Below are 134,414 nucleotides of genomic sequence, written 5' to 3' on the forward strand. Positions count from 1 at the left end.
ACAGAGTCTCGCTCTTGTCACCCAGGCTGGAGTGCAGTGGCATGGTCTCAGCTCACTGCAACCTTCGCCTCCCAGGTTCAAGCGATTCTCCTTTCTCCTGCCTCAGTCTCCTAAGTAGCTAGGATTACAGGTGCCCACCATCATGCCCAGCTAATTTTTGTATTTTCAGTAGAGATGGCGTTTCACCATGTTGGCCAGGCTGGTCTCGAACTCCTGACCTCAGGTGATCTGCCGGCCTCGGCCTCCCAGAGTGCTGGGATTACAGCTGGCGTGAGCCACTGTGCCCAGCCAAAGAAGAGTTTCTTACAGGTACTAATATGTCTAGGTCTCAGATATACAGGGTGATAGGAAAGAACCATTTCAAAAATCTAAAGACATTTCCTACTTGTTAATAGTGTATTTCCTAATTGTTAACAGATCATTTTCCAGTACAAGCAGAACTAAAAATTCTTGAGGAAAACTAAGAGATTCAGGAGTTGAATGTTTTAATAAAAAGAGGTTTCACTCTCCCTGGTTCCTCATTCCCTGTTATGTGAAGATTTACAAGCCTGATGAGGTGTTAATATGGTAGTTCTGACTTTAATAACCAAATTAAAAATCTGAAAATAGAACCAAACCATGGGAAAAATTATTTAGGCTATTTTTCAAACACCCTCTACTTACTTCAGTGTTTAACCACATGCAAAGTGCATGCTGTTTCAGCATCTTACCCTGCCTTGTTGATCTCTGCAAAGTAATAACCAGCAGTGAAGTTTTGTTGTCAGGAGTAAAGGTGTCCAGAACAATAAGTCTTTGGCCCTTTTTGACATATCAGGTAGGGGTTACAGGAAAGCTTATGCAAAGGTGTTTTTATCAAGATCCAACAATTATCCAAGGTTTGCAAAAGTTCTTGGGAGTAGAATACAGGTCCTCCTTGGAAAACTCAGGCATCTTATAAAGATTAAGACCTGTTAACAAAATAGAATCCACTTCCACATTCAAAATATAACTTGGAAACTGCTCCAGGTACCACCCAATTTACTGAAGCAGATAGAAAAAAAAAACCTCAGAAGATATAATTGTTTAAATACACTCTATTTTATTTTGTCTTAAAATAGTTTAACCTTTATGCTACAGACTTATTTCAAAAAACAGAAAATCTTATCTTGCACCAAAAAATATATATATAACACTCTGTTTTATTATTTTTTTCTCCAAAGACCATTAAATACTAAAGGGAAACAAAAACTAAATAATGAATGTAAAGAACCAAATTTTGTTTTAAAAACTAGAGTTGCACATTTGAAAACATTAATTCTACGCAATGATTTGTCGTCACTGCATCAAGTCCACGCTCACACTCCAGCAACAGCAGATCCATTAACTGCCAAGTGCATTGGTTCCTAGCCATACAATGGCTAACATTTCATTTTCACGGTAAGAGGAGCAAAAGGCTTTCAATGGCCTTTGTACTCTTTAAAAAAAACAAAACAACAAAAATATTTCCTAGTTATCCAGTGATTTTTTTTTTTTTAAGATCACTACCTTTTAAACTTTGTTAAGAGAGTAAGAAGTAAGTAGTGTTTTAAATAAAATGAAAAAAATACAACAGCATCAGACTAAAATACGTGATTACTTTAAACAAACAGTGCACAATCTGAGGAAGTTTGGTTAGGGCACAATCATTTTTATATATACATGGAAGTCATATCATACACATATTGGAGAACAGGGATTAGGGGTGCTTTGCCTTAAAAAAAAGTTTAAAACTAAAAGACAAAATAGTGTCCCCAGCTTTTTAAAAAACCTTTGTGACAGTATAAAAAGCAGGTAACAAATTTATTTTTAAGTTAGTTATGGTGCTAATCTCCTAAAAGTAACGATGAACAAATGACTAAATTAGTAAACCAAACGATTCATATTCATAATTGATAACAATAAAAGCAGTTTATGGGATGTTTGATTGCAAAGAATAAACTGAATGAAATAAATTGAATAAAAAAGAATGCATTATTCATTCAGTCTGGCCCCTGCCATCAAAATGAAAAGACAATTACTGGAGAGCAGCAATTATAGGTTACATGGCAGTCATGATAATGCAACAGCTAGGTCACTGCTCTGTTTTTTACAAATCGGAACGGATGGAAACTTAACCAAGTCAGTGGCATAAACCAATCTGAGACCCATGTGTACCACTTTAGCTGAGAGATTACTCTGAAGACAATGTCCTGTGAAGCATAAAGAACTACTTATGCTACCAAATATAAAACTTTGGTTAAGAAAAATCCCTTTAAAAGAAACTTCAAATGTCACAGGAGTTGCATACCACGGAATTGTATCATTAATACCTGGCCTGAAACCACGCTCTCCATTCTTCTGGAAGTAGCAGTGAAAGGACAGCTGAAACACAGTCTCTCTGTAGTTATTAAGGGAAATGTCCCAACCTAGTAGGGGAGAGTTGTCTATCTCTATCATCCCTTCCCCTCCTCCCACTTTTGCATGTTAATATCCAAATCTCCGTTCTGGTCCATTAAGTCAGGTAGTTGGGAGCTGGATTAGGAACAAGTGAGGGAAAAGTGCAAGCTGATATAAAGGCAAAGGGTCAAAGAAGAGACTGGTTACAGCTCCACTCTGTTCCCAATCCACAGTGCACACAGCATGCCAACTCTTTAAAGGATGACTATTAGGGACTATGAAAATAATATGTCATGGGAAATCACCTGCTGTGTGGAATTGAGACAAAAATACGTGGTTAACGTAAGAACAGGTCATGCAAAAACATTCATTAAAATGGGGCTCTGCCCTGATAGTGGGGGGAAAAACAAGCTGCAAAAACTTCAAGTCACATAATCCACTCTATTCTCTTCTTAATGATTTTCCTGGAAAACACAAACCAGAAATTGTACATTTCTGCTCTGTCTAATATTTCAATTCAAGTCAAAAATTACATGTAACAGTAAAATTCAATAAATTAATCCTAAAGTAAAATGTGAAGGTCCAAGGATACACCAGTAGTGAATTTTCAGGTCCTATTTTGCCCTGGCCTCTGGGTCTTTGGTTTTTGTCTAGAATTGTAGCCATGTGAGGGACTGATATGTGAGTTGCTAAAACTGGAAGTTCATGATCTTAAAGGCCTGATCAAATAAAAGAAGAAAATAAAAATAAAAAATAAAAAGCTGATGAAGGACAGAGGCCAGATCAAATGAGATGCTATCAGAGAAGATCAAAGAACGTATGCACAAATACATTCCTGTGGAAGAAGGAGTCTAAAGGAAAACCAATGCAACAAGAAGTGTAAAGGAATAAACTTGTCTTTACAAAAAAAAAAAAAAAAAAAAGAAGAAGAAGAAAAAGAAGAAAAGGCCGGGCAGGTGGAGGCAGGCAGACGCTGACGCATGAGTATGTGGGGTGTGTGTCATTTACCTCAGCAGCTCCCAGAGCACCCACCCCTCACAGTGCCTTATGCAGAACAGGCACTTAGTAAATGTGTTTGCTGAATGAAAACTGAAAATGGTAGTTCTCACGCTGTTAGGATAAGAAGAGCCACCGGGGGATCTGGAGAAAGAGGCAAAGGGCCATAGCAACGTTAACAATGGAAACAAACAAAAACTGTGAAAAGCAAAAGGTAAAGTCTTCTAATCCAATATTACTTCACTCCCCCTGTGCACAATACATAGTGTTCTAACTCTAGGTATTGCTTTTAAAATAATTCACTAGTAACTACAACATATCATAAGAAAAAAGGTAGTAACTAATGCCACAAAACTCCAATGCTGGCATTTCCTGAATTCCCTGAAGCTCCTACTACCCTTTGCTAATCCTTTTAGATACTGTAAAACTTACCAATGGCATTAACGTGCTTTGCATCTGATTTCTTATGGTACATTCTGATTCTTCTTATGGTATTTTTTTTAGAAGGCAGAGGAGAAAAATACCCAAATACAGCATCAGGTCCACTTCATCTCAGATGTTAAACAGCTGTTGCTATCTACTCTTTATATAGAGACCAGCTATGAAAGACAGCACTCTCTTCTCAGATTTGCAAGTGCCTGTAGCCTCAGAAGCCACATAACTTTTCATATTCTTCCCAACAGGTTTCTATGTTCACCCATTATTTGACTAAACCAGAAAAAAATAGCTGAGGGAGAGAGATTTTTCCCACTGATCTCTTAATACCTTCAAATGCCCAGAAAACCTAATAGTGGGAATCTATCTGAAATGCCTCTTAATTATTGCAACAAGGAGACCAACTAAGTCACCTCAGTAGTATTTATAAACACAAAGGGACACGTCAATTATCTATGCTGTGGGAAGTCAACAGGAGCAAACTCAGGAAACAAGGCAGAAGACTTAAAATAAAAGAATAATTTTAATACTTCTGTCTTCTATTTTTAAGGACAGGTTTTTAAATGCACATGCCCTACTAGGTGCCAATAAGGACCCGACTGATATGTGTGCGAAGGCCCTAAGATGGGAGTGCCAATGGGGTGGGCAGATAGTGGTCAAGTCTAGATATTAATTTCATTATACAGAAAAATAAATACAAGATTCAAAAACTGAAACCCATTGTGCCTGGCCATTCATATATCATTCTAAAAGGAAGGCAGAGTTTCCTAAGATTAAAAGTCATCAAGTAAAATAAAGTTGTCTAATAAAATTCATCATTCTCATATTCCTACTGAGGGAAAGAAAAAATTATTTTCTCTGTGATAAGTTATTTTCCTAAGTGACTTCTTTTAATTAAAAAAAAGGCGGAGAGGAGGGAATTTTCCATGAGTTTGAATCCTACAAATGCCACAAACAGCTTCTGAAGCTGAAGCTATGACAATGAACTTCCATGTCACAAAAGAGGATGAGGAAGTGGAAGGGAACAGTGCAGAGGAAACACAGTGACATTGTATTACAGTAGGTATTTACGCCTGCTATCCTCATCCAAGGTAAGGTCAACAACTTCTGCCGGTGAAGCCCAAGTCTGCTGGGGAGTCACAGCAGTCCATGACTGTGTTTGCCTGGTGCTAACATACTGAGTGCCCGAGCCATGCTTCCATGAAGAAACACTCTGAATCACACCACCTCGAGGATGAACACACCTGCAATTGAGATGAAGAACAAAAGCATAGTTAATTCCACCACAGGAAAAACAGAAGACATTATGACTTCAGTTGTACTGATCAACATTTTTACTAACATAAGCCTAGTATGCAAGTCCATGAAACCCATAATCAATATCCTTCCCTCCATGTCTGTCTCTCTCTCTCCCCACCCCATCCCATTCTGCCCCTCTCTCAGTTTAGCCTTAAAAAGGCAAAGGGTCTTATCTCAGCAGAAACTCCTGAGTTGTGTCTAGATTAGTCACTGACCGTGGGTAAAAGGATGTTTCTCTGGACTCATTTACACCTCTGGGATCTTCATGACAGGGCAATACATAAATCCAGAACAAAGTTAAAATGTCCAAACAGTCTTAGTCTAAACAAACCAAACCATAAGAAAAATAGTTTAAACCTGTTCTTTTCTTTTTTTTTTTTTTTTTTTTTTTTTTGAGACGGAGTTTCACTGTTGTTACCCAGGCTGGAGTGCAATGGCACGATCTCGGTTCACCGCAACCTCCACCTCCTGGGTTCAAGCAATTCTCCTGCCTCAGCCTCCTGAGTAGCTGGGACTATAGGCGTGCACCACCACGCCGGGCTAATTTTTGTATTTTTAGTAGAGACGGGGTTTCACCTTGTTGACCAAGATGGTCTCGATCTCTTGACTTTGTGATCCACCCGCCTCGGCCTCCCAAAGTGCTGGGATTATAGGCGTGAGCCACCGCACCCGGCCGTAAACCTGTTCTTAAAATAAATTTTATAACTGGTATCACTGCCTTCAAAGACAGTGACAGAAATATTCTTTTACAGACTAGATTTCTAAGTCAGTAATAACAGATTGTGAATAAGGAACCAATTTCCCTTGTCCTGAAGGTCACAACAGAAGCACTTGGTTCATTCAACAGAATTGCTTATAATTTGGTTCAGTGAAAGTAATAAAGCTGAATCCTCAGTTTAGATCCACTAAAAGGGTTCTGTCAGAGGGACAGAACTGCCTTGTTAGCAAGTCACACCAAGAGTTCACTGAAATAAAATTGTTTCAGAAACACTGACAGTTGACATTCCACATTCCAGTCAACTGATAGAATTGTGAACCTCCAGGACAAAGCGCTAAGTTCTGGCTCAAATGAGAGGAAGGCAGGCAACTCAAGTGACCAAAGTATGTCCTCTCATCTAAATTTCCTGACCAGCCCTGAGGTAGCTTATGTCAGCAGTAACAAGTAACGTGAGTCTAGTCACTAAACTACCACAGTGACTCCTGAGCAGCTGTTTGACAATATGTATGCAACAAATAATGCTGGGTCACTTGATAATTTCAGCTTTGGTTTAATGCTCCCTATACCACCAGGTTCAAAAGAACACTGGGGTAACAATGGACAAGATTCAGTTGCAAAACTGCCCCAAGGACGCTTAAACTCCTGGAAACATGCCCTACCTAAGAGAAGTTCCTAAGAACAGATCTCTCAGGGCCAGAGGGCAGAATGCAAATTTGTTACAGTACCAGAAGACTGTCATCTGTCCAGAGATGGGCTAAGTAGCTACTAAGCCAGGGGATATACTACCTTTTCAAAATTAGCTTGTGAAATAAATAGGGACGTTAAAATAAGGGACATAAAGCCCAATGTCTAATTCATATCTGTTCAACTCATTAAATAAATACATATTAAGTGACCATATAATCAGGAAAAATGTCAGCTAAGGAGTCCATTCAACATTCACAGAAACAGTTTTGATGTCTGAAGGCCAAAGGAATACTATGTTTAACTAAGCGGTTTCATATATATTATCTCATTGGACAATTACAACAGACCTATGAGGTATGCATGGAATTTACTATCCTCGCTCTACAGAGAGGGAAACAGAGGCTTAAGCAGGTTACATGATTTGCTCAGAGTCACAGTGCTTGAAAATGATAGGCCAACGAAGACAGGTCTGATTTTGGGTCCAATGCTTTCCATATCATGTTGTTGCTTTACAGATGTTGTATATTAAACTGGGTGCAGCAAAAGACAGCGAGAATCATCAAAGTACGAACATAGGGCCAAAGCTCACCTTTACCAACACTAATTGAATCAAGCTGGCTAGAAACCTGCTAAGAATTCAAGCTTACCAGGCAAAGGCAGTCAAAGTAATCTTTGGCAGAATTTCTAAAAATATCTCCGAAGTAAAACAGGTATATAGGTCCAACTGTTTATCTGTATTGCTCACTAAGCAATCATACAGTGTAACATCAGGCAGTGGCTTTAAAAAGAATCTAATCTGTTTATTTTACAGAAGAAAAAACCTAGGCCAAAAGAAAACCACCTAGGATCCTAAACAAGTTAAGCATAGAACTGGAACAAAATCCGATGTCCATTCAAGGGTTTATTTTCCACTGAATAACAATGCCTTCTTCAGACTATACCTGAAGTTACTACAGCATGTTTGACTGAAATGAGCACTGCCTGGTTCCCAGGGCCATTCGATAAGCAGCAAAGAAGATTCTAGAAAGTATCTGCATAGAAAAAGAACTAGGAGAGTGAGAGTTTGAAGACCATATTTCCTATTGAGGAATGGCTGAAGGAGACAAACTAGGAGACAGGGCACTTCAACTACCTAAAAATAGATCACTTGTGCAGTTATGTTACAAATGGTTCCGGTCACCAAAGACCAGCTTAGGCTACTTTAAACAATAAAGAGAATTTATCAGAAGGACACTGGGGCACCTCAAAGAATTTAAGATGAACCTAAGCCCCGACCCTATTTCTACTACTTCAAAATTTTAGATTATGTGGAGAACATGATGATACTATCTTTGGTCAAAAACTTTCCTAAGTCTAATTATTAATAGTTGTAAACAGAATTCCCAAAGAAGGGAGAATCGCTGTCAGCGATGAAAGGTACTATTTTCATGCTCCAGGCAAAACTGCTGAGAGCATGCTAAGAACCATGAATCAGTTTCTAGAAGGGAAGTTTTGGATAATCACTGCTATAGAACAAAGCCACTAGGAAATGGAATGAATTGCCTTCTAAACACTCAAGTAATTGCTGAGGCATCTGTCAGGAATGTTAAGGAAGATTTTAAGATGACCTCCAAGGTCAACAGTGACTTTAAGATTTGTTCAAAAGCAGGCAAAACTATCATTAAAAATCGGAACAGACTGGCACAGTGGCTCACATCTGTAATCCTAGCACTTTGGGAGGGTGAGGCGGGAAAATTGCTTGAGCTTACAAGTTCAAGACCACCCTGTGCAACGTGCTAAAACTCCATTTCTACCAAAAAAAAAAAAAAAAAGTTTGCTGGGTGTGGTGGTGGGCACCCGTAGTCCCAGCTACTCAGAAGGCTGAGGTGGGAGGATGGCTTGAGCCTCGGCAATTGAGGCTGCAGTGAATTGAAATCACGCCACTGCACTCCAGCCTGGGTGACTGAGCCTTATCTCTGGGGAAAAAAAAAAAATGTCAAGCTAGTAGTTTCAGGGGAAAAGAGAATGGGGAGGTTGTAACTAGAAAGTAGTGCAGAGTGACTTCTGTGTTTTGATCTGAGTGCTTGTTACTTGGGTATAAGAAGTTTGCAAAAATTAAAGATATATTATTAGTTACCTGTATGTGTTATTGGCCAATAAAATATTCACAAAAATCTTTTATGTTAATGATCTCAAACACATTTAATAAAATGGGACTTCGGAGATAGATGAGAACAGAACAAGGCTTTTAACTTTTTTTTTTTTTTTTTTTTTTTTTTGGAGACAGGGTCTCACTCTATCACCTAAGCTAGAGTGCAGTGGCACGATCTCAGCTCACTGCAGTTCCACCTCCCAGGTTCAAGCAATTCTCCCACCTCAGCCTCCCAAGTAGCCAGGACTACAGTTGCACACCACTACGCCCAGCTAATTTTGGTATGTTTTAGTAGAAACGGGGTTTCCCCATATTAAACTGTCTGGTCTCAAATTCCTGACCTCATGATCTGCCACATCGGCCTCCCAAAGTGCTGAGAATTACAGGTGTGAGCCACTGCACCTGGCCACGGTGTTTTAAAAAAAAAACTACAGGTGGGCGGGGGAGCAGTCAACCTAGTAAAAAGAAGGGTACTAGAGAAATATTTCAACTATTTTATAAGACAATATACATTACACAGAAGTTTATGCCAGATAAGGAAAAAATTTCAGGAGGAAGTGGGAGCACAATGGTTGTCAAGCCTCTGGAGTAGTCCTATACTGGATGTTAAGAGGCTCAATATTTTGTGAGACAATATAAAAAAATTAAAAAGTTTCATGTATTATCACATATGCTTTTTCTGTATCGTGAAAGATATGAGGTAGGAGCATACTTAGCTGGTTTTCAATCGATCCAATCAATTGTATTACTAATATGTATTAGTGCAGATACAGGTTTTGTTCTCACAAAGGGTTTAATCTGCATACAATTGGTGACAGGTATGAAACACAACCCAGTGCCTTATTTTGCACTTTATAACCAAGAACATCCTTGGGTCTCACTTCTCAAAATGTTAGGAAAAAATACATTATAAACAATAAGGTTTGATAGAATAATTTCCTGTTCTTCACACACTGGTGTCAGTGGAAAGACTGTCCAGTGGAAACAAAGCACACACATAGCAGGCTCTCACAGCCAACTTTTGATGTAGTTAGCTTACTATTCTAAGAAAACAACATTAAAAATTAATCATTTTTACTCTCATTTACAGACAGCCTGAAGGTGACCTCTTCGATAACATTTCAACTTCTTTTTCCTAACTGAAGAGGTGATGAATCCTTATGACTGTAGGAAAACACTCATCTGTCGCCCTAGTTTTTTGGAGTTAATGTTAGCAACTGGTTCTATGAAGCAATGAATCTCAAAAACAGCTTCCTACACCAATTATTTTGCTGAGGAATAAACCGATATTAACACCAATGATCATAGGATTAACAGATTAGAATGAGGGCCTCAGAACAGGTACCAAAAGGAACTGTTCCAACATAGTTCCATAACAAACAGATCTGTGCTATATGCATTCATCTTCCTAGAGCAATTACCAATGAGGTTGGTAAAAGAAAAAATATAACAGGACCAAGGACAAAAAAATTATTGGCCTGAGGCTTGTAAATTAAAAGTTTTGGCAAAATCAAGTGGACACAGAAGAACTAGAGATGCTGAGAAAGTCTCCATCTCACTAGCAAAGAGCATCTGTGAAACTGGGCTGTCCAAAAATTAACGTCTAGAAATAACAGTTAGGTAACATCAGGAGTTCAACACAGCAATACAAGGCAATCATGAAAGATGCATTCAACCATTAGTTCAGAAAGCATGCTTTCTAGTAGTCTAGGACTAGAAGACAAACAAAAGTGAAATGAATACGTCAAAATCTAAAATAAAAGAATAGAGGAAGATAGTAGCATGCAAGAAAATAAAAATAACTATCAAAAAAGGAGGGGGAAGGCATCACAACTACAATTACTGAGTGCAAAGGCCAAACAAAATGCTTCCAATACGGAAAAATGGCACCCAACACAAGTTAGGGCAGCCACAGTTCCAGAGAACAACTCAAGGACCAAATCTGAGTTCTTAAAAACTCTCAAAAAGCCGATAACAATGTAGAATATAAAAGAAAAAATAAGAACAGGACAACTAAATCCAAACAAAACATCTACCGTATACATGCAAATCAAATGAGAACAAAAAGATGTGGATCAAAACCTAAAACCTTTTTCCAAGTGATAACCCTGCCAGAAGCACATCAATACTTCATAACTGCAACCCTAGACCTGTAAAAGAAATAAATTCCAGATGAGATACAGGCAGCCAAGGGGCAACTCTGAAACAACCAACAAGAAAGCCTCTTCTCCTACTTGATTCTCAGTCCATAATCTCAATGTTTGAAAGATTATCAGGCTACTGATACAGAAATAGCTGGGGAGAAAGAAATGTCAGAAAGACTCAGTCCTAGACCCAAGATCAATATAAAAGATACCCAAAATAATAAAAGAGTCCATTAAAAATATTCCAGAAGAATCTCTAAACTCTACATTCCATTACATGGACAATAGGTTTAAAAATGGATGTCACCTACAAAATATGACTTCCCCAGGATTCAAACCAATGAGTAAGAATAAAACACAGATTTACATGTCAGAGCCTGTAAGAAAAAGTCCTTGAAAATAATGTAATGGGTTTTTTATGTTTGTTTGTTTGTTTGTTTGTTTAAGATGGAGTTTGACTCTTATTGTCCAGGTTGGAGTGCAATGGCATGATCTTGGCTCACCACAACCTCCACCTCCGGTGTTCTAGTGATTCTCCTCCTGCCTCACCCTCCGGAGTAGCTGGGATTATAGGCATGCACCATCACGCCTGGCTAATTTTTGTATTTTTTAGGAGAGATGGGGTTTCTCCATGCTTGTCATGCTGGTCTCGAACTCCTGACCTCAGGTGATCCACCTGCCTCAGCCTCCCAAAGTGCTGGGATTACAGGCATGAGCCACCATGCCCAGCCTTAATGTTATTTAAAATGTGGACAAAGTCACTTTGTTCAAGTGTAGAATAGAGCTTGTGTGTGTTAGGGGTGCAGAGAACTGAGAATTTAAATTTCTGGGTTTTAATAGAAATAGAATGTAATTGTACCTCCAGATACAAAAATATTGGTTTAAAAAAAAAAAGAAGATAAAAATTTAATGATGAAGATATACTGAACAAAGAAGCTAAAACTAAGTGTGGTTCATTCTGTAACATTTCTAGGCATAAGGAAACAATGAAAGGGAGATGAGTTAGAAATTAATAGCGAACTAGACCAAGTGATATGTCTTAGCACAGAATAAAAGACTAAACTATACAGGTTACTACTTTAAGTAGGAACATATAAGTACACTTAATTAAAATTTGAAATGTAACTCAAGAGGAAGTTAATAAATGAATAATGTGTCCCTGGCACATTTGAAGATAATTCACCCATATCAACCTGTCAATCAGCAGGGCATCATAGTAAGAACTCTAAAATTTAAAAATACAATATTCTAGAAAGATACTGACATGGGGCTTAACAGGATAATTTATATTTTAAGGAACAATGGTGAAATAAACCAATGGCAAAAATATGCTGATGTAAAGGAGGAAATCAGTTCTAGCTTTCTCATCTGGTGGGTAAGTCAGCCTAAACAGAAAAATGGAAAAATAAAAGACAATTTAACAGGAAAAAATTTGTAATTAAGGCAGGAAAAAAAGTGAGTAAAGGAAAGACTGAATAAAAATTATTTCCCACCAGAATAGGGACGATACTCATTAAAGAAAAAAAAAAAGAAAGAAAGAAAGAAAAAGAAAAAATGAAGCAGCCTTACAGGCATATTTCAGGCATAAATATAGAACAGAGAGAGGATGAAGTGCTTGGACAAGAGGACATGACTAGTTCTGAAAAAGCCAGAATTGGCCACTGTTGAGGAGGTGGCATGTTAAACTACACATTAAATCTACCTCCTTAAAGTTCCAACTGTTTGACTGAAAAATGCTCTCAAAGTATACTCAGATCTCACTAGAAAAAAGTACCCTTAACCTACATGTACCTGTATTTCTCCACTCTACACTGCTAAGTTCATCTATTTTATAAACAGAAGCAATGCTGGCAATTGTGTTTTATTACCTGGGTAACCAGAGTAAAATCAGATCAAAGAGCCAAGTAATGAACACACTATGTTATATACCTATTTATCAGAAAATCACTTCACTCTTGTGGCATGGGAGAAAAGTTGTTAGCATTATACAAAATACACAAGTTCTAAAGTCTAAGTTTTAGGGGGTGGGTGGGGGGAGGTGCATGTGCAGCAGGGGAGGCGGTAGGAGGATGTTCCAGAATGTTTAAGAAGAATATTGCTGAAAGGGCTGGAACCAATTATTATGAACATACCTTAAAGCAAGAGTCAGCAAATATTTTCTGCAAAGGTATTTACTTTTTAGACAGTACATACCTTAGGCTTTAGGGAGGACATGAGGACATACAACCTCTGTTGAAATGATTCAACTTTAATAAACAGACATAGATGATTATACACAAAATGAACAAGCACAGTTGTTAAAATACAACTTTACATAGACTAAAATTTGAATTCCTCTAATTTTCACGTCACAAAGTATCATTCTTCTTCTTTTTTTTTTTTTTTTTTTTTTGCCAGCCATCTAAAATGGTAAAAATCATTCTTAGCTCACAGCCCAGAAGAAAACAGGCAGCAAGCCAGATTTGGCCTATGGGCCATAGTTTGCTGATCCCTACCTTAAGGAATGCCAAACCTCATAAAATTATTTTCATAATGCTACACACCAACTTGATGTCTCACCGGGTTTTTTTTAATCCTAAGAAATAAGACTCCCTTAGTTATATGAATATTACTAGAAATACACTCTGTAAAAACAGACCAAAATAACTTGCAAATTTGCTTTTAACGAAAGACAAGGAGAGATACTCCAGGAAACCAGTCAAAGAGACATGATGTCAGATGCATGTTTCCCAACTGTTTGCTCCCAGGATACTTCAAAGTAAAGTGAAAGGCATATGAACGTGAGAGAAAAAAGTACAGTGATACTTCTGCCTTAAGTGAAAAGTCTGTCAAGCTAACTAAGCATTTACTTAAAAGAGAAAAACATCAGCTCTAGTTCACAGACATGTATGGTTCAAATGTTGTTGATATAGGACAATATACAACACACTTAAAGGCTCACATCATGTCTAAATAAAAAGTATTTCTTAAGCCAAAAGAAACTGAGAGGCAGCTCCCACCATTCATTCATGCCAGCTCTTCCATAAAGTCTACGATTTTAACTTGTTTTCTGGTTAAAATATAATTTATAACTTAAAATATCAGACTACTCCAATGAGCATCCTACCTTGCATGTTCCTGAACTCCCACAATCTCTACTTCACTATCTGAAGAGGCAATATTAATTTCTTCATTAAGTGGTGCATTGCCAGCAGATGTTTTGTCACTTGCTAGGAATCCTGGATCCAAATGACCTGAGACAGAAGGGGAGGAAAAAAAACAAGCACTGTAGTTTTATTTCTCACAAACAGTGGAAACTACTCACTGAGAGATTTGTCATCTAGGTTTAGTCACCGAAACAGAATCACCCTGTGAGAGCTTGCCACAGCAAAACTGTTACCCACATCAAATAAGTTGGGACAGTGTTCTTTGTTCAAATATTGGTTTTAAAAGAATAAACAGAATACATGCTCCTGGTATATATTCAAACAACACAGCAGTACATAAAAGTATGAACTCAAAGTCTCTCACTCTCTACTCCTTAGGAGAAAAAAAATGTACAGACTTTGATATACCTGTATCTGTCTACCTAAACCATAATACTACTCTATATATTTTATACTGTAATGCTTTTTGCATTCAACTCAAGTCAGCTTTTAAATGACCTATATAACCACCTAGAGGGCAGTGGGGCTCTCTACTTCTTATCATTTTAATAGAACCAAACTCTAAACTGGAAAAGCCCAAAGGCATATATAGAATAATAACAGAAGTCATCATTAATATCATATTTATACTGAAATACTTTGTGAAAGATTTAGCATATGTTTTCCCTAAAGAAAAGCAGATTTGACAAAATCTGACTAAAACTACATCTAAAAAGGAAGGCTGGAGGTAAATCACAAGTTGGCTCTGAGCAACTGAAATGTAACTTGTACATTGCTGAGAATTCTCCTTAGAAACAAACGACACATTCTGGAAAAACTTAACAATTTGTGGTACTGGGGCATATAAGGATTTCTTTACAAGGATCTTCACAAAGCGTGTATTATATGATGCAATAAAACACATTCTCCAGCATCACAGAAAACATGAGCTTCAGAGAATTCTCAATCATGGCTAATGGCATGGCATCAAAGTACATAGCTCTGAAAACAATTCTAACGAGTTAAAATAATTTGGCCTATGTAGCAGCTCTTGAATTTTCTGATTTAAAAGCATGAATTTTAGAATATCTAGGAGTTAACACAGAATAAACAGAGTTGCAATGAGTACAAATTCTCAATTTCCCTCTAAAGGGTATTTTTATTTAAATATATTATGATCTGATACAAAATTATTTCCCATAATTAAAAAAAAATCTATGTGACACCTAATGTAAACTAAACCAATGTAAAGAAAAAAAACTTCTGGCTCATGTCTGTAATCTCAGCACTTTGGGAGGCTGAGGCAGGCAGATCAAGAGGTCAAGAGATTGAGACCATCCTGGCCAACATGCAAAAAAATTACAAAAATACAAAAGAATTCGCTGGGTATGGTGGCGCATGCCTGTAGTCCCAAGGAGGCTGAAGATGGAAAATCACCTGAACCTGGAAGGCAGAGGTTGCAGTGAACCTAGATCACGCCACTGCCTCCAGCCTGACCACAGAGCAAGACTCTGTCTCAAAATAATAATTTTAAAAATTATTAAAATTTTTAAATTTTAATTTAAAAATTAAATTAAATTAATTTAACTGGGCGCGGTGGCTCATGCCTGTAATCCCAGCACTTTGGGAGGCTGAGGTGCACGGATCACGAGGTCAGGAGTTCAAGATCAGTCCGGCCAACATCGTGAAACCTTGCCTCTACTAAAAATACAAAAATTAGCCAAGCATAGTGGTACATGCCTGTAGTCCTAGCTACTCAGGAGGCTAAGGCAGAAGAATCACTTGAACCCAGGAGGTGGAAGGTGGAGGCTGCAGTGAGATAAGATCACGCCACTGCACTCCAGCTTGGGCAACAGAGTGAGACTTTGTCTCAAAAAACAAGAAAAGAAAAGAAAATTTTACATACAACTCTCTTCTTTTATTCTACCTAAGGTCATTGAGAAATCTTATACTTTCTTTTTTTTGAGATGGAGAGATGGAGTCTTGCTCTGTTGCTCAGGCTGGAGTGCAATGGTACGATCTTGGCTCACTGTAGCCTCCGCCTCCAGTGTTCAAGCAATTCTCCTGCCTCAGCCTCCCAAGTAGCTGGCATTACAGGCGCTTGCCACCACGGCCAGCTAATTTTTTGTACTTTTAGTAGAGATGAGGTTTCACCATGTTAGCCAGGCTGGTCTCGAATTCCTGGCCTCTGGTGATCCGCCTGGCTCAGTGTTGCAAAGTGCTGGGATTACAGGTGTGAGCCACTGCACCTGGCCAAATCTTGTACTTTTGTACTCTTGTTACCCTTGAGTGTAAGTAAACCTTTTGGAAAGCTACAGACAGTCTCAAAGCAAGGCTTGCAATTTTTATACCTTCTGAACCTATAAACCTATCCATGATAATTTACTCTTTAGCCTTTAAATAAGCAAAATGTCATGATTTCCTAAGATATCCACTACAATGCTATATAACAACTTGGGGAAATTTAACACTATAAAAATAGTAGATTCTGGGTAAAGCTGTGAAAAATAACCAAGTTTGAATATGACTGCGGGTCTTTTTCATAATCTTTTTTTTTTTTTTTTTTTTTTTTTGAGACGGAGTTTTGCTCTTGTTACCCAGGCTGGAATGCAATGGCACGATCTCGGCTCACTGCAACCTCTGCCTCCTGGGCTCAGGCAATTCTCCTGCCTCAGCCTCCTGAGTAGCTGGGATTACAGGCAGGCGCCACCATGCCCAGCTAATTTTTTGTGTTTTTAGTAGAGACAGGGTTTCACGATGTTGACCAGGATGGTCTCGATCTCTTGACCTCATGATCCACCCGCCTTGGCCTCCCAAAGTGCTGGGATTACAGGCTTGAGCCACCGCGCCCGGCCATAATTCTTTAATATTATTTTTACCTTTTATTCTTCAACTGAAAATGATGCATATATGTGAAACATTTTTAACACAGAATGACTCCTAGCTAAACCAGTGATTGAGATTATATCACAGTCTGCATGGGTTTGTAATCCAGATTATGTGGCACTGGAGGTGGGCACATATTTGGACCCTATAAGCACACAAAAGGTGACATTCACCAGATAAAACCCTGTTTTGTTAAATCTAAGAAGGTTGCTTAAATAGAATTGGTTAAGTCTTGCTTTGGTAAACCTAGATTCTTGCTTATATCCCCAATACCTTGCTTGTGGCCAACTCTTCATCCAATTTCTACTTCAATGTTTTAGTAATGGGTAATGGCTATCCTCATGCAACTGTTCTAACTGTACTGCTAGGGAAGTATACAAATCACAGACTATCTTCTTTACAGCCTTCAACTTTTCCATATTCAATAATTCAAGCAGTCTTTACCGTTTAATTGTTTGTACCTACAATAAATACTTGTGACATGCTATACTGTAAGCTAAGTGCTAGAAATACTACCGGGAACAAGGCAGGCATAGCCTCTCCCCTCAAAACGAACCTGAAATATATATAGAGATACTAAAAAGCAGTCTATTGCACCATGGCTTGAAAATTGCTCTGATAGGGAACATTCATCAGACTTGAGGGTGATCAGGGAAGCTGAGTTCTCAAGGAAGAGCAGGCACAGACAGGTAAGGGGAAGTAGCATGAGGAACATTTTGTTATCCTTAAAGGTATAAAAGTTTGGTGAGTTTGGGGGTGACAGTCAAAAGAGTAATGAGAAACAAGGCTAGCAAAGTCAGCAGGTCAGATCATGGTAAGTTGTCTGGACTTAACTTTGAGAAGTAGGAAGCTACTGAACGATTTAAGCAGAAGGGTGACGTGATCTAGTTTTGCATTTTAAAGAATTTCCTTTCGGAGTATAGAAATGAAACTGATAGCAAGCAGAAAAGGAAATACTGGAGGCAGCAAAACCAGTTAGATTGCTGCAGCTTCCTGGGTGAGAAATGACTGTGGCTGAACTAGGAAGAAAACAATGGAAAAGTGTGTGTGTGTGTGTGTGTGTGTGTGTGTGTGTGTGTGTGTATGAAAGGAGGGTTATGGAAAATTCTGTGTGTGTATGAAAGGAGGGTTAGTAATGTTGACAATTCGGCAAATGAAAGAACACAGAAAGTCAAAAGTGATGCTTAGGTTTCTAACTTAGGTAAATAAATAGTTATAGTTAGGTAAATAAATAGTTATACCATCCTGTGCACTCATGAAAGCTGAGGGTGGTTGCTTAGGGCATGATGATAATGTGCCTTTGATATGTCCAATAAGCAGTTCATATAACTTAAGTTTTCACATAAATAATGAGTGTTCATGATAGCAGGACTTTGCAAGCAGAAAGAGACTAAAACAGATGCCAGGAATGTTTCATGAACGAGTGAAACTATCATGGAGTCAGTAGATGACAGTCAATAGTACAATCAGTACTGTTCTAAAGCTCAGGTCAGAGGTCTAAAGAGGAAATACAGACTTGGTAAGTCTTCAGCAATAGGTGAGAGAATAAAGATCATCCAGAAGAGTAAAAGGGGTCTAGAGAATTAGATGAACATAAATAACCACAAGACGGGGTGGGATGGAGGCGGGGATTTAGCCAAGCATGGTGGTGTGCAACTATAGACTCAGCAACTTGGGAAACTGAGACAGGAGGATTGCTTGAGCCCAGGGATTCAAGGCTGCAACAAGCCATGATTGCATCACTGCATTCCAGCCTGGGAGAAAGCCAATGTAACAAAATAATCTGAAGAATAATGAAAGGGAAAGAAGAGCAAACACAGTTTAAGAAGTTTGGTTTTGAAGGAAAAGGAGATAGGATGACAGTCAGTGAGGAACATGGGCTTGAGAAATGTGTGTGTGTGTGTGTGTGTGTGTGTGTGTGTGTGTGTGTGTGTGTGTGTGTGTGTGTATGTGCAGTTTTTAATGATGAGAGAGACCTGTTCATACTCTAAAAGGGCAGAGAATAGGTTTGACAGCAGAAAGCAGAGGTAATCTGGATTTGTGAAGAACATAGCAAGGCCATCTGTAGAGCATAGGTGTGGGCAGATGCAGAAAAGTGAAGTAACTACTATGAAGAAAGAATGCTGCCTAAGGAAAAGGGGGAATTTCTGGGAAGCACTGAGAGCTTGGATGAAGCTGCAGACTAGAAAATTAAGGCAACCTTTAACTCTGTAACAAAGTGATTTCCCCCAGCTATGCTTAGCAGGATGGATACAGGCTCAAAGTATGCATCCAGGGATCAGACTCTACCAGCTGAGTATAACAGGCAAGTCAAGTCTACAAGTGACATTTGCAAAGGACAGCTGGGCCTATATAAGCTTAAGAGGGAAGGACATGAAGCTGGGAGAGGACTGATAAAGGGATAGGGGATTGGTCCAATGAGACAGAAAAGTAGTGTGGTGGAAGTAGCTGTATAAGAGTACAGAGGCCAGGCACGGTGCCTCAAACCTGTAATCCCAGCACTTTGGGAGGTCCAGGCGTGGATCATGAGGTCAAGAGATAGAGACCATCCTGGCCAACATGGTGAAACCCTGTCTCTACTAAAAATACAAGAGTTAGCTGGGCATGGTAGTGTGTGCCTGTAGTCCTAGCCACTCAGGAGGCTGAGGCAGGAAAATCGCTTGAACCCGGAAGGCAGAGGCTGCAGTGATCCGAGATCATGCTACCACACTCCAGCCTGGTGACAGAGCAAGACTCCGTTTCAAAAAAAAAAAAGAGTATAGAAAAACCTATGGTGGAAAAGAACAGTAAGGAGAGATAGAAGGAAAACCAGTGGTTATGAGAAGTGAAACACCATACTTCCACCCTCTCAGCTACCCACAAAATACAAGCCCCTGGGATCAGCCATTTTTTGACCTTATCTCCAACTCTGTTCTCCTTTGCTCCTGCCACCCACTGCTCACCCTCATACAACTTTACCACTGCCTTCTAGAATGCCAACTCTATGGTAAAACACACTGAACTTTCTCTCCACTTCCTTGTGGACTTTCCTGAAGACGCTGTCTCCCCTTCAGTCTTCCAAAGAGGAGGCTGCTCTTAACCCTCAATTCTGGGATGAATATCACTTACGAATTACTCGTCTCCATCCTCATGTACCAACACCAGTAGGCAGTGCCTTCCAGGAGGTTATCCTTTAACTGCCCTCTACTGACTCCATGACAGTTACTCATTTATGAAACAGTCCTGGCACCTGTTTTAGTCGCTCTTTACTTGCAAGTCCTGCTATCATGAATACTCATTATTTATGTGAAAAACCACCTCAAAACTGTCTGTGCCTACTCACTAAGAAGCAAGGAGCTGGGCTGAGCTCCATGGCTCATGCCTGTAATCCCAGCAATTTGGGAGGCTTAGGCATGCGGATCACTTGAGGTCAGGTGTTTGAGACCAAGCCTGGCCAACATGGCAAAACCTCATCTCTACTAAAAACAAAAATTAGCCAGGTGTAGTAGCGCGCACCTGTAGTTCCAGCTACTCAGGAAGCTGAGGCAGAAGAGTCGCTTGAACCCAAGAGGCACAGGTTGCAGTGAACTGAATTGCGCCACTGCACTCCAGCCTGGATGACAGAGCGAGACTCCATCTAAATAAATTAAATAAATAAATAAGCAAGCAAGCAAGGAGCTCAACTCCAAGAGGTACTAAAAGCCACCTGTGGTAGACTCAAAGTAAAGGGTTCAGCCTGTTTCGATCCTAAAAATAAATAAATGAAATGAATTAAACCAAATTAAAAAGGCAGACTGTGGAGAGGCTGGATCACTATAACCAAACTCTTCCTCCTGGATCACTCAGTGCTTTTAAACAATAGTAATTAAGAAAATACAACATATGACAGAGTTAATTAATTCTCAGTATTTCTTTGCCTAGTTCCTATAACCATCGTTCTAATTTATAATTCTACCCTTCTTTTTTTAATTCTACCCTTTCTAGTAGGAATGTTTTGTGAAACATCTGTCATCGATATTTCTGAATAACCAGTCCTCACTGACTAGGACTCCACCATCCTCACCTTACCACCTCCAATAGCCTCATTCCAGAGTTAGAAATATCATCACTTGATTTTTTTTTTTTTTTTTTTTTTTTTTTTTTTTTTTTTTTGAGACGGAGTTTCGCTCTTGTTACCCAGGCTGGAGTGCAATGGCGCGATCTCGGCTCACCGCAACCTCCGCCTCCTGGGCTCAGGCAATTCTCCTGCCTCGGCCTCCTAAGTAGCTGGGATTACAGGCACGCACCACCATGCCCAGCTAACTTTTTGTATTTTTAGTAGAGACGGGGTTTCACCTTGTTGACCAGGATGGTCTCGATCTCTCGACCTCATGATCCACCCGCCTCGGCCTCCCAAAGTGCTGGGATTACAGGCTAGAGCCCGGCCTCATCACTTGACTTTTTAAGAAAAGTTACTATGCTACTTTTGTTAATTTTATACTGTCTTAAAAAACAAACAAACAAAACAAGGTGCCATCACCAATATTTCAGATTCTTCTAACTTTATTCATCCATTATAGATCTAGAAACTAGTAATATTCCTTGCACATTGTTAGATAATCCAAACAATTCTGGCAGTGCAATTTTCACCCTTAAAATTGCAATCCAAATTGCTGGCATTTACCATGATTACAAAACCCAGATGATAAGCTAAAACTGGCCAATTAAAATTGGGGTCTGCTTTTTTTCTTTGAGATGGGAGTTTCACTCTTGTTGCCCGGGCTGGAGTACAATGGCACAATCTTGGCTCACTGCAACCTCCACCTCCCAGATTCAAGTGATTCTCCTGCCTCAACCTCCTGAGTAGATGGGATTACAGGCATGCGCCACCATGCCCAGCTAATTTTGTGTTTTTAATAGAGACAGGGTTTGGTCATGTTGGTAAGGCTGGTCTTGAACTCCTGACCTCAGGTAATCCACCTGCCTTGGCCTCCCAAAGTGCTGGGATTACCAGTGTGAGCCACCTCACCCAGCCTGGGGTCTGCTCTTACAGCAATTATCTGTATTGGTCAAAATACTGGTGCAAGATAAAATAAGGGGCATGAGAAAGTGGTGGGGGTGCTAAATATAGACTGTCTAGTGAATGTTAAGAACTCCTAGACTAATAGTGTGAGGCATTTGCCAAATTTCCTGTCAGAGCCTCACATAAACTGTGCCACGCAGAAAACAAGTCAGCTAGGACCCCAGACCAAGGCAATGAGATGTTGCATTCTACAAGAGACACCAAAGGCATTCTGGGATGCCTCTGCCTCTTCCTTTTACTATTTCAGAGCAAAGACCATTAGTCCTTTTCTGTCATTGTAATCCTCTTCAGCATCCCACACATCCCTTTGGGAGCTCCTGTACAGAACCTGACATTCTCTGGCCTTTGGGCTTTGCCCCTCCCCAACCCACCCCATGCCTGATGGAGGACCTCCCAGGATTCCAATGGCAGAAAAGTGCTTAAAGCATACACAAAAGTGAGCCAAAGATGCTATGAGGTTCTTCAAATACTGTCAGTAGTAGTAATCTTTTCCAGTTCTAAGACAAGAACAAGCCCTGTAGAGAAAAATGTAAATACCACAATTACCATATATTAAACTGAAAATAAAGCAAAGCACTTATATTTAGCTATTGTGGCAGCTGGCTGTCTCTGTGTAGGTCTCTGCCTGTGTAGGTCTTTGGAAAGATAACTTCTTTGACTATATGAGAAAATTCTAAATTTTGTCCTCCCACTACAGACCTTTTCAACAAGATAGGGTAAGAAAAAGTTACCAAGATAAGGTAATTACCAAGATAGGGTAAGAAAAAGTTACCAAGATAAGGTAATTACCAAGATAGGGTAAGAAAAAGCAGCATAAAAAAAAAGTAGTAACTAAATTATCATGGAAAACAGTTTCTTTCTGTCTTTAAAGAAAATAATGTAACGACTTTTTAAACTATAAAACCACTGGGTAAGAACAAGGCCTGAGCTTTGCAGCACACTGAAGAGAAAGTATTATTACACACTGTATGACAGTCGCATGCTAAGCATAAAAAAAAATTAACATCTTAAGTCACTACTCATTTAGCTTTAAAAAGAAGCAAATTATTACTTTTAGTTTTTTTTGTTTCTAAGACGAAGTCTCCTTCTGTCACCCAGGCTGGAGTGCAGTGGTGCGATCTCAGCTCGCTGCAATCTCTACCTCCCAGGTCCAAGCAATTCTCCTGCCTCAGCCTCCTGAGCAGCTGGGACTACATGCCATGTCCACCTAATTTTTGTAATTTTTAAGTAGAAATGGGGTTTTTCCACATTCGACAGGCTGGTCTCAAACTCCTAACCTCGTGATCTGCCCACTTCACCCTGCAAAATGCTGGGATTATAGGCATCAGCCACTGCACCTGCCCTACTTTTAGTTCTTTAACAAGAACATTAAAGACAACCTTAAAAAGTGAAGGAGGAGGGTTGGACATAGTAGTTAACACCAGAAATTCCAGCACTTTGGGAGGTGGACACGGGCGGATCACTTGAGATCAGGAGGGCAAGGCCAGCCAGGCAATCATGGTGAAATACAGTCTCTACTAAAAATACAAAAAAATCTGCTGGGTGTGGTGGCAGGTGCCTGTAATCCCAGCTACTGGGTAGGTTGAGGCAGGAGAATCACTTGAACGAGGAGGCAGAGGCTGCAGTGAGCTGAAATTGCCAAAGCATTCAGCCTAGGCAACACAGCTAGACTACGTCTCAAAAAAAAAAAAAAGTGAAGGAAGAGGTTAAAAATCTAAAATCTGACTGGCTGTGGTGGCTCGTGCCTGTAACCTTAGCACTCTGGGAAGCCAAGACAGGCGGATCACTGGAGGTCAGGAGTTCGAGAGCAGCCTGGCCAACATGCTAAAACCCTGTCTCTTCTAAAAATACAAAAATTAGCTGGGCACGGTGACACACGCCCATAATCTCAGCTACTTGGGAGGCTGAGACACAAGAATTACTTGAACCCAGGAGGCAGAGGTTGCAGTGAGCCCAGAATGTGCTACTGTACTCCAGCCTAGGTGATAGAGCAAGTCTCTCTCTCAAATATATATATATATATACATATATATATATATATATATGTATGTATGTATCTTACCATCAACTTGATGCAGATAAACATGAAGAACAAGACCAAACTTGATCTCCAAGATACAGAAACATGGCCATTCTGGTCTGATTATTAAAAACCCTACACTAGGAACAGAAAACCCATGATTCATTTCTCTGTACTGCTACCATGTTAGGGACAAATCAAGATTATCATCCCTATTTTTAAAATGGGGGAAATGCTCAGAGCCTACCTTCATGGCAAGAAGGCTGATGGGAAAAATAAGGTATTTAAAATTTTAACTTCCCAAGGAAAAAATCCTAAATAAGTTCAGTTTACCATACCTACAAGCCTTCCTCACCAAGACTAATGCTTCTTTTTGCCTCAACTACATTTATGTTTGTAGTGAGCCCTTACTAGCAACAAAAATGAAGCAATTTCCAGACATATTAATACAAGTTCCTAAACATGCTGGATACAAGAGTAACCTGAGGTTATTATTAAAAAGAGATTCCCAGAAACCATTTCAGATTTACTGACAGAATCATCAGGGAGAAACCCAGGAGTCTGAATTTCTATAAGCACACTGGGTAATTTCTGTGCTCTGGCAAAGTTTAAGAAGTACTGCAGCAAAAGCAACTCATTGCAGTGCAAGAGAGTAAATTAGAAATCCACTGATTAATCCACTAATCCCTTTCTTATTCAGTCTACTTCAGCATATTAACCTAATGCTGGTTAGCATTTCTGAGGGCCAACTATGTGCTGTCCTCTGTCGTAAACACACTGTATATGTTATTTCACTTAGTAGTAACAATAATAACCTTTTGGAGTGGATACTGTAATAGTTCTGTCCCAGTTTTGCAGAGAGGGAAAACTGAGGCTATATATAATTTACCTCAGGGCATGAGGTTTCTAAGTAGCTGCTGGCTCAAAACCACCCACTACAGTGATAAATTCCAGCATCAATTAAAAAAAAAGCAAACACATGTCAAGAGTTGAAATGGAAAATTTAGGTCTTTTGTTGATCAGTAGCTTCCCTGATCTCAACCTAGTTTTTAACCCTGCATGTGATTCAAGTCTTTTGCCTAGGTTAAAACTAAAACTAAATATATATTTTGGATGCAAGGTAATCATCTAATTGCTTGGAAAAAGACAAGCTAGCTACTCTATCTTTAGTACATACCTATGTGATCCTAAATGGGATGGAGCTGTGGACCTGGATTGAGGTGCTACTGTTGATTCAAGTGAACCCCTGAATAGTCTGTTCAATAACTAGGCTTTTATTTTGTTGTGAAGGGGAGAGAACCCAGATTAACCATTAAAATTTTAACTTACACTCACACCATAATAATGACTATCTGACTAATAATCCAAGTCTCAAAACAATTAACTGGCTACTAAGCAAAAATTCTATTAATATTTTACTGAGACACTGTAAGCATATTTACATTCACAAGATGGTCCCATTATGATAATTACAGCAACACTTAATAATACTTACAGTACTATTAAGTTTTATTTATTCCCCACATAACAGTATGGTCAGATTTAGATAAAAAAGTTTAGAGAAAAAACCAGTAAGCTTCATAACAAGACGTCACGGTGATCTGCTGAGCAGTGGTGACTGCATCCTATGATACACAGAAACCTACACAAAATGTGTAGTCCAATATGCACACATATTCTATGTATCAATTATATCCCAGAGAAATTACCATACACATATACCAAAAAACACATAAAGAAATGTTAAGAGCAGTATCATTTAAAATAGCATCTTAAATGTCCAACAAGAGAATGGATAAATTGCGATATATTTATATAGTGGAATAGTAAATAGCAGTGGAAAATGAACTAGAGCCACATATAACAACAACAAAACTCACAAAATGTTTAACTAAAAAAGCAAGTTTCAAATGATTACCTTCAATGTGATACCAATTAGTTTTAAAAACATGCTTTTTTAGATACATAACAAATGTACTACAAATATATAAAGAAATACATAGGAATATCACACACTAAAGATCAAATTTTGGAAAGCTTTGGTGAGGGAAGGGCAAAGAGAAGAAAAACACCTGAAGCCACAGTTGTTTTTCTCCTCACATACTTTTACCGTGTTTCAGTTCTTAAAAAGAATGGTGGTAGTTAAGTGTGATTTTTTAATAATCAGGCTAACAGTTACTTGAATCTGAAAATGTGAATGCTATCCCAAAAGCTAAACTTTAGTGGTATTGTAAAACCTCAAACTTTGTATTATTAGGTTAGGTCATATGAAATGGCTGGATTTGTTGTCAAATAACAATTCCATAGGGTTCAACCTAATGTTAAGAATTCTGCATGTGAAGAGCAAAGTGTTGGTAATCATTCATTTTTTACCCCAAAAATTCACTATAAAATGGTCTATATTTAATGGTAAGACTAAGAAAACAGGGAAATAAAACTGAAGTGGAATGGATGACTCAATTGTCAAAGGATGAAAAACAAAGGTAAACCATCTGATATACAAATTACATAACTTAGAAACACGTATTTTACAAAATGTGGCTAAACTACTTTCCACTGATATAAAGCATTATTACTTATTTTTTTTTTTTTTTTTTTGAGACGGAGTCTAGTTTTGTCACCCAGGCTGGAGTGCAGTGGCACGATCTCGGCTCACTGCAACTTCTGCCTCCTAGGTTCAAGTAGTTCTACAGCTGGAATTACAGGCACCCATCACAATGCCGCCACTGCACCCACCACCACACCTGGCTAATTTTTGAATTTTTTGTAAAGAAGGGGCTTCACCATGTTAGTCAGACTGGTCTTCAACTCCTGACCTCAACTGATCCACCCACTTCAGCCTCCCAAAGTGCTGGGACTACAGGCCTGAGCCACTGCGCCCAACAGCATTATTACTTCTTTTCAAAGTATTTGTATTCATACATATTATTAAATCCTTAAAAGACACTTGTTGGGCAAAACAAGTATTTATACATATAAAAACTGGAGTCCAGAGGAGAAACTGGCCCAAGGGCAAACAGGCAGTTACCAGTCCAAAAAAAAAAAAAAAATCAAAACTAAATCCAGGTTGTGTTCCAAAATTAGCTATATTAAATTAATCAGGTCAACAAACAAGTGATTTTTCCTTAGTTCCAGTCTAAGATTATGAAAAGAATTTAAGACAATAATCAGTGGAGTTCTGTTTCAATACAAAAAGTTCTAAACTATAACTCATTTTTTTGTAATATAAAACTCATTTTTCATAAAAATAATTTAGGTAATGATTAAACTATTAGATTAACTCATACAACCAATGCATTTATAAATTAACTAGAAAACTATAATCTTTCAGCAACACTAAAGACATTATACACTACATAAGCAGTCTCTCAATCCCCTTCTTTTCTTAAATGTTCAGTGCTAGTACTTTAAAAAAAAAAAAAAGTTTAAATTAGAATGTTGAAAGAAAGGTTTGAGGAAAATATTGAAGGAGACTCAGAGGTATTGTGAAAGTTTTTCAAAGATAACAGCAGTGGATTTTTTAGTGAATAAATACCACTTTTAAGAATAATCACAAAACTAAAAAATATACAAGAGGGACAGATATTTTTTTCCTGAGTGAATAGAGGCAGAAACTAAAAGAAAGGGGTCAGAAAAGACAAACAAGAACTTACTGAAGAGGAATTAACAGAGTCACTCCACAGCAAGAAGCACAAGAAACAGTGGTAGTACTGTGTCTGAACAGCCAGCTCCACCGGGAGAGAGATTTCATCGGTTCCCTATCCAAGCTGCAAGGACGCTACCCACAATTAAGAGAAAGAACTGGCCAAAGAATATGAGGGTATCTCGGTCATTTTTGCATATATTGGGCATTTTTAATCCAAGAAATATGCCTACTGAAACCTACCAATACCTACAATTCATGTCTTAAATACTCTTAATTGTACTTCCTTCTGAGTAGGAAAGATGAATGACAAGCTATGGAAATTGTTTCACGTATAAACGGCAGCCTAGATAGTCGAAATCAATCATTCAATGCCAGATGTCTCTGGTATGACCTGTTCTCCTCCTCAGGGTTCACTACAAGGAAACCAGCTGCCAGGAGACATGCATATTACACCATTAGAGAAGGGGAATGGGGAAGACCAACCTGCCTCTGCATTCAGCTCCTCTAGAAGCCCGCTGGTCCTCCAGGTAGCTCCTGTGTCCTGGCCGCCTACAGAATTATTGTGTTCTTGAACTACTGCAGCCGCCAATAAAGTGTCCACATTTACCACTTCTGGGTCAGAGCTGGTGTCAGACATATCATAATGAGCTACAACTGGAGGTCCATCTAGGGAGGAAAGAAAATGTATACTTGTATCTAACGTGTGGGGTGAAAAATACTTCTGAAACTAGTAAGAGCCCTCTAAATGTCAGTTGCCTTTAGTATTCTATCTGATCAGAAAAGCTGCACTTTATATATCTAACATTTTGTACATAACGTGAAAAGTGAAAAAGATACTCCAAGCTTACAAAGATGATGGACACATTTTGGAAGGAGGAAAAGGAGTGTTACTATGAAGAACAGAAGACAAGACTATACTCAACAATGTTACACTGAATTCCTGTCATACTTCTAAAGAGCAAGATTAAGAAAAAAAGGATGACTCCACAGAGAAAGTGGAACTGATTTCTTAAAGGAAAAAACTGATGTGAATTATTAAAACCCAATTTATATTTTTTTAAAAGGATGAACCTAGTTCTTTCTCTTACTGGTTAATATAAAAAGTCTCTAGCAGATTCAGAAAAGAAAATCAAATATGTTTTCCTATGTGCTAAAGAAATAAGGTTAACTCTAGAGTTCTATTTGACTAATGTATCTATTTCCAGTAAAGTTCTTTTATAAAATAACAGGGATGTTACACACTTTATGACATTCTACGAAAAGACAATACAACAAAATCCATTTTCAGGATTTTGTTTTGGATATCTTATGAGGGATTCTATTTTCTTTTCCCTAAGAAAGATAACCAGCTCTTATTCCAACTAAATGATATGCAATTTTATGGGTGATTTTATAGGAAGATTAATATTAAAGTTCTTACTGGAAGAGATCACTTGCACCCTCAAATCCCCCTAACTGGCTGAAAAAGGCAGCTGAGTTTCAAAGTAAATTACACAGCAGCAATTCATGCTAAAATAACTCAATATTCATGCTTGTAGAATAGATACATGCTTTAAAATACTAATTCTACCCCTTTTTAAAAAAATTAACAGCAAAAAGCAAAGTTTTCCTTCAAGTAAGAAATCCCACTACTATCCCTATTTTAATATAAAGCAGAAATAAAGGAATGCTGGTTTTTTTCTTCCAAAGGCTATCTATGAAGTGCAAGCTTATTTCCATAAAGGTTTTAAAATATCCAATAAATGAATGTCAAACACACCTATTTTATGAAACTCTTGACTATGAAGGAATGTGTATGTGCCAAGGAATCATAAAAATGTAACACAATGTAGTATTACTATTTTAACACAAATATCCATTGTGTAAATTGTCACTGAACAAAAACACACTTTGGGTATTGACCCATTAAAACTAAACTACCAAATCACAGGTTTATGTAGTAATATTTTTTAAATAAAAAATGACCAAACAAAAAAGCAAATGAGTTGTTAGGTGCCACTGTATAAAGAACAGACACGTCACAATATGAAATTCTGACGATCATGAAGTCTTCAGTTGACTACTTAAAAATAATATCCAAATCCCCTTAAGGGGTCAATCAATTCAATGACCATAAAATTCAACAGTGTGGCCGTGGTATCAGTTAGTAATTGATTTTAGTTTAGCAAAAAACTGATTCGTGTTTGAGGTTTTTCTTTTCTAAAAAGAAAAGAAAGATGCAATATTCTATGGTGTCCTCGTCAGAGTTCAAAATGATTATTATGGAATCAAGATACTGTGTGATGTCCAAATACTTGGGTGCAGAAGATATGAGGGCCAAGTACAATATTGACTATTTGACCATATGCTCTATTTTTTAAGGGTCTTTTTTTAGCTGTTTGTAGCAAGTTATTTCAGTGAATTATTTTAAAATTTATATGACTAATACCATTCAGAGCTTCTTGCCCTCATATTCTCCATCCCTAACCCCAAATTGAGGCAACAGGTCAGTCAATAGTCAAGTCAAAATTGTACCACTCCTACATGTATAATCATGCAAAAAGTATAAGTGTATATACATGCAGAGTGACATCACCTACCCATGAAAATAACTCGTCTGAAAGTCTTCATCAGTAGGAAATACAAGCATAAACTTGTTATCTGGCTTCATTCTTGTATCTTCCATATTTCCAAACAGCACACCTTATAACTTAGCTTAAATTTAGTATTCATCATCAACAGAGACAGTAATATTTTCATATATTACACTTAAAATTGAAAATAAATTATGATCACTGTCATTTTTCATTTCCAATATATTCAAACAATGATAAGTCAATACTATATAAACTTCAACAAAATAATGAAATGGTTGTCTTTTCAACTTTGTCTTCCAACAAGAAACCACAATTAAGGATCTTGTGTTCCAAGGTCATTTGACACCTATCATTAGGAAACCATTATTAAATAAAATTTGTTTAAAGCACTTGAGGCTGGGTGCAGTGGCTCACGCCTGTAATCCAAGTACTTTAAGAGGCTGAGGCAGGTGGATCACTTGCAACCAGGAGTTTGAGACCAGCCTGGCCATGATAGGAAAACCCTGTTTCTACTAAAAATACAAAAAATTAGCTGGTGTGGTGGCACACACCTGTAATCCCAGCTACTCAGGAGGCTGAGGTACAAGAATCACTCGAACCTGAGAGGCAGAGGTTGCAGTGAGTAGAGATCATGCCACTGACTCCAGCCTGGACAACAGTGCAAGACTCTGTCTCAAAAAAAAAAAAAAAAAGGCACTTGGCGTCAGGATTTGTTCTCTGATCTACCATACAAATACTAGCTAACTTACTTATGGTAACAATTTATGACATTCTTTTAAAATGTGATTCTTGCTATACAGAAGTAAATGACAGGTAAGATTCTGCAGATATTTTATCTGCTTTTTAAAATAAATATCTCTTGAAGAAGAAGAAAAAGAAAAACTGTTGGGGAGGAGGTAGAAAAATTCAGTGCATTAATAACAGAAGCTGGCCAGGCATGGTGGATCATGCCTGTAATCCCAGCACTTTGAGAGGCTGAGGCACGGATCACTTGAAGTCAGGAGTTTGAGACAAGCCTGGCCAACATGACAAAACCCCGTCTCTACTAAAAACACAAAAATTAGCCAGGTGTGGTAGTGCATGCCTGTAATCCCAGCTACTTGGGAGGCTGAGACAGGAGAATCTCTTGAACCTAGGAGGCAGAGGTTGCAGTGAGCTAAGATCACACCACTGCACTCCAGCCTGGGCGACACAGTGAGACTTCATCTCAAAAATAATAAAATAACAAAAGCTGCTATCTATTTGACTCTATTGGTTCATTACAGAAAAGAATAAATATGGGGATACTGCCCTTACTCTCACTTGGTTATTCTTCTATGCTACTAAAACAATTGCGTTGCTACCAAGAGACTGTTTCGACTTTCGAAAACATCAAAGTAGTTGCTTCAGGTAAAGTTATACATGAACACATTTCCAATTTAAGATTCAGTCATAAAAGCACATCCCATGCTTACAACATTCAAGTTATCCAAGCTGCACATTCTCCCATCTGCCTGCTCTGATGTCTGTCACAATCTTAAAACATAAATTTCTAATATTGAACTTACTGGTTTTCCTACAATCATTAAAAACATCTTTCTGTAGGGGTAAATGTAACACATCTGTGTTAAATAATTAATAACTACTCAATCTGTGTTGAACGCAGGTGCTATTTCTCCTCCTGATCAAATTCTTTTGAAATGTTTGCTGTTACAATCACAACACAAGAAAAGTTAAAAGTCAAAAACCCCACCAAGAGTTGGGCACAATGGCTAATGCAAATAATCTCAGCACTTTGGGAGGACGAGGCAGTAGGACTGCTTAAGCCCAGGAGTTCGAGAGTGGCCTGGGCAATACAGCAAGACCCCCGTCTCTATTATTAAAAAATAATAAAATTTTAGAATTTTTTTTTTTAATCTACCAACTACTTTTTATTTTAAAACATCAATTCGAGCTGTGGTGGCTCAGGCCAGTGTCCTGGCACTTGAGGAGGTAAGGCTACATGTTTGAGGCCAGCCTGGGCAACCTAAGAATCTCTCATTCATTTAAAAAAAAAAAAAAAAAAATTCATCCATTTTATTCTAGAAATGGATTTGTACTAACTCACTAATCTTCTACCCTATAATAAATAGGTTCTAACTTTTCAAATACCAAAACATAGATATATCTTTGTTGTCACACATTTCTGATACAGTAGGATCTATCTACCCTATTACAATCTTAAGCCTTCTGCATTGTTGCCATCAAATGTTTAATTTTATAAATTAGTTTCCTTTTCAAGTATGTTCTAAATCTCATTAGAAAATCTGAATTACAAAAACAATCAAAACAAAACCTAACTTTTCCTTTACTATGTTTATCCCATGACAAATTCCTCTTTCCAGGTTTGACAATCCGAAGCACAGGATTTAAATACTAAATAAAAAATTACATAATTCATTACTTTCATTTTACAGATGGAAATTTGAGTCCTAATTAGATGAAACCACAATAGACTATAATTGTTCTCATTGTTGAAGGAAAGAATATACAGGATGAGATTGAAAGTACCATAGGAAGTACAGACTTTTGGCAGTAGACAGAGGTTAAAACCCTGCCTACTCCCTCTTAGCTACATGACCCTGGTAGGTTATTTCACTCCTCAGTGGCTTCACAGAGTTATAGCGAGGGTTACAGAAGACGTTGACAAAGAACACAAAAGGAATTCAAATACTGATCCACTGCCCTACCTTTCCATTATACTTAGCACCTGCCCTACTTTGTTGTTTATTTGCTTACCTTTGCATGTACATTCTGCTGTACACCACCAGCATGCAAGAAGCTCTGAGGAACGTCAGTGCCTAGGCCAGTGCCTTATGTTGGTCATAGATGAACCCAATTCGGTAAGTAAATGCTTTGGCTAGGATTTATAGTTGAATGAGGTCATCACAAATGTGACTTTTGTATTTTTGTTTGAAGTAAAATGTCAGCTTGCATATATTCATAGAAAAATGTTTCAAAGCCAAATGGAAATTGCTTTGGATTAATCTATATTTAGCATCATCTTGCCTACAAGAGCACCTCCGCTAACACCAGTGTTGTCACTCTCTCATTATGAAGCTGAACTACATCTAGGAAACAGGAGGTAACCCAGAGACATCTGGTAACATCATTTTCCCTTCCCTCTGTATTGTTAAGTCTAAGGCACAAGGAAAGGTGGGGCAAAGAACAAATACACGGTTGGCCCCTTTGACCCCCATTTCAATGTCTATAGTAATACAGCCATGGTAATATACAATAAAGCCCAGAGGAAATTCCCTTCTTCCTCTTTGCCATACCCAATATCTCCGATCTCCTCAATAAGAGAAGGAAAAAAATCTGTCTTGTTGCTATCAAAGGACCCTATCACAGGCCTTTTGATGGCATAAGGAAGGGTAAACATACATTCCAGATAGTGAAAAGCAAAAAACCTTACACCTTATCTAGTCAAGGAATCTGAATAGGCGGAATGAGGTGTGGGCATGAGGGACTGAGGGAAAAGTGGCAAACCTCAAGAGTTACAGAATGAAATTTGCATTTTAATAGACTCTACTCCAGAAAAGAAAAAAAATTTGATTACACATCAGAATATTTACCAAGATAAAAATTTATATTTACAAATGAGACCGGGCACAGTGGCTCACGTTTGTAATCCAGCACTTTGGGAGGCTGAGGCGGGAGGATCACTTGAGGTCTGGAGTTCGAGGCCAGCTGGGAAAACATGGTGAAATCACTGTCTCTACTAAAAATACAAAAAATAGGCCAGCAGGTGGCACACACCTGTAGTTCCAGCTACTCAGGAAGCTAAGGCAGGAGAATCACTTGAACCTGGGAGGCAGAGATTGCAGTGAGCCGAGATCACGCCACTGCACTCTAGCCTAAACAACAGAGCAAGACTCAATCTCGAAAAAAAAAAAGAGAGAAAAAAAATAATAAAAATACCAATCATCAAAAAATACCAGTCATCACTTCTCGGCCTTTTGGTTAAGACCAAGTGCAAAAATATCAACCAAGAAAATAGAAAGTACACGCAGAATAATTTGAAAAAAAGCAGTCATTTTCAAAACACCTCTTCAAAAAGAAGAATTTCATCAACAAAAGACAAAAATCTGTAAAGGGCCATTTCCAGAAAAAAAAGCCTTAAATACCAAAAACTATGTGTATTATTTTCTTCAGAATAACATAAAATGATTCTGGTCAAAGGAAAAATGTCTAAGATAGGGCTACATGGAAATGAAATGCAGCAATATGTACTGAAACTTTATATTTAGGAGTTAAGTCATTTTTTAAAAATCAAACCAAATGATTGTACTTTGTACTTTTTCAATTATACTCAATTATTAAAATTTTTAACCAAAATTTCCAAAATGAAAATAAGATTTTAAGGATTACATTTGTCCTTATGCTCATAAACGTTACATCAGTCTGTCCACCCAGAAAAGCTATTTATGATATTGATGAAGGGTTCATTTACCATCCTGAAAAGATCAAAGAAGAAGTAAAAGCAAAGATCCAAGATTATCAGAATAATGGAAAATCCGATCAATATAAAAAACAATTTAATACATAACCACTAACTATAAAGTTGTGAAGCCTCTGATTCAAGTGGAGTTATTCAAAAATTACTCAGGTAATTCATTTGGATATTTAAGAGAAGCTATAAATACAGAAATGAGACACTTGAAGAGGTCACCATCTTTCAATTTATCTATTTCAGGGACAAATCTACTGCTTTGAGGATTTAGATCCATAGAGAAAAAACTAAAATATCTGTATTACATAAATCAAGAAAGAGCACAAAATTTAGATATATTAGCCACATCCCTAAATCTATGTGCTAAAGAGTCATCCATTCCACATTCTAGTCTTTTGATTCCTCCTTGATGCAGTCTAAATTTTGCTATTTTTCCTAACATTCATTGGTTTTTAATAGGATAGTTTAGTAGGACATACAGTTTAAAGAAAAAGAATCTTGACATTTTATGTTCACAGTGCTATTATTTCTTCAATTACCAAAAAAACTAATCTCCAAAATATGTAAAATCTATTATTACATTAATTAGAAACTAATACCATTTATTTCATTGCAGAAAAGCAAGTTTCTTGATTCAGAAACACCTAATGTGAATTAACTCGTCGGGAATCACATAACACAATCCTCAACAGAGTAACAAGAAACATTTCTTTTTCAAAATTTTTATTCATCTAGGTTCGTTACATGTCAAATGCACAGTGAGGTAAAGGATATTAAGAAAATGCAATAAAATAAAAACAGTAACTTGATAACATTCTTCCCAGATCTTAAAGTTATATTATGAATAAGACTTAACTGCCAAAGAATACACTTCTTTGTGGATATTCCTTCAGTTTTTATAACGTCTTCTATTTTACACTGTGGTAATTTAATATAATATGAGAATTATCTACTCAATACTAGCAAACTACCAGTTTGGTTGCAACTTCCACTAACTTTCCTAAACTTCAGAGGAAATAAAAATAGAAACCAAGGGGAAAAAATGAGCATAGAAACCTGGAAGTTATTCCATGTTACATATAATTCACAAACTCATAACTTCTAAACAAATTAAAATGACATGTTTTTTATCTGTACTGTGATTAAGAGCATATGTTATTTTTGAATAGGATTTTGAGGAAAAAAAATTTTACTGCAATTGTTTTGACACTGTATTTTTTCTGACATGCAGCAGTCCAAAAAATCTTTTTCATTATAGCCTCGTTGTACTATTTAAATAATTTTTAGAAGAAGAGAGGAAAATCAATATAAGCTAAATAAAATATAAAAGGTACAATTAATTTAAAAGGCTACCTTTTTGTAAGATAACATGCCCATAATTTGCTATTTTAAACAAATGATAACACAAAGCCTATCTGCCATCTTTCCTATAATGGTCATGTAACTGTATACCTTTAAGCAAAGTCAGCTCTATGTTAAAAATTATCAGTAATATCAATTTAGGGTACTTTGGTTATAAAAGAATTCACTGTATTGTTTCCTTCATTAACAAGCACACTTGATACACTTTAAATCATTCTGCATACAACTTTTAAGAAATAAATCAGACCAGGCTCAGTGGCTCATGCCTGTAATCCCAGCACTTTGGGAGGAAGAGGCAGGTGGAACACCTGAGGGCAGTAGTTCAAGACCAACCTACCCTACATGGTAAAACCCTGTCTCTACTAAAAATACAAAAAATTAGCTGGGCATGGTGGTAGGCACCTGCAATCCCAGCTACTCGGGAGGCTGAAGGCAGGAGACTCACTTGAACCCGGGAGGTGGAGGTTGCAGTGAGCCGATATGGCGCCACTGCACTCCAGCCTGGGCAATAAAAGCAAAACTCTGTCTCAAAAAACGAAAGAAGGAAAGAAAGGAAAGAAAGGAAAGAAAGAAAGAAAGAAAAGAAAAAGAAAAGAAAGCAAGCAAGCAAGCTAGCTTATGTAAATTGAGATATACCTAGACCTAGAGACTCTAGCTATTATATCTTAGTAACAATAGGGAATGATAAAAGCAATACTCAAAATATATTAGTTGCTGTATATGCTTTTATTCAGTCTGCTAGTGAGCTTTCAAAAAAAAAAAAAAAAGGCCCCAAACCTTTCATCTTTTTTAAAAGACATCTTTTCTCAAGCTTAATTACCCTAAGTTTATATGTAGGCAACTTTTATTTTCTTACATACCTTTAGTAAGCAATAACAGGTATTATATTAACAATCAGAATCCATTAGAAATCACTGGAGACAACTGTACAGTTATCTGCCTCCAGCCTCTTGTCAAGCCTAACATTAATGAAATTCAGTTACTTCAGAATTCTGGAGATCGGTACGTACATGCATACACACATCCCTGAGACTAGCTCATCTCTCAGTAAAAATACAAACAAAAAACAGGTAACACTTTCCCTTGGAGCCCTCCAAATAACAATCTTTATGCTACTTCTATTTTTTTTTTTTTTTTTTTTTGAGATGGAGTTTCGCTCTTGTTACCCAGGCTGGAGTGCAATGGCGCGATCTCGGCTCACCGCAACCTCCGCCTCCTGGGTTCAGGCAATTCTCCTGCCTCAGCCTCCTGAGTAGCTGCGATTACAGGTGCGCGCCACCACGCCCAGCCAGCTTTTTGTATTTTTAGTAGAGACGGGGTTTCACCATGTTGACCAGGATGGTTTCGATCTCTCGACCTCGTGATCCACCCGCCTCGGCCTCCCAAAGTGCTGGGATTACAGGCTTGAGCCACCGCGCCCGGTCCCTATTTTTTTTTTTTTTAAGTAAAATCTCATGTAAAATATTAAGCCTTACGATTTTAACTTCACCTTGTTGTGCTCTAAATTAAAATTTTATGTGGGCTTTAAAAATTACACTCAATTTCAATAATGAACAAAAAGTACAGATCAGTATGATTAAGAAGGTTATTATTGTCTAATAAGTGGCTCAAATAATCAGATCACTCTAATCTGCTAGTTAAATTCTCTTAAGATGATTAGGTAACTAATGTCCTAGGACACTGGGCTAGCACAAACTAGGCAGAAAGCAGGCTGTAGCTAGGTTACCAAAAAACACATTTACCTTTAGTGAGAGGATAATGGCCTCTTAAATGCCAACTAAAGAGAAATACTAAAAGAAGTACCAACATGTAACAACCAGTAATAGACTTATAACTGTAGTAGGTAAAACTATAATTTGTTTCCTAACATTTCTCAAGTTATTTTTTCACAATGCTTTATTTTTTAAATGAAATAACTTTTTTAAGTCTGCAGCAATTCTTTTAATTATCTATCACGAAAACAATAGAAAAAAAAATTATCTGACCGATTAGACAAAGGGAAATTCCATATGCACATACTACAGAGATGCAATAGTCCAGATATGGGATTTTATTCTTAAATAAAAAAGCATTTCAACCACTTCTGGATTAGTGGTGTAGGTTGAAAGAGATTTCTTTCCAGCATTAACCTTTTATAGACTACAAAGAAATACAATCAGGACATGGTCCTTCATCTTCTTAAAATTGTAGGAAAATTAAGGGAATTTAAAGGAAATAAAGGGAGGACCACTAAAGACTTAAACAATAGCTACATAAAAATGCCACTACATAATCCAAAAGTAATTCCCACTTACTAGTATTAGTACAGTACGTGTAATCTTAGAATACAGATTGCCTCAGGGAAAGAAAATGCAATAACCTACACTAGTCATGTAAAAAAAAAAACCTATTAAAACTACTTCACAAGGCAAGGTGTAATCCCAGCCTCCCAATCCCTTGAGCCCAGAAGTTTAAGACCAGACCCCACCTTTGCAAAAAATAAGAAAATTAGGTGGCACACACTTGTGGTCCCCGCTACTAGGGAAGATGGCTTGAGCCTGGGAAGTTGAGGCTGCCGTGAGCCTTGACTGTGCCTGAGCAACAGAGCAAGACCCTGTCTCAAAAAACTTTTAAAAAGCAACAAGTACTTCCCATACTTGACACTTCTTTAAATGTCTGTAATACAAACACAAAGTATGTTGAAAGGGGAATTTTTATTTTTATTTATTTTTTTTTTTTTTTTTTGAGACGGAGTTTCGCTCTTGTTACCCAGGCTGGAGTGCAATGGCGCGATCTCGGCTCACCGCAACCTCCGCCTCCTGGGTTCAGGCAATTCTCCTGCCTCAGCCTCCTGAGTAGTTGGGATTACAGGCACGCGCCACCATGCCCAGCTAATTTTTCGTATTTTTAGTAGAGACAGGGTTTCACCATGTTGACCAGGATGGTCTCGATCTCTTGACCTCGTGATCCACCCGCCTCGGCCTCCCAAAGTGCTGGGATTACAGGCTTGAGCCACCGTGCCCGGCCTGAAAGGGGAATTTTTAAATTGTGCTACCCGGAAAAGGTGTAACCATTTTAAAACAAAATGTATCATTTTTCAAAGCAATACTCCTTAAGACAGCAGTGCATTACCTTCAAAGCACTCTGCAAAAACTAAAAATCAAAATAAAAATTTTTCCTATATATATTTCTGTTACAAATTATTCTTAAGGTTAAACTCTCCAAACCATAGGATGTCAATTTTTACTTTAGGTTAAATTTTTAAATATTTTGGCATAGGTTCTAATAATTAAATCACTGTATTCTGGTGTTCCTTATCTTTCTGCCAAAACCTTTTTCCTTCTTTACTTAAAATTTTGCAGAAAAGGCTTTCCAAAATTATTAGTGTTCAACACCTTTTCATATATTCAAAATGTTATATTCTTTCCTTGAATATTAACTATTAATATCTATGTTTTAGGCCGGGTGCGAATCCCAAAGAATCCCAACACTTTGAGAGGCCAAGATGTGCAGATCACGTAAGCCCAGGAGTTTGAGGCCAGCCTGGACAACATAGCAAAACTCCATCTCTACAACATATACAAAAACTAGCCAGGTGGAAGTCCTAGCTATTTGGGAGGCTCAGGTGGGAGGACCATTTGAGCCTGGGAAGCAGTGGTTGCAATGAGCCAAGATAGCACCTCTGCACTCCAGCCTAGATAATACAGTGAGAACCTATCTCAAAAAAAAAAAAAAAAAAAAAAAAAAAAACCTACATATGTTGGTTAATTCTATTCCACTGAAACGTTGTTCTTAAAGGAAAAAAAAAAAAAAAAATCTGCAGAGTTCTTGCCTGATTATCCAAAAACAATGAAAATCAGAATGCATCCAGTTAATACAGTATTAGCAATAAGTTATCTATGTTATTCTTCAAAGATTAACCTTTTCTATCTTAAAATGCATTTCAAAGCATGCTTAATATATTAAGTATATCATTAAACAAAAAAGACTGTTAGGTGCTTGAAGCGGTTTACACATGCATAGAAAAGTAGTCCTTAATATGCTAAAATAAATATTTTCTTAAATCTAAAAATCCATGTCTAATAAAAATCTGTGATCCCAGGAAGAAGGTGAAGACAGAACTTCCCCGAAAACATCTCAACGTCAAGTAAATTCAGTCATCCAAAACCAATATGCTCTTCCTGTTGACGTAAACCTAATTTTAAAAAACCTATTTGTGGAAATAGTTAACCAGTGTTGCACTATCATTTCAGAGAGAAACCCATCAGTTATAATAAACTCTTACATGTTTTATAATGAAAAATCGCCAGGTGCGGTGGCTCATGCCTGTAATCCCAGCACTTTGGGAGGCCAAGGCAGGCAACTCACCTGAGGTCAGGAATTCGAGACCAGCCTGGCCAATGTGGTGAAACCTGGCCTCTACTTAAGATGCAAAAATTAGCTGGGCGTGGTGGCAGACACCTGTAATCCCAGCTAATTGGGAGGCTGAGGCAGGTGAATTGCTTGAACCCGGGAGGCAGAGGTTGCAGTGAGACAAGACCACACCATTGCACTCCAGCCTGGGCAACAAGAACAAAACTCCATCTCCCCAAAAAAGAAAACAAAATAGTAAATCCAGTGGAAAACCCAATTTTTAAAAACCACTTAGTGTTGGCAACCTTACATATTCCTATTGAAGACTGTCATTTAGCTGTGTCTCACAGTACTACTACAAACCCTTAAAAGATAAAATGCCAGTATTTCCCAACTGCAGGCCACATACAAAAACATCTATCATGTTCCAAGACCTTCAATCCTGTGACATTTTCTATCCTTTGACACACTCTATGAGCTCTTTAATATAACTAAGGCCCATTTATTTTTAGTTCAAGGATTGAAAAAATTAAACTGGTAGTACATTCACTAATAAACTTAGTCACTAACAATTTAAAACCCCACCTAATAGATACCCTTGATAAAGTGACCATTTTATCTTTGCCCTCTACAGGTACTCTTTACATCAGGGTACTAGAAATTCCGCTGGCTGATGCCTACCAGATTATTGCCTTCGGCACTAAGCTTCAAATTAAAGCTCAAAATAAAAATCTATCTCCATGTCAATGAAAAATACTATTTTTCTCATCCATGAAATCAAGCTGCAGTCTAATCTGCTTTCCCTACATTATCTTGCATAGGAGGCACACAGCAAATATTTGCTTAAAAAGTATTGTGTTCTTCCTGCATACAAGTGATACTGAATATAATTAATGAAAAACTAGCAACAAATTAGATTATTAAATGACATATGGAACAATGGCATAAAAATGTTCAGGGAGTACATTCACTCACAATCTTCACAGTTAACTATGAGGTCCCCCAAATAGAAGCAGAAGTCAACAGTGTCTGTAGAGAATAAGTGCTAAGAGACTCTCAAGGAATTAACCATCTACCCATTTGGGTTCACTAAAATTTCCAGTTTTTTGTTTTATTTATATTTTTGGTAAAAAGCAAAGAGGATGGCTCCTACTATTATATAAATATGGTTCTATGTTCCAACCATACATAACAAAACTCAAGCTAAAGTTTATCACATTCTGGGCTTTCTGTTTTGAATATCTAATTTTTAAAAAGAAACTGTTTACTACTGCAGCTTTTGAAATTTCATCAGGGCCAGGTGCAGTGACTCACACCTGTAATCCCAGCACTTTGGGAGGCTGAGGCAGGCAGATCACAAGGTCAGGAGTTTGAGACCAGCCTGGCTAACATAGTGAAACCCTGTCTCCACTAAAAATACAAAAAAAAATTAGCCAGGCGTGGGGGTGGGCACCTGTAATCCCAGCTACTCGAGACCCTGAGGCAGGAGAATGGGTGGCGGTTGCAGTGAGCCGAGATCGAGCCATTGCACTCCAGCCTGGGTGACAGAGTAAGACTCCGTGTCTCAACTTACCATGGGCAAAAGCATATTCTTTTCTTACACAATCCAAAATGCAGATTGTTAACACAATTAATTTTGTGATAGATACAAAGGTTGTTCTGTAATATTCCCATTTCCAACAACATGAATTAGAAAATTGCTATTATACATCTTTGGGAACTCCGACATACTGTCAACATTTGGACAAGTCATGAAAGAATCAAAAGCTGCTGTGGCAGTACTTGGAAATCAGACATCTGCCATGTAAAAGCACTTGATAGGGTGACAGGAAAAAATCTTTGGCCAACTAGTTGTATCTTAGGTCCCCTGGGTTCCAGTAGCTGCTTGTTCTCTTCGCCAGCGTCAAGGTCAGTTACCCTTTCCATGCACATGTGGAACTTCTCTGTCTGCCTCTCCATCTTGGAAAAACAGCTCCTGGCCTCTTCTAGCGACACTGCCTGTGCAGTTCTATCAAACAGCACCCCTGTCAAGTAATCCTGTAACTTCCCTGGGAGCGCCTTCAGATCCTCCAGCATGACCAAAGGCACCTTTAAAGACACTGAGGCCATTTCATAAAACATTATTGCTTCAGAAACTGTGTTTTTATTAAGACATGCTTACTCAGGAAAATGACATAAACATTGCTAGGAAGAGCCTGATAGATCCAGCATTCATAAGCAGTGATTAAATTCATTAACCAAAGTCACTAATTCCAAAAAATAGAATAAAATGACTAATATTATTATTTTTCACAGCCGTAGTATGTCTACTTGGCAGTATGTATTCTGTTACTACACAGACTGAATACAACTGACAGACTCTACAACAGCAGTTTCCAATCTTTGCTGAACAATAAGAACTAGAGGGGTTTAACAAACACCAAAACCTAGGGTTACTCCAGGGCATCTGAGATTTGTTTTGGTTTAACCTCCCCTGGAAATTTTAATGTACATCCTGAGTTGAAAACCACGTATCCTTGAGTATTTTAAGGCCTTTTGCTTTAAAATTCTAAAAACTTGTTTTGTCAGCTGGCCCATATTTAATCATTATACAATCATCCTCCAGTGATTAATTCTTATCACACAGAAGATCTGTTTTTTTTTTTTTTTTTTTAATTCTTATGGAAAACCACATGGAGGAGATGATACACAATACCTCTGGGTCACCTTTTACAAAACCCGGTCTGTGTAAAGTATTAAAATGTATGCCACAAAAAAAAGAAAACAAAACAAAACAAAAATTGTAATTAAGTTTGGAATATACTACAAATCACATCCTTCCCCTCTGGAGAGTACATTCATTAATGGCTGAAGTGTCCTGCAGTTTAAAACAAAAAACATCTGTTAACACATAATTTAGCATTTTCCAAACATCTGAACATGTATACAACTATTAATACGCAGTAGCACAGTGGTCCAGTTTAGATATGGTGCCATACATATACAATTTTATCCTTGAACTAGGCTAGATCATCTTTGGTTTGGGTCCCCTGTAGTTTGGATCCCTAATAAATTAACTATATTGAAGTCTTCATTCTAAGGGACCTAATAAAAATGTTACTTCCTCAGATCACTCTTGACCACACTATCTAAAATAGCTTTTCTACCCCATTCCTAGTCAATCTTTATCCTTATATCCTGCTTTATTATTATTATTATTCACATCATATGCCTACCTGATAGCATATGATGAATTCACTAATTGTCTCCTCATGAAAAATTAAGTTCCATGACAGCAGAGACTTCTTTCCCTGTTGTATCCCCAAAGCCATAGACTAGGTGCTCAAATACTTGCTGAATAAAAGAACGATTGATGGAATCAATCAATCTTGGCCTTCTACCATCAACCTACATCAAGAGTCTCATAAATAATGTTCCTATGAAACGCTCTATTGAGTATCTGTTAAACTAATTTGTGAAAACATGGTTTGTTTTATCACATAGCAGCCTTTTATGAAGCTGCAAAGAGATATTTCCCATGTCTCATTATCAAGAATACATCTCAGTATCAAGAATAACTGTTTCTCCTAGATAAAAAAGAATTTTTTAATCAATCAGGCCACCTATTTTCAATGCCTAAAAGGCTGTGAGACATTCAGCCCAGTTCTACCTAGCAAATAAAAGCCTCATGAAGTCCGTCAGCAACCTGTCTAATTTCACGTTATTCCTTTTCCTCTGATTACTCCATTCCCTATGCTGTCTTCACTTTTTTTTTTTTTTTTTTTTTTTTTTTTTGAGACAGAGTTTCGCTCTTGTTACCCAGGCTGGAGTGCAATGGCACGATCTCGGCTCACCACAACCTCCGCCTCCTGGGTTCAGGCAATTCTCCTGCCTCAGCCTCCTGAGTAGCTGGGATTATAGGCACGCGCCACCATGCCCAGCTAATGTTTTGTATTTTTAGTAGAGAAGGGGTTTCACCATGTTGACCAGGATGGTCTCGATCTCTTGACCTCGTGATCCAACCGCCTCGGCCTCCCAAAGTGCTGGGATTACAGGCTTGAGCCACCGCGCCCGGCCCTTGTCTTCACTTTTTAAAAAAGTTTTGTTTACGTGAAAACTTCCTCAAGAAGGACATACCTTTGGTATGTTTAGCTTATGGAAAAGAAAAAGACTAAATGAAATTTGAAGCTTAACTTCCTTTATGCACCATTATACGTGCTGGGCAAACTTAAGCATAGTACAGGAAATTGGATGGCTCCTTTGATCTGCCTTAGATTCTGGCATTACTTGTTTCTCAATGAATACTAAAAATGGGTATTTAAAAGCTGAAAATGGTATAAGAACATTTATACTTGGGGCAGTGAGATAAGTTGTAGCCTCATAAAAGATTCCTGTAAGCAATAATCATTGATAAGCAAGACATTTTGAGGCCTTATAAACAGGGACCAATTATGCATTTATCAAAGCCCACAGAACTTACAACACCAAGAGCGAACCCTAACAATAAACTACGGACTTTGTGTGATAATGATGTGTCAATACAGGTTCATCACTGTAACAAATGCCCATTCTAGCGTAGGATGTTGATAGTAGGGGAGGCCTTGGCTATGTGGGAGAAGAAGGTACACGAGAACTCTCTGTCTCCTCTGCTCAATTTTACTGTGAACATAAAACTGCTCTAAAAACAAAATCTATTAAAAAATGACAAAAAAAAAAAAAACAAAAAACAAGGAACCACATTCTCACCTTAAACACACACATGCTCTTTTATTAACACTAAGATACATCCTATTTTGAGAAAAGGACTTAATGCTTTTCCTTTTACAAAGTTAATATAGGTACTCACTTTAGGAAATAAGAAAAGCAGGCCAAAAATAGTATCTTTGAGCTTTAACATGAGAAATTGCCAAAGGATACCAACCAGAAAGACTTCAAAGCTTTTTAGTTAACATCATCCAGACTTTGTAACATATAGAAAACCATATTTAAACATTGCATGCTTTTCAAATGATCCCTTAAGTGACATAAAAAAGGGGCACTTAATGCTTGTTAATTAATATAGAATTGTGCTATAATTTATAACTAATATAATTTCAAGAAAGCCAGACTCCACTGTTTAGAACTCAATACCCATTAGCAGCAGTTAAGAAAACTTAATTGAATCAGACTACCAGTTTCACAGTGATTTTCAGAAACAGGAGACTTAACATATCACTGCTTAACTGAGAGGTTCTAAGCCCTGGTTACTCACTGCCATCACCTAAGGCTGATCATATAAATGTCATCAGTTTTTGTTTTTGTTTTTGTTTTTTTCCCCGAGACGGAGTTTCGCTCTTGTTACCCAGGCTGGAGTGCAATGGCGCGATCTCGGCTCACTGCAACCTCCGCCTCCTGGGTTCAGGCAATTCTCCTGTCTCAGCCTCCTGAGTAACTGGGATTACAGACACGTGCCACCATGCCCAGCTAATTTTTTGTATTTTTAGTAGAGACGGGGTTTCACCATGTTGACCAGGATGGTCTCAATCTCTTGACCTCGTGATCCACCCGCCTCGGCCTCCCAAAGTGCTGGGATTACAGACTTGAGCCACTGCACCAGGCAAATATTATCAGTTTTAAAGCTGATGCCTGGCGTCAGACCCCAATGATTCTGATTGAATGGGGCTAAAGTGGGGTCTGGGCATCACATGTTTTCAATGCCACCCAGCTGAGTCTAACACACAGCTAGATTGAAAACCTATTTTACCCACATGATTTCGCATACCAAGCTGAAAATAGTTTTTACCTGATTATTCTGTCTCAGTGTTTGATTATCAATGTATTTAGTGAGTCTCTTAAATAGTTACCAAACTAACTACAACCAGATTACAAAAGGCTTAAGATAGGGGTATGGGGCTTTTGACCACTTAAATCATTTGATACTCAATCTAGGAAAAAGGTCAATTATACTGCTTCATGGGATTCACTATATGGGTTTAGGATCTTCAACCATGGATCCTACTCACTGCCTGATATTTAAAATTTGCCAAGCAATTAATCGCCCAAAAGGTTAAGAAGCCTCAAAAATTAGTAAGAAAAAACACATCAGAAGAAAAATGTGCAAAGACTATGAACAGACTTCACCAAATGAATACAAACAGCTCAACATTTTTCAACTTCACTAGTGATCAAAGAAATGCAAATTAACATTAAGATGGCTTTTTTTTTTTTTTTTTTTTTTTTTGAGACGGAGTTTCACTCTTGTTACCCAGGCTGGAGTGCAATGGCGCGATCTCGGCTCACTGCAACCTCCGCCTCCTGGGTTCAGGCAATTCTCCTGCCTCAGCCTCCTGAGTAGCTGGGATTACAGGCACGTGCCACCATGCCCAGCTCATGTTTTGTATTTTTAGTAGAGACAGGGTTTCACCATGTTGACCAAGATGGTCTCGATCTCTCAACCTCGTGATCCACCCGCCTCGGCCTCCCAAAGTGCTGGGATTACAAGCTTGAGCCACCGCGCCCGGCCTTTTTTTTTTTTTTTTTTTTTTTTTAATGTAGTCTCACTGTCACCCAGGCTGGAGTGCAGTGGCGCAACCTCCACTCGCTGCCACATCCGCCTCCCCAGTTCAAGCAATTCTCCTGCCTCAGCCTCCAGAGCAGCTGGGACTACAGACACAGGCCACCATCCCCAGCTTTTTTTTTTTTTTTTTTTTTTTTTTTTTAAGTAGAGATGGAGTTTCGCCATGTTGGCCAGGCTGGTCTTGAACTCCTGACCTCAAGTGATCCATCCGCTTCAGCCTCCCAAATTGGGATTACAGGTGTGAGCCACTACACTGGCAAGATACCATTCTTCTATCAAATCAGCAAGCTTTAAAACAAATTAATACTCAATAGCAAGAATACAATTCATGAACACTCAAGCTCTTGGGTGAAATAAACAATTTATTTATTTATTTATTTTTCCAGATTTTTTTTGAGACAAAGTCTCACTCTGTCACCCAGGCTGCAGTGTAGTGGCTCAATCATGGTTCACCGCAGCCTCTGCCTCCTGGGCTCAAGCAATTCTCCAGAGTAGCTGGGACTATAGGCACCTCAGCCTCCAGAGTAGCTGGGACTATAGGCACATGCTGCTATGCCCAGCTAACTTTTCTATTTCTAGTAGAGATGGGGTTTCACCATGTTCGCCAGGCTAGTCTCGAACTCCTGACCTCAAGTAAGCTACCAGTCTCGGCCTCCCAGAGTGCTGGGATTACAGGTGTGAGCCATCATACTCAGCTTAACTATTTTTTAAAAGCAGTATGGCAGCATGTAGTCAAGAGCCTTAAGTGTTCATACCCTTAACTCTTTTTTTTTTTTTTTTTTTTTTTTTTTGAGGCGGAGTTTCGCTCTCGTTACCTAGGCTGCAGGCTGGAGTGCAATGGCGCGATCTCGGCTCACCGCAACCTCCGCCTCCTGGGTTCAGGCAATTCTCCTGCCTCAGCCTCCTGAGTAGCTGGGATTACAGGCACACGCCACCATGCCCAGCTGATTTTTTGTATTTTTAGTAGAGATGGGGTTTCACCATGTCGACCAGGATGGTCTCGAACTCTCGACCTCGTGATCCACCCGCCTCGGCCTCCCAAAGTGCTGGGATTACAGGCTTGAGCCACTGCGCCCGGCCACCCTTAACTCTTAATAGCAAAAACTTAAAAGAGCCCAAAGGACCAACATTAGGGATGTTATTTTTATAATTAGCTAAATTATTCAAAATCCATACATTCTGGGGAGAATATTTAATGTTCTGGTTAAATGCTCAAAATCCAATGTTAAGAAGGAAAGGAAGACATAAGCAATACCCAGACAAATTTTGTTATATATCATGGAAGGCAACATACTCAAATGTTAACAAAAGCAGAATTACGGGTGATTTTAGTTTTCTACTTCACATTTTTATATTTTCAAAAATTTCTACAAAGAATTTGTCACTTAAAAATATTTAATTTTTAAGCAAGAGTTAACTGATCAAGTATAATTATGTCTACCAGAGAAAAAACTGTAAGGTAAGATGATAGCCTGTCATGATGCAGTTCACTACATAAGTATGTATGGTGAGTAATGGGTGCTGAGATCCTGGCTTGAAGTGGGGCTGAACTGGTGTAGCTTGGTCGCATGGATTAAGAATTCAAGTAATCTTAGCTGTCCTCAGTAGCCTCAATGATATTCTCCAAAAGAAATCAGATTTTCAAAGGCAAACCAGCCAAGACAACTGACTCCTAGCTACTATCAGGAGTATTATTTTTACAACTAGGTGTGAATAGGCATTTACACAATGGGCTATTAAACCACACAAAGCAGGTCATTATAGACAAGATAAAGCTACCCTGTATGGAGGTCCAATCTGCTAAATATTTATGAAAAACAGTTACTGGAAAAACTTTTCCTCACTGACCATGTACACTGATGTACATATGTTAATATGTTCAGAAAATTAACTTTCTCAAACTGAATGAAGGCAAATGTCCATTATTCGTATTAACTAAAATCAAAATCCCTCCAACTGCAGACTTTATAGCACTAGTCTCAAAACTGATTTTACAGAGAAACTGCCGCCACCCTGTGAAAAATAATGCTCTAATCCTAAAATTGCAGAGAATGATCAAAGCACAAAAAGGTAATGTATAATAAAGAAATCACTTCATAATGGCCAGGCGCAGTGGCTCACGCCTGTAATCGCCGCACTTTGGGAGGCAGAGGTGAGTGGATCACAACGTCAAGAAATCAAGACCATCCTAGCAAACATGGTGAAAATCTGTCTCTACTAAAAATACAAATATTAGCTGGGCATGGTGGTGCACGCCTGTAATCCCAGCTACTAGGGAGGCTGAGGCAGGAAAATCGCTTGAACCCAGGAGACGGAGGTTGAAGTAAGCCGAGATCGCACCTCTGCACTCCAGCCTGGTGACAGAGTGAGACTCTGTCTCAAAAAAAAAAAAAATCACTTGAAAAAGCTTTGTTACTCAAGATAATCATTACATAGTACTTTTACATGATTTCACTACAAAATATTATAAATTTACTATAAAATCCCTTTACTAATCTCTAAATCTCTCACATGAAAGTACTCCCAGCATTACTTTGATATGATACCTTCAAACAGATTCTTAAAACGTCAGTATATTTCCAAAAACTTTGAGAGATGATCTAGTGCCAATACTAAGCTGCCTGTCAGCTAACTGCTAACTTTTAAAAATCCTCATAAACGTCTGTTGCCCATATATCAAATTCAATTATTAAGTATGATCATGCACTATACTAGTCTGCATTATTAATTATTTGCACTCTCTAAAAGAAAACGCATTAAGAGTTAAAATTATTTGGCATAAGAGAACTTTTAGGACTAGGGTATCAGGGTATCAAAACAGGAATTACTCAGGATAAAACCTTCACCTTTTAAGCTGAGCCCAAACAAAACTTATAAAGAGCATTTTCTGAATTACTGAATTGGCTGTACCTTAATGAAAGAGTATGGCAATAATCGGTTTTTACTTTTCCACTTGGTTTCCATTCTGTGTAAACAGCTGAAATAAAATTCCGACATCCAACAGATTCTGTTAGGCCCATTCAGTTTAAGTTCACCTGAATGTCCATGTTGTTGAACTCAAGTCAGTTCACAATTTATCCTACCTTTACAATTTATGCAATTTTTCGACAACTGCTCTTACTATAAGGTTGAGTGTGCCTCCTCTCTTCCCCAAAGTCATAAGGTGACTCAGGAAACTGAAAGATACATCACTGTTACATCAAAAATTCACAATGCCACAATTTTTCAAGAGACAACAATATGGACAATTGAAATGAAATCCCTAATATTTGAACTCTAGGTTGTTCCATCTTTGCTGCTTTGAATAATTCCAGTAAAGATCATTCATAACTTTCTTATGGGAATGGCACCTCCCAAAACTACAGCACACACATAGGCAGTCATATACAGTGGCCCTGCACCTCAATCTTACTTACCATCTGATTCTCCAGGTTTACCTTAGAAAACTATACATATTTTCAAAAGCCACCAACTTACTAAATGGTGTGAACAAGAGAAACCAAACTATAGATTAAAATTAATTTACTTTGGTGTTAAGTTAGTACACAATTCAGAAGAGACAAGAAATAGACCACTGGTGTTTTTAAGTTTTAAGCAGTAGTCAAGATAGTCAATTAGAAAGAAGATCGGGAAAACATGAACAAAGCACACCTAACCTATTTAAGCAAAACAGGAAAGTGCCTATGAAGACATTTCTCAAGTCACCTTACAATAGGGTTCTGTCTTCAAAGAGAATTTTGTTTATCTACCTTCTTCCTTTCCATAAAAAGGCAAAGTATTGGAGTAGTTACATAAAATCCTGTTTAGTAAGTGGAATTAAGTATTGTATTAAGAGATCCATCACGGTCTTGATTAAGAGGTTAGAACAGGATATGGTATGCACAATTTTACAGGTATTAATAAGGTATTCTTAAAAATATTATTACATGTAAAACTAAAATATATACCTAAAACCTGCCTTAGAACAACCCCAAAGTCTGTTTCTCTTATGCATTTAACTGATGAGCTTCATTTAAATCCCCCTCCTCGTAGTTTTATTACAAGGAACGATAGCAAAGGAATTCAATAGATATTAAAACAGTAGAAAGCATTTCTAAAGATTTGAGACTCATATTTATATTATATGAACGAGACTTATTATCATAAGTTGAACACCTATAAAGTGCTTTAAAATCAATCATTCTTGTTACTGAATTTATATAAGTTTGGGAAGCTACAGATTTCATTAACCAATATGATTTTTCTTGAAATATTCTTTGTTTATCAGCAATATGCTGTCTTCACATGTAGAAACAGAAAGCTTTCAGAAAACCAGAGAAAAAAACATAGTCACCCATAAAGCTTTAGAAAACCAGAACTTCCCTCTTCAATGTGGCAATAAACAATACTGCCATGACCTTTTCAGTGCCATATAGTTTACAAAATGTTCCTGATCATATTATAAGGATCTCTTGGATAATGAGAATTCACTACTTGATTAAGAACCATTCAGATACTTCTTCCACTATGAAATCTCAAGTCTACCTTTGTATTATAGTACATAGTACCAGATCCAATAATATAGGGAAAGCAGATTTGCCAAATATGTAATAAATTACAGACCCTTAAACCAGTGAGAGCTAGAACAAGCAGATTTCTAACAAACTTTTCTAAAGCTTGAGGAACTAATGAGAAATTTTTTGAAAAGAAATTCCTTTCAATGCGAATGACAACTTAGGATAGAAAGATTTGTAACAAGGATAACTAGCTTATCATGCATTGAATCTGGGGGCAAACACATAAAACGACTGTTTTTAGAGGAAAAATTATTAGAAAACTTTAACAAAAGATAGAATCTGTTATTTCAGACACTATAAGCTAGAGTGCAGTGGTTATATAATAAAGCAAGCTGCCTATTCCTGAGGAGAATGTACTCAGTAATGATGCTCAACGGTGAGTATTAAATCTAAGCAGTGCTAAAAAGGCAATGATGGGAGTTCAGGTAATGTGTTACATTGAGACTTGTGAGAAATTCCATTACTTAAAAATAATCTTGTCCCTATCATTAACCATTTAATTTTTTTTTTTCCTGATGTGCTAAAGTGCACTGGAAACCTCAGAACAGGTTTTATAAATTGGCCAGGTCTTGTTAATAGACTGCAGTCTTCAAATTTACACAGAGCTGCAGGTCTGCTGGATTTTTTCAAGTGTCACTCATCTAACTGAGCGTGACAGCGGAGAAATGCCATCGGGTACTTTACAGTCAGTTTAAAAAACATCCTCTACCTGGTATCTCTGCAGTGATTGTCTTGCTGCTCCCTGAAACCTCTTCATCATCATCTGATGAGCTCGTGCTTGAGTCACAAGTCAGGTCACTATCACTGGTACTACTGTCCTGCAGCAGGTTGTATTTCTTCCTTGCAGCAGCCTCCCGTTTCTGCCTCAGTAGCCTGATCCTCTCCTTGTGCTTTTGGCTCCGATGACCTTTAACCTTAGCGACTCGGCCATTCTGTTTATCACTTGATTGCCGGTTTTTCTTGGCAGCCATAGTGGATGTTTCACTTTCAGATCGGGACCGCCTAGACTTGCGCCCAACTGTGGCACCAGATACTCCTGAAGGGTCTCCTTCTACTGCTGTTTCTGCCTGAGAGGGTTCATTCTCTTCTGCGGAAGACAACGTATCTGAATCAGCCAGGTGACCACTAGAGGAAGGGGAAAGCATGCAGTGATTAGAGGAGTCACTCTCATAAACTCGGCCAGTTGTAGGCTTGTCACTCTCTGTGGATGCTAACTGAGACTCAGAAGAGTCCCTTCTCAGTTCCATCAACAAGCAGGGCATTGAAGAAATAACGGTAGACTCTGCTACAGCATCTTTCTGAACTTGAGATTCCAGTTCTACAGATCCATCTTCCTCCTTGGCTGTCTCTTGTTCGGACGTTTTCGGTGGGGCTTCAGACTCAATGAGTTCTTCAACTTTTCCTACTGCCTCCTCCATCTTCATTTCAGAATTTCAAGTTAAATCATGGAGCAGAGTCTAGGAAATGATATCAAAGATGCAACAGGAAAGCAACCTGTACAAAAACACACCAAGTCAATAAACAAAATGGCAGATTATTTAATCAACACAACATGCCTATCTTTTTTTTTTTTTTTTTTTTTTTTGATTTTTTGTTTTATAAAGATGGGGTTTCACCATGATGGCCAGGCTGGTCTTGAAGTCCTAACCTCAGGTGATCCACCCACCTCGGCCTCCCAAAGTGCTAGGATTACAGGCGTGAGTGAGCCACCGCGCCCGGCAACACGCCTACCTTTCTAGGTAGACAGGGCAAAACTCACCATTACGCAGGTCCTTAAAATACAGGTATTATTATCTGCTTGTTTGATCAACAGTCAAATTCAAAGGACTTAATACCATCAAAATCTAAGCATATTGGGCTACTAAAAATGTCATAATATTAATCCTCTATTACTGAACTTACAAGGCCAACAGGTAACAAACATTTTCAAGTTTACGATTTCAGTGTTCTAGAAAGAAATCTTCAGCCAGGCAGTGGCTCATGCCTGTAATCCCAGCAGTTTGGGAGACTGAGGTGGGTGGATCACGAGGTCAGAAGATCAAGACCATCCTTGCTAACATAGTGAAATCTTATCTCAACTAAAAATATAAAAAATTAGCCAGGTATGGTGGCAAACGCCTGTAGTCCCAGCTACTCAGGAGGCTAAGGCAGGAGAATCGCTTGAACCTGGGAAGCAGAGGTTGCAGTGAGCCAAGATCACACCACTGCACTCAAGCCTGGATGACAAGAATGAGACTCCATCTCAAAAAAAAAAAAAAAAAGAAAGAAAAAAGAGGCCGGACGCGGTGGCTCAAGCCTGTAATCCCAGCACTTTGGGAGGCCGAGGCAGGTGGATCACGAGGTTAAGAGATCGAGACCATCCTGGTCAACATGGTGAAACCCCGTCTCTACTAAAAATACAAAAAATTAGCTGGGCATGGTGGCACGTGCCTGTAATCGCAGCTACTCAGGAGGCTGAGGCAGAATTGCCTGAACCCAGGTGGCGGAGGTTGTGGTGAGCCAAGATCGCGCCATTGCACTCCAGCCTGGGTAACAAGAGCAAAACTCTGTCTCAAAAAAAAAAAAAAAAAAAAAAAAGAAATCTTCAAAACTCTGATATAATATGCCTGTACTAACTTTGATATAAATGAAAAAAGAATGCTTTAAAACTAGTCTAGAAAACAATGCAATAGCTGGAATGACTACTTTTACATTCAAATCCTCAAAGAAAGGAGGTGGGGGAGTTACAGTATACAAACATCAAATGTACACTGTTTTTGTTTTGTTTTTTGAGACAAGGTCTCACTCTGCCACCCAGGCTGGAGGGTAATGGCGCAATCTCAGCTCACTGCAACCTCCACTGCCCTGGCTCAACCAATTCTCTTGCCTCAGCCTCCCAAATGGCTGAGGCTACAGGCACACACCACTGCACCTGGCTAATTTTTGTATTTTTTGTAAAGACAGGATTTCATCATGTTATCCAAGCTGGTCTTGAACGCATGAGCTCAACTGATCCACCCACCCTGGTCTCCCAAACTGCTGGGATTACTGGAGTAAGCTACTGTGCCCGGCCCCTACTTAATATTTTACACACACACACACACACACACACACACACACACACACACACTCTCTCTCTCTCTCTCTCTCTCTCTCTCTCTACTCTCCCTCTCTCTCTCTCTCTCTCTCTCCAACTACATGCATTTGGCAAATGAGCAACCAAATACTATGCATCAAACCTGTCTGCAGTCCCCTCAACAGGAGTTGCTCTAGTGAAGCACTAGATGAAAGGCCAGAATCTGATCTTTCCTTAATCCTACCTAGTTCCCACATACCTCATCATGCTGAACATAAGTCTAGTGTTCAAATGGATGTTTTATCAACAATGGTCACTGAATACAGAACCCAGAAAACTCAGTATATTCTATGAATGAATTAAGGGGTTTAAGAGAAAATACTCTACACCCATTGTACACTTTGTACGCTAAATTTAGAACCTAACACTCTACCACCACTGTGAGTAACACAACTCCAATTAACCATACAGGTACAGGACATAATATTTAATCTCAAGAGCTTATGACTTATACAGTTAAGTCCTTAACATTTTTGGTAAGTTCTTGGAAACTGAGACTTTCAGTGAAATGATTTTAAAAAAAAAAAAAAATTTTCTCATTGAAGACTGGCAGTAGCTTGTTCCACTTAAAGTCACAGTTTCCAAGAACCTATTGAAAATGTGGTTTTTAAAGAAGATGCTATATGTGGAAAGCAAGTAAATACCTTGCCCTGTATATGATAAATAACAGAAAGCAACTATAATGTCCATAGGTCAAAGACACATGGAACCATTAATCTGCACGGTATGCTAGTTAGGTGTAATATGGCATCTCCATCATCTCACTCCCTCAAGTTACCTGACAGTTCAATCTACAGTAGAAGAAAACTAGGAAATACTTGAAAAATCCTTTAAAATTGATCTAACATGCCAAGCACACTTTTGCTTACTACAAATATAAATATCCTAATACCTGTTTTTGCTTTTCATAGCCCTATTCTCAGCTGTTGATAAAACAGGCATTCTTATTAAGTTTCCTTAACACAGTCATGGAAACCAGAACATTCATGGCCACTGGAATATTTGTTAATTTAAAATAATCCTAGGCTGGGAGTGATGGGCCACACCTGTAATCTCAGCACTTTGGGAGGTCAAGGCAGGCAGATCACCTGAGGTCAGGAGTTTGAGACCAGTCTGGACAACACGGTGAAACCCCGTCTCTACTAAAAATATAAAAATTGGCCAGCCATGGTGGTTAGCGTCTGTAGTCCCAGCTGCTTGGGAGGCTGAAACAGGAGAATCACTTGAACCCAAGAGGCAGAGGCAGCAGTGAGCCAAGATTGTGCCACTGCACTACAGCTTGGGCAACAGAGCAAGACTCCGTCTCAAAAAAATAAATAAAATAAAAAATAAACAATCCTGTGTGTAGCCTACTTCACAAGTGTATTTGTATTAATTATAATACTAATGTTGGAGCTAAATGAAAATCAGCATAAATTTTTTTTTCTGACACCATTACAAAAAAAATGTAACACCTCTGAAAGCCAATAGAGGGAGTAACAGTTAAATCAACAGAGACCATTATAAATAAAGCATGCTGTCAATACAAACACGAAACAAAACATTCACAAATACAAAATACACCCAGGTATGAGGAATAAATCCAAGTTCTTTTTTTTAAACCAGCCAAATTTAGTAGTAGGGGGGACTAAGATTTTCTAACTGAATAAAAATGAGCATTGATTCTACTATGGAGCTTCAAGTTACATATTCTGGAATAAAGATTGTTCTTAAAGCCAGGCATGGTGGCTCACACCTGTAATCCCAGCACTTTTGGAGGCTGAGGCAGGTGGATCACAAGGTCAGGAGTTCAAGATCAGCCTGGCCAAGATGGTGAAATCCTGTCTCTGCTAAAAATACAAAAAATAACTGGGAACAGTGGCAGGCACCTGTAATCCCAGATACTCAGAAGCCTCAGGCAGGAGAATTGCTTAAAACCAGGGGGCGGAGGTTGCAGTGAGCCAAGATCGCACCACTGCACTCAAGCCTGGTCCACTGCACTCCAGCCTGGGAGAGAGAGTGAGACTCAGTTTCCAAAAAAAAAAAGGCCGGGCGCGGTGGCTCAAGCCTGTAATCCCAGCACTTTGGGAGGCCGAGGCGGGTGGATCACGAGGTCAAGAGATCGAGACCATCCTGGTCAACGTGGTGAAACCCCGTCTCTACTAAAAATACAAAAAATTAGCTGGACATGGTGGCGCGTGCCTGTAGTCCCAGCTACTCAGGAGGCTGAGGCAGGAGAATTGCTTGAACCCAGGAGGCAGAGGTTGCGGTGAGCCGAGATCGTGCCATTGCACTCCAGCCTGGGTAACAAGAGCGACACTCTGTCTCAAAAAAAAAAAAAAAAAAAAAGGCGGGCACGGTGGCTCACGCCTGTAATCCCAGCACTTTGGGAGGCCGAGGTGGGTGGATCAGGAGGTCAAGAGATCAAGACCATCCTGGTCAACATGGTGAAACCCCGTCTCTACTAAAAATACAAAAAATTAGCTGGGCATGGTGGCGCATGCCTGTAATCCCAGCTATTCAGGAGGCTGAGGCAGGAGAATTGCCTGAACCCAGGAGGCGGAGGCTGCGGTGAGCTGAGATCACGCCATTGCACTCCAGCCTGGGTAACAAGAGCGAAGCTCCGTCTCAAAAAACAAAGAAAACGGAAATACCAGTTGGTGGGAAGGAAAGCAGCTGAATAAGGGAACAGGAGTAGAAGACAGTGCGGTGTGCAGTTTTTTATCTCCTTAATTTATAACGTATACAAGCGTTATCCGTCTAAAAATCCACTCTGACATAAAAGTCATCTGAAGAAAAAGAAGTGCCCTTTTCTGGGCCATAACACTAGACGACTTTTTGGGTCAAACTTGGTCAATAAATTCTACTGTGCTTTCTCCCTATAGTGGAATTTTGCTCTAATTAATTAAATACAAAAGAAAAAAGTCACAGAAAGTGAAAATACAAGCTCTGACGAAATTCCCTGCAGTGGAATAAAAACAAAGTGCCCTAACCACAGGGGAAAATGATGTCATACATAAAGATTAATCTTTCCAAACTACAAGATTATTTACTGTATATATTGTTTTTGGTCAAGGGGAAAAAATAGGTTTCTCTGATAAGAATAGTCAAGTAGCTAGCAGTATAAAATGGTATTATTGTCAAACAAATTCTATCACATAAATAGCTAAAAGTCTATCAACCCTCTGGGTTAATGTTGACAATAAATTTACATTCAGTGAATTAATAAATATACAACACTTTTCCTATTAGAACAGCACTTTCCCCCATGCTATTCTTCCCTCCAATCTAAAGGCAACCTCCTTTACATGAGTACTAGAGCTCATTCCCCTCTCATTTCCCTAGAACCTTACATTATTGATCATTCCTTGGCTCTCTTCCATCTGTCACACCCAACTGGACCATTCATGCATTCACTCATTTTTTAAATCTGGCCGGGCGAGGTGGCTCACACCTGTAATCCCAGCACTTTGGGAGGCCAAGGTGGGTGGATCACAAGGTCAGGAGTTCAGGACCAGCCTGGCCAACATGGTGAAACCCCATCTCTATTAAAAATATAAAAAAATTAGTCGGGCGTGGTTGGCGCACGTCTGTAATCCTAGCTACTCAGGAGGCTGAGGCAGGAGAACTGCTCGAACCCACAAGGTAGAGGTTGCAGTGAGCTCAGATTGTTCCACTACACTCCAGCCTGGACAACAGAGTGAGACTCTATCTCAGGAAAAAAAAAGAAAAATTGAAATCCTCCTTCAACTTATCACCTTCAACCTCACATCTCCCTCTCCAACTATCATGCTATTCTTTCGCAGCCAATCTTATTATAAGAGCTGTGTAAACCTATTTCCTTAGCTCTCACACTCCCTTCTGCAACCCAATCCAACCTGACATCTCCTATCAAACCAGTGGAACATCTCCTATCAAACCAGTGGAACAAGCCTAGGCAACATGGCAAGACCCCATCTCCACAGAAAATTTCAAAATTAGCTGGGCATGGTGGCACATGCTGTGGTTCCAACTACTGGGGAGGCTGAGTAAGGAGGATCCCTTGAGCCCAGGAGACCAGGGCTGCCATGAGCTGTCTGCACCACTACATTCCAGGCTGGGGGACAGAGCAAGATCCTGTCTCGAAAAATAAAATTAAAAAGCCAAAAACTCAGTGTAACAGTTATTACCAGGGTCATTAATGACCTCCCTATCTTTAAATCCAACATATTTTTCCCCGTAATCTTACTTAATGTTTAAGCAGCACTTGATGCCTGACCAGTTTCTCTGCTCCTTAAACCAATTAATGCCTTACTTTGGCTTCAAGGTTTCTCTATTCTTCTGGATGGTCCTTCCCAGTCTACTTTGTAGGCTTAACTTTCTCTACCAAATCTCAGGATTTAGTCCTAGGACTAGGTCCTTTTCCCATACACCAACATAAGCTCTTTTTAAAAAAAAAAAAAAACATAAGGTCTCACTCTGTTGACCAGGCTGGAGTGCAGGGTGTTGGGGCGCCATCTTGGCTGACTGCAACTTCTGCCATCTTGGCTCACTGCAAACTCTGCCTCCTTGGCTCAACTGATCCTTTCGCTTCAGCCCCAACAAGCAGCTGTGACTACAGGTATGAGCCACCATGCCTGGCTAATTTTTGTATGTTTCGTAGAGACAGGGTTTCACCATGTTGCCCAGGCTGATTACAGACTCCTGAGTTCAATTGATCCACCCACCTCAGCTTCCGAAAGTGCTAGGATTACAAGTATGAGCCACCATACCTGGCCCAAAGTGAGCACTTCTAAACCTACATTTTCCAACACCATCCCTAAACTAGTAATTTTATTTCTCCAGCTCAGATCTCTGAGCTCTATACGAGTCCACCCAAATACCCAGTTGACATCTATATTTAGATTTTGGAAAGGTACTACAATTGTTATTATATCCAAATCCAGATCATCTCTGATCTACCCCATTCTGCTCCTTCACTGGCTTTCTCTAGCTCAGTAAATAGCACTACTATTACTATTATGTCAGTTGCTCATATCAAAAACTTAAGTTATTTTTAACAATGGCTTCTTCTCTACTCACTGAATCCCATCATTCACTACTTCCATCATTCACTAACTCCTATCAATCCCACCTCGATAGTTTTCTAGTCTGTCCACTATTCTCCATCTCCACTGTCACCACTCTAGACATAACTACCATGATTTACTTCTCAAAAGTACTATCATCACTTGTCTCTCTTCATACTCAATCTTTCTCCTGTGCACCAACCTGTTCTCCATACAGCAGGCAGAAAAATATTTTTACAAGGTAAATATGGTATCTTTATGAAAGAATGTATTTTTTTAAAGCCCTAGAAGGTAGGGTAGAGGAGCATGGGTAAAGGTAACTTGAGAGTTATCTGATGTTTTTCTCTCCCTTTAAAAAGGGATTATATATTGCTTTCCGATCAGCAGTGAATGTGAAGGAAAAGACATTATATGCAGCCGGGCGCGGTAGCTCAAGCCTGTAATCCCAGCACTTTGGGAGGCCGAGGCGGGTGGATCACGAGGTCAAGAGATCGATATCATCCTGGTCAACATGGTGAAACCCCATCTCTACTAAAAATATAAAAAATTAGCTGGGCATGGTGGCATGTGCCTGTAATCCCAGCTACTCAGGAGGCTGAGGCAGGAGAATTGCCTGAACCCAGGAGGCGGAGGTTGCGGTGAGCCAAGATCACGCCATTGCACTCCAGCCTGGGTAACAAGAGCGAAACTCCGTCTCAAAAAAAAAAAAAAAAGAGAGAGATTACATGCAATAATCTAAATAAAACAGGTTAATTCTGGACAATGAAAATGAAGTCGCTTTTTAATCCTTATACACTTTAAGAAACTAAGATGACAAAAAATGCATAGTTCAAAGAGTTAATCCATGGATTTTAAGCAGTATATAGTACTCAAACAGGAGACAGGGAGTGTAAAGAATAAAACTGAGGCCGGGCGCGATGGCTCATGCCTGTAATCCTAGCACTTTGGGAGGCCGAGGTGGGTGGATCACCTGAGGTCAGGAGTTCAAGACCAGCCTGGCCATCAGGGTGAAACCCCATCTTAAAAAAAAAAAAAAAAAAAAAAGAATAAAACTGAATGAGACTATCTGGAAGAGAAAAGTTGACGAACTTCATATGAGACTGCCTTCTTGGTAAGCAAAGCTAAATACAAAGTGAAAAGGAAGGCAGCCTAGGGGGTTTGTAAAAAAAAAAAAGAAAGTAAAGAAAAGAAAAAAAGAAAAGTGTTCTAACATCTGCTACAGAGAATTTGACAAGAGATTAAAACTGCTGTACAATAATTCATATAGTCAGAACAATTCACAATGATTAATTTCCAAACTATGGGACCATTAACACAAACTTAAGAAGGGAAACATGATTGCTCTCCCCTGCTCAAAACCCCTGCCCATCTTTCTAGTTTTCATCTTGGGCCGCTCACACCCTAGATCCCTCCAACTATCAAGAATGTCACATAAAAAGAGTTTTTTCAGGCTGGGCACAGTGGCTCACACCTATAATCCCAGCACTTTGGGAGGCCGAGACGGGTGGATCACAAGGTCAGGAGATTGAGACCACCCTGGTCAACATGGTAAAACCCAGTCTCTACTAAAAATACAAAAATTAGTCGGGCATGGTGGCGCACGCCTGTAGTCCCAGCTACTCGGGAGGCTGAGGCAGGAGAATTGCTTGAACCCAGGAGATGGAGGTTGCGGGAAGCCGAGATCACGCCATTGCACTCCAGCCTGGGTAATAAGAGCGAAACTCCGTCTCAAAAAAAAAAAAAAAAAAAAAAACAGGTTTTTTCCAGATCTCTGGCCTTTTAAAGTCATTTTAATTTTGGCCTATCCTTTTGCTGGCTACCTCTCAGAAATTAGAACAAGGCTTTGGTAATAATACAGGCTAATATATTTAGCCTTTGATAAAATTACATACTAACATTACCCCTATGAAATGCATATTACCTACATTATCTTCTTTCACAGCACTTTGAACAACTGTAGTTAAGTAACTGTATACTTAATCGTCTGATGTCCATTCCACATACATATGACACATAAAAGATTTAAGAACCAAGCAGGGCAAGGTAGCTCACACCTGTAATCCCAGCACTTTGGAAGGCCGAGGCGGGCAGATCACAAGGTCAAGAGATCAAGACCATCCTGGCTAACATAGTGAAACACCATCTCTACTAAAAATATAAAAATTACCTGGGCGTGGTGGTATGCGCCTGTAGTCCCAGCTACTCGGGAGGCTGAGGCTGGAGATTGCTTAAACCCGGGAGGTGAAGGTTGCAGTGAGCTGAGATCACACCACTGCACTCCAGCCTGGCGACAGAGTGAGATTCTGTATCAAAAAAAAAAAAAAAAAAAATTTAAGAACAGAAAATGATAACCACCTACCACCCCAACTGATTCATCTCTATCTGTAATAAGGAAAACAGACCTCAACACAAAAAGTATTATCAAGAAAAAAGGCATCATTCTAATTTTACATGGACTAATGAAACATAATGAGAGTATGTATATGTTTTCTCTGGATTGCAAATTTGTTAAGGTATAAAGCAAGGTCATCAGTTAACATGAGGATGAATGAGGTAGTACTGAAGGTGATCAGAAGAGTAAGTGTGAAACAGTACTAAGAAAGTGAAGGAACCAGGGAAGTACAATATCATATAATACAATTTCTAGGCAATAGTAAAGGTCCACTCTAAGGGTTGTAGCCATGAACTTCCAGACTGATATATATGGATATGTTTTTCTCCTTTCAAGTTCAGCTGTATAAATCCAAGTGCAGAGAAAGTAAACGTTGGATTTAACCAGAATTTCAGTTTTGCCCAACAAGTAGAATGAAGTAAGAAAGAAGCATGCGAATATGCAAGGAAATCATTCTAATGATCACAACAGGCAACTACAGAGCACAAAAACTGGGGTAGGCCAATGGAATGAACGTCCCAACAGAGCCAAAGAATACTGAAATCAGGGTACTGTAGAGCATGAGCTAGAAACAGAATCCAAGAGTGCTGTAAATGAAACAGATTATGGAAGTGTTGCAGTTATTGGTAACAGGATCTAAAACAATGCTACTAAAAGTGTCTGCAAATCAATGTCCACCTGTAATGAAAGAAGTATAGAAACTAAGAGTAATTACTGAGAAATGTATAGCAACTTTGTACTGTTACAACAATCAAAATCAGTATTTCAACTTCCTAGTCATTGATTTTTACAGTATTTTATAAAATAATTAATCCACAGTGGACTGGAAATAAAAATTTACTAGTCCTTCACAATGGATAGTTCAAGAAGCACTGGTTAGGGTACAACCACGGAAGTAGGTAACTGATGTAAGGTATCGGACAAATCATCACAGGAGAGTGGCTCACAGAACTTAGTGAGTTGTGTCAGAAGGATCACTTTCGTGTATATACTGAAATCAGTAAGAATTGACCAGGTGCAGTGGATCACGCCTGTAATCCCAGCACTTTGGGAAATCAAAGTGGGAGGATCGCTTGAATCCAAAAGTTCAAGACCAGCCTGGGCAACACAGTGAGACCCTGTCTCTACAAAAAAATTTAAAAATTAGCTGGGCATAGTGACGCATGCCTGTAGCCCCAGCTACTTGGGAGGCTGAGATAAGAAGACTCCTTCAGTCCAGGAGGTCAAGGCTGCAGTGAGCTGTGATCATCCCACTGCACTCCAGCCTGGGTGACAGAGTGAGGCCCTGTCTCAAAAAAATTTTTTTTAAAAAAGGGCTGTGGCAGAGAGAGGGGGAGAATGAAGAGAAGTGGGTTAAAAGGTATAAACAGGCTGGGCGCAGTGGCTCACGCCAATAATTCCAGCACTTTGGGAGGCTGAGACGGGTGGATCACAAGGTCAAGAGCTCGAGACCATCCTGGTCAACACGGTGAAACCCCGTCTCTAGTAAAAATTAAAAAATTGGCCGGGCGCGGTGGCTCAAGCCTGTAATCCCAGCACTTTGGGAGGCCGAGGCGGGTGGATCACGAGGTTGAGAGATCGAGACCATCCTGGTCAACATGGTGAAATCCCGTCTCTACTAAAAATACAAAAAATTAGCTGGGCATGGTGGCACACGCCTGTAATCCCAGCTACTCAGGAGGCTGAGGCAGGAGAATTGCCTGAACCCAGGAGGCGGAGGTTGCGGTGAGCCGAGATCGCGCCATTGCACTCCAGCCTGGGTAATAAGAGCGAAACTCCGCCTCAAAAAAAAAAAAAAAAAAAATTAAAAAATTAGCTGGGCATGGTGGCGCACGCCTGTAGTCCCAGCTACTTGGGAGGCTGAGGTAGGAGCATTGCTTGAACCCAGGAGACAGAGGTTGTGGTGAGCCGAGATCGCGCCATTGCACTCCAGCCTGGGTAACAAGAGCGAAACTCCGTCTCAAAAAAAAAAAAAAGGTATAAACATACACTAAGATAAAAGGAATAAATTTAATGTTTGATAGCAGGGGGGAGAAAACAAAAGGAGACTGTGTTTTCAATATCCCCAACAATTCAGTTGAGTGATTCTCAAAGAGTTAATGTTTAATGTCCGAAATGAAAATGATTATTTAAATTACTCATAAATGAGATCACAACAGTTATCAGTAAAGACAGATTTGAGAGATATTTTAAAGAGAGAGGAGACAAGGTTTCATTACAGATCACGGAAGTTCTCTAAAAGAGAAAAAATGAGGCTGAAAACCCCTCCTTGGGTGACTACGGGTAGACTACAGAAAGAGAAAAAGTTTGGTGGTAGAGGCCAAGCAGTGGCTCACCCCTATAATTCCAGCACTTTGAAAGGTCAAGGTGGGAGGATCTCTTAAGGTCAGAAGTTGCAGACTAGCCTGGGCAACATAGTGAGACTCCATCTCTACAGAAAAAATCTTACAAATTAGCCGTATGTAATGGTGCATGCTTGTAGTCTCCGCTACTTGGGGAGCTGAGGTGGGAGGATCACTTGACCCTAGGAGGTTGAGGCTGCAGTGAGCCATGACCATGGCATTGCACTCCAGTCTAGGAGACAGAGCAAACAAAAAAAAAGAAAAAAAGAAAAGTTTGGAGGTACAGAAATAATCAACTTGGATTTGGGCTGAATAATCCTCATAACACAGGTCTCTGCTGGGGGCAGTGGCTCATGCCTGTAATCTCAGAATTTTGGGAGACAGAGGTGGGAGGATCACTTGAGTCCAGGAGTTAAAAACCAGCCTGGGAAACATGGCAAAACCCCAACTATAGAAAAAACACAAAAAAACTGGCAGAGCATGGTAGCATGTGCCTGTAGTACCAGCTACTAGGGAGGCAAGGTGGGAGGATGGTGTGAGCCCAGGAGGTCAAGGCTGCAGTGAGCCATGACTGCACCACTGCATCAAATGATGCCTGCCTGAGCAACAGAGTGAGATCCTGTCTCAAAAATATAAAACAAAACAACCCACAGGTCTCATGAAATACAGAAATACAGATTTTCACATCATTGATATAAGGACAGGTGATGGCTAAATACATCAATTCATCCAGGGAAAAAGCACAGTAAACACAGAACAGACTTTAACAGAAATTAAAGTTCAAAAGACGTGAACCAGAAATATTTTCATGTATAAACTGGTAGGCAAGGAATTATTTTTGGAGGGAAGTAAGACATACCCATAAAAAAACAGAGAAAACATTCCTTCTAGAAATGCTCTTCTTAGATTGTTAACAACTTCCTGTAGAGTTAGAATTGCAAAAAAGGACCATGATTAATGGAATCTTACCAAAGACCAACCACTACCAGAAATCCTCCTGAAGATTTTGACATAGCAATGTATAAAATCATTAAGCACTAAATATAATTAAGACTTGCTTTTTGGCCAGGCGCACTGGCTCACGCCTATAATCCCAGCACCTTGGGAGGCCGAGGCAGGTGGATCACAAGGTCAAGAGATCGAGACCATCCTGGTCAACATGGTGAAACCCCGTCTCTACTAAAAATACAAAAATTAGCTGGGTATGGTGGCGCATGCCTGTAGTCCCAGCTACTCGGGAGGCTGAGGCAGGAGAATTGCTTGAATCCAGGAGGCAGAGGTTGCAGTAAGCCCAGATCACACCATTGCACTCCAGCCTGAGTAACAAGAGTGAAACTCCGTCTAAAAAAAAAAAAAAAAAAAAAGACTTGCTTTTTACCCCTTTCCATTTTACCTGCGAACAACCATCATTAACCATCCTTTAACATCACTACAATGACACAATGTTCCCGTTAAAACCAATGAATAAGCCAGGGCCTCCGCTCAAGGAGGCCCCCACAGATTACCTGAGCTCAGGAGTTCACAACCAGCCTGGGCAACAGGATGAAACCCCGCCTCTACTAAAATACAAAAACTTAGCTACTCAGGAGGCTGAAGCAGGAGAATTGCTTGAACTGGGAGGTGGAAGTTGCAGTGAGCCAAGATTGCACCACAACACTCTCGCCTGGGTGACACTTCAAGACTCCATTTCAAAAAAAACCAAATGAATAAACTAAAACTGTATTATCCTTCCTAATGTGAGGAATGCAAACCGAAGTCATCTGCTATTACAAATTTATTGTTACCACAGGCCCTTTTTCCTTTTCAGTTGAAACCACAAGTTGACACCATAAATTGACAAAAACACAGCCCATTAAATATGTTTCTTCAGTAAGATTTTGCTCTACACTCATGTAAAATACGGTATTCTAAATGCTAGCACTCTTGCATCTATTTATTTTACATTACCAACCTAGAACTGTAAGAAACACAAGCACCTAATGCCTCAAACATGGTCTACATGAACCAGTTAACTTATACTGCTCTTCCACATGCAAGAATATTATTAGATAATTCATGAATTCAATGTTGCTTTTACTGAACGATACTCTGAACTAAATAATGCTTCCTACTTAGACCAAAAATGAAAAGCAACTTTAAAGAAGGTCAATGTTTTGCTAACAAAACAAAGCCCTTTGCACACAGGAGGCTATAGTACTTTTCCTGTCACAGAAATTCAGGCTTACAAAGAAAGAAAAAAGAAGCCTAACAACTGATTCTGTCCATTCCCTTGCAATCTAGGACTGGACCCAACAGGACACCTTCTGCTGTTTACCTAATCTAGCTTCCACACCAAGTGATAGGGTATATACCAATCTCCCTTGAGAGAATGAGAGAACAAGATATTTTGAATTTGTCACAATTTTTTCCAAGATTACTGCAGTCTTTCATTTTATAAAACTGACATTAAAAATTCTGTAACTGTGACCAAAAAAAAAAAAAGAGCATAAAAACAAGTCTATAAGACACATACTACAGATCAACTTTCCACACAACTCTACTCTTACCTTCAATATTTAAATTCCTACCCACTTCCCTCCCACAAAAACTCAATCTATGCCCACAAATTTTCAAAAGAATATGAGCCCACTAAAAAACAAACTAGGGGCTGAGTTCTTTGCTCTTTATATCAAATCAGTCAAAACTCCTTAAGCTTTCTGAGGGGGGAGCCAGGCACTGTGGCTCACACCTGTAATCCCGGTACTTTGGGAAGGATTACTTTAGGAGGCCTCGGCAGATGGATCACTTGCAACCAGGAGTTTGAGACCAGCCTGGGCAACATGGCAAAACCCCATTTCTACTAAAAATACAAACATTAGCTGCACATGGTAGCACATGCCTATAGTCCCAGCTACTCAGGAGGCTAAGGCACAAGAATTGCTTGAACCTGGGCCGGGCATGGTGGCTCACGCCTGTAATCCAAGCACTTTGGAGGCCAAGGTGGGCGGATCACCTGAGGTCGGGAGTTCAAGACCAGTCTGACCAACATGGTGAAACCCCATCTTTTAAAAAAAAAAAAAAAGAATTGATTGAACCTGAGAGGAGAAGGCCGAGATTGCCCTTGCACTCCAGCCTGGGCAACAGAGTGAGACTCTGTCTCAAAAAGAACAAACAACAAAAAACTATTTTAAGAAACATGTGATTGAAATATTACCACAGAGAAATGCACATTGTTAAGTGTGCATCTCGACACATTTATATAAAATGAACATAGCCACATATAAAACATTCCCAATACCCAGAAGCATCCCTCATGCCCCCTCTAGTCATTATTCACCCTAAAAAGTAACCACTATTTGACATTTATCACAAATCATTTTGCCTGTTTATTTTTGTGTCAAGTGTCTTCAGTTCAACAATGTCTCTGAGGGTCATTCATGCAACAGTATGCAATAGCAGCTTATTTTCATTACTGGAAAGTATTCAACTGTATTAACTATACCACAATTTATCTATCCATTCTTTTTTTTTTTTTTTTTTGGAGAGGGAGTCTCGCTCTTTTGCCCAGGCTGGAGTGCAGTGGTGCGATCTCGGCTCACTGCAACCTCCGCCTCCCAGGTTCAAGCGATTTTCCTGCCTAAGCCTCCCAAGTAGCTAGGACCACAGGTGCAAGATGCCACACCCAGCTAATTTTTTGTATTTTAGTAGAGATGGGGTTTCACTGTATTGCCCAAGCTGATCTCGAACTCCTGAGCTCAGGCAATCCGCCCACCTCGGCCTCCAAAAGTGCTAGGATTATAGGTATGAGCCAGCATACCCCAACTATCCATTCTACTCTTGATAGACATTTGTGATTTTTTTCAGTCTGGGACACCATGAGCAATGCATTCATTAAAAGTTTCATACATGTCTTCTTGTGCACATTTGCATATGTTTCTGTTGTATATATACCCAGGAGTTAATACAACTGCTAAATTAAGTCATAGAATACGCTTATGTTCAGCTCTACTAGAAAGTTTTCCCAAATGCTTCTAACAGTTTGTCCTCCTGCCAACAATGTCTGAGAGTCTCTGGTTTTTTCATACTTTATCAACACTAGCATTGTTAGTTTCTTGTTTGTTTTAGGCATTTACTTTAGTCATTCTAGTGGAAGTAAAACAGTGTTCCCTCCAAGTGCATCATATCTAGAAGACATATGATCTACATATTTCTATTTCAGTCTCCAACAGAAAAGAAAATGAGAACTTCAATAAAATCTCTCCATACAAATAGTCTCTTCCAACTCTATATGATCCCTCCAATGACACTAATGAAGCAGTTATTTAAGAAAATCTTATTTCCTCCTTAACTAAAGTGCCTCATAAAGCTCATACTAACTACACACAAATGAATGTCTTTTCTATGTTGAATGCCTTTTCATTTTTTTTTTTTTTTTTTTTTTGAGACGGAGTTTTGCTCTTGTTACCCAGGCTGGAGTGCAATGGCGCAATCTCGGCTCACCGCAACCTCCGCCTCCTGGGTTCAGGCAATTCTCCTGCCTCAGCCTCCTGAGTAGCTGGGATTACAGGCACGTGCCACCATGCCCAGCTAATTTTTTGTATTCTTAGTAGAGACGGGGTTTCACCATGTTGACCAGGATGGTCTCGATCTCTCGACCTCGTGATCCACCCGCCTTGGCCTCCCAAAGTGCTGGGATTACAAGCTTGAGCCACCGCGCCCGGCCTGCTTAATGCCTTTTCTATGCTACAAGTACATGGGTGCTAGTAGGGCACTTTTCAGCTAGTGTGCATGCTACCAAAAAACGGCAACCTGGGCCGGGCGCGGTGGCTCAAGCCTGTAATCCCAGCACTCTGGGAGGCCGAGGCGGGTGGATAACGAGGTCAAGAGATCGAGACCATCCTGGTCAACATGGTGAAACCCCACCTCTACTAAAAATACTAAAAATTAGCTGGGCATGGTGGCGTGTGCCTGTAATCCCAGCTACTCAGGAGGCTGAGGCAGGAGAATTGCCTGAACCCAGGAGGCGGAGGTTGCAGTGAGCTGAGATCGCGCCATTGCACTCCAGCCTGGGCAACAAGAGCGAAACTCCGTCTCAAAAAAAAAAAAAAACGGGAACCAGATCCTGAGAAAATTATAACATTTTTGATATTTTGCAAACTATCAACAAAGTAAGAAAAACTCAAAGTGTACTCCCCAACACAGACACAACAGTGAGCTAAAAACTGGGCATAAAACAACGTGGAAATACTAGGGTTGTCCTGGCAACAAATACCATACTAGTTTGAGAACAGAAGACTGAGCTTTAGGCCAGGGCAAAGTTAAGAAAACTAGATCTAGGCCAAGCATGGTGGTTCACACCTATAATCCCAAAACTTTGGGAGGCTAAGTAAGTGGGATCACCTGAGGTCAGGAGTTCGAGACCAGCCTGGCCAACATGGCGAAACCCCATCTCCACTGAAAATACAAAAATTAGCCGGGCATGCTAGTGGGTGCCTGTAATCCCAGCTACTCGGGAGGCTGAAGGAGGATAATCGCTTGAACAGGGAGGCAGAGGCTATAGTAAGCTGAGGTCATGCCACTGCACTCCAGCCTGGGTAACAAGAGCGAAACTCCATCTCAAAAAAAAAAGAAAAGAAAACTAGACCTGATACTCCTGCTGTAAGCTGGGATCCTCACAGTGGCTTATACCAGCAATGAAAAGGATATCTACGGGAAAACAAAAACACCTGCCAACAGAGGGCTCACCAAGAAACTTGTAGGCCAAGGCTGGGAGATCAGAGCTCAGAGAATTTGATACTACTTCCTTATTCTTACTTGGATTTAGAATTCAAATTTACATTGTCCACATGGTCAAGAAACCCTGAAAAAACAAAGAAATCTGCAACGAAGGAAAGTACTGTCACCCTAGGATCTCAAAATCTCCACCACATCAATTTAACCAAATAGAGTTTATAAGACAAAAAAAGTCCAAAATGTACAAAAAAATTATCTACTCCTCACAGTCTGCTGAAACTACAAACATATTCAAATCCCCTTACCTATTTTCAAAAAAATTACGTGTAAGGAATTATCTTACATGTATTTTTTTTTTGAAAGCCTACATGAAAAGTATTTCAAGGCTGGGCGTGGTGGCTCACACCTGTAATCCCAGCACTTTGTGAGGCTGAGGCGGGTGGATCACGAAGTCAGAAGTTTGAGACCAGCCTGACCAACATGGTGAAACGCTGTCTCTAATAAAAATACAAAAAAATTAGCCGGGCGTGGTGGCACATGCCTGTAATCCCAGCTACCCAGGAGGCTGAGGCAGAAGAATGGCATGAACCCGGGAGGGAGAGGTTGCAGTGAGCCAAGATTGCACCATTGCACTCCAGCCTAGGCAACAAAGCGAGACTCCGTTTCAAAGAAGAAAGGTGTTTTAAAACACACACACACATACACATATACACACACACACACACGTGTCAGGCATAGTAAATCACACCTGCAATCCTAGCACTTTGGAAGACCAACATAAGAGAGGATCTCTTGAGCTCAAGAGTTCAAGACCAGCCTGGGCAACAAAGGGAGACCCTGTCTCGACAAAAAAAAAAAATTATGAAAATTAGCAAGACATGGTGCACACACCTGTGGTCCCAGCTACTTGGGAGGCTGAGGTGGGAGGATCGCTTGAGCCCAGGAGACTGAGGATGCAGTGAGCCGTGATCACACCACTGCACTCCAACCTGGGTGACAGAGCAAGAGCCTGTCTCAAAAAAAAAAAAAAATTATGTAATGAAAATAAGCAGGGACAATAACAACAGATGCTAAAAAATATATCCAGAGTTCCAATACAATGCTCTGCTGCTGTAGAAATGAATAAGGAAGCCAGTTCATGGATACTGGTACCTACAGCCAGGCTTCAGCTGCCCTGGCTGTGCCAAAGCCCAACCATAAAAACCCCATCCTGATTGGGCACAGTGGCTCACCCCTGTAATCCCAGCACTTTGGGAGGCTGAGGTGGGCAAATGACAAGGTCAGGAGATCAAGACTATCCTGGCCAACATGGTGAAACCCCATCTCTACTAAAAATAGAAAAAAATTAGCCAGGCATGGTGAGAGGTGCCTGTAATTCCAGCTTGCATCCAGAAGGCGGAGACTGCAGTGAGCCAAGGTCGCAATACTGCACCCCAGCCTGGCAAAAGAGAGAGACTCCGTCTCAGAATTATTAAAAAAAAAAAAAAAAAAAAAAAAAAAAAAACGGCAACCTGGGCCAGGCACGGTGGCTCAAGCCTGTATTCCCAGCACTTTGGGAGGCCGAGGCAGGTGGATCACGAGGTCGAGAGATCGAGACCATCCTGGTCATCATGGTGAAACCCCATCTCTACTAAAAATACAAAAGTTGAGGCAGGAGAATTGCTTGAACCCAGGAGGCAGAGGTTGCGGTGAGCCGAGATCGCGCCATTGCACTCCAGCCTGGGTAACAAGAGCGAAACTCCGCCTCAAAAAAAAAAAAAAAAAAACCATCCTGTACTTCAAGACAAAACCATATGCTGATGGCAAGCACCTGGGCCACATCTCCTTTAAGCTGCTTACCGACAAATTTCCAAAGACAGCAGAAAACTTCCATGCCCCAAGTAACACAGAGAAAGCGTATGCACTGAAGAGTTTCTGCTTTCATAGAATTATCCCTGGGTTTCGTGTCAGAGTTAATGGCAATAGTAGCAAGTCTACTGCGGTAAGAAAACTGCTAATAAAAACCGTATCTTAGGATTTGGGTGCAGATCTCAGGAAATCTTGAATAAATAATGGAAAAAATTTTTTTTTTTTTTTTTTTTTTTTTTTTGAGACGGAGTTTCGCTCGTTACCCAGGCTGGAGTGCAATGGTGCGATCTCGGCTCACCGCAACCTCCGCCTCCTGGGTTCAAGCAATTCTCCTGCCTCAGCCTCCTGAGTAGCTGGGATTATAGGCACGTGCCACCATGCCCAGCTAATGTTTTGTATTTTTAGTTGAGATGGGGTTTCACCATGTTGACCAGGTTGGTCTCGATCTCTTGACCTTGTGATCCACCCGCCTCGGCCTCCCAAAGTGCTGGGATTATAGGCTTGAGCCACCACACCTGGCCGGAAAAAAAATTTCTTAAAAACCTGTATCCTGCAGCATCCTGGTCCTGACACCTTGTCCCTGGCAAATCCTGAACTCAGTATAAATGACTCCTGGTTTCCATAAACTAATAAAACTGATTGATTAGATAGATAGCTAACATGTGGTCTTTTGAAAAAATGCGTAATTCAGGGTTTGGTCAGAGAAACAGAACCACCAGGTCTTAAAAATATACCCTCTGGCCGGGCACAGTGGCTCAAGCCTGTAATCCCAGCACTTTGGGAGGCTGAGGCGGGTGGATCAAGAGGTCAAGAGATCGAGACCTCCCTGGTCAACATGGTGAAACTCCGTCTCTACTAAAGATACAAAAAAATTAGCTGGGCATAGTGGCACGTGCCTGTAATCCCAGCTACTCAGGAGGCTGAGGCAGGAGAATTGCTTGAACCCAGGAGGCGGAGGTTGCGGTGAGCCGAGATCGCGCCATTGCACTCCAGCCTGGGTAACAAGAGCGAAACTCCGTCTCAAAAAAAAAAAAAAAATACACCCTCTGCCCCGAGCGCGCACACACACACACACACACACACGCATGCACCATGCAAGCACACACATACACTATAAAGAACTTTCTGTGAAAGAAAGAAAAAAAAGAAAAATAAATAAAAATAAAAATAAGAACTTTCTGTAAGGCTATCTTTGCATCTGATGCTGGCGCATAAAATCCACAGGGTTGGAAGTAAGAAGGGAAGATGGATGTGGCAGAGAACAAGTAGGAGACAGCAGGAAACCAGCTAAAAATCATACACACAAGCTTAAGTCCACAGGACGAACTGAACTCTGTATTAGTTCTTGTTGCCTCTAACCTTGATGGTATAAATGTCCTATGGAACCAAACCTCTTTGTCAAACAGCTAAACATATACCTGACCCAGGAGTCAGCAGAGCTGAAGATGATGGGGAAGCAGATCCAGAGATTGGTGAAACAGCTGCAGTTCCCTAAGTTGCTTCACTACAAAGAAGTGAGGTGAGTCAACAGAGAAACAACAATATATATAAACTACAAAATGGTTACTCTACAAACCTCCTATAGTAATATCTATTGTGCCCAACCTTAAAGAAAGACACGGGAAAGTGTAATCCCAGCATTTTAAGAGGCCGAGGTGAGTGGATCACTTGAGGTCAGAAGTTCAAGACTAGCCTGGCCACCATGGTGAAACCCCATCTCTACTAAAAATTTAAAAATGAGCTGGACATAGTAGCACACACTTGTAGTCCCAGCTACTCGGGAGGCAGGAAGAACTGCTTGAAGCCAGGAGACAGAGGTTGCAATGAGCTGAGATCGCTCCATGGCACTCCAGCCTGGGCAACAGAGAGCGATTCCATCTCAAAAAAATAATAAAATAATTTTAAAATTAAATTTAAAAATGTAAAAAGACAGATACCGGAAAGGGATCTCTAGGAAATGTAGTTCAGCGTGAGATGACATATAAGCCCACCATAGAAAGGTAAAAGATGGCATGAATACTGTGAAAGCAAAGAAGGAGGATTTAGGGTCTAGAGGTATGAAACGAGCAAGAAGATCACAAATATTGACTAAGGGTAACTCTCAAATTTAATTTTGTTTTATCTCATTTACTCCTAGACTGCTTTCAAATCCATAATCTTTGTGTGCTCATTTGCTGCAATTCTAAGTAAGTTTATGATTATCATGAGAAAACTAAGCTACAAAAGGACTATGAATGAGGAACTCTTTTCTATATTAGGAAGGATCTCCGTGGTCCATTTTTAAGAAAAAAAAACAAAACAAAAAAGACGGCCGGTGAGCCGAGATCGTGCCATTGCACTCCAGCCTGAGTAACCAGAGCGAAACTCCGTCTCAAAAAAAAAAAAAAAAAAAAAAGACGCGTACGTACAATATGGTATTTGTATAAAGCATGAGAGAAGAAAATCTACCTACATTTGTACATTTTAAAAATCTATAAGGAGGGTCGGGCGTGGTGGCTCAAGCCTGTAATCCCAGCACTTTGGGAGGCCGAGGCCAGTGGATCACGAGGTCAAGAGATCGAGACCATCCTGGTCAACATTGTGAAACCCTGTTTCTACTAAAAATACAAAACATTAGCTGGGCATGGTGGCGCGTGCCTGTAATCCCAGCTACTCAGGAGGCTGAGGCAGGAGAATCGCCTGAACCCAGGAGGTGGAGGTTGTGGTGAGCCGAGATCGCGCCACTGCACCCCAGCCTGGGTAACAAGAGCGAAACTCCGTCTCAAAAAAAAAAAAAAAATTAATCTTTCAAAACTGCATTACAATGTAATTATTAAAAAGAACCAAACAGAATTATTTTCTTTTTCTTGTTTTGAGACGGAGTCACTCTGTCGTCCAGGCTGAACGCTATCTCAGCTACTGCAGGTTCAAGTGCCTCCCAGGTTCAAGCAATTCTCTTGCCTCAGCCTCCTGAGTAGCTAGGATTACAGATGTGTGCCAAAAGGCACAGATAATTTTCATATTTTTAGTAGAGACAGGGTTTCAGCATGTTGGCCAGCATGAACTCCTGATCTTGTGATCCGCCTGCCTTGGCCTCCCAGAGTGCTGGAATTACAGACATGAGCCACTGCGCCTGCCCCACCACCTCTTTTTTTTTTTTTTTTTTTTTGGAGACTGAGTCTCACTCAGTCACCCAGGTTGGAGTGCAGTGTTGTGATCTCAGCTTACTGCAACTTCCGCCTTCTGGGTTCAAGCAATTCTCATGCCTCAGCCTCCCAAGTAGCTGGGACTAAAGGCGCCCAACACCATACTGGCTAACATTTGTGTTTTCAGTAGAGACAGGGTTTCACCATGCTGGTCAGGCTGGTTTCAAACTCCTGATCTCAAGTGATCTGCCCACCTCAACCTCCCAGAACTTTCAAAAATTGAAATACTGTAGGAAAAATTGGGCAGATTAAGCAGATTACACACAGCTAAAGAGAAAACCAACAAACTGAAAGACATATTTGAAGAAAATATCCATAAGGGCATATAAAAAACATGAGATGGAAAATATAAAAGAGCTGAAAGTATACCATGGAGAATCATAAATAGGCTTTAAGTCCTAATCCAGGAACTACCAACACATGTCCTCCTAGATTTTACAAATGCTATACATCAGTGACTCCAGTGTACTTCCTGCTTCCCCTTTTGGAAAAGGGAGTCTGTAGATGTTGTCCAATGACTAACCCCTATTTTGGGTATATATACAGGAGTAGGTAAGTTCTCTCATTAGTTCGCAGGTCTTCAGATCAAATGAAACTGTATTCCAGGAACTACATTTAAAGACCTCACCTGAGAAGCTTCAACCATAGTTGGACTTAAGTGCTGTAAAGAGAGAAGACTTTGGCAGGGCGCGTTGGCTCACACCTGTAATCCCACTACTTTGGGAAGCCAAGGCGGGCGGACCACAAGGTCAAGAGATGGAGACCATCCTGGCCAACATGGTAAAACCCCGTCTCTATTTAAAAAAAAAAAGAGAGAGAGAGAGATAAGACTTTGGCCAGGTGCTCATGCCTGTAATCCCAGCACTTTGGGAGGCCAAGGCAGGCAGATCACTTGAGGTCAGGAGTTTGAGACCAACCTGCCCAACATGATGAAACCCCGTTTCTTTTTTTTTTTTTTTTTTTTTGAGGCAGAGTTTCGCTCTTATTACCCAGGCTGGAGTGCAAAGGCGCGGTCTCGGCTCACCACAACCTCCGCCTCCTGGGTTCAGGCAATTCTCCTGCCTCAGCCTCCTGAGTAGCTGGGATTACAGGCAGGCGCCACCATGCCCAGCTAAGTTTTTGTATTTTTAGTAGAGACGGGGTTTCACCATGTTGACCAGAATGGTCTCGATCTCTTGACCTTGTGATCCACCCGCCTCGGCCTCCCAAAGTGCTGGGATTACAGGCTTGAGCCACCGCGCCCGGCGAAACCCCATTTCTACTAAAAATACAAAAATAAGCTGGCATAGTGGCAGTCACCTGTAATCCCAGCTACTAGGGAGGCTAAGGCAGGAGAATTGCTTGAAACCGAGAGGCAGAGGTTGCAATGAGCCAAGATCACACCACTGCGCTTCAACCTCAGCAGCAGAGTAAGACTCCGTCTCAAAAGAAAGAGAGAGAGGGACAAGACTTTTGGGCAATCTTGGGAGGTAAGCATATCTGGCATGTGGAAAATATAAAGAATTCATGGCCACAAAACAGGAACCAATCTTTTTTTAATGTTCGCAAATTCTTTGATGTTCCTCCCTCCAAAAGGGGGAGCTTAATTCTCCTCCCTTGAATGCAGGTTGGACTTGGTGGCCTGCTTCTAATAATAGAAGATGGTAGAAGTAATGTTCTATGATTTCCAAGATGAGGTTATAAAAAAGATAGTTACCACCTGGCATGTTAGCTCTCTTTCTTCTCACTTCTCTCTCTAGGATTGGTCCCTCTGGGAGATGCCAGCCACCACTCCATGAGGGCACACTTGGAGAGATCCAAATGGAAAGAATCTGAGGTTTCCACTAAAAGCCAACACTATCTTGGCCAGCCATGTGAGTGAGTCACCTTGCAAATGGATCCTTCAGCCCATCAGGCTTACAAATAACTGAAGCCTCAGCTGACAACCTGACTGCAATCTCATAAAGTCAAAACTGACCAGCTAGTTAGTTGCTCCTAAATATCTGACTATCCAATGCTGAGATGATAAATGTTTATTGCTAATCACCCCACTAAATTTTGGGACAATTTTTATGCAACAATAGATATAAAAGTACAAGCAATAATCTTACAAATGCAAAATAGGCCTAACATTTAAAAATATTATCTATAGCCGGGCACGGAGGCTCAAGCCTGTAATCCCAGCACTTTGGGAGGCCGAGGAGGGTGGATCACGAGGTCGAGAGATTGAGACCATCCTGGTCAACATGGTGAAACCCCATCTCTACTGAAAATACAAAAAAATTAGCTGGGCATGGTGGCGCATGCCTGTAATCCTAGCTACTCAGGAGGCTGAGGCAGGAGAACTGCCTGAACCCGGGAGGCAGAGGTTGCGATGAGCCAAGATCGTGCCATCGCACTCCAGCCTGGGTAACAAGAGCGAAACTCCGTCTCAAAAAAAAAAAAAAAAATTATATATATATATATATATATATATAGAGAGAGAGAGAGAGAGAGAGAGACACATATATATAGACATATATAAACTGTAATTTCATATACTACCAATTAGAAAATGAAACTTAAAAAGCAATACTCAGCCGGGCACGGTGGCTCAACTCTGTAATCCCAGCACTTTGGGAGGCCGAGGCGGGTGGATCACGAGGTCAAGAGATTGAGCCCATCCTGGTCAACATGGTGAAACCCCGTCTCTACTAAAAATACTAAAAATTAGCTGGGCATGGTGGCACGTGCCTATAATCCCAGCTACTCAGGAGGCTGAGGCAGGAGAATTGCTTGAACCCAGGAGGCAGAGGTTGTGGTGAGCCGAGATCGCCCCATTGCACTCCAGCCTGAGTAACAAGAGCAAAACTCTGTCTCAAAAAAAAAAATAAAAATAAAATAAAAAATAAAAAGCAATACTCAGTGAACTATGATGGCCATCACTGCACTCAAGCCTAGGCAACAGAGTGAAAGCTTGTCTCAAAAACTAATAAATAAAAAGAATGCAAAGCCACCCTGTGAGATGGAAAAAGCTGTAAAGATCTGTTGCACAACAATATGCATATAGTTAACACTACTGTATTGCATACTTAAAATGAGATATGTAATGATGTTAAGTTTTATATGTTTTTTTAACTACTTTTTTTTTTTTTTTTTTTTTTTGAGACAACCTCACTCTGATACCCAGGCTAGAGTACAGTGGCATAAACATGGTTCAGGGCAGCCTTAACCTCCTGGGGTCAAGTGATCCTTCTGCCTCAGCCTCCCAAGTTCCAAAGCAGCTGAGACCACAGGCATGTGTCACCATACCACAATAATTTAAAAAAAAAAAAAAAAAAAAAAAATTCTTTGTAGAGACAGCATCTTGCCATGTTGCCAGGTCTGTGGTGTTAAACTCCTGGGCTACCTTCCAATGAGAGGCAGTACATCAACATTTCTCAACCTGCCCCCAGCTACCTGTTGCTGAGCTTAAGTTCTGGCAAGCGTTGCCAGAGGAATACTCTTCCTTCTTACCATCCTGCAGTTAGGGGAACAGAGGCTCTATGATGGGCACAGCAACAATGAAAAGTGTGTGTCTATGATCATCCTTGTCCTGGCATCATTTCCCAAATTTATTTTAAAAACATGAATCTACACATTAAGGAAGTTCAATCAACTCCAAGTAGGTAAATGCAAAGAGAGCCACAGTGAGACAATAAAAATACTGAAGCAAAAAAAAAAACTTAAAAGGGAAAAATGACTCATTACTTACAAGGAAAACTCAGTAAGATCAATAGTTGAGTTTCCAATAGAAACAATGAAAGCCAGAAGGCAGTGGATAGCATATTCAAAGTGCTCAAAGGCAAAAAAAAATGTTTTTCAAAAATCCTATATCCAACAAAGCTATCTTCCAAAAATGAAGGTGAAATAAACTTTCTGAGACATACAAAAACAGAATTTGTTGCCAGTGGATCTAGCTACAGGAAATACTAAAGAAATCTCTTCCCTAGATAATAATCAAAAGCAAGTGAACCTAGACAATAATCAAAAGCCATACAAATAAGCAAAAAGCATTAAATAATTGCACAAAAGTAATTATGCAATTATTTTTCAAAAGAATAAAAATGGGCCAGGAATAGTAGCTCAAGCCTATAATCACAGCATTTTGGGAGGCTGAAGTGGGCAGATCACTTAAGCTCGGGAGTTTGAGACCAGCCTGGGCAACGTGGTGAAACCCATCTCTACAAAAAATACAAAAATTAGCTGGGCGTGGTGACTCGTGTCTGTGGTCTTAGCTACTTGGGAGGCTGAGGTGGGAGGATGGATTGAGCCCAGAAGGTCGAGGCTATAGTGAGCTGAGAGTGTGCCACTGCACTCCAGCCTGGGCAACAGAGCCAAACCTTGTCCCCCAAAAAGGAGAATACGAATGCATATTTCTATTTTTTTTTCCTCTTAACTGATTTAAAAGGCATATGTATAAAGCAATAGGTATGTATATGTATTGTTAGGCCTATAAGATATGCAAATGTACTAGATGTGCCAATAAAAGCACAAAGGAGGTCAGGTGCAGTGGCTCACACCTGTAATCTCAGCACTTTGGGAGGCTGTTGTGGGTGAATCATCTGAGGTCAGGAGTTTGAGACCAGCCTGGCCAACATGGTGAAACCCCATTTCTACTAAAAACACAAAAAATTGCGCCGGGCGCGGTGGCTCAAGCCTGTAATCCCAGCACTTTGGGAGGCCGAGGCGGGTGGATCACGAGGTTGAGAGATCGAGACCATCCTGGTCAACATGGTGAAACCCCGTCTCTACTTAAAGTGCAAAACATTAGCTGGGCATGGTGGCACGTGCCTGTAATCCCAGCTACTCAGGAGGCCTGAGGCAGGAGAATTGCCTGACCCCAGGAGGCGGAGGTTGCGGTGAGCCGAGATCGCGCCATTGCACTCCAGCCTGGGTAACAAGGGTGAAACTCCGTCTCAAAAAAAAAAAAAAAAAAAAAAAACACAAAAAATTAGGCCGGGCACGGTGGCTCAAGCCTGTAATCCCAGCACTTTGGGAGGCCGAGGTGGGTGGATCACGAGGTCAAGAGATCGAGACCAGCCTGGTCAACATGGTGAAACCCTGTCTCTACTAAAAATACAAAAAACAATTAGCTGGGCATGGTGGCACCTGCCTGTAATCCCAGCTACTCAGGAGGCTGAGGCAGGAGAATTGCCTGAACCCAGGAGGCGGAGGTTGTGGTGAGCCGAGATCAAGCCATTGCACTCCAGCCTGGGTAACAAGAGTGAAACTCCGTCTCAAAAAAAAAAAAAAAGCCAGGCGCGGTGGCTCAAGTCTGTAATCCCAGCACTTTGGGAGGCCGAGGCAGGTGGATCACGAGGTCGAGAGATCGAGACCATCCTGGTCAACATGGTGAAACCCCGTCTCTAGTAAAAATACAAAAAATTGGCTGGGCGCGGTGGCTCAAGCTTGTAATCCCAGCACTTTGGGAGGCCGAGGCGGGTGGATCACGAGGTCGAGAGATCGAGACCATCCTGGTCAACATGGTGAAACCCCGTCTCTACTAAAAATACAAAAAATTAGCTGGGCATGGTGGCACGTGCCTGTAATCCCAGCTACTCAAGAGGCTGAGGCAGAATTGCCTGAACCCAGGAGGCGGAGGTTGCGGTGAGCCGAGATGGCGCCATTGCACTCCAGCCTGGGTAACAAGAGCGAAACTCCGTCTCAAAAAAAAAAAAAAAAAAAATTAGCTGGGCATGGTGGCGCGTGCCTGTAATCCCAGCTACTCAGGAGGCTGAGGCAGAATTGCCTGAACCCAGGAGGCGGAGGTTGCAGTGAGCCGAGATCATGCCATTGCACTCCAGCCTGGGTAACAAGAGCGAAACTCTGTCTCAAAAATAGAAGAATACAAAAAATTAGTCAGGCGTGGCAGCAGCACCTGTAATCCCAGCTACTTGGGAGGCTCAGGCAGGAGAATCACTTGAACCCAGGAGCAGAGGTTGCAGTGAGCCGAAGAGCTCATACCACTGCACTCCAGCCGGGACAAGAGCAAAACTCCATTCAAAGAAAAAAAAAGTAGCTGAGCGCCACCACACCTAGCTTATTTTTATATATTTAGTAGAGACGGGGATTCACCATGTTGGCCAGGATGGTCTCGATCTCTTGACCTCATGATCCACCCTCTTCAACCTCCCAAAGTGCTGGAATTACAGACGTGAGCCACGACACCCTGCCAACAGTCCACATTCTTAACCACTCCTGCTCTACAGCAAATTCTACCTAGCACTACATCCCATAATAATGAGCTGTTCAATAAATTGGTAAAGTCAAGAGAAAGGGTGCTTCTGTTATAATTTTGCTCTCTTAACATTGTGATTTTCCAACAAAACTGCTAAAAAACACACTATCAAAAATCGGAACTTCAACCAATATATCCTTCAGTAGCTGAATGGATAAATTGTGGTCATCCAGACAATGGAATATTATTCATCCATAAAAGAAAATGAACTATCAAGCCACAAAAGAAACTTGAATATGTATTACAAAGTGAAAGAAACCAATCTGAAAAAACAACATATTGTATCATTCCAGTTGTATGACTTTCAGGAAAAGGCAAAACTATAAAGACAATAGATTAATGGTTGTGAGAGGCTAGGAAAAGGGAAAAAGGAAAAGGCAGAGCACAGAGGATTTTCAGGCCAAACTACTCTGTATGACACTATAATAGTAGATACATGTCATTACAAATTTGTCCACAGCCCTACAATGTACAACACCAAGAGTGAACTCTAATATATAAACTATGAACTTTGGGTGAGAAGGATAAGTCGAGTCAGTGTAGGTTCATCAACTGTAATAACTGTGCCACTATGGTAGGAGATATTTTACTGTATTAGGCATTTGTCCAAACCCACAAAACTATTTGGTTTTATTCAACATCTCTTTAAAAAAATTAAATAATAAACAATAATGTATCGATATTGGCTTGTCACTTGTAACAAATATGCCAAACTAATGTAATATGTTAATAACAGGGCAAAATGGGTTGAGGACCCTCTGTACTTTCTGCTAAACTTTTCTGCAAACCTAAAACTGATCTAAAAAATAAAGTCTATTAACTTTTTTTCTCAATACTGAGGAAATGAGTTAGTTGAGAGCTACTGCGGGCCAACTCTGCCCTCATGAGAGGAAAGCTTCACTGAAAATAAAGCCTAAAAGCAGTATACAGAGCCAGCACACCAAGAGAGAAAAACAGTGCCGAGATAGCATCGAATGAGCCCTTGATCCAACTGGGCCAGAGAGGAGTTGCACATTGGATTTATCACAGTTAAATGAATCTATTCTCATTTTTGCTTTAAAAAAAATGCAGATGGCCGGGCGTGGTGGCTCAAGCCTGTAATCCCAGCACTTTGGGAGGCCGAGGCGGGTGGATCACGAGGTCAACAGATCGAGACCATCCTGGTCAACATGGTGAAACCCCGTCTCTACTAAAAATACAAAAACTTAGCTGGGCATGGTGGCGCGTGCCTGTAATCCCAGCTACTCAGGAGGCTGAGGCAGAAGAATTGCCTGAACCCAGGAGGCAGAGGTTGCGGTGAGCCGAGATCGCACCATTGCACTCCAGCCTTGGTAACAAGAGTGAAACTCTGTGTCAAAAAAAAAAAAAAAAAAAAAATTGCAGATGATGCATACGCACACGTTACAGCCATCTGCTGCAAAAACATGTTTCACAGAGGCTAGGGTCATAGCATACAGAAAAGCAGTACAGTTAATGCCTCTACATACAGACATGGACAAGGCAATATGGCAGCAATCTGTACTGCCTTGGCCTTTGCTTCTTAGCATTAATACTACTCCCTCCATGCTGCACTCCAAGGGTGTCACTGGAGCTGCTGGTAAATTTTAGACACAGCATAATCTTACCATGAGTTAGATGAGACCTCAATGTTTTCAACAAGTTTCAAAAAATATATTTTTTTTTTTTTTTTTTTTTTTTTTTTGTGACAGAGTTTCGCTCTTGTTACCCAGGCTGGAGTGCAATGGCGCGATCTCGGCTCACCGCAACCTCCGCCTCCTGGGTTCAAGCAATTCTCCTGCCTCAGCCTCCTGAGTAGCTGGGATTACAGGCACACGCCACCATGCCCAGCTAATTTTTTGTATTTTTAGTAGAGACGGGGTTTCACCTTGTTGACCAGGATGGTCTCGATCTCTCGACCTTGTGATCCACCCGCCTCGGCCTCCCAAAGTGCTGGGATTACAGGCTTGAGCCACCGCGCCCGGCCTCAAAAAATATTTTTTAAAAGACGTAGGCATTTTCATTTCAAATACCCATCCAAAGAATGCTCTAGACACTGATTTTTTTTTTAATTGATGAACTTTTTATTTCATATTTGCAGGCTTTTTGAAAAGCTGTAATTGTTATTTTTTTTTTTCTGAGATGGAGTTTCACTCCTATTGCACATACTGGAGTGCAATGGCATGATCTCGGTTCACTGGGGTTCAAGCAATTCTCATGCCTAAGTTTCCCCAGCAGCTGGGATTACAGGCATGTGCCACCACACCTGGCTAATTTTGTATTTTTAGTAGAGACAAGGGCTCTCCATGTTGGTCAGACTGGTCTTGAACTCCCAACCTCAAGTGATCCGCCTGCCTCGGCCTCCCAAAGTGCTGAGATTACAGGTGTAAGCCACCACTCTCGGCCTGAAAAGCTGTAATTTTAAAACATTACACAGGATAAATGGCCTTCCCATGCTGACAACTATCTCTAAAACAATTCTATTTAGGTTTTCAGAACATTTTAATTACTTTCATTAATTATTGCTCATAGCTAACCTAAAATGTATAATCCTCATTTCTAAGAAAATGTAGGTCAATGGCCAAGATATATTTAGATAGATATATTTAGAACAGTTTCTGAATTTCCAACCTGCCTCTTAGCATAAGACTAGATTGTGCTACACAAGTAGCCTTCTTAACCAAACATAAAAGTTCTGAATACCTGTATCTTTACAAAAGATGAATTAGGTTATACACACCTAAAAGATAAGGTTTTCCTTTTTTTTCTTCTTTGAGACAGAGCCTCACTGTCAACCAGGCTGGAGGGCAATAGCATGATCATCACTCACTACAGCCTCAAACTCTTAGGCTCAGGTGATCCTCCCACCTTGGTGTCCCACGTAGCTGGGACTATAGGCACACACCACCAAGCCCAGGTACTTTTTTATAGAAACAGGGATTTCAGGCAGGGCGCAGTGGCTCACACCTGTAATCCCAGCACTTTGGGAGGCCAAGGCGGGTGGATCATGAGGTCAGGAGTTCAAGACCAGCCTGGCCAACATGGTGAAACCCCGTCTCTATTAAAAATACAAAAATTATTATGCATGTAGGCCTACATTTTTCTTAAAAAAAAAAAAAATTAGCCAGGTGTGGCGGCGCATGCCTGTAATCCCAGCTACTTGGGAGGCTGAGGAAGGAGAATCGTTTGAACCCAGGAGCCGGACATCACGGTGAGCTGAGATCGCACCACTGCAATCTAGTCTGGGTGACAGAGCGAGATTCAGTCTCAAAAAAGAAAAAAAAAAAAGGCCGGGCGCGGTGGCTCAAGCCTGTAATCCCAGCACTTTGGGAGGCCGAGGCGGGTGGATCACGAGGTCAAGAGATCGAGACCAGCCTGGTCAACATGGTGAAACCCCGTCTCTACTAAAAATACAAAAAATTAGCTGGGCATGGTGGCGTGTGCCTGTAATCCCAGCTACTCAGGAGGCTGAGGCAGGAGAATTGCCTGAACCCAGGAGGCGGAGGTTGCGGTGAGCTGAGATCGTGCCATTGCACTCCAGCCTGGGTTAACAAGAGCGAAACTCCGTCTCAAAAAAAAAAAAAAAAAAAAAAAAGAAAGAAAGAAAGAAAGGAAAAATAGAAACAGGGATTTCACTATGTTGCCCAGGGTGGTCTCAAACTTCTGGACTCAAGCAATCTACCCACCTTGGTATCACAAATTACTGGGATTACAGACATGAGCCACCATAACTGGCCAAAGATAAGGTTTTATCCAGGCACCATAGCATGTGCCTGCAGCATCAACTATTCAGGAGGCTAAGGCAGAGGATCACTTAAGCACAAGATATTTAAGGCCAGTCTGGGTAACATAATTAGACCCCATCTCTTTAAATAATTTTTTTATAAAGATGTTTTAATACAGACTCCTTTAAAGTAAGTTTTCCTAATGTATTTGAAGGTTGTCATTCACAATTTGGTTGCCCACAAATACACAAGAATACAAATTTTGTGTAAATAAAAGGACATCTACATTTAAGAAGGGAAACACTGGGTACAGTGTGGCTCACGCTTGTAATCCTGGTACTTTAGGAGGCTGAGGCGGGTGGACTGCCTGAGGTCAGGGGTTCGAGACCAGCCTGGGGAACATAATGAAACCCCCGTCTCTACTACAATACAAAAAACTAGCCTGGGGTGGTGGTGTGCGTCTGTAATCCCAGCTACTAAGGAGGCTGAGATAGGAGAATCATTTGAACCCAGGAGGCAGAGGTTGCAGTGAGCCAAGATCACACCATTGCACTCCAGCCTGGGTGACAGAGCAGAACACCATATTGAAAAAAAAAAAGAAGGGAAACAAGATGGCTCCTTGCCTTAACCTATAGTTTCCCTATACATGTTTCCTTCCAGTTAGAATAAATTTTGATTTATTTTAAAGCCTAGATATATGTCACTCCAATCTCATTATCAGCATCATTTTCCCTCATTAGGCTCCAGGTCCTTCAACATACCAAGATCTTTTCTGACTCAGGGTCTTGAACTCCTAGGCTCAAGTGATCCCCATCTCAGCCTCCCAAAGTGCTGAGACTCCAGGCATAAGCCACTGAGCCCAGCCAACATTTTGATTCTTTTTTTTTTTTTTTTTTTTGTATCTTGAGTGTAAATGATTTGTTTTTGAACATTTTGATTTTTTTTAAAGTTAGGTCGACATTTCAAAATCCTATATATCTACGTTAATAATTCCCTAACCATTTAAATTTTTTGCCAGGCACAGTGGCTCACACCTATAATCCCCAACACTCTGGGAGGTAAAGGTAGGAGGACTGCTTGAGCACTTGAGCTCAGGAGTTCGGGACCAGCCTAGGCAACATAGTGAGACCTCATCCCCCCTAAAAATAAGAAAAATAAGCTGGGCCACACACCGCATGCCTATAGTCTCAGCTACTCAGAAGGCTGAGACAGGATCACCTGAGCCAGGGAGGTCGACGCTGCAGGGAACCATGATTATGCCACTGCACTCAAGCCTAGGCAACAAAGTGAAATCCTGTCTGAAAAAAATATGCTTTTATTTTGAAAATATGATTTTAAAGGACAAACTCTGCACAAGTGGAAAGTTACTCTTTACTTCAGTTACCCCTACCTGACATTATGACATTATCTGCAAAGACATCATTAACAATATGTGCCCTTAAAATAGGCATAATAATACTAGGCTTATAAATGAATTTTTTTTTTTTTTTTTTTTTGAGACGGAGTTTCGCTCTTGTTACCCAGGCTGGAGTGCAATGGCGCGATCTCAGCTCACCGCAACCTCCGCCTCCTGGGCTCAGGCAATTCTCCTGCCTCAGCCTCCTAAGTAGCTGGGATTACAGGCACGCACCACCATGCCCAGCTAACTTTTTGTATTTTTAGTAGAGACGGGGTTTCACCTTGTTGAACAGGATGGTCTCGATCTCTCGACCTCGTGATCCACCCGCCTCGGCCTCCCAAAGTGCTGGGATTACAGGCTTGAGCCACCGCGCCCGGCCTTTTTTTTTTTTTTTTTTTTTTTTTAAGATGGAAGCTCACTCTATCGCCCAAGCTGGAGTGCAGTGGCACAATCTCAGCTCACTGCAACCTCTGCCTCCCAGGTTTAAGCAAGTCTCCTGCATCACCCTCCCCAGTAGCTGAGACTATAGATGCATACCACCACATCCAGCTAATTTTTGTATTATTAGTAGAGACGGGATTTTACCACATTAGCCAGGCTGTTCTCAAATTCTATTTTTTTTTTTTTTTTTTTTGAGATGGAGTTTCACTCTTGTTACCCAGGCTGGAGTGCAATGGCGCGATCTCGGCTCACCGCAACCTCCGCCTCCTGGGTTCAGGCAATTCTCCTGCCTCAGCCTCCTGAGTAGCCAGGATTACAGGCACAAGCCACCATGCCCAGCTAATTTTTTGTATTTTTAGTAGAGACGGAGTTTCACCATGTTGACCAGGATGGTCTCGATCTCTTGACCTCGTGATCCACCCGCCTCGGCCTCCCAAAGTGCTGGGATTACAGGCTTGAGCCACCACGCCCAGCCAAATGAACTATTTTTTCAAACAAGCAGGCACATGAAATGTAATCAATGTATTATATCCTTGCTTAGCTCTAAGGCTTAACTAGTATGAACTAGCAATCTTTCAATCACAAATACTAAGCCACTTTATAAATTTAAGTGATTACTGATTTGATAACTTTCCCTAAAAATAAAACATCCATTGTTTTATTTTATATAAACCACAAAACCACTATTCCTGTTATCTTCAATATTATATTTCAAGAAAAATACATAGTTTTCCATACTGTGCTTACTTAAAATTATGCCCAACACATGCCAAACAGTTAATCAATAAAAGGAGAACTAAACCATACAGGGAAGGAAGAGGAAGTCTTTTTTTTTTTTTTTTTTTTTTTTTTGAGATGAAGTTTCTCTCTTGTTACCCAGGCTGGAGTGCAATGGCGCAATCTTGGCTCGCCACAACCTCCGCCTCCTGGGTTCAGGCAATTCTCCTGCCTTAGCCTCCTGAGTAGCTGGGATTACAGGCATGCACCACCATGCCCAGCTGATTTTTTGTATTTTTGGTAGAGATGGGGTTTCACCATGTTGACCAGGATGGTCTCGATCTCTTGACCTCGTGATCCACCCGCCTCGGCCTCCCAAAGTGCTGGGATTACAGGCTTGAGCCACCGCGCCCGGCTGGAAGAGGAAGTTATTAAGCGAGGGAGTTACTTAGCAAGAGAGTTACAGTTTAGCCTCACAGCAGTCTAAACAACTTTTTAAAGTTATTTTTTAATAGGCTGAGCTTGAAAACACAAAAACTGTTGGCTGACTTACAGTTTAAATATTCAACCATTCAACCATGTATGTTTATTACTGAATCTATGACTCAAAAATTATGTACTATCATAGCACCAGAAATCAAGGAAACTGGGCACTTCTTTTTAATTTTTTTTTTTTTTTAAGATGGGGTTTCACCATGATGGCCAGGTTGGTCTTGAACTCTTGACTCAGGCAATCCACCCACCTTGGCCTCCCAAAGTGCCAGGATTACAGGCGTGAGCCACCACGCCCAGCCAAACTGGGTACTTCTTATAAGAATGAAACTTTAGGCCGGGTGTGGTGGCTCACGCCTGTAATCCCAGCATTTTGGGAGGCTGAGGTGGGCAGATCACAAGGCTAGCCTGGTCAATTCCTCGTCTCTACTAAAAATATAAAAATTAGCTGGGCATGGTGGTTCGTGCCTGTAGTCCCAGCTACTCAGGAGGCTGAGGCAGGAGAATCACTTGAATGCAGGACGCAGAGGTTGCGGTGAGCCAAGATCATACCATTGCACTACAGCCTGGGCAAGAAGAGCAAAACTCTGTCCCAAAAAAAAAAAAGAATGGAACTTTAAATCTTTAAATAAACCAAAGTCAAGAGACCACCCACAAGAATATAGTTAGCTCCAAAAAAAATAGAAATTTCTGCCTTTAAGACAGTTATCAGCCAGGCAAGGTGGCTCACTCATGTAATCCCAGCACTTTGGAAGGCCGAGGTAGGCAGATTGCCTGAGTTTTGGAGTTTGAGACCAGCCTAGCCAGCATGATGAAACCCCATCTCTGCTAAAAATAAAAATGTCAGCCAGGTGTGGTGGCAGGCACCTGTAACCCCAGCTACTCAGGATGCGGAGGCTGGAGAATCCCTTGAAATCGGGAGGCAGCGGTTGCAGTGGGCCAAGATGGCACCATTACACTCCAGCCGGGTGACAGAGTCTAGCACTGTTTAAAAAAAAAAAAAAAAAAGGCCGGGCGCAGTGGCTCATGCCTATAATCCCAGCACTTTGGGAGGCCGAGGCAGGTGGATCACGAGGTCAAGAGACCGAGACCATCCTGGTCAACATGGTGAAACCCCGTCTCTAGTAAAAATACAAAAAATTAGCTGGGCATAGTGGCACGTGCCTGTAATCCCAGCTACTCAGGATGCTGAGGCAGGAGAATTGCCTGAACCCAGGGGGAGGAGGTTGCGGTGAGCCGAGATCGCGCCATTGCACTCCAGCCTGGGTAACAAGAGCGAAACTCCATCTCAAAAAAAAAAAAAAAGAAGCCGGGCGCGGTGGCTCAAGCCTGTAATCCCAGCACTTTGGGAAGCCGAGAGGGGTGGATCACAAGGTCAAGAGATCGAGACCATCCTGGTCAACATGGTGAAACCCCGTCTCTACTAAAAATACTAAAAATTAGCTGGGCATGGTGGCGTGTGCCTGTAATCCCAGCTACTCAGGAGGCTGAGGCAGGAGAATTGCCTGAACCCAGGAGGCGGAGGTTGCGGTGAGCTGAGATCGCGCCATTGCACTCCAGCCTGGGCAACAAGAGCGAAACTCCGTCTCAAAAAAAAAAAAAAGAAAAGAAAAGACAGTTACTATATAAAAACATTATGGATGGCATCTATTGCCTTTTTTTTTTTTTTTTTTTTTTTTTTTTTTGAGAAAAACTCTCCCTCTGTTGCCCAGGCTGAAGTGCCATGCGCCATCTCGGCTCACTGCAACCTCTACCTCCCAGGTTCAAGTGATTCTCCTGCCCCAGCCTCCCAAGTAGCTGGGATTACAGGCGTCTGCCATACCCAGCTGATTTTTGTATTTTTAGTAGAGATAGGGTTTCTCCATGTTGGTCAGGCTGGTCTCAAACTCTTGACTTCAGGTGGTCTACCTGCCTGGGCCTCCCAAAGTGCTGGGGTTACAGATGTGAGCCACCATGTCCCGTCATTTTTTAAATAGTAGTAAATTGGCCGGGCATGGTGGCTCACACCTGTAATATCAGCCCTTTGGGAGGCCCAGGCAGGTGGATCACCTAAGGTCAGGAGTTCGAGTCCAGCCTGACCAACATGGAGAAACCTCCTCTCTACTAAAAATACAAAATTAGCCAGGCGTGGCGGTGGGCATCTATAATCCCAGCTACTCTGGGGGCTGAGGCAGGAGAATCGCTTGAAGCTGACAGGCAGAGGTTGGGGTGAGCCGAGATCGTATCATTGCATTCCAGCCTGGGAAACAAAAGCAAACTCTTATCTGAAAAAAAAAAAAAAAAAAATAGTAGTAAGTTCTCTAATAGTTGGGAGCAAGGTTAAAAAAACAGAATTCACGGGCCGGGCGCGGTGGCTCAAGCCTGTAATCCCAGCACTTTGGGAGGCCGAGGCGGGTGGATCACGAGGTCGAGAGATCGAGACCATCCTGGTCAACATGGTGAAACCCCGTCTCTACTAAAAATACAAAAAATTAGCTGGGCATGGTGGTGTGTGCCTGTAATCCCAGCTACTCAGGAGGCTGAGACAGGAGAATTGCTTGAACCCAGGAGGCAGAGGTTGCGGTGAGCCGAGATCGCGCCATTGCACTCCAGCCTGGGTAACAAGAGCGAAACTCTGTCTCCAAAAAAAAAAAAAAACAGAATTCACAACAATCAGCTGCAGGTCTTTTAAAACCACCACCCTCAGGCCAGCACGGTGGCTCACAACTATAATCCCAGCACTTTGGCAGGCTGAGGGGGGCAGATCACCTGAGGTCAGGAGTTCGAGACCAGCATGACCAACATGAAGAAACCCCGTCTGTATTAAATATACAAAAATTAGCCAGGCGTGGTGGCACATGCCTGTAATCTCTGCTACTCGGGAGGATGGGGCAGGAGAATTGCTCGCTTGAACCGGGGAGGCATACCCAGCCTTGCTCAGTTTTTTAAATAAAAACAAGAACTGAGGATAGGGAATATGCAGACTTTAAACCAAGAGACAAATTGCAACGCATGAAGATAAAACTAGAATGAAGCAAGGCTTTCCAAAGGTATTGTGTGCCTCTTCCTGCTGGGTTTAGCAATTGTCACAAAAAGACTTAAAAGTTATTTCAGCCAGACAAGTTAGCCATCACAATAAAGTACAGTGACAATGGTGGAAGACAATCACAATACTAGTAATCATCCAGGAAAAAAAAATTTTTTTTTTTTTTTGAGACAGTCTAGCTCTATCATCCAGGCTAGAGTGCAGTAGCACAAATCAGAGCTCAATGCAACCTCCGTCTCCCAGGTTTGATTTTTCTGACTGTGGCACACACGCACGCACATGCATGAACACAGAGCAATATTAGAGGAAATTTAAGCCCAAGAAATTAAGAGTTAAATTTATACATGAGGGAGAAGAATAAACAGCACATTGTGAAAAAGGCAACTGAAAAGAAACAAATTATATGTGTAAATGTCTTTACTTACTCCCTCAACCCACTATAATGCAATCTCCAATGCAAACAGGGAAACAGGGATCATGGTAACAGTTCACTCACAGCTCCTAACTCATAATGAATATCTAATAAATATTTGTTGAATTGATGAACTGAGTCTTTTTAACCAAGACCACTAATGAAACCACTTGTTTGCTTAAAAGTACTATTCATTTGTATATGAAAATATATTTCATTACAGAGAATCAATGAGTTCTCAGAGTAACTTCCCTTTTATCTTCTTATATAAAACCAATACAAAAACTGACTCAACTGCTAACAGCTTAGTAAAGCTGTTTCCTTACCTTTAAATACTGTATATAAAGTGATTGTGTATCTATACATAAATATTCAAGAATCAGACACTATGAAACTAAATTATCTTTAGCTATATAAACACAAAATGAGGTAGAAACGCAGAATCTTACTAAAATTCAAATGAAGGCCCCTCCCCTCACACATTCAATTCTAGGAAGAGGCTCCATTGCATTCATAATACTAATCTTCCTACTTTTTTTTTTTTTTAACAGGGTCTCACTTCCATCTCGCAGGCTGGAGTATAGTGGCAGGATCACAGCTCATTACAGCCTCAACTTCCTAGGCTAAGGTGATTCTCTCACCTCAGCCTCCCAAGTAGCTGGGACTATAAGCATACAACACCAAGCCCAGCTAATTGCTGTATCTTTAGAAGAGACAGACTCTCACCATGTTGCCCAGGCTGGTCTTGAACTCCTGTGTTTAAGCGATCTGTCCACCTTGGCCTCCTAAAGTGCTGAGATGACAAGTGTGAACCACAACACCTGGCCACAAATTTTGGTTTTGAGGCCGAGTGCAGTAGCTCACACCTGTCATCCCAGAACTTTGGGAGGCCGAGGCAGGTGGATCACAAGGTCAGGAGTTGAGAAGACCAGCCTGGCCAACCTAGTGAAATCCCATCTGTATTAAAAATGCAAAAATTGCTGGGTGCAGTGGCTCACACCTGTAATCCCAGCACTTTGGGAGGCCAAGACCTCCAGATCACAAGGTTAAGAGTTCTAGACCAGCCTGGCCAACATAGTGAAACCCTGTCTCTACTAAAAATACAAAAAATTAGCAAGGTATGGTGGCAGGCGCCTGTAATCCTAGCTACTCAGGAGGCTGAGGCAAAACAATCGCTTGAACCCAGGAGGCAGAGGTTGCAGAAAGCTGAGATTGCAACACTGTACACCAGCCTGGGTGATAGCGCAACACTCATCTCAAAAAAATAAAATAAAAATTAGCCAGGAGTGGTGGCACACCCACAATCCTAGCTACTCAGGAGGCTGAGGCAGGAGAATTGCTTGAATCCAGGAGGCGAAGGTTGCAGTGAGCTGAGATCGCGCCACTGTACTCCAGTCTGGACAACAGAGCGAGACTCAAGGGAAAAAAAAAAGTTTTAAGAAACTATAAACAATTATGAAAGAATCAAACTGGGAATGATGAGAGGGTATGCCCCACTCACAGTGAAGAATTATGAGTAAATAACAAAACTGGGCAATGATCACCAACAGCTACTAACTTAACAGAGAACCAAATATGCAACTCCTGATGCAAGTACCATCTATAAAGTATTCCCCCATCCCCTGCAAAAGAAGCAAGAGAGAGAAAATATATGATAGAAACAATCTGATCAAGATTCTAAATCTAAGACCAATTAACAACAAACTCAGGGGTCAGAGAAAAACTTTTACCACCGCCGCCACCGCCACCACCGCTGCCACCACCACCACCACCACCACCACCGGAATCCAAAGGAATGTAACTGCTAAATCCAGGCTGAGGAAACTTCTTTTGTAACAAATAATCTGCTAGGGAAAAGAAATGGAGGGGGAACCTACAGATTACAAAACAATGATGAGACCTTATTTGACTCTTGATCTGACACATTTATGAGATAACAGAGAAATATGAACACTATCATAAGATATTAAGGAATTATTATTATTTTTTTTTTTTTTTGAGACGGAGTTTCGCTCTTGTTACCCAGGCTGGAGTGCAATGGCGCGATCTCGGCTCACCGCAACCTCTGCCTCCTGGGTTCAGGCAATTCTCCTGCCTCAGCCTCCTGAGTAGCTGGGATAACAGGCACGTGCCGCCATGCCCAGCTAATTTTTTGTATTTTTAGTAGAGACGGGGTTTCACCATGTTGACCAGGATGGTCTCGATCTCTCGACCTCGTGATCCACCCGCCTCGGCCTCCCAAAGTGCTGGGATTACAGGCTTGAGCCACCGCGCCCGGCCTTATTATTATTATTATTATTTTTAATGGGAGAAGTTTTTCAGTTTTCTTTTCTTCAACAGTGAAGCTGACTGGGAAACTAGAGTGCTAAAAAGTTAAGAGTACAGAAAGGGAACACTAACATTAATATAGCTGAATGGATCTGTCCATAATGTGCTGAATTTGGTCTCCCCAAAATTAAATATAAATTGTGAGACTGCAACCACCAGAGAGCAGCTTTGCTTGCTTGCCAGCCACCCTTTTCTCCACTGATATAAGCTCTATAAATAGGCCAAAAGTGATCATGGCTGCTCAAATCACTTCATATTGCAGATATTACCACTTCTGGCATGTACCTGGACCTGCACCAGGGCTGTGAATAAACTGGCATCAAATAAGAAGCTTAGAAAGTCACCAAACGCAAAAAAGAAAAAAAAAAAAAAGCACTGTGGCTAATGAGAGACTCTCTAAAGTACTCAAAAGCACTATCAGTGTAAATCAAGAATTATTTAAAACAGAGATTCTTTTTTTTTTTTTTGAGACGGAGTTTCGCTCTTGTTACCCAGGCTGGAGTGCAATGGCGCGATCTCGGCTCACCGCAACCTCCGCCTCCTGGGTTCAGGCAATTCTCCTGCCTCAGCCTCCTGAGTAGCTGGGATTACAGGCACGTGCCACCATGCCCAGCTAATTTTTTGTATTTTTTGAGTAGAGACGGGGTTTCACCATGTTGACCAGGATGGTCTTGATCTCTCGACCTCGTGATCCACCCGCCTCGGCCTCCCAAAGTGCTGGGATTACAGGCTTGAGCCACCGCGCCCGGCCGGTCCCTTATTTTGAATAGACATGAAAGAAAACTTAAAACACTATAAATCAAAGCCACAAATCCTAACAACTAATCAAATCTCAGTTATACTATTTTTAAAATCACATTTATTATTATCAGCTGCTACAAATATGTTCTGGTAACTCTATATAATACACAGATGACATAGTTTCCTCTCCTAGTAGTTGAGGAATATAGAAGAGAACTTTAAAAAGCAAGATACTTTTTAGTTTCACCCTTCTCCTTACTTTTACAAGGCCCTGTAGGCTGCATGTGAAAACTGACTGACTAAACATCAATCCCACTTCTGCTGAGAGAAGCTGCCCACACAGAAGCAAAAAACACTGCTTCTTTACTTTAAGTGGAATCTTAAGAGTTCTGAAAGAGTAAGGAAAGGACATACAAGTAAAGATAAAGGCTAAAAGGATTTAGAAAAGTATCATGACAACAGTCAAATTCAAAACCAAGACTGGAATTTGACAACTAAAGAAAAATAACTATCACATTTATTTAATCTGATGACCAAGAAATCAAAATAAATCAAACCAAAATAAATAAAACCAACAAAATCAGCCGGGCGCGGTGGCTCAAGCCTCTAATCCCAGCACTTTGGGAGGCTGAGGCGGGTGGATCACGAGGTCAAGAGATCGAGACCATCCTGGTCAACATGGTGAAACCCCGTCTCTACTAAAGATACAAAAAAAATTAACTGGGCATGGTGGCACATGCCTGTAATCCCAGCACCTCAGGAGGCTGAGGCAGGAGAACTGCTTGAACCCAGGAGGCCGAGGTTGCGGTGAGCCGAGATCGCGCTATTGCACTCCAGTCTGGGTAACAAGAGCGAAACTCCGTCTCAAAAAAAAAAAAAAAAAAAAAAAAAACAAAATCTATATTAACTGGGCCGGGTGCAGTGGCTCACACCTGTAATCCCAGCACTTTGGGAGGTCAAGGCAGGCGGATCACTTGACGTCAGAAGTTCAAAACCAGCCTGTCCAACATGGTGAAGCCCCATCTCTACCAAAAATATAAAAAATTAGCTGGGTGTGGTGGCAAGTGCCTGTAGTCCCAGCTACCTGGGAGGCTGAGGCAGGAGAATCACTTGAACTCAGAAGGCAGAGGTTTCGGTAAGCTGAGATGCTGCCACTGCACTCCAGCCTAGGTGACAGAGCGAGACTCCATCTAAAAAAGAAAAAAAAAAAAGGCCAGGCACAGTGGCTCACACCTGTAATCCCAGCACTCTGGGAGGCTAAGGCAGGCAGATCATAAGACTAGCCTGACCAACATGGTGAAACTCCCTCTCTACTAAAAATACAAAAGTTAGCTGGGTGTGGCAGTGTGCACCTGTAGGTACTCAGGAGGTTGAGGCAGGAAAATTGCTTGAACCTGGGAAGCAGAAAAATTGCTTGAACCTGAGAGGCAGACTTTGCAGTGAGCCAAGATCGTGCCACTGCATTCCAACTCGGGCAACAGAAAAAGACTCCATCTCAAAAATAAATAAATAAATTTATATTCACTCAACTTTCGGATAAAGAAAAATATTTTTGTTATTTTTTTGAGAAAGAGTCTCATGCAGTGGCATGATCACCACTCACTGAAGCCTCAAACTCTTGGGCTCAAGTGCTCCTCCCACCTCAGCCTCCTGAGTAGCTGGGACTACAGGCACATAATTTTAATTTTTCTGTAGAGACAGGGTTTCACCATGTTGCCCAGGCTGGCCTCCTGGGCTCAAGCAATCCACCCACCTCAGCCTCCCATCCTGCTGTGATTACAGGCATGAACCACCATGCCCAGCCCCAGAAAAATCTTTAAAAAGGAATGTCGGCCAGGCACAGTGGCTCATGCCTGTAATCTCAGCACTTTGGGAGGCCGAGGCAGGCAGATCACCTGATGTCAGGAGTTTGAGACCAGCCTGATCAACATGGAGAAACCTCGTCTCTACTAAAAATACAAAAATAGCTGGGTGTGGTGGCACATGCCTGTAATCCCAGCTCCTCGGGAGGCTGAGGCAGGAGAATCACTTGAACCCAGGAGGCAGAGGTTGTGATGAGCCATAATCGTGCCACTGCACTCTAGCCTGGGCAACAAGAGCAAAACTCCATCTCAAAAAAAAAAAAAGAAAAAAGAATGTCCATCTCATTCTTCATATTTTGCCTGGAATTTTTTCCTCCTAAAAGAAGAAAATTCCCTGCAAGAAAATGTAAGAAGATGCAGAAAATAAGAAGAAGAAAATTCTCAACCCATTAGCAGACTAAAAAGGTACCTTTGCAACTTTGCCCTGTCTCCAACTGCTCTACCCATTCCTTCTGAAACCTCAAGGCGCTGGCCCCACTTAACCATTCAAGAGCACTGAGACTCATGACTTTGGTTAGGCTGCCCTAGCCTGGCATGCTCACCTAGAAATCCAACTCAAACCTCAGGTTTAAATGTCTAAGCTCCTTAAGCACCAGGAGGTCTTGTTGCTCTTATTCACCACTGCATAAGAGCACTGCTGCAACTAGAGCACTGCCGGCACACAGTAAACAACTATCAATAAATTAGTGTTGTGACAATAAAGAGGCTTCACATAAATTATTATTATCAGTATTAATATTATTGAGACAAGGTCTCACTCTGTACCCAGGCTGGAGTGCAGTGGCCCAGTCACAGCTCACTGTAGCCTCAACGTCCTGCATTATCCTTACACCTCAGCCCCCGCAAGTAGCTGCTCTGGGGCGATCCTTCCATCTCAGCCACACAAGTAGCTGGAACTACAGATTAACAACACCTAGCCCAGCTAAATTTTTTTATTTGTTACTTTTTAGAGAAATGGGCTCTCACAGACAGGCGCAGTGGCTCACTCCTATAATCCCAGTACTTTGGGAGGCCTGGGCAAGTGGGTCACCTGAGGTCAGGAGTTCGAGACCAACCTGGCCAACATGGTGAAACCCTGTCTCTACTAAAAACACAAAAATTAGTCAGGCGTGGTGGCAGTCGCTTTTAATCTCAGCTACTTGGGAGGCTGAGATGGGAGAATCACTTGAACCCAGGAGGCAAAGGTTGCAGTGAACCGAGATCTCACCGCTGCACTCCAGCATGGACAACAGAGTAAGACTCTATCTCAGGCCGGGCCTGGTGGCTCATCCCTGTAATCCCAGCACTTTGGGAGGCGAAGGCAGGCGGATCACAGGAGGTCAGTAGTTCAAGACCAGCCTAGCCAACATGGTGAAACACCAACTCTACAAAATACAAAAATTAGCCAGGCATAGTGGTGAGCACCTGTAATCCCAGCTACTTGGGAGGCTGAGGCAGGAGAATTGTTTGAACCTGGAAGGTGGAGGTTGCAGTGAGCCGAGATTTCACCATTTCACTCCAGCCTGGGCAATAAGATCAAGACTCCATCTTGAAAAAAAGAAAAAAAAAAAAAAAGAAGTGGGCTCTCACTATGTTGCCCAGGCTGGTCTCAAACTCCTGAGCTCAACTGATCCTCCTGTCTCAGCCTCCCAAAGTGCTGGGATTAGAGGTGTGAGCCACTGTGTCCAACCCCTCACAAGTATTTTGTCACTGTATTTTCTATCCTCCTACTCTATAGCTCTTCCCCGCTTTTATAGTCTCACAACTTTTTATTCAAATTATCATAAGTATGTCATTTTGCCTACATTATTACAGTAACCCATGAAACTTTATTTGGTCCCAAACTCTTTCCTAAAGTAATAGAAGATACTGAAATCAGTATTCCTTAAAGGAACACATTAAAAATACAACATTTAGGCCAGGTGCAGTGGCTCATATCTGTATTCCTAACACTTTGGGAGGCCAAGCTGGAGGACTGCCTGAGCCCAAGAGTTCAAGACAAGTCTGGGTAACATATGGAGATGCCATCTCTACAAAAAAATTTAAAAATTAGCCAGGTGCTGTGGCTCATGCCTGTAATCCCAGCACTTTGGAAGGCCAAGGTAGGCCAATCACCTGAGGTCAGGAGTTCCAGACCAGCCTGGCCAACATGGAGAAACCCCAACCGTACTAAAAATACAAAATTAGCCAGGCATGGTGGCACACGCCTGTAATCCCAGCTGCTCGGGAGGCTGAGGCAGAAGAATCGCTTGGACCTGGGAGGGGGAAGTTTCAGTGAGCCGAGATCACACCATTGCACTCCATCCTGGGCAACAAGAGTGAAACGCTGTCTAAAAAAAATTTTTTTTTAGTTAACTAGGTATAGCTGTGTGAGTTGGTGGTCCTAGCTACTTAGGAGGCTGAGGTGGGAGGAATGCTAGAGCTCTGAAGATTGAGGCTGCAGTGGGCTGATCACCACTGCACTCCAGCCTGGGTGACAGAGCAAGTCTATCTTAAAAAAAAAAAAACACAACATTTTTCATCTATTACAGGATTTCTGAAGTACTTTCAATTCAGTAAACATGAATACATGTTATTTCCATATCCTCAGTTACATGCAAGAAAATGAAAAAGATCTAAGATGATTTGCCAAAGTAAGGCTTGGGTCTCTAGTATACATGAGTTCCAAATTTTAAAAAAAAAGAAGAAAAAATACTAAAATTGCCTATCAATCATGTCTGTTCATCCGCGTGTCAAAAAAAGCAGTAAGATTGGGAATCTCAACAAAACAACTTGCTGTATAATGAGTAACTACACAAGCTCACAAAATTTACTAGTCATACAATAAAGAGACTGAACATACCAAAGTCACTATTAATATTAGGAACAAGAGGCCGAGCGCGGTGGCTCACGCCTGTAATCCCAGCACTTTGGGAGGCCGAGGCGGGTGGATCACGAGGTCAAGAGATCGAGACCATCCTGGTCAACATGGTGAAACCCCGTCTCTACTAAAAATACAAAAAGTTAGCTGGGCATGGTGGCGCGTGCCTGTAATCCCAGCTACTCAGGAGGCTGAAGCAGGAGAATTGCCTGGACCCAGGAGGCGGAGGTTGTGGTGAGCTGAGATCGCGCCATTGCACTCCAGCCTGGGTAACAAGAGCGAAACTCCGTCTCCAAAAAAAGAAAAAAATATTAGGAACAAGAAACCTTTGAAGGACACACATTAGCCCTCAGTTCTAAAGTAAATGCATTAAATTAGAACATAGAGCTGAATATATCTTTATATTCATTTTGAATTAATCATGAAGACCATAAAACAAAGAGTATTATGACAGTTACTCTCACATAAATGCATGTTAAAGTAATATAAAGAAAATTAGTAACAACTACACTGTGAACTTCTAATGATAAGGAAAGTTTCCAGCTCCAGTAGCCAGTTCATCCCATTTTTCACAAAAAGGTGTCAGAAAAAAAAATTTTCCTATTAAGAAATCTGATTCAAGCCGGGCGCAGTGGCTCAAGCCTGTAATCCCAGCACTTTGGGAGGTTGAGGCGGGTGGATCACGAGGTCAAGAGATGGAGACCATCCTGGTCAACATGGTGAAACCCCGTATCTACTAAAAATACAAAAAGTTAGCTGAGCATGGTGGCGCGTGCCTGCAATCCCAGCTACTCAGGAGGCTGAGGCAGGAGAATTGCCTGAACCCAGGAGGCAGAGGTTGCAGTGAGCCGAGATCGCGCCACTGCACTCCAGCCTGGGTAACAAGAGTAAAACTCCGTCTCAAAATAAAAAAAGAAATCTGATTCAGGCAGGGCATAGTGGCTAGAGCCTGTAATCCCAGCACTTTGGGAGGCTGAGGCAGGTGGATCACCTGAGGTCGGGAGTTCGAAACCAGCCTGGCCAACAAGGTGAAACCCCATCTCTACTAAAAATTACAAAAATTAGGTGGGCCTCATGACAAGTGCCTGTAGTCCCAGCTACTCGGGAGGTTGAGGCAGGAGAATCGCTAGAACCCAGGAGGCGGAGGCTGCAGTGAGCCTAGATCGCACCACTGCACTCCAGCCTGGGCGACAGAGTGAGACTCCATCTCAAAAAGAAATCTGATTCAGTTGATCCTTTAGATATAACCTATCTTGAAGTCTCTCCTTGTTTTTCAGACTGTATATACCTATTTTGAAGTTACATTTACCTTATGGATAAGGTGTGGTTTTAAGATTACAGTTATACTGAAAAGCACTCTAAAGAAACCTGGGCCAGGCACTGTGGCTCACACCTGTAATCCCAGCACTTTGAGAGGCCAAGGTAGGTGCATCACTTGAGGTCAGGGGTTCGAGACCAGCCTGGCCAACATGGGGAAACCCTGTCTCTACTAAAAATACAAAAATTAGCCGGGTGTGGTGGTGGCCCCCTATTATCCCAGCTACTCGGGAGGCTGAGGTTGCAGTGAGCTGAGATCACACCACTGCACTCCAGCCTGGGTGACAGACGAGACTCAGTCTCAAAAAAAAAAAAAAAAAAAAAAACCTGATTTACAAATGTGTAAGAAATATTTTTATTTCTCATTAAATGCAACTCCATACAATTTCACTAAGGTTCTTTAGAGCATACAGGTCATTGCAGTCAATTCCATCTTGAATTCCTGAATTCCATTTTAATTGATAATTTTATATTAATTGGGTGCCTACAGTGCACAAAGCACTCAACTAGACATTGTATTGAGCATATTACTTGGCCAAATGTTAAATTTTCTACTTAAAAATGGTTAGCGAGCCAGGCACAGTGGCTCACGCCTGTAATTTCAGCTCTTTGGGAGGTCAAGTGCAGATCACGAGGTCAGGAATTCAAGACCAGCCTGGCCAACATGATGAAACTCGTTTAAAAAAAAAAAAAAAAATTGGTTAGCTATGTGACTCCTCAGGACATCAGGTAGTTAACTATCAATTACAGGCCTCTAAAAATTCTTGTTAAACCAGAAGGCAATACTCTGATTACTGGAGGAATCTAGATTGCTAGGATCAGCAAAACTACATTAGAAAGTTAATAGCTTCCATCCTTAAAATACCGCAAGGGAAGAAAAGGAGTGATTCAAACTGTTAGCATGTGCCCAATGATACTACACAATAACCTAAGCAAAACTGGCAGATGTATTTGTAATTAAGAGATCCAACCTTGACGAAGTATTATCAGTGGGATTTTAATTCTACTGGGTGGGAGGATTCAGAAAGCAAAAGGTCAGGCAAAAAAGGAAAAGCCAATCCAAGCAGAAACTGCTCAAGGATCTGGGAGGGCTCATACCAATGTTCTCTACTTCAACCTGTGAGCATCAATTTTGTGATGGGGGCTGGGTAGGTAGGGCAGGGAGACAATTTAAAAGTGAGATTGAATGGCGTGCGGGAAGGCGATATCTTTAACCTGGGGTTCGTCAGCGTACATCCTCGCCGGTTTTGAAATAAAGTTGACAAACTCCCTGGAAGAGGTCAATTTTGGATCCTGACACATCTCTCGCACTGACGGGAGGCGTCTGCCGAACGAAGGCAATGGAAGCGCCGAGAGGCAGGCGGCGCCAAGCCTAGGAAAGCCTTTTCTCCCTTCTCCAAGGCCACTGCGGCCGCGGCGCCAGAGCTCTCCCCTGCAGGGGCAGACGTCCGCGCCAGAACCCCGGCTGGCGGAGCCGGCGGAGTTGCTGCCCCAGCTTCCCCGGCGGGCCTGGGAGCCGCAAAGTTGCGTGAAGGCAACTCCAGGGCCGCAAAACCGCTTCCCCGCGCAGCCCGAGGACTGCGGCACCTCTAGCCAACCCTCGGCACCCCCGGAAAAGGACTCGCCTCGACCTGGCCCCCGAGTCTGGGGGCTTGGGGTGCCGGAGCCAACTCTGCCGAGCCGGGAGGACGCGAGGGTCACCAGCGGCGGACGAGCAAGGAGATCGGAACGATGCGATGCCCCAGCGTCAGCCGCCAAGCCAGGCTGCGAGTTCCCGGCGCCCACAAGCCGGGGCCGCCAGGACCCCAGCGTCCGGACGCCGCAGAGCCCTCACCGCGGCCCGCACCCCTCCGAGTCGCCCCGACCCCTCCCTGGGACGCAGCCCGGGCCCCGCAACTCTACCAGTAGCCAGGCCGCGGCCCTGCGCCCCTTCGCGCCTCACCTGCACTCCGCGGAGACTCCGTGCCTCCTCACTCGCTCCGCGCGCCCCGTCGGGGCACGCACGACCCCCGGGTCGGGACTCTCCCCGCTGCGGTGACTGGGGACGCGACGGCCACCGCCGCCTTCTCTTCCTCGGAACAAGCGCCGGCGGCGAGCAGAGGGTGGCGGTCAGAGCCCCTGCCGGGACCAAAGTGAACCTCGCCGCCTCCGCAGCCTCTACCACCAAGTCCCTTCAGTCGTCCGCGCCGCCCCCAAGAAAATGTCACCAGAGGCTGTTCCGCTCGGCGCCTCACTTCCGCCCGGAAACACAGAGCCCGCGTCGGCCGGCTAGAGCGGCCGCAGCGCCGGGGACCTGTGGAGACTGGCGCCCGAGGCCCGGGAAAAGCCAGACAGCGCCATCTGGCGCGATGGAACCCGCGCTCCTCCCGCTGCAGAGCGCGGTGCGTGCAGGCGCCGGCTACCCGGGCTTCTTTCCCGCGTTCCCTCCTTGTGTTGAGGCCGTCTCCTTCCAGAAATGTCTGTCCCGGGGAGTGGGAAAGCCGCTCTATGCAAACCAAGGACAATGCCTTCAGCAAAGGACGGCGCTCCCTTTTCTGGGCGCTCCTCAGTACTCACCCCCTCCCGAAGCCCTTTCGAAAGCAGCTCGCGGTTGTCTGAATCCTGGAGTCGCTTCAGCGGAGAGGCCGCGCCCTTCTGTCCCCGCTTCTTCGCGGATGCCGGCAGCTGGGCTCGGGGAGACTGGCTGAGCTCTTCTCGGGCAGCGGCACCAACATCTGCTCAAGTTTCTGCCCGGGCACCTTGCAGGCCTTGCAGATCGACCGCCACCTGCTGGTGGGACGGGGCCCGCGGCCCAGACGCCGCTCCGCCCTGAATTCCGTCTCTGCAGTCGCCCTCCGATTTGCGGTCGTGTGGGGGAAAGAGGTGGACCCGAACCCCGAGAAAGGGAAGGAGGGCGCAGGCCAGCTGCGCCGGGCAGAGGGGAGGGCTTCCCGAGGAGGAGCAGGAGATGCTGAGGACACAAATCGCAACTCAAGATCTGGTCAAGGGCCCGCGCTCCCCCAAAGCACTCCAGGATTTTGAGAAAAAAAAAAAAAAAAAATAGAAAAAAATAAAGCCTTGAGGATAAAAATGTAAACGAGCTTTACCTTTAAAGAGCTGTGCTGGAACCTCGGATGAGACCCGTCAAGAGGAGATTCTGAAAATCTCACGGCCAGGTGTGGTGGCTCAAGCCTGTAGATTACACCAGCACTTTAGGAGGCCGAGGCGGGCGGATCATGAGGGTCAGCAGTTCGAGACCAGCCTGGCCAGCATGGTGAAACCCCATCTCTACTAAAAATGCAAAACAATAGCGGGGCATGGTGACGCGCGCCTGTAATCCCAGCTACTCGGCAGGCTGAGGCAGGAGAATTGCTTGAACCCGTGAGGCAGAGGTTGCAGTCAAGATGGTGCCATGGCACTCCAGCCTGGGTGATGAGGCAAGACCATCTCAGAAAAAAAAAAAAGAGAAAAGAAAACCTCACAGCCTGGGTCCACACTCCTCTTGACATCAGTCTCCCACTTCAGACCAGGCCCCTTAGTTCCTCCACTTCACTCATTTTTCTGACTGCCTACAGGAGAGCGAGTTTTCCATCCCTAATTAGACAAATAAATTAAGAAGATAATTTTGCCGGGCGCGGTGACTCAAGCCTGTAATCCCAGCACTTTGGGAGGCCGAGGCGGGTGGATCACGAAGTCAAGAGATCGAGACCACCCTGGTCAACATGGTGGAACCCCGTCTCTACTAAAAATACAAAAAATTAGCTGGGCATGGTGGTACATGCCTGTAATCCCAGCTACCCAGGAGGCTGAGGCAGGAGAATTGCTTGAACCCAGGAGGCGGAGGTTGCGGTGAGCCGAGATTGCGCCATTGCACTCCAGCCTGGGTAACAAGAGCGAAACTCCGTCTCAAAAAAAAAAAAAAAGAAGATAATTTTATTGAAGGCCGGGCGCGGTGGCTCAAGCCTGTAATCCCAGCACTTTGGGAGGCCGAGGCGGGTGGATCACAAGGTCGAGAGATCGAGACCATCCTGGTCAACATGGTGAAACCCCGTCTCTACTAAAAATACAAAAAATTAGCTGGGCATGGTGGTGCGTGCCTGTAATCCCAGCTACTCAGGAGGCTGGGGCAGGAGAATTGCTTGAACCCAGGAGGCGGAGGTTGCGGTGAGCCGAGATCGCGCCATTGCACTCCAGCCTGGGTAACAAGAGCGAAACTCCGTCTCAAAAAAAAAAAAAAAAAAAAAAAAAAAAAAAAAAAAAAAAAAAGAAGATAATTTTATTGAATACCTATTACATGCCAGACACTGTGCTATGCACTTAAATGGGTTAATTCATTGGATCCTCATTACAGCTCATAACAACCCTATGGGTTGGGTGGCATTCCGAGCCCCAATTTGCAAAGGTGAAAACTGAGGCACAGAGTGACCTGCCCAGGATGACACGTTAGTAAGTAGCAGTGTTGGATTCCAACACAGACAGAGCTTTCTCTCTTAACCACACCCGCCCACTGCCGCATTGAGAATCGCTGAGAATGCAGTGTATGCTAGCTAAGTAGTTTATCTGTGTATGTTATTTCACTTGTTCATTCATTTATTTACTTCCTGCTACCTGAGTCTTCAGGGGATTTGAGAGGTTGTGGGGTAGTGACCAGAGCCCAACCTCTTTCAGGAAAAAAAAAAAAAAAAAAAAAGAAAGAAAAAATAACTACTAAGATCACAACTTTCAATCCGGAAATCAGAGAGTGAATGTGGATTAATACATTCAGTTTTAAAAGATTCCTTGACAGTCTGATCTTATCAATCCTGCAGACCCTGACTACTGAGATACCATCTTGGGTCCTTCTCTTGTTTTGTTTTGAGACGGAGTTTCGCTCTTGTTGCCCAGGCTGGATGGAGTACAGTGGCACGATCTCAGCTCACTGCAACCTCTGCCTCCCAAGTTCAAGCAATTCTTCTGCCTCAGCCTCCCAAATAGCTGTGATTGCAAGCATGCATCACCACACCCGGCTAATTTTCTATTTTGGTAGAGACAAGGGTTTCTCCATGTTGGTCAGGCTGGTCTTGAACTGCCGACCTCAGGTGATCCACCCGCCTCGGCCTCCCAAACTGCTGGGATTGTAGGTGTGAGCCACAGCACCCAGCCCTTCTCCTGTTTAATATCAATAAGTCAATTTCCTACAGTGAGTGGCCTTTGCATATTTTTGGAGGCTAGGGTGTTTGATAGCCTAATTACTAACATTTTTATGACTACTGTATTTTCATTATTAAATGGAACAGTTGCTTCTTCCTCTTCTGTAGGAGCAGGAGGGATCCTATTTTTGCCTCAGAGTCTTCTGTGTACCCAATACTCAGCTCTACAAGATCCTGAAATACCTCCTCCATAAAACCAGCTCAGCCCAGACACAACCCCCATCACCACTACCCTTACTGCCCCCTCCAATCCAGCCTCCCATGGTGGGTCAGGACTCCTCTGTTCATCCACATTCTCCTACAAACATGTCTGCCCTTGGCCTATCTGTAGGGTTACTACTAAATCATATTCGTCATTCTCTCAACTTCTGTCATAGCCTTGGAGGCCAGAGCTAAGCCTGTCAGAATCACTCTTCAGTATCATTTTTTGCACCTGATACACCACCTAGCCTGGGGCTAGGCCTGCAGCAGGTACCTGCCAGCCTAGATGGCCTGGACAGTAGCATCAGGGTGTGGCTCCTCTGGCTTTGACTGTAATCTGATCTCTCCTGACTGAGCAGGTTACTTCTACCATTTGCCCTATAAAATGGACACTATTGTGAGAACCACTCTACAGATGATGAAAGAAGGGAGAGACCAAGGGAGGGAGTCTTTGTCTCCTTCCTATAATCTCAGATTGCAAAGAACTGGGCAACCTAAGGTCAGGTGTGGTGGCTCACACCTGTAATCCTAGCACTCGGGGAGGCTGAGGCGGGCAGATCACCTGAGGTCAGGAGTTCCAGACCAGCCTGGCCAACCTGGTGAAACCCCCATCTCTACTAAAAAAAAAAAACACAACGCTGGGCACGGTGGCTCAAGCCTGTAATCCCAGCACTTTGGGAGGCCGAGGCGGGCGGATCACGAGATCAAGAGATCGAGACCATCTTGGTCAACAGGGTGAAACCCCGTCTCTACTAAAAATTCAAAAAATTGACTGGGCATGGTGGCATGTGCCTGTAATCCCAGCTACTCAGGAGGCTGAGGCAGGAGAATTGCCTGAACCCAAGAGGCGGAGGTTGCAGTAAGCTGAGATCCCGCCATTGCACTCCAGCCTGGGTAACAAGAGAGAAACTCCGTCTCAAAAAAAAAAAAAAAACACAGCCGGGAGTGGTGAGCAGAGTCTCGCTGGAGTGCAGTGGCACAATCTCAGCTAACTGCAACCTCTGCCTCCTGGGTTCAAGCGATTCTTCTGCCTCAGCCTCCCAAGTAGCTGGACTGCAGGTTTGTGTCACCGAACCTGTCTCAGCACTTTGGGAGGCTGAGGTGGGCAGATCACAAGGTCAGGAGTTCAAAACCAGTCTGACCAACATGGTAAAACTACATCTCTACTAAAAATACAAAAATCAGCCAGGCATGGTGGCAGGCACCTGTAATCCCAGCTACTTGGGAGTCTGAGGCAGGAGAATCACTTGAACCTGGGAGGCAGAGGTTGCGGTTAGCAGAGATCTTGCCACTGCACTCCAGCCTGGGCAACAGAGCAAGCCTCCGTCTCAAAAAAAAAAAAAAAAAATTAGCTGGGCTTGGTAGCACGAACCTGTAGTCCCAGCTACTTGGGAGGCTGAGGCAGGAGAATCGCCTGAACCCGGGAGGTGGAGGTTGCAGTGAGCTGAGATTGTGCCACTGCACTTCAGTGAGGCTCTGACTCAAAAAAAAAAAAAGAATTAGGTAACCTGGCTTCCCACAATGTAACCACCCACCCTACCATAGCCAGCACCCACTAGGATCACCCAGGACCTGCTAGAAGGCAGTGGCCTCTGGGGAAATGCTGACCTTCTGCACTATGATAGCCACAGAACCTCACACAAGTCACCAATTCCGTAGTTAACATGACTTGCTCTGCCTCACAGCGTCATTCCACGGGATTAAATGGCCTCCTCCGATGCAAGGACATCCAGAACTCTGAGTAGTGGAAGGTCAGACAGTTGTCAGAACCAGAGGCTTTGGAGTTTGACAGATCTGACGTTGGACCGGGTTCTGCCTCTCTCTAGCAGTGACCCTCAGGCAGTTATGTAACCTCACTGAGCCCCATTGTCCTCGCCCCTCAGACATGGATGACCCCCCAGTACTCCCTTGCAGGCTCTGGAGGGGTGAGGATAAAATGAGTCATGATTTCAGCTCTCAGCTCCCTGCTTGACTCAGACAGAACACTCTAGAACGAGGCTGTCACTGTGATGGCAGCACTCCAGGCCAGCACCTTCTAGGCCACAGACTTTCAGTGGTCAAATACAGTGAAATTTCTATCTCAACGGACTCATTTTTCCAGAGCAGCAGGTTCACGTGGAACCAGAATGGAACAGTGCAGAAGGATACCATGAAAAGTTGAGCCAAGGGTGACTGGAAGGGGGGCCCCTTTCCCCCACCGACCTCCAGCTCCCTACCCTGGTTCTCTGGGCTGGCCAATTGAGACTCCTCTGTCTTAGGTAAAGTGCTCTGAAACCCAGCTCCGAGTCTCTCTTTCCAACTAGGTGATCCCCTTGAAACTTCATCTATTTAGAAAGTCTGTAAGTTCTGAAAAAGGAAAAAAAAAGTGACAATAAATGCAAAGGACTGTTTTTTGTTTTGTTTTGTTTTGTTTTGTTTTGTTTTGTTTTGGACAAGGTCTCACTCTGTCTCCCAGGCTGGAGTGGAATGACACAATCACAGCTCTCTGCAGCCTCAATTTCCTGCACTCAAGCAACCCTCTCACTTGACCCTCCCGAGTAACTGGGACTACAAGCACATGCCACTATGCTCAGAGAATTTTTAAAAAATTTTTGTAGAGATGGGGGTCTCACAATGTTACCCAGGCTGGTCTTGAATTACTGGACTCAAGACATCTTTCTGCCTTGGCCTCCCAGTGTTGGGATTACAGGCATGAGTCACCATGCCTGGCCCAAAGGACAGTTTTTAAATTTTAAAAGTATGTACAAGCCTCTCATTTTTTTTTCTTTAGATGGAGTCTCACTCTGTTGCACAGGCTGGAGCGCAGTGGCATGATCCAGCTCAGAGCAACCTCTGCTTCCCTGGTTCAAGTGATTCTCCTGCCTCAGCCTTCCGAGTACCTGGGACTACAGGCACCCACCACCATGCCCAGATAATTTCTTGTATTTTTAGTAAAGATGGGGTTTCACCGTGTTAGCCAGGATGGTCTCGATTTCCTGACCTCATGATCTGCCTGCCTCAGCCTCCCAAAGTGCTGGGATTACAGACGTGAGCCACCATGCCCCGTCGACAAGCCTCTCATTTCTTTTTTTTTTTTTTTTGAGACAGAGTGTAGCTCTTGTTACCCAGGCTGGAGTGCAATGGTGCGATCTCGGCTCACCGCAACCTCCGACTCCTGGGTTCAAGCAATTCTCCTGCCTCAGCCTCCTGAGTAGCTGGGACTACAGGCATGCGCCACCATGCCCAGCTAATTTTTTGTATTTTTAGTAGAGATGGGGTTTCACCACGTTGACCAGGATGGTCTCGATCTCTTGACCTCGTGATCCACCCGCCTCGGCCTCCCAAAGTGCTGGGATTACAGGCTTGAGCCACCGCGCCCGGCAAGCCTCTCATTTTTTAATGAAAGGAATTGCCTTGTATGACATGGTACCTGGCCTTGGGGGACCTCCTGGGTGTGTCAGAGGCTTCTCTGACGCCCCATCTAAACTAGCACCCGCACTCCCCATTACTGCATGCGCCGTCTTCTTAACACATGCCCTCATATGTTCGTGCTGTGCACACTCTCTTTAGCATCCGTCAGACACACCAGAGGGAAGAGCGGCTGGGGCGGGGTCCGTATGTATTGTCTGATTGCTCAGTGCCTCAGGCAGAGAGCCCAGACACACTCAGTGTAAGTGTAGTGAATGGAGGAAGTTGACCTAAGATTCTGAAACCTACCAGGATATCAAAACAAGGAAGTTGTGCCAGGTGCCGAGTGGGTAAGAAGCCTGGAGGAGGGAGGTCCCCGGGCAGACAAGGCAGTAGGGAAATGCCTCAGGAAGGGTCTGGAACCTGTCTGCTGGTGATTAAAAAGGAGAAAGACTGCCGGGCGCGGTGGCTCAAGCCTGTAATCCCAGCACTTTGGGAGGCCGAGGCGAGTGGATCACGAGGTCAAGAGATCGAGACTATCCTGGTCAACAAGGTGAAACCCCGTGTCTACTAAAAATACAAAAAATTAGATGGGCATGGTGGCGCGTGCCTGTAATCCCAGCTACTCAGGAGGCTGAGGCAGGAGAATTGCCTGAACCCAGGAGGCAGAGGTTGCGGTGAGCCGAGATCGCGCCATTGCACTCCAGCCTGGGTAACAAGAGCGAAACTCCGTCTCAAAAAAAAAAAAAGGAGAAAGACTCAGGGTGTGGTGGCTCATGCCTGTAATTCCAGCACTTTGGGAGGCTGAGGTGGGCAGTTCATGCGGTCAGGAGATTGAGACCATCCTGGCTAACACGGTGAAATCTTGTCTCTATTAAAAATTTTTAAAAATTACCCAGGCGTGGTAGGTGTGCCTGTAGTCCCAGCTACTCAGGAGGCTGAGGCAGGAGAATCACTTGAGCCCGGGAGGTTGCAGTGAACCGAGATCCTGCCACAGCACTCCAGCCTGCGTGACAAAGTGATTCTTCGTCTCAAAAAAAAAAAAAAAAGAGGAAAACTCAGTGCCTTGGGGGCAGAACGCAGGTCACCCTCTTCACTGCCCCCTTGGTGTCCAGCATAGAGCCTGGCAGATGAGACAGCCAAAAAGAGTTTGTGTGATCGAAAGGACAAGTGTGCAGAGACGCTGACTTTGTGGGAGCGGTGGGTGTAAGGTAGAAAAGCCCCTGGGATATTTGGAGGGCAACTACCCAAAGACCAGATGCCTGCGGCTGGGCAGCAGAGGAGTAAGGAGAGGAAAGGCTTCAAGGGAAGCTGGGGGGCTGAATGCAAGTGTAAGAAGCCTGGGTTTTATTTTTTATTTTTATTTTTATCGTATTTTATTTCGAGACAGAGTTTCGCTTGGTCGCCTAGGCTAGAATAGTGCAGGGGCACCGATCTCAGATCCCTGCAACCTCTGCCTCTCAGGTTCAAGTGATTCTCCTCCCTTAAGCTTCCCAAGTAGCTGAGACTACAGGGGTTCACCACCACACCCAGATAATTTTTGTACTTTTAGTAGAGACGGGGTTTCACCATGTTGGCCAGGCTACTCTTGAACTCCTGACTTCAGACGATCGCCCTCCTCAGCCTCCCAAAGTGCCAAGATTACAGGCGTGAGCCACGGCCACAGGCTGAGACACTGTTTTGGAAAAAAGGACTTGTGAACAGCTTCAAAGAGCTTGTAACATCAGCTTTATGGAGACTGTATTCACCTTCTTCTCCCCAGCTCCCAAAACTACAGTATTTAAGTAAAGACAAAATCAGGGTATCTGTGGTAGAATAAAAAATATGCATTTGGTCTTTGCCCCAGTTCCTGGCACAAAGCTCCTCAGAGTCTCAGAATCTCCTGAGTGATAGGAGTGCCCTTTGTTATTCCTGATGAGCCCCTTTTAGTCACACCTGAGTTTATGCTAATGAGGTGGCTCTTGGAGAGTCCCTAGATAGCTTCTGGATGGGGGCTGGTCACCACAGGAACCTACCATATGATTAGAGTGCTGGAACATTCAGCCCCCCCCACCCCCAACCTCAGAGGACAGAGAGGGGTTGGAGATTGAGTTCAATCACCAAAGGCCAAGGAAACCTCAATAAAGTCCCCCAAACCACGAGTCGGAGAGTTTCCGGTTGGTGCTGGGAGGATGGCCCACTGGAGAGGGCGTGGCAGCTCGAAGCTACCATCCAGGTTTCTTCCTTGCCTGGCAAGGAAAGATATTATACAGGATCCGACTCTGGTCCTCCTATTTTATAATAAGCTAATATTAGTAAGTAAAGTGCTTTCCAGAGTTCTATGAGTCCTGCTAGTGAATTATCAGATTTAAGGGGAGAGAGGTCATGGGCACCCTCAAATGTGCAATCGGCTAAACGTAAGTGTGGGTAGCCCAGGCACCTCACTTGTGGCTAGCATCTTAAGTGGGGGCAGCCTTGTGGGACTAGGCCCTTAGCCTGTGGGGTTCAAAACAACTCTGGGTGATTAGTGTCAGAATTGCATTTAATTCAACTGAATTGTTTGAATACTCACTTGGTGTCAGAGAATTAGAAAACCGGTACGAGAAACACACACACACACACACACACACACACACACACACGATTCTCTAAAACTTTGACTTCATTTTACGTATTTATTTATTTATTTTTGAGATGGAGTCTCACTCTGTCCCATGCTGGAGTGCAGTGGTGCAATTTTGGCTCACTGCAACCTCTGCTTCCTGGATTCAAGCAATTCTCCTGCCTCAGCCGCCCGAGTAGCTGAGATTACAGGTGCCCACCACCGTGCCCGACTAATTTCTGTATTTTTAGTAGAGACAAGGTTTCACTATGTTGTTCAGGATGGTCTCGAACTCATGATCCACTTGCCTTGGCCTCCCAAAGTGCCAGGATTATATGCATCCCACCCATATTTATTTATTTATTTACATTCTTTTTTGAGACAAAGTTTTGCTTTGTCACCCAGGCTGGAGTGCAGTGGCACAATCTCGGCTCACTGCAACTTCTGCCTCCTGGGTTCAAGCGATTCTCCTGCCTCAGCCTCCCAAGTAGGTGGGACTACAGGTGTGTGCCACCATGCCCAGCTAATTTTTGTATTTTTAGTAGCGGTGGAGTTTCACCATGTTGACCAAGCTTGTCTTGGACTCCTGACCTCAGGTGATCTGCCTGCCTTGGCCTCAAAAAGTGCTGGGATTACAGACATGAGCCACCGTGCCTGGCCTATTTATTTTTATTTTTCCATTGTTTTTAGAGACAGGGTCTCTCTGTATTACCCAGGCTGGAGTACAATGGCATGATCATAGCTCACTGTAACTTGGAACTGCTGGGCTCCAGCAATCCTTTTTTTACCTCAGCCTCCTAAGTAGCTGGGATTAGGGGCATACATTACCATGGTCAGCTAATTTTTTTTTTTTTTTTTTTTTTGAGACGGAGTTTCGCTCTTGTTACCCAGGCTGGAGTGCAATGGCGCGATCTCGGCTCACCGCAACCTCCGCCTCCTGGGTTCAGGCAATTCTCCTGCCTCAGCCTCCTGAGTAGCTGGGATTACAGGCACGCGCCACCATGCCCAGCTAATTTTTGTATTTTTAGTAGAGACGGGGTTTTCACTATGTTGACCAGGATGGTCTCGATCTCTTGACCTCGTGATCCACCCGCCTCGGCCTCCCAAAGTGCTGGGATTACAGGCTTGAGCCACCGCACCCGGCCCCTAATGTTTTTTTTTTGTAGAAATAGTGTCTCACTGTTTTGTTCAGGCTGGTCTAGAGCTCCTGGCCTCAAGCGATTCTCCCACCTTGGCCTCCCAAAGAGCTGGGATTATAGGAATGAGCCACTGTCGCTGGCCTGACTTTAAATACATATGTTATATTTGATTTGAACTAAATATGTCATATTAAGCAACACCAGTCCTAGGCCAAATCTCTCGTGAGGACCCCTTGCCTCTCTTCTGTGTGACAGTCTCTATCTTTTCTTCAGGTGGCAGTCAAAGCTGCCCTTCCCCCAGACACCAGAAAGTGAGTTGGTTTCATGCTCTGCCTCTCCCAGGGGTCTTGAATTATAAAGGAGTGCCTCTGAGGTGGAATTCACGGCAATTCATCCTTCCTGGTGACATTTCAGGTAAAGTAGTGGGTGGGGAAAATATTACCGGGTGGGGATCATCCCAGCATTCCTCGTGTGCACACACGATTACATGGCCATCTTCGCTGGGTGAGTATTAAGAGAGCCAAATGACGCCTGCTGTTCGATTTTATTCTAAAGGTATCCGTTGGAAGCCTGCCCACCAACCAGGCTCTTGTCATGTAATCCTCAAGACAATGAGCAAGAACAGGTAGGTTTTACAGAGGAGGACACTGGGGTTCAGAGAAAGCAGTTCACCCAAGCAAGTACATGGGCTAAAGGTGGGGCAGGGCTGGAGTCAGGATTCCTGGAAGAGCACGTGGTCACCTCCCTCAGGATTACTGCTGTCTGTCTAAGAACAGGGCTCAACCTAGAAGCACATCGCAGCAGCAGAGGGGGTCGATGCAGTATAGGGACATGTCACAGGAAGAAATTAACTCCCAAAAGCACAAAGGACTTCCTGGAAAAAGAAGCTTTTGACTAGGGCCTTGGAGAAAGAACAGAGCTTCCACAGATAGCAATGAAGAGAAAGGTATCCTGGGCAAAGTCTGGCATGAGGGAAGGCTGGCATCAGGAAAGTGTGGGCACAGCCAGACTCCAGAACAGGTGTGTCTCTCATACCAATGATATATAAAGGGTTATGGTTTGGGCCCTTATCCCCCTCCCCTCCAATTTTGTTTTTGTCTTTTTGCTTATTAATGCCAAGAATATACGCTTGTATAGAGCTTAACTTGAACCCTCTTTTAAGTAGGATTTCATTAGCTCCTCTAAACAGCCCTGAAAGGTAGTTAGGGTAGGTGGGTAGGTAGGCAGAGATCATACAACTGACACCAAAAGATTTCAAATAAATGCCTACTGAATAAATGAATGAATGAATGAAAGAATAACTTGCCCAAGGCCACCAGCACTAAATGGGAGAATAGGGACTAAGTCTCATTTTGCTGCCTCCAAATCCCAAACTCTTTTAACTACCGTACGTATCTGGGGGCCTTAGCAGTGCCATTGTGTGTGTGTACTGGGGGGTAGGGAATTAGACTCATTATTGTGTTTTATAATGTGCTGATCACTTGAAAAAACTCTGGGCAGGAGAACAATACAAGCATTCATTAAAGTACTTCAATAGACTGACAGCAGCAACAATAACCTAAAACTAAATGAAGCAGAGTATCTCATGTGAGTCTTCTCTTGAGGAGTCCAGTGCAAAGGCACGAGGCCTTCGGGAAGTAGAATGGGACTCCCCAAGAGAAAGACAAAGCAGAGATTTATAGAACCTTGTTGGGGGTCGGGGAGAGCAGGCCAGGAGGACCCCTACCAGCCAGGCAAAAAACCCCCACGACCACAGTCTTCTGGGCAGCTTTCAAAAGCCTCCACAATTCATGAGTAGCTGTAATCTACTGGTAACCACAGTAAGCATCAGGCCTAGAAGGGACCTCAGAGATCAGAGATTACTATCGTATTTTAAAGAGTCAACATAATGACATATTTGTATTGACTTCACTTTTTGGAGAAATGTGTCCTTAAAGTGCTTAGTACAGCTGTTCTAGCTTTTAAATTCTGCTTCTGGTTTCTTTCATTAGTTCTTCAAGTCACCAGAAGGGCAGAAGGGCAGCTCTGCAGGGAAGTGTACCTATATGTGTCCCTGGGATATCAATGAGGCCTTACTGAGTGAAGCCAAGCCGACAAAAAGTCCAGGATGCCTGCAAAGCTGGAGGGTGAGCTGCAAATCTGGCCCCATCCCTGAGATGCTCCAAGAGAGCACACACCCATGCACTTTGGGTCAGACTGACTGGTCAGTCTGATCTTGAACTGTTGATCAAGATCTGTTGGTCAGGCTGATCTTGAACTCCTGACCTCTAACTCCTCGGCATCCCAAAGTGCTGGGATTACAGGTGTGAGCCACCATGCCCAGCCACCCATGATCCTCTTCAACCCAACCAGTGCCTTCTCTCACCATTTAAGGCCCAGGGACCTCAGCCCTCTTTGCCCTTCCTCACTTCCAGTAACCAAGCCTTCCTGGCCTAGCACTCAATCTTTAAGGCTTCCATACTGCATGTCTTAACAATTAATTACAGAGACTCATTCTTACTAGAGTGGTAGCTAATCTATTGCCCTTTCCAGGTGACAGAATACTTCTGTTCATCTAAAACAAACAATTCTCTAGAAGCAGTCAAGGAGTGACATACAGGGTAGGAATTTCAAACAGTAAGGCAGGTCAGCTCCGGAGAGGGAGATCTTTGTGTTGAGCTATGTTTTTTGTTTTGGTTTGGCTTTTGTTTGAGACAGTATCACTGCTGCCCAGGCTGGAGTGCAGTGGCGATCACAGCTCACCGCAGCCTCAGCTTCCCAAGTTAGGTTTTTCTTTTTGCTTACTGCAACCTCCACCTCCCAGGTTCAAGGAATTCTCCTGTCTCAGCCTCCTGAGTACCTGGGACTACAGGTGCATGCCACCACACCTGACTAATTTTTGTATTTTTAGTAGAGATGGGGTTTCACCATATTGCTCAGGCTAATCTTGAACTCCTGACCTCAGATGATCCACCCACCTTGGCCTCCCAAAGTGCTAGGATTACAGGCATCAGCCACCGCACCCAGCCCCCAAGCCAGGTTTTGTAGAATCTCAAATTATAACATTCTGGTGGCCTAAGGGGGTCAGTATAACACACACACACACTTGGACATTCTTTCTTTCTTTTTTTTTTTTTTTTTGAGACGGAGTTTCACTCTTGTTGTTACCCAGGCTGGAGTACAATGGCGCGATCTCGGCTCACCGCAACCTCCGCCTCCTGGGTTCAGGCAATTCTCCTGCCTCAGCCTCCTGAGTAGCTGGATTACAGGCATGTGCCACCATGCCCAGCTGATTTTTTGTATTTTTAGTAGAGACGGGGTTTCATCATGTTTACCAGGATGGTCTTGATCTCTTGACCTTGTGATCTGCCCGCCTCGGCCTCCCAAAGTGCTGGGATTACAGGCTTGAGCCACCATGCCCGGCCTTTGGACATTCTTACTGATTCATGATTCCAACTATTTTCTAGTCCTGGCAGACCAGGAACCCAGAAAATACAAAGCTCTAGAATTTATTTATTTCCTATTTATATATTTATATATTTGAGATGGAGTCTCCCAGTGTTGCCGGAGCTGGAATGCAGTGGCTTGATCTCGACTCACTTCAACCTCTGCCTCCCAGGTTCAACTGGTTCTCCTTGACTCAACCTCCCAAGTAGCTGGGATTACAGGCACCCACCACCACACTCAGCCAATGTTTTTGTATTTTTAATAGAGACGGAGTTTCACTATGTTGGTCAGGCTGCTCGAACTCCTAACCTTGTCATCTGCCTACCTCAGCCTCCCAAAGTGCTGGGATTACAGGCGTGAGCCACCTCACCCACCCAGCCAATTTTTACATTTTTAAAAATAATTTGAGTCTCGGTCAACATAGTGAAACCCCGTCTCTACTAAAAATACAAAAAATTAGCTGGGCATGGTGGCGCGTGCCTGTAATCCCAGTTACTCAGGAGGCTGAGGCAGGAGAATTGCCTGAGCCCGGGAGGCAGAGGTTGCGGTGAGCCAAGATCGTGCCATTGCACTCCAGCCTGGGTAACAAGAGCGAAACTCCGTCTCAAAAAAAAAAATAAAAAAAAAAAATAATAATAATTTGAGTCTCACTCTGTTACCTAGGCTTAAGTGCAGTAGAACAATCTTGGCTCACCGAAACCTCTGCCTCCTGGGTTCAAGTGATTCTACTGCCTCAGCCTCCCGAGGAGCTGGGACTGTAGACATGCACCACCATGCCCAGCTGATTTAACTCTAGAATTTATAATACAAAAAGACAAGAAATGGCCGGGCGCGGTGGCTCAAGCCTGTAATCCCAGCACTTTGGGAGGCAGAGGCGGGTGGATCACGAGGTCGAAAGATCGAGACCATCCTGGTCAACATGGTGAAACCCCGTCTCTACTAAAAATACAAAAAAACTAGCTGTGCATGGTGGCGCGTGCCTGTAATCCCAGCTACTTAGGAGGCTGAGGCAGGAGAATTGCCTGAGCCCAGGAGGCGGAGGTTGCGGTGAGCCGAGATCGCGCCATTGCACTCCAGCCTGGGTAACAAGAGCGAAACTCCGTCTCAAAAAAAAAAAAAAAAAAAAAAAGACAAGAATAACTCAAAGGAAAAAAACAGTAACAAGACAATCGAGCCAGGTTCGGTGGTCCACACTGTTAACACACATGCTTTAGGGCCGGGTGCAGTGGCTCACACCTGTAATCCCAGCACTTTGGGAGGCCAAGGCGAGTGAATCACGAGGTCAAGAGATCACTTTTATTATTATTATTATTATTTGTCTTTTTGTTTTTGTGGAGAACGGGGTCTCACTATATTGCCCAGGCAGGTCTCAAACTCCTGGGCTCAAGCTATCCTCTCGCCTCTGCCTCCCTAAGAGCTGGGATTACAGGCATGAGCCACAACGCCCAGCGAGGTCAAGAGATCAAAACCATCCTGGCCAACGTGGTGAAACCCCGTTTCTATTAAAGATACAAAAATTAGCCAATTATGGTGTTCCACACCTGTAGTCCCAGCTACTGGGGAGGCTGAGGCAGTAGAATTGCTTGAACCCAGGAGGCAGAGGTTGCAGTGAGCCAAGATTGTGCCACTGCACTCCAGCTTGGTGACAGAGCAAGACTCTGTCTCAAAAAACAAACAAACAAACAAACAACAACAACGAAAAACCTCTTTCTCTGCTGCAACCCCATGTCTTGGCTTATTGACTTGCTGTGTTCACCGGGCAAGCAGACAATGATGGGTCCACTCCCCTCCCCAGTACTGCCCCTACTTTTTCTTCTAATCTCCATTTTGTGCTGTAACTTCACCCTTCTTTTTTGTATGGTACCCCAGCTCACACCTTGGTCCACATGTACCCTCCAGTCATTGTTGCAGTTGCCTGCAGGTGTCATCTGCCCCGGGGTTTCCCTCCTGGGACACTCTGGATTGCACATGGCCAAACCTACAAGAGAGGAGTTTGTAAGTTCTTTTAGGCCGACTGACTGCATCATGGACTATGCCATGGTAATCTCTGTGACATGTATGTACACCCCAGATGAGTTCCTGGAACTAGGAAGTCTGAAGTAACTGGAAAACCACCAAAAAGGGAAGAATCATCAACCCCTGCAGTGCCTAATTAACTTCGAGACATTCTTCTATTGTTCCTTATTCCCATCTCAACTGATTAGGCAACCGGACTTTGTAACCGACCTTGGGGCCGGGCGCTGTGGCTCACGCCTGTAATCCCAGCTCTTAGGGAGGCAGAGGCGGGAGGATCGCTTGAGTCGAGGAGTTTGAGACCTGCCTGGGCAATATAGTGCGACCCCGTTCTCCACAAAAAGGAAAAAAACAAAAAGCCAAAAAAAAATTAAATAAATAAGTGTAACCGACCTTGGTTCACCTCATGACTCCAAACTCTATGACCCAATCCCAGCTTGCAAAAACCACCCAAACTGTAACTTCTGTAACTTTCCACCACCTACCCTAAACCTATAAAACCAACTCCTATCCCACTGCCCTGTGCTGACTCTCTTTTCGGACTCAGCCCACTTGCACCAGGGTGAATAAACAGCCATGTTGCTCACATGAAGCCTGTCTGGGGGTTGGGGGGGTCCTCTTCATTCAGAGCACGTGTTTTTTTTTTGTTTGGTTTTTTTTTTTGAGATGGAGTTTTGCTCTTGTTACCCAGGCTGGAGTGCAATGGCGCAATCTCGGCTCACCGCAACCTCCGCCTCCTGGGTTCAGGCAATTCTCCTGCCTCAGCCTCCTGAGTAACTGGGATTACAGGCACGCGCCACAATGCCCAGCTAATTTTTTGTATTTTTAGTAGAGACGGGGTTTCACCATGTTGACCAGGATGGTCTCGATCTCTTGACCTCGCGATCCAACCGCCTCGGCCTCCCAAAGTGCTGGGATTACAGGCTTGAGCCACCGCGCCTGGCCAACCAGAGCACGTGTTTTAACAGAGTTAACATCCTATGGGGCAACCTTGACCTGAGGGGGCCAGAGCTGTTGGATAAACATCCTCTATTCTTTTCCTTGGATGAACAATTTTGAAACTTGGTCTATGGTTCTCTTTAGGGGCAAACAGGTGGACCAAGCCCAGTTGGTCTTCTTGGAGATGAGCTTGATAAGGCAGCACAACTTGGAATGGCTCTCCCTCCTTCTTTGGGTCACTGTCCCCAGTTCCTCACTCCTGTTCTGGGGTAATTCCCATAATAAATGACCTGCATGCAAGCTCTTGTCTCAGACTCTGCTTCTGCGGGAAATACTAGCTGACAGCTCTCCTTTCTCCCCAGGCTCCACTCTGCTTTTTCTGCTCCACGCTGCTGTTTTTCTCCTCAAGGTCTGTTCTCCTCCTCAGTCAGCTTCAGAGACACTGTGTGTTCCCAGGCAGGCTGCACGTGACAAGGTGGGCGTACACCTCCACTTGGCTCCCTGGAAACCAAGGGAACCAAGGTTAAGAGGGCAGCAAGGACAAGAGAGGGGCTAAAGAGGGGAGTGGGATACCTCTAGTCCTAAGAAGTCTTCTTTGGGATAGAGGGAATTGATCTAGCCTGAGAGAGAGTGTGGCCTGATGTTCTTCTTAGATACCCTGTGGTCCTTGGAGGTAGGCTTGGGTGCTGTTTAGTGGCATGATCTTCAGGTCTCAAGGGATTCTTCCTGTCCTGAACAGTTCACCTGGGCTTTCTCTGAATGAGTTCCTGGGCTGCTTCTTTAGCCTCCAAGTGTACAACTTGACCTTGAGCACCGCTCTGTTCTCTATGCTCACTGAGGAAACAGTAGAAGGGCTTTATTTACATTTAGTCTGTGGCAGGAAGCACCCACCCACTGAAGGAGTTCCCCCTCTATGTCACGCTTTGCCCAGGCTGCTGTAAAGACCTGTCACCATCTAGTTTCAGGAATGGTAAAACACTCCCCAGGCCAAGAGTGGTGGCTCACGCCTGTAATCCTAGCACTTTGGGAAGCCAAGGCCAGGAAGATCACTTGAGGTCAGGAGTTTGAGGCCAGCTTGGCCAACATGGTGAAACTCCCAAATCTCTCTTTTTTTTTTTTTAGAGGCAGAGTCTTGCTCTGTTGCTCAGGCTGGAGTGCAGTGGCACGATCTTGGCCCACTGCAATCTCTGCCTCCCGGGTTCAATGTTAGGATTAAGAAAAGCGGCCGGGCGCGGTGGCTCAAGCCTGTAATCCCAGCACTTTGGGAGGCCGAGGCAGGTGGATCACGAGGTCGAGAGAACGAGACCATCCTGGTCAACATGGTGAAACCCCGTCTCTACTAAAAATACAAAACATTAGCTGGGCATGGTGGCACGTGCCTGTAATCCCAGCTACTCAGGAGGCTGAGGCAGGAGAATTGCTTGAACCCAGGAGGCGGAGGTTGCGGTGAGCCGAGATCGTGCCATTGCACTCCAGCCTGGGTAACAAGAGCGACACTCTGTCTCAAAAAAAAAAAAAAAAAAAAAAAAAAAGGGCCGGGCACGGTGGTGGCTCACGCCTGTAATCCCAGCACTTTGGGAGGCCAAGGTGGGTGGATCACGAGGTCAACAGATCGAGACCATCCTGGTCAACATAGTGAAACCCCGTCACTACTAAAAATACAAAAAATCAGCTGGGTATGGTGGTGCGTGCCTGTAATCCCAGCTACTCAGGAGGCTGAGGCAGGAGAATTGCCTGAATCCAGGAGGCAGAGGTTGCGGTGAGCCGAGATCGCGCCATTGCAATCCAGCCTGGGTAACAAGAGCGAAACTCCGTCTCAAAAAAAAAAAAAAAAAAAAAAAAGATTGTCTTGATCTCCTGACCTCATGATCCACCCACCTCGGCCTCCCAAAGTTCTGATTACAGGTGTGAGCCACGGCGCCCAGCTGGTAAAACCATGTATCTACTAAAAATACAGAAAAGAAAAAAAAATTAGCTGGGGCTGGGTGCCGTGGCTCACACCTGCAATCCCAGCACTTTGGGAGGTTGAGGCAGGTGGATCACGAGGTTATGAGATCGAGACCATCCTGGCCAACATGGTGAAGCCCCATATCTAAAAATAAAATAAAATAAAATAAAAAATTAGTCAGAAATTCCTTGAACCCAGGAAGCAGAGGTTGCAGTAAGCCAAGATCATACCACTGAACTCCAGCCTAGGCAAAAGAACAAGACTCTGTCTCAAAACAAAGCGAAACAAAACACACTCCCCAGATGGTCACATTCCAAGCGGCAAGTAAGGGAATGATAGAGTAAACTCCGGACTGATTCAGGCCTTGACAAAATTTCTAGGGTGGAAGAGTGAGGGGAGAGCAACATTTCAGGAATAAATAAGGTCAGAATTTATTTATTGTGAATAATACTCTAGTCTTCCAACTGAAGTATGCAAGAAACATCACTTTTTTTGAGACGGAGTCTCTTTCTGTCACCTAGGCTGGAGTGCAGTGGCGCAGTCTCAGCTCACTACACTCTGCCTCCCGGGTTCAAGTGATTCTCCTGCCTCAGCCTACCAAGTAGCTGGGATTAAGGCGCCCACCACTATGCCGGGCTAATTTTTGTATTTTTAGTAGAGATGGGGTTTCACCATGTTGGCCAGGTTGGTCTCAAACTCCTGATCTCGTGATCCACCTGCCTTGGCCTCCCAAAATGCTGGGATTACAGGCATGAGCTACTGTGCCCGGCCAGTGAGAAATATCACTTTCTTAATTTCCTAGAAATCAATTTAATTTCTACTTTAAGGCCCCCACCTGGCAGGAGAATTGATGTCAGTCATTGCTGAGGTTTCATTTCCCTTCCCCACCCAGGCAATCCCAGACACGGACTGTGGCCAGAGAAAGTCCTTCCAGGTACAGCACTCAACCTAGTCTACTCTACTGAGCAAGACAGACATGAGGTCACCTCCCATTATGCCCTAGAGGACAACATAACATAAACGGGCACTAAGAGTCCTAGGAATTGAGACAAGGAAGCTGCAAACTCAACCAGTGCTCCTTGAGAAGGATTGACTCACCTAGGAGGAGAACTCTAAACCATGACCCCAAGAATGACAAGAATTTTGCATCATAGAGAAGAGGAAAAGCTTTCTGGAAAGATGTCAAAGTAGAATGAAAGGGTGAGGTCATTCTGGGAATGAGTACCCGGAGGCTGATACTCATTTGGGTGTGGGGAAGGCAAGGGAAAGAGGAGAGTTTAGAAAAAAGAACAAAGGGCCAGGCGCCATGGCTCACACCTGTAATCCCAGCTCTTTGGGAGGCCAAGGCAGGTGGATCACAAGGTCAAGAGATCGAGACCATCCTGGTTAACATGATGAAACCCTGTCTGTACTAAAAATACAAAAATTAGATGGGCATGGTGGCACATGCCTGTAGTCCCAGCTACTTGGGAGGCTGAGGCAGGAGAATTGCTTGAACTCAGGGGGCAGAGGTCGCGGTGAGCCGAGATCGCACCATTGCACTCCAGCCTGGGTAACAAGAGTGAAACTCCATCTCAAAAAAAAAAAAAAAAAAAAACGGCTGGGTGTGGTGGCTCAAGCCTGTAATCCCAGCACTTTGGGAGGCCGAGGCGGGTGGATCATGAGGTCAAGAGATCGAGACCATCTTGGTCAACATAGTGAAACCCCGTCTCTACTAAAAATACAAAAAAATTAGCTGGGCATGGTGGCGCGTGCCTGTAATCCCAGCTACTCAGGAGGCTGAGGCAGGAGAATTGCCTGAACCCAGGAGGCGGAGGTTGCGGTGAGCCGAGATCGCGCCATTGCACTCCAGCCTGGGTAACAAGAGTGAATCTCTGTCTAAAAAAAAAAAAAAAAAAAAAAAAAAAAAAAAGAACAAAGTCCGGGCGCAGTGGCTCAGGCCTATAATCCCAGCACTTTGGGAGGCTGAGATGAGTGGATCACGAGGTCAGGAGTTCAAGACCAGCCTGGCCAACATGGTGAAACCCTGCCTCCACTAAAAATACAAAAATTAGCCAGGAGTGGTAGCCCACTCCTATAATCCCAGCACTTTGGGAGACCAAGGCAGGTGGATCATTTGAGGTCAAGAGTTTGAGACCAACCTGGCCAACATGGCAAAACCCTGTCTGTACTAAAAATACAAAAAGTAGCTGGATGTGGTGGTGGGCATTTGTAATCTCAGCTACTCAGGAGGCTGAGGTGGAAGAATTGCTTGAACCTAGGAGGCAGAGGCTGCAGTGAGCCCAGATCATGTGGCTACACTCCAGCGTGGGTGACAAAGTGAGACCCTATCTCAAAAAGAAAAAAAAGAAAAAAAATCACCAAGGAAGACTTAATCATAATGTGGACAATGATGGGAGTCTCTCTCTCACTCTCTCTCTCTCTCCCTCTCTCTCTGTCTCACTAGGGTGGGGGCGTGTATAATAAATAACCCTATTTTTTTGTCTCCTCAACTTTGGAACCAACTAAGAAATAAGACGTAGGAAACAAGTGAACACTTGAATGTCAACTTTATGGCAGATCAAAGCTGGATTGGAGGACATAGTGCAAATGAACAGCCCCCATGGACTTCCTATCACATTCCTGTCACAGTGAATGTAGACACACCATTTAGTCAGTCACAGGAGTACCAGATAAGTTCAGCCCTGTCTGAGCAGCCCAGAATATACCTTCAGGCAGGTCCTAAAGAGAGCACTTGGTAAGGCTTCACAGAAGAACAAGCTCAACTTCTCCCTTGAAACCTTCACACCAGAAGGTGAATTGGTTTCATGCTCTGCCTCCCACAATGGTCTTGAAATATAAAGGAGTGCCTCTGACATGGGATCCATGGGAATTAATGTTTCCTGGTGACATTTTAGGTAAAATATTGGGTGGAGAAAATATTACCAGATGGGATCCATTCTTCTCGCCAGGAGAGTCAGGCCAGAGAGACTCCACGGATGTGGCTCCATGGAGACCCCTTCACATGGAAGCAAGAAGTAGGGGATGGAGATTCCATTTCACAGCCCACATCCACCTTGTTAAACACATGCTCTGAATGAAGAGGACCCCCCCAACCAACAGGCTTTGTGTGAGCAACATGGCTGTTTATTCACCCCGGTTCAGGTGGGCTGAGTCCAAAGAGAGTCAGCGGAGGGCGGTGGATTAGGAGTTGGGTTTTACAGGTTTGGGGTAAGCAGTGGAAAGTAACGGGAGTTATAGTTTAGGGCAGTATTTGCAAGCTGGGAGGGGGTCGAAGGTCTGGAATCATGAGGTTGACCAAGATCCGTTACAAAGTCCAATGGCCTTGTCAATTGAGGCCAGAATAAGAAACAATAGAAGAATGTCTCAAGTTAGTTAGGCACCGCAGGAGTTGATAGTTCTTCTGCTTTCCAGTTACTTCAGGTTTTCTAATTCTGGAAGGCCCTCCAGGGGTGTAAATGTGGGTCACATGTGGGTCACGGGGGTCCATAGCGTCAATGGCGCCATCAGTCAGCCTAAATGACCTTACACACCCTGTGGGCACTCTCATTGTTGTTGCTTTCTGAAATAAAGAACTACCTCTCATCTGTGTAGAAATCAAACTTTTCAGAGTACTTTCACATCCATAAAACAAGAGCATAGAAAGAAAGCAGAAAAGTTTCCTAAAATCACCTAAGCCTATTCCTCCTTTAAATGATGATAAAATTCGGGCTGACAGTGTGAAGAGACCAGCCGAGGTGGATCACCCGAGGCCAGGAATTTAAGACCAGCCTGGCCAACATGGTGATGGATGCCTGTAATCCCAGATACTCAGGAGGCCAAGGCAGGAGAATCTCTTAAATCTGGGAAGCGGAGGTTGCAATGAGCCAAGATCTTGCCACTGCACTCCAGCCTGGGAAGCGCAAAGCTCTGTCTCAAAAAAGAAAAGAGACCAGCCAAAAGCCACACAATTAGTGGTCACGTGTCTCCCAGCACAACTGAAAGTCACAAGATCCTTTGGCTTTGGATGTCCAACACAAAACCTTCCTCCATCTTTGTATTCTCTTCTCTGCAGCAGTTATGCTGAAAATCAACACAACTGTTGGAAAAGAGGAAACGGAAGGAAAAGAGCTCCTGAGCACAGCTACCTGCTCTGGATGGAGTCAAGACGCTTGGCTTATGAAATGTGTTTGTTTAATTTTGCATTGCCGGTATTCAGCAGAGGGGCTGAGAGAGAGAGTGCTACAGTACGTCTCCATTCCCACGAACCGTGTGAATGCTTGCTGAAGAGCCAGAAAACTGGATATAGGAAACGTTTTTTCAGAAATGGGTAAAGAAGGATTCTTCAGATAACACAGCAGTGAACTTAGTGTTGCTCAGAGGCCTCTGCTGGGCCTGTGCTCTGGCTGGCGCCTCTCCCCATTCTCCAGGCATCTTTAAAGGTCATCTTGGGCTCTTTCCTCTCCTTCATCCCTGTATCGAATTTGTTTCCAAGTTCTCTCATATCGCCTTCTTTTCCATCTGTGTTGCCACATCCTGGCCTAGGTGCTTATCACTTTGCGCCAGCCTGGCCTCCTGTGTTGGGGCAGGGCTGAGCATCGAGGCCTGGGAGGCAGTTAGGAGGCTGTCTCCCCGCCTCAGGCTGCAGCTGACACCTGCTTTTGTCTCCCCTCCCCCTCCACAGGCTGTGGTTTCCTCCTTATCCGCTCCCCTCCCCTCCGGTGCATCTCCAGCCGCCTCCCAGCCAGCCCCCAGCTCTCACCAGGCCAGGCACTCCCCACACTTTCAGGCTGCCTCCACTCCCTCACCCGCTTCCTCCCCTCCCCCAGCCCCTTCCTCAGGTTTCAATTAACTAGCTGCCCATAGATTACAGCAAATTTATTCTCCCTGAAATAGAAGTGACCCATAACAAGGCTTAATGAGATCATCCCCCAAGGAATTTAATAAGGGACAATCCCTTTAGCCAGTCAGATGAGCATGTCAGCTGTGTGTGAGGGAGTATTGCAGGGAGGGAAGGCAGATGGTGGGTGCCCCAACTCTAGGGTGTGTTGGTGGTCTGGGCCCCTGGGACAGGCAGCAGTGGGTGTGGGAAGCAGAGAGGCCTGGCAGATCAGCTGGGTGGACATCACAGAAGCATAAGCTCACCTACTTCAGAAGTGTGCCAAGAGCTAGCAGGAAACCTGATGCCCTCCCTGACTCAGCTTCCCATGAGCTCCCCAGGGCAGTCCTGGAGGTCACAGGCCCAAGAGTTTTAGGTGTCATGAGAGGAAGATTGCAGAGTGGACCCTTTGCCCCGCTACTAAATTAACAGAGATGGGGATGGATGCCCGGCATGGTTGTGCTTCCCTTACAGAGCAGGGGAAAGAGGATGTTTGTTTTTCCTGCTCTTGAAAGCTGATCGCCTCTGCAGCCAGGCGTGGTGCCAGTTGTGGTCAGCGTCCAGCCTGGCAGATGGGTCATCGAGGACTCAGGATGAGTCCTCAGCTGTCTGCATTTTGCAGCAGCCAGCACAACAACACACCTCCTTGGCACCCACAGCCCCCTACATTAGAGCACCAGCCTGCTCACCCATTAGAGAACAATTCTTCCTTCTCATAACAATGCAGCACTCAGCATCTGTGCCTGCACAGAGTCTCCAAAAGAGCCAGAGAGACCCCTAGGTGTGACCCAGTCCAACTATTTCCCTGACTTACAGATGAGCAACTGGGACTCAGGGAGGTTAAGAGACTTCCCTAATGTACTGGTTTTCTGTGTTGCCCACAAATCATCTAAAAGTGATCGTCATAGAGCAGATTAAAATAACATGTATTTAGCATCATTTCTATGGGTCAGGAACCTGAGCTCAGCTTAGCTGCCTCCTCTGCTCCAGGGTTTCCCAGGGCTGAAATCAAGATGTCAGCTGAGGCTGGAGTCTCATCAGAGGCCCAAGTGGAGAAAGACTTGCTTCCTGGCTCCCCCGGGCTGTTGGCAGGATTTATCTTCTTGCAGCTATAGGACCGAATGTCCATTTTCTTGCTGGCGGTCAGCCTGATGCTCTTGAAAATAAATGCTGCCCACTTTTCTTTGCCAAGTGGCTCTCTCAATAGGTCTTCTCATAGCAGGTCAGCTTCTTCAAAGCCAATAACTGACAGAGTCTCCAACCTCAGGTAGGGCCCAGTCCTTCAAAGCCTTTTAAGGCTTTTACCTGAGTCAGGCCCACCTAGGATGATCTCCAGTTTGATGAAATAAAATCAACAGGACCAGGCACGGTGGCTCACACCCGTAATCCCAGCACTTTGAGGGGCCAAGGTGGGCAGATCACCTAAGGCTGGGAGTTCAAGTCCAGCCTAAGAAACCTGGAGAAACCCCCATCTCTACTAAAAATACAAAACTGGCCAGGCATAGTGGCTCACACCTGTAATCCAAGCACTTTGGAGGCCAAGGCGGGTGGATCACCTGAGGTTGGGAGTTCAAGACCAGCCTGACCAACATGGTGAAACCCCGTCTTTTAAAAAAAATTTAAAAATGAAAATACAAATACAAATACAAAATTAGCCAGGCATGGTGGCGCATGCCTGTAATCCCAGCTATTCAGGAGGCTGAGGCAGGAGAATCGCTTGAACCTGGGAGGTGGAGGTTGCAGTGAGCTGAGATTTCGTCATTGCACTCTAGCCTGGGCAACAAGAGTGAAACTCCATTTCAAAAAAAAAAGAAAAGCCGAGCATGGTGGCTCATGCCTGTAATCCAAGCACTTTGGAGGCCAAGGTGGGTGGCAGATAACCTGAGGTTGGGAGTTCAAGACCAGCCTGACCAACATGATGAAACCCCGTCTTAAAAAAAAAAAAAAGAAGAAGAAGAAGAAAGAAAGAAAATCAGCCGGGCATGGTGGCTCACACCTGTAATCCCAGCACTTCGGGAGGCAGAGGCAGGTGGATCACAGAGGCGGGTGGATTATGAGGTCAGAGTTCAAGACCAGCCTGGCCAACATGGTGAAACCCCATCTCTACTAAAAATACAAAAACTAGCCAGACATGGTGGCTGGCACCTGTAGTCCCAGCTACTCAGGAGGCTGAGGCAGGGAGTTGCTTGTACCTGGGAGGCGGAGGTTGCAGTGAGCCAAGATCACGCCACTGCACTCCAGCTTGGGCAGAGAGAGACTCTGTCTCAAAAAAAAAAAAAAGAAAAAGCCAGGCGCAGTGGCTCAAGCCTGTAATCCCAGCACTTTGGGAGGCCGAGGCAGGTGGATCACAAGGTCGAGAGATCGAGACCATCCTGGTCAACATGGTGAAACCCCGTCTCTACTAAAAATACAAAAAAAAAAAAAAAAATTAGCTGGGCATGGTGGCACATGCCTGTAATCCCAGCTACTCAGGAGGCTGAGGCAGGAGAATTGCCTGAACCCAGGAGGCGGAGGTTGCGGTGAGCCGAGATCGCGCCATTGCACTCCAGCCTGGGTAACAAGAGCGAAACTCCGTCTCAGGGCGGGGGCGGGGGGAAGGCCGGGCGGGGTGGCTCAAGCCTGTAATCCTAGCACTTTGGGAGGCTGAGGCGGGCGGATCACAAGGTCAAGAGATCGAGGCCATCCTGGCCAACATGGTGAAACCCGTCTCTACTAAAAATACAAAAATTAGCTGGGCGTGGTGGCGTGCGCCTGTAGTCCCAGCTACTCAGGAGGCTGAGGCATGAGAATTGCTTGAACCCAGGAGGCAGAGGTTGCAGTGAGCCAAGATTGTGCCACTGCACTCCAGCCTGGTGCCTGGCGACAAAGCGAGACTCTGTCTCAAAAAAAAAAAGAAAAAGAAAAATCAATGGATTTGAGACCCTAGTTACATCTTCCAAATCTCTTTACCTTTGCCATATTTTGTTTGTGAGAATCAAGATGCACAAAGTTTGAATGTGTCCCACCCACAGTCAAAGGGAGGGGATTATATTCCAGCTACTCGGGAGAATGTGGCGGGAGAATTGCTTGAACCTGGGAGGCGGAAGTTGCAGTGAGCCAAGATCGCACTACTGCACTCCAGTCTGAGCGACAGAGCAAGCCTCTGTCTTGAATAAATAAATAACATGAACAGCACGAGATAGGGAATTTTAGGGCCACTCTAGGGTCTGTCTACTATATCCAATGTCACACAGCTAGGTAATAACAGAGATGAGATATAGAACCTAGATTTCCTACAGTTCCCTGGGGCCAGTTATGTTTCAGAATGAAGATTGTTCCAGATTTCAGATAGGTGATCAGGTGCTTATACCATAAACATAATACCCCCAGTAGCGCCTGGAGGAGCACCTAGGAATCACTTGCCTTAAAGTTCTGCAACAGACCAAAATGAGCGTTCAGGTGAGGTTTTGCTGCCAAATGAATTCAGGTCAGATCAGGTTTTGCCAAATGAATTATGAAAAACCTTTGGGTTTTAGAGCTTTGGGGGCTTTGGAAATTCCAGTAAGGGATTATGAGCCAATAATTGACACTCATTGAGTTCTGACCATATGCCAGACTTGGGCTAAGGATATGCGTTGTCACAGCCCTGTGGAAGAAGCAGATTTTTGAGAATTTTTTTTCTTTTGAGATGGAGTCTCGCTCTGTCACCCGGGCTAGAGTGCAATGGCACGATCTCGGCTCATTGCAACCTCCACCTCCCAGGTCCAAGCAATTCTTCTGCCTCAGCCTCCTGAATTGCTGAAATTACCAGCATGCGCCCCCATGCCTGGCTAGTTTTTTGATTTTTTTTTTTTTTTTTTTTTTTTTGAGACGGAGTTTCGCTCTTGTTACCCAGGCTGGAGTGCAATGGCGCGATCTCGGCTCACCGCAACCTCCGCCTCCTGGGTTCAGGCAATTCTCCTGCCTCAGCCTCCTGAGTAGCTGGGATTATAGGCACGCGCCACCATGCCCAGCTAATTTTTTGTATTTTTAGTAGAGACGGGGTTTCACCATGTTGACCAGGTTGGTCTCGATCTCTCGACCTTGTGATCCACCCGCCTCGGCCTCCCAAAGTGCTGGGATTACAGGCTTGAGCCACCGTGCCCGGCCTTTTTGATTTTTAGTAGTGACAAGATTTCACCATATTGGCCAGGCTGGTCTCTAACTCCTGACTTCGTGATCCACCCGCCTCGGCCTCCCAAAGTGCTAGGATTATAGCCATGAGCCACCGTGCCTGGCAAGAAGCAGATTTTTTTTTTTTTTTTTGAGACGGAGTTTCCGCTCTTGTTACCCAGGCTGGAGTGCAATGGCGCGATCTCGGCTCACCGCAACCTCTGCCTCCTGGGTTCAGGCAATTCTCCTGCCTCAGCCTCCTGAGTAGCTGGGATTATACGCACGCACCACCATGCCCAGCTAATTTTTTGTATTTTTAGTAGAGACCGGGTTTCACCATGTTGACCAGGTTGGTCTCGATCTCTCGACCTCGTGATCCACCTGCCTCGGCCCCCCAAAGTGCTGGGATTACAGGCTTGAGCCACCGCGTCCGGCCAAGAAGCAGATTTTGGAGAATTTTTTTTTTTTTTTTTTTAAGATGGAGTCTCTCTTTGTTAAGATAGAGTCTCCATCTTTAAGATGGAGCAATCTTGGCTCACTGCAACCTCCACCTCCTGGGTTCAAGTGATTCTCCTGCCTCAGCCTCCTGAGTATCTGGGATTACAGGCACTTGCCACCACTGCTGGCTAATTTTTTTTTTTGCATTTTTAGCAGAGACAGGGTTTTGCCATGTTGGCCAGGCTGGTCGTGAACTCCTGACATTGTGATCTGCCCGCCTCAGCCTCCCGAAGTGCTGGGATCACAGGCATGAGCCACTGCACCTGGCCAGATTTTCAAGATTTTTCTTTTTTTGAGATGTAGTCTTGTCTCCCGGGCTGGAGTGCAGCTGCACGACCTTGGTTCACTGCAACCTCCGCCTCCCTGTTCAAGGGATTCTCCTGCCTCAGTAGCTGGGACTACTGGCGCCCACCACCATGCTCGGTTAATTTTTGTATTTTTAGTAGAGACACAGTTTCACCATATTGACCAGGCTGGTCTTGAACTCTTTTTTTTTTTTTTTTTTTTTTTTTTTTTTGAGACAGAGTTTCGCTCTTGTTACCCAGGCTGGAGTGCAATGGCGCGATCTCGGCTCACCGCAACCTCCACCTCCTGGGTTCAGGCAATTCTCCTGCCTCAGCCTCCTGAGTAGCTCGGATTACAGGCATGTATCACCATGCCCAGCTACTTTTTTGTATTTTTAGTAGAGACGGGTTTTCACCATGTTGACCAGGATGGTCTCGATCTCTTGATCTTGTGATCCACCCGCTTCGGCCTCCCAAAGTGCTGGGATTACAGGTGTGAGCCACTGCTCCCGAACATTTTTGAGATTTTAAAACCATTTTCCTTCCTGTATTTCTTTCTCTTTCCAAGTGGGCTCTGCATTCATTGATGTGAAGGTGGGAGGAGGCTGAGTAGAGCCTGAAAGTCTCTCTTGCTCATGTTTTAACAAAGCTGCTCAAGCCTCAGATTGGGGAGGAAATACGGGCCTTTGATAAAACACTTCCAAAAAGCAAAATAAATGCATAAATAAGTGAAACCCACAAAACAAACAAACACCAAAGACTGAAAATAGATCCCCATCCCCACATCAGGCTAGGTAGAGGAGGGAGATGGGCTGGGGCTTCTGGAGCACTCCTAAGCAGGCAGCACTCCCAGGGTGAAGGCTGCAGGCTGTGTGTAAACCAGCTGGTGTCCTGGGTGCCTCTCAGTGTGTTTCCTCGGGAATGGAGGGAAGGGGCATCCTGTCTAGACACTGCTTGGCTCAACGTTGTCTTTAATTTGCTTTCTCATCATGTTGTGTAAGCGAGTCTTCTCTTTGTGCCAGAGCAAGTCTATTTCTCTCTAGCCCAAATACAGAACTGGTTGTTGAATACATATTGCTCAATAAATCCTCATTTAGGGCCGAGTGCTGTGGGAGACCAAGGCAGGGGGATTTCTTGAGCCCAGGAATTTCAGACCAGCCTGGGCAATATGGCAAAACCCCATTTCTACAAAAAATATAAAAAATTAGCCAGGCATGGTGGCAATCACCTGTAATCCCAGCTACTCGGGAGGCTGAGGTGGGAGGATCGCTTGAGCCTGGGCTGAAGTGAGCCATGATCACACGCTCTAGCCTGGACAAAACAGTGAGACCTTGTTTCAATAAAATAAATTTTTTAAAAATGCTCATTGAGCGACTCTGTTCAGTGAGTGAAAAGAGTCAGGTCTGTGGGTCCCTAGGCCCCTCCTTCTAGGGTTTCTTGTGCAATTAACATCCTCTGAAATGTTTGCTTTGGTGAGGAGACCCTGTGTTTTATTTTTTTCTTTTTTTTTTTATTGCATTTTAGGTTATTTTTTTTTAATTTTTTTTATTTTATTTTTTTTTTTTGCTCTCCCTTACACAAAACCTTGAAGATAGACCATCTTTTTTTTTTTTTTTTTTTTTTTTTTTTTTTTTTTTTTGAGATGGAGTTTCGCTCTTGTTACCCAGGCTGGAGTGCAATGGCACGATCTCGGCTCACCGCAACCTCCGCCTCCTGGGTTCAGGCAATTCTCCTGCCTCAGCCTCCTGAGTAGCTGGGATTACAGGCACACGCCACCACGCCCAGCTAGTTTTTTTGTATTTTTAGTAGAGACGGGGTTTCACCATGTTGACCAGGATGGTCTCGATCTCTCGACCTCGTGATCCACCCTTCTCGGCCTCCCAAAGTGCTGGGATTACAGGCGTGAGCCACCGCGCCCGGCCTAGACCATCTTTTTAAAAATGTTTTTTAGATGGAGTCTCACTCTGTTGCCCAGGTTAGAGTGCAATGGCACATCTTGGCTCGCTGCAACCTCTGCCTCTCATGTTCAAACAATCTCCCTGCCTCAAGCTCCTAAGTAGCTGGGATTACAAGTGCCTGCCACCACACCCAGTTAATTTTTGTATTTTTAGTAGAGACAGGGCTTCGCCATGTTGGCCAGACTGGTCTTGAACTCCTGACCTCAGGTGGTCTGCCCATCTCAGCCTCCCAAAGTGCTGGGATTACAGTCATGGGCCTGGTGACCCTCTGATCTAGTTCATTAAGCCCTGTGTCAGATTTCATGCATCATCCTCCCCTCAAGGGACCAGAGCCTCAGGATAAATTGGTGCAGTCCCCAGGCCTGAAGTGGGAGAGTGGTTTGAGTGCTGGGCTTGTCCTTTCGGGAGTGAATCTTACCATGTGATTTGACTTTGGCCCCAGAACCCCAGGGATAGCCTTGATTTCAAGGACTGGGTTTGTCCTTTTTTCCTTCCCTTTAAAAGTATCTTAAAGATGTGACTGCCCTCTGGTGGCTATAATTATGTATATCAACGACCCTCTGCCCTTCAAACATGATTCAAGTAAGTGATTCAGTGTCCTAGGAACCAGAGAGCTGCAGGGTTAAGTTACTGGGATTGTTTGGGATCAGGGGTGAGAGAGTATGCCATAACACTTCTCTCTGTGTTTACTGGTGTAAATACCAGACTTCAGATTGTTAACAGGATCTGGGTCATTTTGGGTATAAACTTCTTTTTTTTTTTTTTTTTTTTTTGAGACGGAGTTTCGCTCTTGTTACCCAGGCTGGAGTGCAATGGCGCGATCTCGGCTCACCACAACCTCCGCCTCCTGGGTTCAGGCAATTCTCCTGCCTCAGCCTCCTGAGTAGCTGGGATTACAGGCACGTGCCACCATGCCCAGCTAATTTTTTTTTTTTTTTTTTTTTGTATTTTTAGTAGAGACGCGGTTTCACCATGTTGACCAGGATGGTCTTGATTTCTTGACCTCGTGATCCACCCGCCTTGGCCTCCCAAAGTGCTGGGATTACAGGCTTGAGCCACCGCACCCTCTGTGCTTTTCTTAATTCTAACATTCCACCCATTGTGGGGAGTCTGTGTCCCTTTCCCCTGACTCTGGGTGGACTACTGTGACTGCCTTGACTGATGTGTATGGTGGAAGTAATGCTTTGTGACTTCCAAGGTTAGGTCATAAAAATGCCATATACTTTGTTGAAACACCCTTAAAAACCAGCCATAATGTGAAAAAGAAACTCAAACTAGCCCTCACAGAGGAACTATTCAAAGAGGTCATGTATAAGCGTTTTAGCCAGAGGCTGAGATCTCAGCCAACATACAGACATGAGTGAAGCCATCTCCA

At 42.8% G+C, this 134,414-nt stretch overlaps 1 protein-coding gene across 4 annotated transcripts; it reads right to left on the reverse strand.

Annotated features, from left to right (window-relative positions):
• Window positions 1–1,058: 1,058 nt before the first annotated feature.
• ARK2N (arkadia (RNF111) N-terminal like PKA signaling regulator 2N) lies at window positions 1,059–103,259 on the reverse strand. Of its 4 annotated transcripts, none has more exons than XM_074383522.1 (6): window positions 103,065–103,259; window positions 61,664–61,799; window positions 52,064–52,848; window positions 28,006–28,188; window positions 13,911–14,037; window positions 1,059–5,069 (listed from the first exon to the last, which is right to left on the reverse strand). In XM_074383522.1, the coding sequence occupies exons 3-6, from the start codon at window positions 52,776–52,778 to the stop codon at window positions 4,880–4,882; spliced, it is 1,215 nt and encodes a 404-aa protein (XP_074239623.1). In that variant the 5' UTR covers window positions 52,779–52,848; window positions 61,664–61,799; window positions 103,065–103,259; the 3' UTR covers window positions 1,059–4,879. The 4 variants fall into 4 exon arrangements, with proteins under 4 accessions (XP_074239623.1, XP_010333712.1, XP_074239624.1 ...); XM_010335410.3 differs by lacking the exon at window positions 103,065–103,259 and adding an exon at window positions 102,451–103,058; XM_074383523.1 differs by lacking the exon at window positions 103,065–103,259 and adding an exon at window positions 65,090–65,426.
• Between the last annotated feature and the right edge of the window lie 31,155 nt (window positions 103,260–134,414).

This window comes from Saimiri boliviensis, chromosome 13 (genome assembly GCF_048565385.1).
Source record: "Saimiri boliviensis isolate mSaiBol1 chromosome 13, mSaiBol1.pri, whole genome shotgun sequence".
Classification (NCBI taxonomy): Eukaryota; Metazoa; Chordata; class Mammalia; order Primates; family Cebidae; genus Saimiri; species Saimiri boliviensis.

Bases quoted from the DNA above. Each gene is read 5' to 3' on its own strand.
- ARK2N (XM_074383522.1), bottom strand. From the start codon at position 52,778: ATGAAGATGGAGGAGGCAGTAGGAAAAGTTGAAGAACTCATTGAGTCT. The intron at 14,038-28,005 runs GTTGGTCTTCCC...CTTCTGTCTCAG, and splicing joins GGAGCTGAATGCAGAGGCAG to GTCATTTGGATCCAGGATTC. The intron at 5,070-13,910 runs GTAGGATGCTCA...TCTCAATTGCAG, and splicing joins GGAGTTCAGGAACATGCAAG to GTGTGTTCATCCTCGAGGTG.